This window comes from Ostrea edulis, chromosome 7, assembly GCF_947568905.1.
Source record: "Ostrea edulis chromosome 7, xbOstEdul1.1, whole genome shotgun sequence".
Lineage (NCBI taxonomy): Eukaryota > Metazoa > Mollusca > Bivalvia > Ostreida > Ostreidae > Ostrea > Ostrea edulis.
The window spans coordinates 72692225-72836403 of NC_079170.1; the positions used below are offsets into that span (position 1 = coordinate 72692225).

General features: G+C 35.7%; 7 protein-coding genes and 1 long non-coding RNA gene across 16 annotated transcripts; 4 read left to right on the plus strand and 4 right to left on the minus strand.

Annotated features, from left to right (window-relative positions):
• Window positions 1–9008: 9008 nt before the first annotated feature.
• LOC125655983 (MFS-type transporter SLC18B1-like) lies at window positions 9009–25241 on the minus strand. Of its 2 annotated transcripts, none has more exons than XM_048886535.2 (14): window positions 25019–25241; window positions 21454–21660; window positions 21223–21318; window positions 19119–19192; window positions 17838–17985; window positions 16695–16763; window positions 12954–13044; window positions 11119–11264; window positions 10935–11033; window positions 10697–10791; window positions 10043–10138; window positions 9757–9831; window positions 9578–9671; window positions 9009–9401 (listed from the first exon to the last, which is right to left on the minus strand). In XM_048886535.2, exons 2-14 carry the CDS (start codon window positions 21643–21645, stop codon window positions 9264–9266), a joined length of 1413 nt encoding a protein of 470 aa, XP_048742492.2. In that variant the 5' UTR covers window positions 21646–21660; window positions 25019–25241; the 3' UTR covers window positions 9009–9263. The 2 variants fall into 2 exon arrangements, with proteins under 2 accessions (XP_048742492.2, XP_048742491.2); XM_048886534.2 differs by lacking the exon at window positions 25019–25241 and adding an exon at window positions 24665–24871.
• A 6379-nt stretch (window positions 25242–31620) lies between these two features.
• On the plus strand, window positions 31621–32558 carry LOC130048484 (uncharacterized). Its single transcript, XR_008797276.1, has 2 exons — window positions 31621–32098; window positions 32319–32558. It is a non-coding gene; the product is annotated as an uncharacterized LOC130048484 (long non-coding RNA).
• A 3871-nt stretch (window positions 32559–36429) lies between these two features.
• On the minus strand, window positions 36430–65852 carry LOC125656183 (neprilysin-1-like). 5 transcript variants are annotated; one of them, XM_048886775.2, is made up of 16 exons: window positions 65692–65852; window positions 63743–63943; window positions 59857–59985; window positions 58654–58812; window positions 56102–56257; window positions 55736–55813; window positions 51398–51522; window positions 49970–50207; window positions 48740–48916; window positions 45802–45911; window positions 43818–43925; window positions 42257–42324; window positions 41833–41963; window positions 40774–40947; window positions 38008–38093; window positions 36430–36633 (listed from the first exon to the last, which is right to left on the minus strand). In XM_048886775.2, exons 1-16 carry the CDS (start codon window positions 65746–65748, stop codon window positions 36534–36536), a joined length of 2097 nt encoding a protein of 698 aa, XP_048742732.2. In that variant the 5' UTR covers window positions 65749–65852; the 3' UTR covers window positions 36430–36533. The 5 variants fall into 5 exon arrangements, with proteins under 5 accessions (XP_048742732.2, XP_048742733.2, XP_048742734.2 ...); XM_048886776.2 differs by lacking the exon at window positions 59857–59985 and having other exon boundaries at window positions 65692–65825; XM_048886777.2 differs by lacking the exon at window positions 40774–40947 and having other exon boundaries at window positions 65692–65825.
• A 4270-nt stretch (window positions 65853–70122) lies between these two features.
• On the minus strand, window positions 70123–92560 carry LOC125655035 (HMG box-containing protein 1-like). Its single transcript, XM_048885154.2, has 13 exons — window positions 92440–92560; window positions 89052–89260; window positions 86440–86564; window positions 86010–86208; window positions 84894–84980; window positions 82601–82737; window positions 80986–81121; window positions 79932–80086; window positions 79262–79400; window positions 77624–77681; window positions 75836–76014; window positions 73589–73745; window positions 70123–72532 (listed from the first exon to the last, which is right to left on the minus strand). Exons 1-12 carry the CDS (start codon window positions 92452–92454, stop codon window positions 73610–73612), a joined length of 1575 nt encoding a protein of 524 aa, XP_048741111.1. The 5' UTR covers window positions 92455–92560; the 3' UTR covers window positions 70123–72532; window positions 73589–73609.
• On the plus strand, window positions 91460–110869 carry LOC125655034 (beta-galactosidase-1-like protein 2). 3 transcript variants are annotated; one of them, XM_056145294.1, is made up of 20 exons: window positions 91460–92467; window positions 92636–92767; window positions 96005–96189; window positions 96464–96532; window positions 97154–97249; window positions 98219–98327; window positions 99166–99258; window positions 100381–100462; window positions 100558–100716; window positions 102334–102477; window positions 102787–102879; window positions 103128–103178; window positions 105486–105538; window positions 107554–107703; window positions 107841–107918; window positions 109295–109385; window positions 109472–109559; window positions 109697–109811; window positions 110001–110117; window positions 110578–110869. In XM_056145294.1, the coding sequence occupies exons 3-20, from the start codon at window positions 96014–96016 to the stop codon at window positions 110695–110697; spliced, it is 1884 nt and encodes a 627-aa protein (XP_056001269.1). In that variant the 5' UTR covers window positions 91460–92467; window positions 92636–92767; window positions 96005–96013; the 3' UTR covers window positions 110698–110869. The 3 variants fall into 3 exon arrangements, with proteins under 3 accessions (XP_056001269.1, XP_048741109.2, XP_048741110.2); XM_048885152.2 differs by lacking the exon at window positions 91460–92467 and having other exon boundaries at window positions 92616–92767; XM_048885153.2 differs by lacking the exons at window positions 91460–92467; window positions 92636–92767 and adding an exon at window positions 94479–94566.
• A 2889-nt stretch (window positions 110870–113758) lies between these two features.
• On the minus strand, window positions 113759–116427 carry LOC125655463 (peritrophin-1-like). The gene is made up of 3 exons (XM_048885767.2): window positions 116318–116427; window positions 115179–115352; window positions 113759–114042 (listed from the first exon to the last, which is right to left on the minus strand). Exons 1-3 carry the CDS (start codon window positions 116379–116381, stop codon window positions 113867–113869), a joined length of 414 nt encoding a protein of 137 aa, XP_048741724.2. The 5' UTR covers window positions 116382–116427; the 3' UTR covers window positions 113759–113866.
• A 4285-nt stretch (window positions 116428–120712) lies between these two features.
• Window positions 120713–122597, plus strand: LOC125655946 (cerebellin-3-like). Its single transcript, XM_048886488.2, has 2 exons — window positions 120713–120922; window positions 121918–122597. Exons 1-2 carry the CDS (start codon window positions 120742–120744, stop codon window positions 122358–122360), a joined length of 624 nt encoding a protein of 207 aa, XP_048742445.2. The 5' UTR covers window positions 120713–120741; the 3' UTR covers window positions 122361–122597.
• A 10266-nt stretch (window positions 122598–132863) lies between these two features.
• Window positions 132864–140465, plus strand: LOC125655945 (complement C1q tumor necrosis factor-related protein 5-like). 2 transcript variants are annotated; one of them, XM_056145306.1, is made up of 3 exons: window positions 132864–133098; window positions 133882–138135; window positions 139771–140465. In XM_056145306.1, exons 2-3 carry the CDS (start codon window positions 137955–137957, stop codon window positions 140211–140213), a joined length of 624 nt encoding a protein of 207 aa, XP_056001281.1. In that variant the 5' UTR covers window positions 132864–133098; window positions 133882–137954; the 3' UTR covers window positions 140214–140465. The 2 variants fall into 2 exon arrangements, with proteins under 2 accessions (XP_056001281.1, XP_048742442.2); XM_048886485.2 differs by lacking the exon at window positions 139771–140465 and having other exon boundaries at window positions 133882–134566.
• Window positions 140466–144179: the final 3714 nt, after the last annotated feature.

A 144179-nucleotide genomic window follows, 5' to 3' on the forward strand; every position in this document is an offset into this window, starting at 1 on the left:
GAGGTCTCCATGAGTGAAATATTCTCAAGAGGGGCGTTAAACAGTATTCAATCAATCAATCATATGCTATATAGAAAAAAAATTTGCCACCACAATGGTCGAAGTTTCAAATTGATCACAGGTTTTCGACGTTTTAAAGAAACCACATCTCGCTGGAAGATATAAATAATGATTTGCTGTTATTTTATTTTTAATTTAAACCGTTTTAACAACCTTTGGAATCAATATCTAATTACTAATGTAGTAATATTTAATTTCAACATACATCATATATACATACATGCATGTACGTAAAAAATGATGTAAGAAAACTGCTTTAAAAAAAAACCCGCATTATATTTGATATATTTGTATAAAAGATAGTTTAAAATTTAGCGAAAAATGTAACAGACATCCCAACTATCTAGCTCTTGAGATATTACGTATCAGTACCCATTTTTGCCGAAAATGAACGAATTTTGGTCCGATTTTTGGAAAAAGAAAATAAATTCGAGTTATTAAAGGTCTATGTGTGTCTTTGATTTAATTATTTTTTTAATGCAATTTATTCTTAAATAATCTTATTTTGAAAAGACAGGACGTCCAAACACATTCCCGTGACCTTTAAAAACGAAAGTAGAATAATTTCCATTCATCATGCGGTGGATTTTTGATCCGCCTCCGTGACTCGAAAGGCAGACATCATCTGCATTTATTGGGTGCAGGTTTTTATGGCAAACTAGGTAACGCATTAATTGTTTGACTGGACATACATGTATTTATTAAATCGCAAAGAAAGTAAAAGTTTATGAGGTTAAATGATGGAACAGTTTACTTCAGTTCTATAACATGCAAAATATTGACTTTGTGTAACGAAAACGGCCGATTTCCGCATTCATTCTTTTTTAAAATTAATATTGTTTGCAGCCAACAACCGACACCATATTGATAATGAAAGAAGAATATTAATGGATAATTAAGCATGCAAAATATAAATCTGGTTGTTGCATGCAAAAGTTTTTTTTCCCCAGTTCTATAACATGCAAAATATTGACTTTGTGTATCGAAAACAGCCGATTTCGCATTCATTCTTTTTTAAAATTCATATTAATTGTTTGCAGCCAACAACCGACACCATATTGATAATGAAAGAAGAATATTAATGGATAATTAAACATGCAAAATATAAATCTGGTTGTTGCATGCAAAAGTATTAGTTTTTGCTAAAGTTTATTCATAATTTATTTCAAATCAACAGATTCCGCTAAACAGCTCATCTTTAGCGTATATTCATGACATCATAATAAAATATTACGTCATTTTCATCTAAGTGGGATTAGAAGAACATCCTAGTTGTGTAAATAAAAAGAATAATTAAGCATAGTATGAAAGTTGAAAAAATGAAAAAAATCTCGGCGGTATATAGCCAATAGCGTCCCGTGTCCTTTATGAACCAACTCTTATTTTTACATACATGCAACATTAAAGTATACAAATAATCACATCTTGCTTTGATAGTGGTTTATGCGTGACACTCACACATTTCAAAGCAAAACACCTTTCCAAAAACACTCACCTATAATTATTGAATAGAACATAGGTCGAAATATTCATGCTTGTGACATTTTAAAATGTATTTTCTAAATTAAGGGTACTAGCTAAAATTTTAAATAATTTTGCATACATTATCTGTGAAATGATATATTTGTGTAAACCATTGTTTTGTTATTACAAGTAGTTTTATATACTTTTCTTATCTAATGATAAATTTGCATAACAATTTCTGTTATTCATAAAGTTTGAAATTACAGATTACACTGTTAGAGTATACAGACTTCTGTAGATATTCTACTGTTAGAATATACAGACTTCTGTAGATGTCATACTGTTAGAGTATACAGACTTCTCTAGATATCCCACTGTTAGAGTATACAGACTTCTATAGATATCTTACTGTTAGAGTATACAGACTTCTGTAGATATCTTACTGTTAGAGTATACAGACTTCTGTAGATATCTTACTGTTAGAGTATACAGACTTCTGTAGATATCCCACTGTTAGAGTATACAGACTTCTGTAGATATTCTACTGTTAGACTATACAGACTTCTGTAGATGTCCTACTGTTAGAATATACAGACTTCTGTAGATGTCCTACTGTTAGAATATACAGAATTCTGTAGATATTCTACTGTTAGAATATACAGACTTCTGTAGATGTCCTACTGTTAGAATATACAGACTTCTGTAGATGTCCTACTGTTAGAGTATACAGACTTCTGTAGATGTCCTACTGTTAGAGTATACAGAATTCTGTAGATATTCTACTGTTAGAATATAAAGACTTCTGTAGATGTCCTACTGTTAGAATATACAGAATTCTGTAGATATTCTACTGTTAGAGTATACAGACTTCTGTAGATGTCCTACTGTTAGAATATACAGACTTCTGTAGATGTCCTACTGTTAGAGTATACAGACTTCTGTAGATGTTCTACTGTTAGAGTATACAGACTTCTGTAAATGTCCTACTGTTAGAGTATACAGACTTCTGTAGATATCCCACTGTTAGAGTATACAGACTTCTGTAGATATCCCACTGTTAGAATATACAGACTTCTGTAGATTTCCTACTGTTAGAGTATACAGACTTCTGTAGATGTCTTACTGTTAGAGTTTACAATCTTCTGTAGATGTCCTACTGTTAGAGTATACAGACTTCTGTAGATATCCTACTGTTAGAATATACAGACTTCTGTAGATATTCTACTGTTAGAGTATACAGACTTGTGTAGATGTCCTACTGTTAGAATATACAGACTTCCGTAGATATTCTACTGTTAGAGTATACAGACTTCTGTAGATGTTCTACTGTTAGAGTATACAGACTTCTGTAGATGTCCTACTGTTAGAGTATACAGACTTCTGTAGAATCCCACTGTTAGAGTTTACAGACTTCTGTAGATATCCCACTGTTAGAGTTTACAGACTTCTGTAGATATCCTACTGTTAGAGTATACAGACTTCTGTAGACGTCCTACTGTTAGAGTATACAGACTTCTGTAGATATCCCACTGTTAGAATATATAGACTTCTGTAGATATCCTACTGTTAGGGTATACAGAATTCTGTAGATATTCTACTGTTAGAATATACAGACTTCTGTAGATATCCTACTGTTAGAGCATACATAATTCTGTAGATATTCTACTGTTAGAATATACAGACTTCTGTAGATGTCCTACTGTTAGAATAGACAGACTTCTGTAGATGTCCTACTGTTAGAGTATACAGACTTCTGTAGACATCTTCCTGTTAGAATATACAGACTTCTGTAGACATCTTTCTGTTAGAATATACAGACTATTGTAGATATCCTACTGTTAGAGTATACAGACTTCTGTAGATATCCCACTGTTAGAGTATACAGACTTCTGTAGATGTCCTACTGTTAGAATATACAGACTTCTGTAGATATCCCACTGTTAGAGTATACAGACTTCTGTAGATGTCCCACTGTTAGAGTACACAAAATTCTGTAGATATTCTACTGTTAGAGTATACAGACTTCTGTAGATGTCCTACTGTTAGAATATAGAGACTTCTGTAGATTTCCTACTGTTAGAGTATACAGACTTCTGTAGATGTCTTACTGTTAGAGTTTACAATCTTCTGTAGATGTCCTACTGTTAGAGTATAGAGACTTCTGTAGATATCCTACTGTTAGAATATACAGACTTCTGTAGATATTCTACTGTTAGACTATACAGACTTCTGTAGATGTCCTACTGTTAGAGTATACAGACTTCTGTAGATATTCTATTGTTAGAGTATACAGACTTCTGTAGATATTCTACTGTTAGAATATACAGACTTCTGTAGATGTCCTACTGTTAGAGTATACAGACTTCTGTAGATATCCCATTGTTAGAGTTTACAGACTTCTGTAGATATCCCACTGTTAGAATATACAGACTTCAGTAGATATTCTACTGTTAGAGTGTACAGACTTCTGTATATATTCTACTGTTAGAGTATACAGACTTCTGTAGATGTCATACTGTTAGAGTATACAATCTTCTGTAGATGTCCTACTGTTAGAGTATACAGACTTCTGTAGATGTCCTACTGTTAGAGTATACAGACTTCTGTAAATATCCCACTGTTAGAGTATACAGACTTCTGTAGATATTCTACTGTTAGAGTATACGGACTTCTGTAGATGTCATACTGTTAGAGTATACATACTTCTGTAGACGTCCTACTGTTAGAATATACAGACTTCTGTAGATGTCCTACTGTTAGAATATACAGACTTCTGTAGATGTCCTACTGTTAGAGTATACAGACTTCTGTAGATATTCTACTGTTAGAGTATACAGACTTCTGTAGATATTCTACTGTTAGAGTATACAGACTTCTGTAGATATCCCATTGTTAGAGTTTACAGACTTCTGTAGATATCCCACTGTTAGAATATACAGACTTCAGTAGATATTCTACTGTTAGAGTGTACAGACTTCTGTATATATTCTACTGTTAGAGTATACAGACTTCTGTAGATGTCATACTGTTAGAGTATACAATCTTCTGTAGATGTCCTACTGTTAGAGTATACAGACTTCTGTAGATGTCCTACTGTTAGAGTATACAGACTTCTGTAAATATCCCACTGTTAGAGTATACAGACTTCTGTAGATATTCTACTGTTAGAATATACGGACTTCTGTAGATGTCATACTGTTAGAGTATACATACTTCTGTAGACGTCCTACTGTTAGAATATACAGACTTCTGTAGATGTCCTACTGTTAGAATATACAGACTTCTGTAGATGTCGTACTGTTAGAGTATACATACTTCTGTAGATGTCCTACTGTTAGATCATACAGACTTCTGTAGATGGCATGCTGTTAAGAGTTCATAGACTTTTTTAGATGGCGTTTAAATTTGACATGTTACCCACAGTAGATTGTGTTTCCAAACATTTTCGTGTGTTTCCAACCCAACCTAAACCACGACGTTTGTAGCAGTAGTTCACAAATGCTATAATCAAAGATGAAGATAACGAACAGTGATCAATTTCAAAACTCCTATAAGCAAAACAAAATAGATAGTTGGTCAAACACGGAACCCTGGACATACCAGAGGTGGGATTAGGTGCCCAGGAGGAGTAAGCATCCCCTATATCTCAATATTTCAATTGTCAACAGAACTTTATCTCAAATTTGAATTCTATCGAATATTCTGCTAGACGATGGGCTAAATATGAGAAAACTTGAAACCTCGTCAAAATGGATTAAATATATTAGACGAATGTTAAAAGTTTGTGTCAGACAGTCTGTAGCACAAATCCATCTGTATATAGTAAACCAGAAAGGATGAAAAAGAATAGATCGGTTACACGAGGAATATGCTTTGGTTCCAGTATTGTCTTTAATTGTAATGTTCCTTATTAGCACTGTATTTCAAACGAACTTTTATTCCACATTTCGTAATCCATCTTACACTTGAGGTTCCCTTTCCATAGAGGAAATTGTTCAAAATCATGTTTAAGCTTTAATCACGTTTGATATCCCAGTCAAAGGAACGAATAGATAGACCACTCCCTGAAAAATCCGGGCTCAATGACATGTTACCGTACCTATACTGGATTCCGAAACTTTACAAAAGTCCTTATAAACAGAGATATAGTGTTGGGTTCAGTAAATGTTTTACCAAGCCACTATCTTTGCTTCTTACAGAAATATGAACTGCTCTGAGGGAGAAACTTATGACTTATTGTACCACAACATAGGTGAAAAGTGGTGTAAATCAAATTTGAATTATAAAAATCCCAAATAACTTAAATTTGAAATCACAAATCTTTTTCTAATTAGTAACATCAAAACGTATTACTTTTCAACACTTTACACGAACAATCCTCATGCTTAATTAAAGACAAGAGTTTTTATATCATAGAGAGATGCTTTTTCAACTTGAGATTTTTATACACCGTCGACGTTTTGTCTATTAACAATACAAATTTGCATTCATGTGTCGGTTCTACAGACACTACAGAGTCTTCCGTATCTGCTTCATATTTGGATGTTTTATTAAACATAGATGTAAATGACAAACTAACGACCCGACTCTATGAAAAACAGGATGACTTCAGCTTTCCCGTATTCAAATTTCCATATTTATGTAGCAATATTCCAATATCACCTGCAGATGGTGTTTATGTCTCTCAACTGATTCGATACGAGAGGTCATGTACAACCTATCATAATTTTTATCGGGGTAAGCTACTGACAGGTACGTTGATGTTAGAAGGGTTTGAACACTCTCGTTTGATGTTAGCATTTCACAAGTTCTACTGTTGTTATAATGATAAAAGGTTAAAGTAACGAACAATGATCAATCTCATAACTCCTACAAGCAATACAAAATAGAGAGTTGGGCACACACGGACCTCTAGACACACCAGAGGTGGGATCAGATGCCTAGGAGGAGGTCACACCCGCCATGAACCCTATATATTGATCCGGTAAACGGAGATATCCGTAGTCAAAATCAGTGTGCCAAGAATGGTCTATCAATGTTATAATGATACTATTTGCCAATGCAATCTGTCGTTAGGTCGAATGCTGTCTGACGTGTTTCATACCAGTTGTTAGGCTGTTCTGCATACTGATTTTGACAATGGATCACACCATTTACCTGACCATGATGGATGTGACCGGTTAACAGGAAATGCTTAATCCTAGACAAATGATCGCAACTGTGGTGTGTCCATGTTTGCCATACTCTTAATTTTGTATTATTTATAGGATTTATGAAATAGATCACTGTTCATTATCTTAACCGTATTATTGAAGACATTTAACATAAGTACTGACTGCTTCTTCGCCAATCGTGTGGTATTAAAGTGAAATTCTTAGATAGACTGATCACTAATCTTGATTAGTGATGAGTGATTTTGCAGATATCTTTTCTGATAGTGTATTGATTTGGTAAAGACAATAATTCATCTACAGGAGCAATGAATAAAAGAAACTGAAAAGTAGTTCTCAGAGACGTGTGTCAATGTTTTGCACGATCCCCCGATGAATAAAAGACACGGCGTCATGGTTTTTAGCAGTATAATGTTAATGTATTACAAAAACCATCATAAACACAATGTATGTGAGGTCATACTATCCGTGATAATTCCTCTTTTGAAAAATTATACTTTACATGTTTCCGATCATTGTCGTCTATGCCTGTCATCTCTCAATGGAATTCTGTGACTTGATATCCCAAAATAGCAAATGTAATTGTTGCCAAAACATGAAAGATCCACAATCTTCTGTAGATATCTTACTGTTAGAATATACAATCAAGACCAAAATCACAACTGGATGAACTATATCTTCTGTGCGCCAAGTGTGTAAAGACAGGTCCAGAATAAAACGTGGTGATATTAATGATTTTGCATATTGTTACCTATAGAGACATTTTTTTCTGTAGAGTTCCAGGATTTATAATTACTCCCCCCAAACCAACCAGAATACAAAATAGAAAATTGAGATCAGGGAAGACACAGACCCCTGGAAATACCAGGCGAGGGACATGTGCCTTAGGAGGTAAGCATAGCTTTGGCACTATCATCAGCTTGGTGACGTTCATTCCCTATTTGTTTGTACAGAAATTCGTTAACATGTTGTTTAGAAATTGTTATTTTACCTCTCAAAATATTGACATCTTCTTTATTCTGCTTCTGTGAAATACCGGTCTTTGAAAAGAAAGGTGAAGATAATGAACAGTGATCAATCTCATAACTCCTATAAGCAAATGAAAATAGAGAGATGGGCAAACACGGGCCTTTGGATATACCATAAGTGGGATCTGGTGCCTAGGAGGAGTAAGGATCCCCTGTCGACCGGTCACACCCGAAGTGAGCCCTTTATCTTGATCAGATAAACGAAGTTATCCGTAGTCAAAATAAGTGTGCCAAAAACGGCCTAATAATTGGTATGAAACAATTCAGACAGCATTTGATTTAATGATAGGTTGTATTGGCAAACTAGATTACTATAACGACCATGGAATTTGCGAAATGCTGTTTTTAACGAGATTGTTGAAACCCCTGCACCATCAACTTGTTTGGCAGTAGCCAGCCTTGATTTAATAACTGATTATACACAGAACAAGCTCTTGCGTATCAAATCATTTGAGAGATATAAACACCATATGCAGGTGATAAGGAATATTTCCATTTTCCATTTTTTTGAAGCAACTACCTATATTGTCAAAAAATCTAGTCTTTAATTTATCGTGAGGAATGGTTGTGTAAAGTGTTGAAAAGTCATACGATTTGATTTTGTTGATTTGAGAAAAGGTTTGCGATTTCTAGTTTACTAAAAGTTCTTTAGAATTTTTTAGAATCTACATTTGATTTACACCCCCTCTGGCATATGTAGTTGCACAGTACGTTTAACGTTTCTCCTTTGCAGCTGTTAACATTATCGTGAGGAGCAAAGATAGAAGGTTCATAGAACACTTACTGGATTCAGCAATGTATCTTTGTTTGTGAGGGTTTTTATGAAGTTTAGGGTTCCAATATAGGTACGGTAACTCATATTCATTCGACCCATTGGCTGGGATATAAAATGTGTCTAATACTGAAGCATGGTTTTGAAGAATTTCATCTTTTGACAGGGCAATTGGAGTACAAATACGATTACCAAAAGTGGAATCAATGCCAAGTTCGTTTAAAATACAGTTGTAATAATGAACCTTGCAAACAAAGACAATGTTGTGACAAGCATTGTCAGCTGGAACCAAAACATATTCCTCATGTAACCTATTTAATTCTTTGAACACTTCTGGTTTACTAAACAGAGAAGGATATATGGTACGTGCTTTTGTTTTGATGTGTCTAATGTGGGATTTCATTCTCTCAAAAATGATTTTGATCAGAACAATTTCTAAGCATTCGTTCCCATTTGGAGAAGTAGAAAGACATACCTATCAACACGCGAATCCCAATAGATTCTTCACAGGAAGCAAATCAATATCTTTATTTATGAATGCATTACATGATGCTGAAACAAAAATAACAAAAATGCAGAAATACTGAGAGCTTAGTTATAAATTCATCCTTCAGTATTTAATATTGTAAGGTTTAGTTCAATAACTAAGATTTTCGGACACTAAATGTAGATGATAGTGCTCATACGTTGCTTGTGATTGATTCATGAGTTATAACATGGTAACTTCGTCCTTGATGGGTGTTTTGTTGTTTGTGATAGATTCATGAGTTATAACATGGTAACTTCGTCCTTGATGGGTGTTTTGTTGTTTGTGATTGATTCATGAGTTATAACATGGTAACTTCGTCCTTGATGTGTGTTTTCCTCAGGAGACTTACAGAGACCATAGAGTGTCATGATTATCGCCTGAAAGCAATATTAGAATTAGGATTTAAATTTGGAAACAATGGTTCTAGTATAGTCCATGGTTTCTTTATACACTTGAATTCAAAATAAACGACAAATAATTACATGGGTATACCGTACTTACTCTATAGAGATAAGATTACACTGGTAGAGTCATGTAACATTATCTAACTTACTGAAGTTGTTAAAAGACCTGCGCAGCCTGTTGCTGACCAATCAAAACCAAATCTGTCCACTAGTGCGCTTCCCACGGTGGGCCCCAAAAACTCTCTAAAATATATTCCCAATCTTCACTGCATTGTGATACAAACATTAGATTTATATAAACTATTGAATAGAATTGTAATGTAAATACCCGAACGAATAACAGCTGTTATACAGACCAGCAACCACACCATATGTATCCATATTTTCTTCCATTTTCAGTGCTCTGTGAAGAAAATGTAATCGTTATTTTGTGGATTTAGAAATAAATGACCCAACAACGATATTACATTGTATCTGAATTCAAGATATTTCACCATAAATGGCTGACATAATGCCAAAACGGCGTAAAACCATAATCAACCAATCAATCAATAAATCAATCAATCAATCATTGATTTCGCCATAAAAATATGATACATATAGAAATCCCTTACTTTGCCGAGTCCATCAAGCTTCTGAATGTAGGGATAATCGCACATCCCAAACCTAGTCCCACCAGCGCCAGCGATACAATGACAGACCAGAGTTCACTATTTAGGGAAGTATAAAAAGAGATACCCATGTAGTTCTATTTTGTTTTTATATTACATATCATTTTGATAAATTTTCACTTATATAGGACATCACCTGTTGTATGTGAAATGACAGAAAATTTCAGCTATGCATGACGCTTATAGTCTAAGCAATTAGGGTTTTTCCTAATGTCAAAGCCTAGCAAGACATGCAACCTCGGTCTTTAAGGTCCCAAGCAACACATTTGTGACTTTCATTTCTAATGATAGCTCTTGGGCGAAAAAGATCCATATATCGAAAATTTGATGCAGTCATAGGGGAGAGCACCGGGGCCTCCTGGTTACAAATCGAGAAATTGTAAAGTCAATCGAACTTAACGTTAAGTAGATACAACATGTCCCCTTAGAAACAACATTGTCCTGGAAGGCTTTGGAAATCAGGAAAAACACAGTAACTATTTTATTTATTCAGTAGTAATTGCTATTGATGGACCATTAAATTATTTTCAAAAAAATGTATTGCGTGTATTCTTGATTGATTATAAACAATTTATCTGAACAAAGCAATATACACACAATGGTAACTGATCCCCAATTGGTGTAGGTCCCATCAATAAAAACCCGAGAGCCGCTGTCAAACATCCAGCTGCCATCATGCTTTTCACATAACCCTGAACATAAATAGTAAGTGAAGGACATAAGTGTGAAGAAATATACAAATGTTTAGAAAAATACAGGGATTGGCAACAATTCTGAACATAGAGCAAACAATTTCAGATTAGAAGCTCATTGTATTCCTGAGGCAGATCCTTGCCTTTTTGTCTGTGAAATAACCAAATACAGGTGCAGTGAAGGAGAATATTCCTCCCGATATAAGAAACATCAGTCCTATCAATGCCGTTTTTCCTTTCAACTGCAACATAAAACACACGAGTTAATCATATAAGAATATTCTATACAGTTTGTAAATAGGGAGGATTTCTTACAATCCACTCTACCTCTTGTAATTTTGCAACATGTAAAGCTAAAGTAGGGTGAAGAAATCCTATCGTGAAAGTTCCGGATGCAATAGTGAAGGAGATGATCCACGTGAAAGGATTCCTGAGCAGAAAAAACATGGATTGGGATCCGGATCTTGGGGTTTCTGAAAGTACATAGGAGAACCTGTCAATTTCGTTTAGATAATAGTATGAGAACTTCTATCAGTGTCGGAACATCCAACATCCGAAATATCCATGTGATATGAAGCATTCTGTAAAATAGAATGGACACACCCACTATATTAACACCCACCATATTTTATCGGAAGCATGTTAATTCATCATGCAGCTATTGCAGTTTTATTGAAATCTCTCTTGACATACTGAACTATCTGTATACCAGAAACGTCTGTAATATTTCATGCAAAATACCATTTTAGAAGCAGCTTCCATGTACTGTGAAATAATCTACATTCGCGGGGCACATTTTCGTTGGAATGTAATTTCGTGAAATAAGAGTCCTGTACATTGGGGAATATGAATTGTGTATACCGTTGTGGTTTGCAATTCATGGGAGAAGAATTCCTACGAAATCCATATTAGTTGAACACCCACCAAATATAGTGATTCCACAACATGTTAGTGAAAAGATGATTAATTTCAAAGTATGGTATGTAGTGCGGAAGATTTTGCAGTTTTAGTGACAGCAGAAAAGTCGAGAAGCTATGTAAACACTTTTAACATTTTGATGTTTTTCTCTTGTTTAGGAATCAGACTTTTTTGAATAATAATAATGACTATCTGATGTTGCACGTCATTGGACGTCACCATATTAGATAAAATCGCTTCTGCATTAGCTGTGTCTAAATTACATCCATCCGTCATACATTTCATTTCGCGATACCCAGCACTAAGAGACTCTTGAAATTTGCTATCTTGTGTTGACATTTCCAGGACGTCTATTTTTAACCAAAGCCTCTAAGCAATTAGCTATGGATTTAACAAAATTATGCTCAGTTTGTGAACACGATACTCCAGTGTGATTGTTTTTAAAGATTGTATCTTATAGATACTGCATTGATGCCACTGAAACTTTGCACATACCTTTATCCTAAGCAATACACACCTTATGATATAAAACATAAATTTTAAAGTACGCAGTTACATATAAGATTGTGACAGCAGTCTAGCTACACAGATATAACAAAATTGTCTACTATGAAAGGTGAATATAACGAACAGTGATCAAGTCTCATAACTCCTATAAAGGTGAAGATAACGAACAGTGATCAATCTCATAACTCATATAAAGGTGAAGATAATGAACAGTGATCAATCTCATAACTCCTATAAAGGTAAAGATAACGAACAGTGATCAATCTCATACCTCCTATAAAGGTGAAGATAACGAACAGTTGTCAATCTCATAACTCATATAAAGGTGAGGATAACGAACAGTGATCAATCTCATAACTCCTATAAAGGTGAAGATAACGAACAGTGATCAATCTCATAACTCCTATGAGCAATACAAAATAAAGAGTCGGGCAAGCAAGGACCCCTTCACACACCAGAGGTGGGATCGGGTGCCTAGAAGGAGTAAACATCCGTTGCCGACCGGTCACACCCACCGTGAGCCCTATATTCTATACATGTAAACATAGCACGTTCTAAGGAGCATAGTCCTTAATTTAGGTAATATATAGCGTCATTAAGCCTGGAAAGCTTCTTATCAAGTGACGTAAATATTGGATTTTTTCTTCTAGCAGAATTCAAAATATCTAATATGAACGATGAAAATGACATGACAGCGTGAGTTTTTAAATATAAAATCTGAACCATAATGTACTCACCATCAGTATTCTCTATAAGGAAGTACCCAACTACCGCATTCAGTATCGTTATAGAACCAACTACAAAGAATGGTAACCCAAATCCACCTATCTGGAAAGATATGTAACATGATTTCATAGAGATTTTTAACTTGTGTTGGTGAATATTGACCGAGTTTGGTTTGAAACATTCGCGAACCAATGAAAATGCCAATTTCCACAAATGCAAGTTCGATAGTCTTTTTATAATATAGCGATATGCAGTAGGTAATCAACTTCTTTACCATGAACTACGAGAATCTACAATAACTTAGAAGAATGAATATTGATATCAACCAAGATCTAGTTACATGAAATGCGAGGATAACGAACAGTGATTTATCTCATAACTCCTATAAAGGTGAATATAACAAACAGTGATCAATCTTTTAACTCCTATAAAAGTGAATATAACGAACAGTGATCAATCTCACAACACCTATAAAGGTGAAGATAACGAACAGTAATCAATCCCCTAACTCCTATAAAGGTGAAGATAACGAACAGTGATCAATCTCACAACTCCTATAAAGAATACAAAATAGAGAGTTGGGCAAACAGGAACCCCTGGATATACCAGAGGTGGGATCAGGTGCAGAGGAGGAGTAAGCATCCCCTGTCGACCGGTCACACCCGCCATGAGCCCTATATGTTGATCAGGTAAACGGAGGTATCTGCAATCAAAATCAGTGTACTTAGAACGGCCTAACAATCTGTATGGAACACGTCAGACCACATTTAACCTAATGATAGGTTGTATTAGCAAACGACCATAGAATTTGCGAACTGCTGACTTTAAACGAGACTGTTGAGACCCCTGTAGCATCAACTTGTTTGTCAGTTGTCTACCTCGATTTGAAAACTGATCGTACGCAGAAGAAATTGTTATGCATCGAAAACATATAAACACCATATGCAAGTGATAATGGAATATTGCAACAAAAATATGGAAAGTTGATAATGGAGAAGTTAAAATCATTCCGTCTGTCATAAAGCTTAGTTATTAATTTCCGTTAATATCTATTTTCGATAAAATATCTAAGTAGGAAGCAGAAGTGGACGAATCTGTGTTGTCTTTTATTTCGAGATGACAGGGATATATCGAATCGATATATGAATGACCATGATTATTGGAATAGATGAAACGCTGTCGACATGTTTCAATGTTCAGTTAAAGACCACAACAAGAGATTTTTTCTTCTCACAAAGAATTTTGTGAAGAAATTCTGCATCATAAGAATATGAAAATGGGTCAGCTAACAAAAGAACACAATTCGTGCCCATGAGAATTCCAACAGACTATTGGTAGACCTGATCAAGAAGGACTACGAATATATTGGCAATGAGGAACTCTAGCGTATTTTTCACTTCAGCTTCAGAGTACTTGTGCGGGGAATCAGAGGGGTGTTTAACAAAGTAATTTTTGGATGACTGATCACTAGATATGAATTTTTTAAAAAGAGATATATAAATAAATATTTTTCAGCAATTCAGATTTTAAACGACTACACTATATGACCTCTAACCCTCTACTACAGCCATTGTGTTGACCCAGTGCACTTTGTTTATTCTAGTACCTTAAATTAATTAGATAAAATTTGTATTACTGTTTTAATGTTACTTAATGAACATTGAATAATGTATAAACATAATTCAAAGTGGCATTTCTGCGGTTTCATTCGTCCAATTGATGTATAAAGCGTACAGAATGTTGCTGGAGATGTTTGAGTACAATTATTGTATAAAGCTCACAGAGTGTTTGAGTAAGTAAGTAAAAGGTTTGATGAACAAACAGTGTCTGTTTTTCACATAAGTTAACATCATTTCAATTCACTGACATGGCTCTTTTTTCCAACGTGTCTAGTATTTTAATTCAACATACAGCAATTGACATAACATGCCCTTGCATAACTAAATCTGAAATAAAACGACTTTGGATTTAAAACAGAGTAAAAATTCAACATTCAATAGTCTCCTCAAAGCTGACGGTACACAAGCTCCTTAGATATTTGACAAATTACCCAACTAGAAATTCTGAAAAGTTATGACTTGTTTTATAAATTAGAAAGTAACTAGAGAAGACAAGGTTGTTTACTGACTTGCAGGAAAAGAAACGATTAAATCGGTAGAGAACTTAATGACATACATTTAGCGTCATTTTAAAGTTCTATCTTTGAGTAGATCACAACTAGCACAAAACACCCACGACGTCTTTCTTATCTAAGATTTTTTTCCTTCTCATCCAAGTGACAATTATAAAAATTACACCTTAATAGTCTCTATCGATGGGGAATCCTTGATTACAGTATATGCAAAAAGTAAAATTGGAACTCTTCAGCTTCCAATGAATATGTGGTTTATATTAAAGCAAGAAATAACATCAGATGAAAGAATACGAAATTTATATTCCTCTATAGCAAATACTGCATTGCCAAGATTGTTGTACAGTTTTTAAATAGTACATACTGTTAAATCATTTACATTTGTGGGTCAAATGCTGTCTGATTTGTTTCATACCGATTGTTGGGTCGTTCATAACACACTGATTTTGATTACGGACTACTCTGTTTACCTGATCAAGATAGAGGGCTCATGGCGTGTGTGACAAGTCGACAGGAGATGCTTACTCCTCCTCTGCACCTGATTACGATCTGGTATGTCTTGGGGTTCGTGTATGCCCAACTCTCTATTTGTTTAGTCCCTATAGGAGTTATAAGGTTGATAACTGTTCTTAATTGATTACTAGATATTCGTTATCGTCAGGTTTTTTGCTGAAACATATATATTGTGTATTTCGACATGGTTTGAAATTTGTGGCATAGAGGTATCTACAACATCAACAAAAATTTTGCACCCCATGAAATGCAATGATGTTTCAGGGGTTTCAACAGTCTCGTTTTAAAGTCAGCATTTCGTAAATTTTATGATCGTTATAACGATGCAGTATGCCAATACAACCTGTCATTGGTGTCTGAAGTGTTCCAAACCAATTGCTAGACCGTTCTTGGCATACTGATTCTGACTGCGGTTTGCTCTGAGGAATATAGAGGGCTCACGACAGGTGTGACCGGTCGACACTCTCCGTGTTTGCCCAACTCTCTGCCTTGATTCGCCTTTTTGAGTTATGAAAGTAATCGCTGTTCGTTAGCTTCATCTTTTCATAGCATATAACTTATCATTGAGTGAAAAGCTGTCTGACGTATTTCATACCGATTTTTAGACCGTTCTTGGCACACTGATTTTGTCTAAGGATAACTCCGTTTACCTGATCAAATTATAGGGCTCACGATGGGTGTGACCGGTCGACAGGGGATGCTTACTTCTCCTAGGCACCTGACCCCACCTCTGGTGTGTCCAGGGGTCTGTGTTTGTCCCACTATCTATTTTGTATTGCTTATGGGATTTATGAAATTAATCAATGTTCGTTATCTTCGCCTTTCATGTATTACAACATCACCTGGGTCGTCCTCCTGTACTAATCTAAACATGTTTTATCATGTATGACATACTAGAATTAGGCAACAGCCAGAGCGTATACATGCCTTCTATCAAGCTACCTGTACAATATTACCTTTCTGCACTTCTATATTGATTGGATTGTTGCACCCAAAACAATTGTTTTCCTGAATTTTATCTGGTACGTGTTTGCTTTGCGATGGAGTGGGGTAGTAACCTAACAAATGTATTAAGTATGCAATCTCCATAATCGAGAAAAGGTATTACCTCATACAGAAGCCCACCCACGCTTGGTCCAACTATGACTCCAATACCACTGGCTGTCTCCAACACACCCTAAGCAGAAAAACAAACGCCACAGTCAGCGTACAGACGAAAGATATCACAGTCAAGCGTACAAACAACAGACGTCACAATCAAGTGTACAGACAACAGATGTCACAATCAAGTATACAGACAACAGACGTCACACTCACGTGTACATACAACAAGTGTCACAATCAAGTGTACAGACAACAAGTGTCACAGTCAAGTGTACAGAGAACAGACGTCACATTCACGTGTACAGACAACAGATGTCACAGTCACGCGTACAGACAACAGACGTCACAGTCAATTGTACAGACAACAAGTGTCACAATCAAGTGTAGAGACAACATACGTCACAATCAAGTGTACAGACAACATACGTCACAGCCACGTGTACATACAACAGACGTCACAGTCACGTGTACAGACAACAGGTGTCACAATCAAGTGTACAGACAACAGGTGTCACAATCAAGTATACAGACAACAGACGTCACAGTCACGTGTACATACAACATACGTCACAGTTAAGTGTACAAATAACATGTCACAGTCACGTGTACAGACAACAGACGTCACAGTCAAGTGTACAGACAACAAGTGTCACAATCAAGTGTACAGACAACATACGTCACAATCAAGTGTACAGACAACATACGTCACAGTCACGTGTACAGACAACATATGTCACAGTCAAGCGTACAGACAACAGGTGTCACAGTTACGTGTACATACAACAGACGTCACAGTCACGTGTACAGACAACAGACTTCACAGTCACGTGTACAGATAACAAACGTCACAGTCAAGTGTACAGACAACAGACGTCACAGTCAAGTGTACAGACAACAAGTGTCACAATCAAGTGTACAGACAACATACGTCACAGTCACGTGTACAGACAACAGACGTCACAATCACGTGTACAGACAACAGACGTCACAATCACGTGTACAGACAACAGACGTCACAGTCACATGTACGGACAACAGACGTCACAGTCAAGTGTACAGACAACAGATGTCAAATTCACATGTACAGGCAATACAAGGTTTAATTAAATATGTACTTCAACATTATGAATTTTATTCATGTACCTACCAACATAGTTGCAACATTATCAGGAAACACATTCGCAACAATTGCAAAACTTGCTGTGATAAGCATTGCGCATCCAAAAGCCTCTATTGTTCGACACAGAAAGCACATAACAATGTAAGTAATTCCATCTGGACTTTTATCTAACACCCTGAAATATGAAGGTAGCATACCCATAAAGTATTATCTCCACACACACACAAAATTCAAGAATTGACTTCTTAAAATACTGAACATTTGTTTGATAATTATTTTGATTTTGATATGTTATTCTTTGGCTTTTTAAAGAAGATCATGAGGATATTTGGAACCAAGTTTATGCTGTACGTAATTGGTATCTTCAAAAATCGTTCATAAACGGAAAATGCATTTAGAGGACCACAATGGAAACTAGCTATATGCTAATTTGTGTTATCCTGGATAAATAAAGGCTATTCTTAATATTCTTATTAGAAGGTGCATCCTTAGGAATTTAAAAGGAGGTTAAAAAAGTCCCCATAAAATTAAGATTAGACTTTGGGGGAAATCCTCAATGTATGATAAACTTCAGAACCATCGGTATTTTGCATACAGTTTCGGGATATGAAATATTATTTTATTTAGTAATTGATTCATATCGCATTTATTGATCTTTGGAAAATCCAACAGGCCATAATACATTAGAGAGATCCGTTATTTTGGACATTGGTCTTTTTTTTTATTGAGTACCAATAACCACTACTCTTATTTCCATAGCTGATTGCAGTTCTAAATGCAAGGCGAAGATAACGAACAGTGATCAATCTCATAACTCCTATAAACAATACAAAATATATAGTTGGGCAAAAACGGACCCCTGGACACACTAGAGGTGGGATCAGGTGCTTAGGAGGAGTAAGCATCCCCTGTTGACCGGTCACACCAGCCGTGAGCCCTATATATAATTTGCTGGTGGATTGTTAGTCCCCGAGGGTCTCTACAGACCAGTAGCTAAGTACGTTGTTACTAGCTTGAAAAAACGGATGCATATCTAATTGCTGTGATAAAATTTAGAAATTCATTTTTACAATTAAGGATTATCTCCCTTATGCATAGCTCTTATCCTTGGACGAATTTGTCTCCTCTTTTTGGCATTCTCTTTTCCCCTTGAATAGCTTTCACAAGTTTACTGTTATTTAGGATTTCAAAAATTTCAGTTGAGCATCACTGAAGAGACATTATTGGTTGAAATGCGCATCTGGTGCATCAAAATTGGTACCGTATAAGTTTTACATTGTATACAAATAAACATTTACATGCACTTACCCAAATAGTATGGCACAAGTACCTCCAATCATGGCTCCAGAGAGATACATGAACTTTGATCCAATTTTTGTTATCTGCCAAAGAATGTCGTGAATTCTAAGTCTAAATATTGTAATTAGTTTTGTATGCAAGGTAAAGATAACGAACAGTGATCAATCTCATAACTCCTACAAGCAATACAAAATAGATAGTTGGGCAAACACGACCCATGGACACACCAGAGGTGGGATCAGGTGCCTAGGAGGAGTAAGCATCCCCTGTTGACCGGTTGACCGGTCACACCCGCCGTAAGCCCTATATCCTGATCAGGTAAACGGAGTTATCCGTAGTCAAAATCAGTTGAAATCCCTGTACCATCAACTTGTTTGTCAGTAGCTTACCTCGATTTAAAAATTGACTATACCCAGAACAAGCTCTTGCATATCGAATCAGTTGAGATATATAAACACCATATGCAGGTGATAATGGAATATTCTACACAAATATGGGAAGCTGACGATGGAGAAGCTGAAATCATCCCGTTTGTCATACAACTGAGTTGTCAGTTTGCCGTTAATGTCTACTTTCAATAAAATATCTAAGTATGAAGCAGAAGTGGACGACTCTGTGGTGTCCTTTATTTCGAGCTCACAGGGATATATCAAATCAACATATGAATGAAAGCTATCATTGTTAATAGACAAAACGTCATCGATATATCTTAAAGTCGAATTGTACCTTGATAACATCGTGCAATTGTTGTAATCACATATCAAAAATATAATTGTATGGCTTTTTTGCTTAATACAATGTATATGGATATATCTCAAGCGTTGTTTAATTGGTAAAATTTACATTAGAAACGGTGTATATTACAGAATCATTTGATTTTGTGGGGGATCAATTTTCGTCGATTTCCCCGTTCCCCGAACTTGAAAGTAGAATAATTTGTGTAATGTTTCAATATACAGAAACCAATTCCATGAAATTACATCGCAACGAAACAGTATCTTTATACCTCAATATGATAATTATATGAAACGCGTTATCTGATTGGTTTATACAGTCACGTGCAAGGGAGGATAGAACTTCGTATCTACCTCAAAGATCATGCTCCCTATAACATTTCTCCCCTTCGTAAGCCTCGTGCGTTTTCCATAAATTTTACGTCAAGGGAAACAGAGTTTATAGTGACGTAACAATTAGTCCGAGTCATTACTTTTATAGTTCGTACGCCACAAACAGAATTTCTGATGCGTGGGTATCTGATACACAATTAAATCACCTGATATTCGTTGACACGAAATCAAGCAAGTGAATCAGCACTCAAGGAGAATGGAAATATCATATCACTGTATTTCGTTGTTTGTACCCTCTAATACTTTGACGGCGTGATGTTACCGTTAGAGTGATCTCAGCTTCATACAATGTATAGCGGACTCCAATTTCGAATGCATTTTTGTAATATTCTTTCGTTTCGATATGAAAGGTGAAGATAATGAACAGTGATCAATCTCGTAACTCCTATAAGCAATACAAAATAAATTGTTGGGCAAACACGGACCCCTGGACACACCAGAGGTGGGATCAGGTGCCTTGGCATTATAAACAATTTATTGCATGAATGTTCAGGAGGTATGAAGATGTATTCACCCAAGAAAAACCATATTCCCCTCGGACGTTGTCTTTGGGGAATATGATTTTTCTTGGGTGAATACATCTTTATACCCCCCTGACTATCATGCAATAAATGTAAAAAAAAAAAAAAGAAAGAAAGAAAAGAACAATCCACGAAAATGGGTCCCACGAATTTAAGTGAATCCACACTAAGTGATTCGTATGCGATATCGAATCATCTGATTATGCAAAATGTGTAGAAAGGTTATGTCAACTCTTTTTCGGTCGCGAGCTGTAATATTCAATTTCAATGAATCAGACTTGAATATCCTGAAGTGTGATGGGAGGAATTCAAAGAACATTCTTCATGAACAGTTTCCATTACATTCTATAAAAGCAGAATTTTTAGCAACCCTTGGCATGTTTGCTAAAAGATTTACTTATCTGATCAAATGGTACTGTAGAACATAAGTCATGTATATTGACTCTCCACTAAAGAAACACTTACATAATTTCCTAGGACAGGAGATGACAAGAAAATGACTAATTCAAACACTCCAAATATCATTCCAACGACAGTTTGTGAAACGTCTTTCTTTTCAGCCTAAATTAAAAGAGAAATTTGTAAACTTATCATTTGCCATTTAATAAATTACTACGCAAATAAAAAAAAAGATTCATCACGATAACATTTAGCAAGATTTTTACACGTTTATTATTCTTTTCTTGAAAAGTATACCTCTGCAGGAAAGAATGGCGCTATTAGTGAGTAACACGTCACCATGAAAAAGTTCACCATTGCCATGGATACGAATAGAATCTTCTTCTTATTTGGAATTTTTGGAAGTGAAGACTTGTTTTCTTCTTTTCTATGAGTTGTGCTATTTTCACCGTCATTCCTGAGTAGGGACTTTCGTTCGTTGTCTTCCATTTGTTTTAGTAAGGCCTTTAAAACGCAAACATTATAAAATTCACTTTTTTTTCAATGTCAGATAGATTGCAGGCTCACATCACATCAATTGCCTTAAAAGTGAATTCGACTTCGAAGCATGTGGTTTGAATTTATTTTTTATTCTTAGAACATAGTCGATCATTTTTGTAATACACTGCATTCTCGTCCCATATACATGTAACTACTTTATTTGCGTTCAAAGTAAGATGAACAGATATTACGAGTGTTGTTCGATATGTAATGTGTATTGTACGATATCTCAAAAGTATTCGAGTCAAATAGTGAAATAAACATTACATCCCTTCAAAGTATTCTCTGCGGTTTGAAATACATAATTTCAATCTCTGAATCCATTTCTGAAATGCGTCGCAGTACGCTGATTTAGGTAGACCTCTGAGGCACTGACTGATGGCTGAGCCAAGGGCTTGTCGGGACTTGTAACGAGAACATATAAGAAACTTTTAAGTTTTGGAAAAAGGAAAAAGTCGCATGGGGCTAGATTTGGAGAGTATGGTGGGTGTGGCAAAACGGTAACCTTCTCCGACTTCAAAAATTGCTTCACAAGCTCAGATGTATGTGATGGAGCATTATCATGAAGTAGACGAACATGCCTAAATCCTGACACAGGGCGTCGTTTATGATAATATTTCTTAAGCTTTTTTAGCATAACATCTAGGTAATACCGACCTGTAACACTTTTGTCTTCGGCACCGGAATTTGTACGGCTATACCATCACATGAGAAAGATATGCAATAAAGAACCTTCTTTGTGCTTAGGGTTCTTTTGGCAATTGCAGGCCTTCTACCGTGTTTTGTTAGCCATGGTTTGTTTCCAATTTCTCTTATAGGTTTCGAAATAGTGAACCCATGTATTGTCACCAGTAACAATGTTTGCAAATTGTCTTCGATTGAATTTGGGAAACATTTTGAGCAATTGCTTAGCGGTTTGTACTCGTACCCGTTTTTGTTCATCTGTCAATATATGCGGTATCCATCTGGAAGAAATCTTTCGTACTTTCAAAATACGCTTCAAAATGAAATGCACCCGCGATAGCGATATGCTAGTAGCTTTGGCAATATTATGAATCGTGTATCTGCCATCATTTTCAATTATTTCCCTGACTTGAGACATTTGTCTTGCCTGTTACAGTCACAGGTCGGCCAGATTTTGCTGCATCTTTGACGGACTCTGTGCCAGTCAGAAATTTCTTTCTCCACCTACGAACTGTCTCATAAGATACCTTATCAGACCTATAAACTTCTCCCAATTCAGTAAAAATCTGCATTACTGAATGACTGAGTTTTGTGCGAACTTTTATATAAGCTCTAATTTCTTCAATATTCTCAACCCGTTTCCCAACCATTTTTACAACAGTGGTCAACGACTGGCTCTATTGAAATGACTATACGTTTAAAACTATGTGGAACTGAAGGCTCGTGTTTATATCGTTGGAAAGGTATTGAATAGAGCTATTCAAGACTATTATTATCCAGAAAGTCGTGCAAAGCGTTATCGCGCTGTGGTACAATACACATAACATATCGAACAGCCCTCGTAAAACGGAGTTGATTTGGTTTGAATTATCAAAAATATTCCCTTTCACTTCGCTACGGTTTTTGGTGTTTCAACTCTGCATAGGAATTACGAAGACACGCTCCATTTACTCCTCAGAATTGTGATGGAAAACATGAAACAGTATAACAAAGGGGTGATCTTGACAGACGTCCAAAATTAAAGATGTCAAGACCTGATTTGTGTTGTCTATCACTAAAAGGCTTGATATATGACAGATTGATTGATCGCATATTGTTTAACGTCCTTCTCGGGAATTTTTACTCATATGGACCCCTACGGGATCCAGGTAAGAAAAGGTCCTCAGTACCCCTTGCTTGTCGTAAGAGGCGAATAAATGGAGTGGTCCTTCACAACAGGTGCGACACGATAAAGATCCCCCTGTTCAAAGGCGGTAAGCTTCAAGCATGGGCATAAATTTTGCAGCCCTTCACCGGTAATAGTGGCGTCTCCATATTAGTGAACAATATACACTCAATCCCTCATCAGGTAGAAATCGTTATCGTGACAGGGGGACTTGGTTCTTGCGGTCTCATCCGACGGACCGCTCCATTAGTTGCCTGTTACACTGTAGGACAAGCAAGGGGTACTGAAGACCTATTCTAAACCGGATACCCATGGGAAAATTTGAATTAATCAGGGAAGAGAGAATGTCAAACGATTATACCTAAGACATTATTGAATTACCAGGTTAATATTTTCTAGGTACATCTACTACCAACTTCATCAGCCAAGTCCATTTTTCAATCCGTTTTCCCTCTCTTAACCCTTGGCGGATTTGTAGCTACCGTGCAACATCTGCTATTGGAGAATCGAATCTTGCTCATTTGGCTTGTATTAAAAATTGTTTAATGGCTTACATCAACAAATTAACGAACTCTCCAACTAATAGATCGATGAACTTACATCACAACGATATGCTTTCGGCACAAGAATGGACTATTATAAATCATTGATCTGTGACAGTTTGCCAGTTACAGGTATGACGATCAGACTATACTAACATCACACGCTTGGTTAGATGTACAACCTCTCAATAGTTCAAAAGTGCCGAAAAATAGTGTTTTACTTGTATACAATGACGGAAAATAGTATTCAACTTGTATACAATGACGGAGTTTCATTTAGAGCCCTTCGCTACTGTCTACGTTTTATTCTTATTTGACGCATCTTAATTGGTGCAGATATTTCTCCAGTTTAATGAGGGCACACTATTTCTGCTTTACCTGCGAAGATGACATGATGTTATATGAAAGTGACGAATCTGCGAAGATGAGGCACGACCTTGACCTTTAACGAGACACAATGATTGTTTACTGACATTAGTATGTAATCGTTTTCTGACAATTGAAGCCTAATTATGTAGATAAGAGTTGGACAAACAACCAAGTCTAAAGGAAGATAAAATAAAAAATAAACATTTACCTTTTCGCCACGAGTAATGCAAGGTTATCGAAATCCGCTGTTCATGATACACAGTAAATGTGTAAACATCAACACCGCTGTCACAAAAACACTTCCGAATAGACCATAGTGAAATAGGTGTTATACAAATTTGCGCTATGTTTGTACATGTATCATTGCATAAAAAGAAACTATATTTGTTATTTACAATTAATCGTTAGATTTGATCTGATGTAGCAATATTTGGTTAAACATTTAACACCAGCATAACTCCTATATCATACATAAGACCACAACCAAACAGAATAGATGATTTACTATATTAACACAGATATTTAACCCCCCACTGTTCATATTGATCCTGTCTGTACTTACCTGACTAAATTGCACGACACTGAATGGATATGATAAGTCATTCAGATTTTACCATGCACGTACATCTTAATTCTGCCAGCTGATGGCAATCCACAGATACTTTAGGTCTGAGGTAACTTAACGACCAAAGAAACGTTATGAAGGTATTACTATTCCGAATGTGATAGACTATGGCATGATATAGGACCCTGATTCCGCCTCTGGTGTGTTTAGGGCTCCGTGTTCACCCACTCTTAATTCTGTATTCTTTATAGGATTAAGCTATTGGTCACTGTTCGTTATCCTCATCTTTTTCATAAGCACGTTTATGATGTTGTAAATGGTAATGCATGAATTGAAAGGTTCGTAACTACAATTGTTTGTAGTTTTATACACATCTAACCTATCTAGCTATAAAGTAATCTAAAACTCACTTTATAGGTTTAAATTACTTAAATTACCTAAACTGTTATTGAAATAAATTCTTTGTAAATTTAGATTACTTTTGAGATCGATATCTTACTTGTGGTAATATAGGTTTTCGAAGGTTTTGTGTACATCTAAACGGGGAAAAACCCGTGACGGATGTAATAGTATTCAGCAAATACTGGTTATGTACATGCTTAGATCATTATGAACTGTTTATACACTGAGGTGCTGAACTTCAATGGAAAATTTACTTCATATGAATCAGATAGATTTGCTACATTGATGGCTGATGGATTTGGGGAGATTTTGCTTTGTGTCCAGTTGGAAATAGCAGTCTGAATCCTTTTGTTGATTTCAGCTAACATCCTTTCTGCTACTGACCACTACCTACAGTTCTGACACGACAATAGGTTGTAATGACCACTACCTTCAGTTCTGACACGGCGTTAGGATATGCTGATCACTACCTCTGTCACGGCGTTAGGTTATACTGACCACTACCTACAGTTCTAACACAGTGTTACGTTATACTAACCACTACCTTCAGTTCTGACACGGTGTTAGGTTATGCTGACCACTACCTCTGTCACGGTGTTAGGTTATACTGACCACTACCCACAGTTCTGACACAGTGTTACGTTATACTGACCACTACCTTCAGTTCTGACACGGTGTAAGGTTATGCTGACCACTACATCTGTCACGGTGTTAGGTTATGCTTACCACTATCTCTGTCACGGCGGTAGGTTATATTGACCACTACCTGCAATTCTGACATTGCGGTAGGTTAAACTGACCACTACCTGCAGTTCTGACACGGCGGTAGGTTATACTGACCACTACCTTCAGTTTTGACACGGTGTTAACTTATACTGACCACTATCTGCAGTTCTGACACCATATTAGGCTATACTCACCACTACCTTTAGTTCTGACACTGTGGTGGGTTATACTGACCACTACCTGCAGTTCTGACACGGTGTTACGTTATACTGACCACTACCTCTGACACGGCGGTAGGTTATACTGACTACTACCTGCAGTTCTGACACGGTGTTAGGTTATATTGACCACTACCTCTGACACGGCGTTAGGTTATACTGACCACTACCTGTAGTTCGGACACGGCGGTAGGTTATACTGACCACTATCTCTGACACGGCATTAGGTTATACTGACCACTACCTGCAGTTCTGACACGGTGTTAGGTTATGCTGACCACTACCTCTGTCACAGTGTTAGGTTATGCTGACCACTACCTCTATCACGGTGTTAAGTTATGATGACCACTATCTCTGACACGGCGTTAGGTTATACTGACCACTACATTCAGTTTTGACACGGCAATAGGTTATACTAACCACTATCTTCAGTTCTGACACGATGTTAGGTTATACTGACCACTACCTCTGTCACGGCGTTAGGTTATACTGACCACTACCTGCAGTTCGGACACGGTGGTAGGTTATACTGACTGCTACCTTTAGTTTTGACACGGTGGTAGGTTATATTGACCACTACCTTCAGTTATGACACGGTGTTAAGTTATACTGACTACTACCTGCAGTTCTGACACGGTGTTAAGTTATATTGACCACTACATGCAGTTCAGATACGGTGTTAGGTTATACTGACCACTACCTTCAGTTCTGACACGGTGTTAGGTTATACTGACCATTACTTCTGACACGGCGGTACCTGCAGTTCTGACACGGTGTTCCGTTACCTCTATCACGGTGTTAATTTATACTGACTACTGTCTCTGACACGGCGATAGGTTATACTGACCACTACCTCTGTCACGGCGTTAGGATATGCTGACCACTATCTCTGTCATGGTGTTGAGTTATACTGACCAATACCTCTGTCGCGGTGTTAGGTTATACTGACCACCACCTTTAATTCTGACACGGTGTTAGGTTATGCTGACCACTATCTCTGTCACGGTGTTAGGTTATGCTGACCACTACCTCTATCACGGTGTTAAGTTATACTGACCACTACCTCTATCACGGTGTTAAGTTATACTGACCACTATCTTTGACACGGCGTTAGGTTATACTGACTACTGCCTTCAGTTTTGACACGGCAATAGATTATACTGACCACTACATTCAGTTTTGACACGGCAATAGGTTATACTGACCACTACATTCAGTTTTGACACGACAATAGGTTATACTGACCACTATCTTCAGTTCTGACACGATGTTAGGTTATACTGACCACTACATCTGTCACGGCGTTAGGTTATACTGACCTCTACCTGCATTCGGACACGACGGTAGGTTATACTGACCACTACCTTTAGTTTTGACACGGTGTTAGGTTATACTGACCACTACCTGCAGTTCTGACACAGTGTTAAGTTATATTGACCACTACATGCAGTTCGGACACGGTGTTAAGTTATACTGACCACTACCTTGAGTTCTGACACGGCGTAAAGATATATTGACTACTATCTCTGACACGGCGGTAGGTTATACTGACCACTACCTCTGTCACGGCGCTAGGTTATACTGACCACTATATCTGATACGGCGTTAGGATATGCTGACCACCATCTCTGTCATGATGTTGAGTTATACTGACCACTACCTCTGTCACGGTGTTAGGTTATACTGACCACTATCTCTGACACGGTGTTGGATTATACTGACCACTACCTACAGTTATTACACGGTGTTAGGTTATACTGACCACTATCTCTGTCACGGCGCTAGGTTATACTGACCACTATATCTGATACGGCGTTAGGATATGCTGACCACCATCTCTGTCATGATGTTGAGTTATACTGACCACTACCTCTGTCACGGTGTTAGGTTATACTGACCACTATCTCTGACACGGTGTTGGATTATACTGACCACTACCTGCAGTTATTACACGGTGTTAGGTTATACTGACCACTATCTCTGACACTGTGTTAGGTTATACTGACCACTACCTGCAGTTCTGACAAGGCGTTAGGTTATAATGACCATTACCTGCAGTTCTGACACAGTGTTAGGCTATACTGACCACTACCTTCAGTTCTGTTACAGCGTTAGGTTATACTGACCACTACCTCTGTCACAGCGTTAGGTTATATTGACCACTATCTCTGACACGGGGTTAGGTTATACTGACCACTACCTCTGTCACGGCGTTAGGTTATACTGACCACTACCTCTGTCACGGCGCTAGGTTATTCTGACCACTATCTTTGTCACAGCGTTAGATTTTGCTGACCACTATCTCTGATACGGTGTTAGATTATACTGACCACTATATCTGACACGGCGTTAGGTTATACTGACCACTACCTGCAGTTCTGACATGGCGTTAGGTTATACTGACCACTACCTGCAGTTCTGACACATAGTTAGGTTATATTGACCACTACCTGCAGTTCTGACATGGTGTTAGGTTATACTGAACACTACCTGCAGTTCTGACATAATGTTAGTTTACACGCTACTAACAATTATTAAGACGATCGCACTTTGCAGCGTAGTAATCAAAGAATGTACCCTTGTTTGAACGTTCGGCGGTTGATTTTTCAAAGAGATCGAGGCAGGAGTATTGTAGAATTTAGATGATATATATATATATATATATATATATATATATATATATATATATATAATGCCAAATGTCATGGCGAGTCGAACTTGTAATGCATTTTAAGGAATTTGTACATCATAAAGTGGCCTCAGTGTCCAATTGTTGAATTGACATGTAATGTCGAACCCTATCAGATTTAACAATCCCGTAATATCAGATGAATTATGCGAGGAAATTGGCGATATGGTTCTCTTTATTCTGTAGATTGTTTACTGGGTCGATCTAGTCTAACAATTTTCAATACTTTTCCTATATTAATGAGGATCATTAATAGATTATGAAAAATGTGAGAGGAGCAAACATAATAGCGAAAATTTACACCATTTTATTTGTAACCGAAAACCGTCTAACTAACCAACACTGACAAATATGATCAATCCGGAATTCTGGTCCAACTAATATCTAAATTGGGTACCGTATTACAGGTTATATACTTGCATGTTTATTTATTGTTACAGAGACAACAAATAACAGGACCAAAGAACCGGGGTCCCGTCGTTTGATAATTTTCCTTGAACGTTGAGGAGTTATGCCAGACATCTACGTGCAGGTGGAGACTGTTATAGAGCCTACAGATAGTCTTTGACTATTTGCATCTTACACAGAACCGAAAAATCAGGAAAATTCCTGTCTTTCTGATTCCTTTTGTTCAGTCATTCCATGAATTTAATTTTGCTTTACATGAATTGTAATCAATCTATTTCCTTCTTTTATCTTATCGCTATAAAATACACCACAGAATACACCACAGAATCTTTCACTCTGGCTTCATAGTTTGATGTCTTATTGTACATACATGTATATGTCAACGACAAACTAAGAACATAACATTATGACAAACTTTGGCTTCTATTATCTTTTTAGCAGTATTCCATTATTATCTGCATATGGTGTTTATGTCTCTCAACTGATTCGATACATGAAAGATTGTTCTGCGTATGATAAATGTATAAATCGATACAGGCTACGGACAAATAATTTCATGTTGCAGATGTTTCAAAAGTCTGGTTTAAAGTCAGCATTTTGCAAATTACATGGTCGTTATTATGATCTAATTTGACAACACAATATGTCACTGGGTTATATGCTATCTGACGTGTTTCATACTAATTGTTAGACCTTTGTTTGCATGCTGATTTTGACTACAGATGACTTGGTTTACTTGATCAAGATATTTAGCTAACAGCGGGTGTGACCAGTCAACAGGGTATTCTTACTCCTCCTACGCACCTGATCCCAAACCTGGTGTTTCTGTATCATTGTTATTTACTTGCTCATAATAAAAGCAAAAAAAAATAAAAAAAAAAATTAAAAAATTAGAGAGTTAAGTAACCACAGACCCCTGGAGATACCATGTGTGGAATCAGGTACCTAGAAGGAGTAAGCATCCCCTGTCGACCGGTCACACCCACCGTGAGATCTATAGACTGATCAGGTAAAAGGAGTTATCCGTAGTCAAATTCAGTATTCCAAAAACGGTCTAACAATCGATATGAAACACGTCAGACAGAATTTGGCCCAATGATAAGTTGTATTGGCAAACTAGATCGTTATAACGATCATAGAATTTGCGAAATGCTGACTTTAATCGAGACTGTTGAAACCCCTGTACCGTCAATATGTTTGTCAGTACCTTGCCTCGATTTAAAAACTGACCATACGCAGAACAAGCTTTTGCATATCGAATCAGGTGAGATATATAAACACCATATTCAGGTGATAATGGAATATTACTACACAAATATGGGAAATTGACGATGGAGAAGCTGAAATCATCCCGTTTGTCATACAGTTGAGTTGTCGGTTTGCCGTTAATGTCTACTTTCAATAGAATATCTAAGTTTGAAGCAGACGTGGACGACTTTGTGGTGTCTTTTATTTTGAGTTGAATGAAAGTCACTATTGTTAATAGACAAAACGTCGTCGATATATCTAAATGTTGAATTGAAGGCCACAGCAAGAGGTATTTTCTTCTCACGTAGAAGTTTGTGAATAAATTCTGCTTCCTAGGAAAATAAAAACAGGTCAGCTAAGAAAGGAACATAATTCGTGACCAAGGGAATTCCAACAGACTGTGGGAAGACCTGATCACTAAAGACCACGAAGGTATTGTCACTGAGGAACTCCAGCATATTTTTTATTTCAACTTTATAGTACTTCTGCGTGGAATCAGAGTGATGTTTAGCAAAGTAATTTTTAGGATGACTGATAACTAGATATGAATATTTTCGTTTTCCACTTTTGTTGAAAAAGCAACTGTCTATGATGTCAAAAGGTCTAGTCTTTAATTTATCGTGAGGAATGGTAATGTAAAGTTTTGAATAGTTATTGGTTTTTATGTTATTGATTTGGGAAAAGTTTTGCGAATTTACTAAATTTACTAAATATTCTTTATAATTTTTTTAGAAGCCACATTTGATTAACACCACTTCTGGCATATGTAGTCGCACAGTAAGTTTGATGCTTCTCCTTCAGAGCTGTTAATATTTTCGTGAGGAGCAAAGATAGGGGCTTGGTAGAGCACTTACTGGACCCAGCAATGTATCTTTGTGAGAGTTTTTATGTAGTTTGGGAATCCAGTATAGGTACGGTAACTCATTCATTTCACCCATTCGAAATGCTGACTTTAAACGAGACTGTTGAAACCCCTGTACAATCATCTTGTTCTTCAGTAGCCTGCCGCGATTTAAAAACTTGCCCTACGCATGTGACGCATAAATCGTATTGCGGAATTTTATCGCGAACTGCGCGCCGTAATTGATTGAGAGTTATTTATAGAGTTCTGTCCTTGCGAATCATTTTCTTTGAGATTAAAAAATATGCAAAATAATGTATTTAAGTTTCAGATACAATTTAATATTAGTATTTTGTGTTTATAACAATAGTCCAGGTAATTAAGAAATTTATAAATTATGTTTGATTACTTGGAATATTAAAACCGGTTTGTCGGCTTATTTATAACTCACTCACTATATGTGCACGCTCTTCATTCTGACGCCGCCCTTCACACAGTTCACAGGGTGTTCGAATAGAGTTCGGGGTAACACATTTTTAATATTGGTAAGCAAATTATAAAATGTTTTGATATTTTATTTTGGATAAATATTATCAGTATCAATACATGTAATTCTACTATAGTAACATTTAGTATTTTATTAATTTCATAAATATGCTAACATTCATTTATAGTTATAACAATTCTAATGCGTTATAGCAGTGGAATATTTCTTTAGTAATTTCGACAATGAGTCTATACAATTTTCTTTATTATTCACAATAGAATACCTCTTTGTTCCGGTGAGACGGGTTTAATTGGGTGTGGCACTGCCATACAATTGGGGTATGTTATTGATGTATTTGTGTTTATTTTTTCCATAATATTCATGACAATGTCTTTGTTGACTGAGTATTTGATATGTTGTATATTTTTGGAAAGAAACAATATTTATTGTGTTTTATTTCTTTTCCTTGTAATAGCTCATTGCCAATTTGTATATATAATAAAAATAGTGACATTGAACCAAAATCTTTGTCATACGCAGAACAATCTCTTGCGTATCGAATCAGTTGAGAGATATAAACATCATATTCAGGTGATAATGGAATATTACTACATAAACATGAGAAGTTGACGATGGAGAAGGTACAATCATCCCGTTTGTCATAAAGTTGAGTTTTTAGTTTGCCGGTGATATCTATTTTCAATAAATATCTAATTATGACGCAGAAGTAGATGACTTTGTGGTGTCTTTTATTTCGAGTTCAAAGGGATATATCGAATCCACATATGAATGAAAGTTATTATTGTCAATAGATTAAACGTCGTCGATATATCTAAATGTCGAATTGAAGGCTACAGCAAGAGCTTTTTCATCTTCTCACGTACAAGGTTTTGAATAAATTCTGCTTCATAGGACTATAAAAACAGTTTAGCTAACAAAGAAGCACAATTCGTGCCCATGGATATTCCAACAGACTGTGGGAAGACCTGATCACCTAGGACCAATAATTGTCAATGAGGAACTCCAGCATATTTTTATTTCAACTTCAGAGTACTTCTGCGTGGAATCAGAGTGGTGTTTAAAAAAGTATTTTTTTGGATGACTGATTATTAGAAATAAATATTTGCGTTTTCCTTTTTTGTTAAAGAAACAACTGTCTATGATGTCAAAGTCTACTCTTTAATTTATCGTCAGGAATACTGACTTTGCAAGAAACTGTTGAAACTTTAGTAACATCAACGTATTTGTCAGTAGTCTGTTCGGTTTAGAAACTAATGTGCAGAACATGCTTTCGCATGAAAAACAGTTGAGAGACATAAATATGATATGCAGGTGATAATGGAATATTGCTACATGAATATGGAAAGTTGGTGAAGTAGAAACTGAAGCCATCTCATTTGTCATAAATATGAATTGTTAGTTTGGCATTAACATCTGATACATTTTGTATTTTTTATTTGCATGATTGACGTTCAATTGCATTTGATATCCATTAATACTGTGGCAGATCTGTAATTTCATGCAATTCGCTAGCTATTTGCTTTAAATATGAAATCCGATATTATAAAAGCTTTGGTATTATCAATGATTTTCGGGCCATCTACGTTACTTTTGTTACGCACGGTGTTCAAAACATTCAATTTAAACATATATATATATATACATTATGTAATTGTTTTCGTTTGTCCTGAGAATCTCTCTCTCTCTCTCTCTCTCTCTCTCTCTCTCTCTCTCTCTCTCTCTATATATATATATTACCAAGCAATCTGAAATGTATTGGTTCACGGATATCAGCACGGATAAAACATATTTTGTAGCAGATTAATAAAGGTTGCGATTTTTCAACACTGAATCAAAATCCCGAGCATCTAGGTACACAGTTGGTGTATGATTATGATAAGAATGTTTTGTGGACGATATTGGTAAGATCGCAATTGCTTTGAACGTGTAATGTCACCCTTTGCATGATGAAACCCAGTAGAATGAACTGTTTCAAAACCCGGTTCAATTTTTTTTTCCATTAACACTTATTATTAGCTGCCAGATAGTAGCACAGAAGGAATATTGGGAGAGATCATAGAAATATGCATAATGTCAAATCCTTGGACGTACGGTTGAACTTTTTGCGTACGATATAGATGTTAGATAACCGAATTGACTGCCAAACTAATACTGGATAGAGATTTAAATATGTTTGAGTTCAAATGAGGCTTAAATGAATATTTGAAAATATGTCGACAAAAATGTTGCTGAGAAAAGAAGCTAATAATCTTGAGGTTGCGATGTGAAACTTCTAATAGCACTTGAATCTGGAAGATAAAATGACTCTTAAATGTGATTTTTAAAACAAATAAAACGTGGATCTATAGGTTTCTGGTATATGTCGTTCTCTCTGCTTTGATATTCGAAAAAGCGGATGTCAATGTTGTGCAATGTAGAATCATTTTTTGTCTTGTAGTTTTGGAAAAAGAAATGAAAAGAATAAACAAATACATCCAAATGCAACACGATCTGCCGTTGAATTAAGTTACAAATGTATATTGTTCAATTGATTGTATATTGTTTAATACAAATGTATATAATCGTGATGGGCAATCGGAAAAAAAATCGATGATTGGATTAATCGGATGAACTTTTTCGATTGATTAATCGAAAAATAATCGAATTTTATTCATTTCAAATTCATGCGCAAAACATAAATTAAATTTACTTTATTTTTTACTCTCAATATCAAGTTAATTAGAATAGAATCCTTAATCTGATTGATTTATTGTGTCTTGTTTAATGTCTCTCTCGAGAATGTTTCACTCATATGGAAACATCTAAAATCATAAGAAATTTGTAGTTAATAATCCCATACTTTAGATTTTGTTTTACCGGGATAGGGATAAATCTTTCAACTTTGTTGTCATTCTTATTGGATCCGGATTAGAATAGAGCCTCATTACCCCTTGCTTGTTTTACGAGGTAAAATTCGAGGCCCTGTGTCACAGCAGGCGTGGCACGATAAAGATCCCTCCCTGCTCAAAGACTGTGAGCGCCGAGCCCAGGCCTAAATTTTCACAGGCACCTGAAGTATGGATATTACTACCCCCCCCCTTTTTTCATAATATTTTTTTTGGTGGCAATAATTTCTCTGAAATGTATGAATTCCCAGTCTATCTCATCCCTCTTTCGATTCATGTAATCGTTTCACGCTTTTTGCAAGTTTTAAAGATTGGCCTTCTACCGGTATAATAAGATACACAAGGCAAGAAACAAAAATTTGTAAACAAACAGGGGGTCCCCGTTTCCGGGCACATTTTTCAAGTAATTACAGCGTTACCTAAGGAATTTTGACGAGCGGCAGGTCGGGGAGATGTCATACTACAAGTCTCTTCAACTCAAAACCCATCTCATCTCTTTTATTTGACACAATCTTGCGTGCATTGATCGGACAGGGCTTCATCTCTTCCACTGGCAGCCAAAAAGGAGGTCACAGAGTACGAATTTGTTGTACGCGCCGTGTGATTGGTTCGGAAAGACATTGCTTAGTCTCGGGATCATCCGAAGGGTCTCGGGATTATTCGCGGACCAATCACACGACACGTTATAAATTCGTACTCTGTGACTACCTTTTTGGCTGCCAGTGGAAGAGATGAAGCCCTGTCCGATCAATGCACGCAAGATTGTGTCAAATAAAAGAGATGAGATGGGTTTTGAGTTGAAGAGACTTGTAGTATGACATCTCCCCGACCTTCCGCTCGTCAAAATTCCTTAGGTAACGCTGTAATTACTTGGAAAATGTGCCCGGAAACGGGGACCCCCTGTTTGTTTACAAATTTTTGTTTCTTACCTTGTGTATTTTATTATACCGGTAGAAGGCCAATCTTTAAAGCTTACAAAAAGCGTGAAACGATTACATGAATCGAAAGAGGGATGAGATAGACTGGGAATTCATACATTTCAGAAAAATTATTGCCACCAAAAAAAATTATGACAAAAGGGGGGGGGGGGGTAGTAATATCCATACTTCAGGTGCCTGTGTAAATTTTCAGCCCTTCACTGGCAATGATGAAGTCTCCATATGAGTGAAATATTCTAAAGAGGGACGTTAAAACAATATTCAATCTTATCGGATGATTCAGCTTCGTCAGCCATTTTTGATTTTAGTTAAGTCGCGGCTGGAATATTCGTATCATTAAGCAAAAGTACCGACGTCGGCGATTTTCGATTTTCAAAATGACAATCGATTATTCACATTGTTTCAGATATAGCGACTGACAATCGAAAGTCAGCGATAATAGGTACATCACCAGTATATAATGCACTCTACGATATCCTTGAAATGAAGTTGTCTCTACTTCCAAATGAACTACTATATATTCAAGAACGAATGGAATTGGGTGGTTAGTTTGCTATCTATATAAAGATTTATCTAATACTAATTCTTTTTACAAGCTTTCATCACACATCTTGGGAAGCATTTTGATCACGGTCATTCACTGTTCGTCTCACCAAATTCGACACTTTCTTGCCGGGTTCATCGGTGCATTAGTGGGACAGTGGAACGCCTCTGCAAAGTCCTTCGAATTTGATACTACACCTACTGCCCTGAAAAGCAAATTATGAACTTGTTAATTCAGACATATTTACATTGCATCTTTGATCAAATTTCCTACGCTTTGTAGGATTATAACTGATACCCACAGGTGAAACAAATTATCTCTTATGACCTTTAATATATAAGGCAGATTTATCATTATGTGAGGAATTGTAAGAGCACACTAAATGAACAATAAAACGCGTTAATGACATCGTATAGGGTAAACGAAATCCAATGTACCCCAGAATCCAAAATGTGGAGAGATACGCATCATATAGTGAAAAAGGCCAGATATACCGATTATACAGCGAAAAAGGAGACATGTATCGATTATACAACGAAAAGTGGAGAAAGATACCGAGTATACAACGAAAAAAGAGAGAGATACCGAGTATACAAAGAAGAGTTGAGAGAGATACCGAGTATACAACGAAAAAGGAGAGATATACCGAGCATAGAGAGAAAGCTTGAGAGATATCGAGCATACAAAGAAAAGTGGAGAGAGATACCGAGTATACAACGAAAAAGGAGAGATATACCGAGCATACAACGAAAAGTTGAGAGAGATACCGAGCATACAACGAAAAAGGAGAGAGATACTGATCATACAACGGAAGACTTCTTAATCTACTACTTCTACTGTCAGAGTTAAAGTTATGAGGGATTTTTGTGTGACAGTTGATGCAAGATTTAATATGTAACCTAAACTTATGTGTATTTATAATGGGTGTTTGGGAATCACAATTTGTCGGGTTGGTGAAATCTCAGATATGATAAAAGCTTTCATTGTAATGTGCTTTAATGTGTGAGAAGAGGATTAAATTGATTGATTGTATATTGTTTAACGTTCTTCTCGAGACTATTTCACTCACATGGAGACATCACCATTACTGGTGAAGGGCTGCAAATTTAGGGCTATGCTCGACGCTTACGGCTTTTGGCCAGGGTGGAATCTTTATCTTGCCACAGCCACCTGCTGTGACACAGGGCCTCGGTCTTTGCGGTCTCATTTGAAGGACCGCCCCATTTAGTCACCTCTTACAACATGCAAAGGGTACTGAGGACATCTTCTTACCCGGATCCCCAAGGACCAAATCACCAAAGAAGTTATGTATCATTGAAAAGTTTTCAATAAAACATGCATTCTTCATGAACTGCTACATGAACTTATTGGACACTAAAGGGTACAATGTAGTGGATATTGGACTGAGTAAAACAATATGTGACGTCACATAAATATTTCAAATAATACAGTTCATAAGGTAAACAAATGTGGCTATAAACTCATTTTCTACATCAGATACCTTGAAATTTCTAAAGAGGAAGAAGAAAACTGGATTCTGAACTATAATCCCCATGAATATATTTAACTGAAAACTCACCTAATCCTTCCAGGTAAAGCTGCAAATTTTCCACTTGGAGATGTGTATTTCTGAATTAGTTCTGGTGATAGAGTTTCACAGAACAACTGCAATTATAAGTGAGGTATATCAAATTTCTATTATTAGTTCTACTAGTATATCTTTGCCACAACACACAGAATCAAAGGTAGATGATATTCCCGTGAATACTGACATCGGGTAGAGTACCTCCGTCTACAACAAATTTGTAAAAAGATCAATATATAGTATATTCCACAAAATGAGACAACATCCTTCATCCATAGGATTGGTTGGTTAGTTGTATATTGTTTAACGTCCCACTCGTGAATATCTCACTCATATAGATACGTCACCATTGTCGGTGAAAGGCTGCAAAATTTTGCCTATGCTTGGCACTTGCGGCCTTTGAGCAGGGAGATGCATTTTTTTTTGCCACGCCTGCTGTAACACGGGGCTTTGGTTTTTGCGGTCTTATCCGAAGGGCCGCCTATTAGGTCGCCTCTTACGACAAGCATGGGGTACGGAGAACATAGTGGACCTGTTGAGATAACTACAAGGACCTGGAGCTGCAGAATGCCCCCGGAACCATTTTGTCTGGGAAACATGAGTACTTCCATGATTCTGATGATTTCTAAACCCCATAACACTCAAATATTTCAAATAAATAACCTTATTTTGAACTGTTTCTTAACACAAGACTACGGAACTCGGGTGAAACAAAATCGGTTACAAATGTTCGGTTATTCAATTGAATACCAAAAGAGTTTCATTCACGCTTTGGAGTCAGAGTTTTTAGTGGATATATTTTGTGGGCTTTTTTATTCGTGAAATGGACAGAGCCACTGTTTAAAATCCTCAACGAAACGAGGGAAACTGAACCACTGTATTGTAACTCTTCATCCGCCAATTCATATACACATGAAGGTGACAAATTAAAAAACAACAAAGCTTCGATGTCAAGAAAGAGAAATGTGATTCAACAGTATAGAGTATATACTATGTATATCAAACATTGGGGCTGATCGTCGTATTTGTATTATTACTATATTTATCTTAATATCTCAATAACATTTCCACGGAGTGATTTTAGGGCCAGAAGAAGTGAAACATATCACATTGCTATTATACCAACCATTACTATTTTTTGACATTTTCAATACCATTCCCCAAGAGTGGGTGGAAGTTTTGTCCGTCTCTTTGTTCGCCCTAAAATGTAAACGTCTTCGTTAATAACCTCGAAACCACTATCATGTAAGTAAACGCCTCATCTGTTTTGCATTTGCCACAGTTTGATGGGGACAAATCTATGGCAATTATTTCATAAACTCGTATTTTTAACTGCATTTATGTTATATTTCTAAGAAAACCTTTGGATTTCTATAGGTTAGTTTGTTGTGTGAACTAATTTTTGGCATTATTTCTTTGATTGTGGATTCTAAAACTACACTCAACATACGGTGTATAAAAGCTTCGAAACACATTCAGATGATTCATAAGTAATGGCTGACAAATAAAGGAATACTCTTATTCATCAGCGATTATGGAAACATCGCATATGGTGCATAATATATTATATCGAGCACTCAGCAAGTTCTGTCCTTGATTAACAAAATACGACTCAGTGAGTCATTGTTAAACTAACAACTTAACTTCATGACAAACGAGATGATCTCAACTTCTCCATCGTCAACTTTCCATATTCATGTAGCAATATTCCATTATCACCTGCATATGGTGTTTATATCTCGTTCAGTTTTTGAATCGAGACACACTACTGACATACAGGGGTTTCAACAGTCTCATTTAAAATCAGCATTTCGTAAATTCTATGTTCGTTATAACGATCAAATTTGCCAATACAACATATCGTTTGGTCGAATACCGTCATACCGATTGTTAAGCCGGTCTAGGCACACATATTGTTTTTTACTACGGTCTACTCCGGACTAATTTGTTAACTGATCAAGATATAGGGCTCATGGCGGTGTGACCTGTCGACAGGGGATGCTTATTCTTTTTAGGCAGATGATCCCACTTCTGGTATATCCAGGGGTTCGTGATTCCCTAACTCTTAATTTTGTATTCCTTATAGAAGTTATGAGATTTATCACTGTTCATTCTTTAACCTTTCTGACACTTTACTCATTCATTATCAGGCACCATCCTGATGGGACCGAAATAGAATTCTTTACATGGGCATCATTCTTGAAATACTTGGTCTGTTGTATATATTACCACGTGGCAGGGATGTATTATCACTTAGTACTGATATATTACCGTGTAGTAATGCCGTCAGTAAACTTAAAGCGTTATCTTCAAAAGAAGCTCGCGCTGGTAAGTGAGAAAGTTTACCAGTTTACTTTCGGAAGGTTGGTGGTCTCTTCCCAGGTACATTGTATCTGGGTTCTCTCGTCCACCAATAAAAACTGGGTGCTACCATATAACTGAAAAATTGTTGAGTGTGGCGGAAAACATCAATCAATCAATCAATCAATCAAAAGAAAGGCGTACGTAATTTTGTCCATTTTTAGCCACGACAGATTCATAGTTTGATGCTTAAATTCAGTATCAAACATTTCTCTGGAATAATATCGGAATTAAAGGTGTATCTGCGAGTCTTTCCGTTAGGTGTTGGCATGATAAAAAAAAGACCGAATCCAAAAGTCTAAATGCGGTTCTCATCTTAATGATTACAAACAAGAAATTAAGATTAGGTTTTCACATCCTTTGAATACCTAAATTAACAGAACGAGAATTATTACAAACCTGACCAAATCCTACGAAGAACATTTGCTCCTGAGACAGGGACAGACCCGGTAATTCTGTCAGCTTCGAACTATCCTGTGAGTTTTTCCAATTCTTCAAAGCATTGTAAGCGGCATATATTCCACCATTATCTGCAATATTCTGTCCCTGGATTTTGGAAATGTTCCCGGCAATCTGATGTTATACATGCACAGTATACACATCAAATCTGTTAACCTTTCCCGTAAAATTTTCTATAAATGGGTACTTATATGAGAGAACCTCTAGCTGTAATGTATGTGATATGATTAATACTGTTTTGTATAAGATGAAGAAAGGTTACCAAACAAACAAACAAAAACAAAAAACAAAACCCCCCCCCCAAAAAAAACAAAAAAAAGGTTTGGCAAAATTTGTTTATAAGCATTAACTAGGCGTTTCTTTCCGAAATTGGTTCTCAAGAAATTAGAAAGGTAATAATTGAAAACTAAATCAAAAAGCTAAAAATTAAAATGGTGTTACGCACTTTGTTTTAAATAAACAATGCAATGTTAAAAGCATTAATGGTGCATATACATATTCGCTAACTATATTGTAGAGCAAGATAAAACCACACAAAAGAGGGTGAATAAAGTTATTAAGAAATGAAAAACAAAATTCTATAAATCATATTACGTAATGAAACAAATAGATTTTCATTACTTCGTATTTCCACAAAGTGTAGCCAAATTAGATCTAGTATTGTCTCTACAAATAAAGATTTTGTTAAAGAGTTTCGTTTTGTTTGTAGGCGGATCCAGAGGAAGGGGGTGTTTCTGGGGGTTAGAGCCCCCTTTCTTCAGAACATTTTGTTTTAAAAAGGTCAAAATAATGCATTTTGAGGGTGGACCCCTTTTGAAAACCAAAATTAATGGTAGACCCCCTTCACAAAGTCTTGGATTCGCCCCTCACAACTTTCGATGGAATTTCCCATATATAAGTCTTGCAAATACTAGTGGTTGGTTCTAATATTCTCACAATGTGATAGAAAGAGATAATTTCCCAGTAGGGTGTACACACGTGGATGTACCCGGCACCTACCGTGGAGTTGAATCCGACGGAGTAATTGGAGTATTGTTGTACCAGACAGTTTCTCTGTTCATTAAAATATGTGTACGCTGTTTGGTTTTTCCACCACAAGGACGGAGTGCCATTCTTGTCCATAAGAATCCCTGCCAAAATATCATCATTTTGAGTAATAAAAAATATCACCCTTTATAATACATATTATTTTAATAATTTGCTTGGTTTTCGGTCTCATTTGAGATTTTTTCCACTCAAATAGAGACTTCACCCGCTGTAAATGAAAAGCCACAAATTTTTACCTATTTATGGCACTTAAGGTTGTAGCCTTCCTTACTTATAAGCAGTACGTCTCTTAGATATCACGTTGGCAATTTGTTATATGTTAAAGTAAGAAAATTTAAACACATCTTTATGAATAGAGAGATATAAAAGATCTTACCAGAATTATCGAAGCCGTGGGTAATTTCATGACCTGTGGAAAATCCAATTGATCCAAAGTTGAAAGACCTTTGAAAAGAAAGAAAAAAAAACCATTTCCCAAATCACTGGTACATGTATTGAGTAAGCAGCAAAAACAGTAGAAACTAACGTCTGCCATACGCGTACGGGATTGATTAAATCTGAAAACGTATCATTAAAGTACGGATATTTGTGACGACTTCTGTTTCCCGCCAAGATGGATACTCCTTTCTAAACGAGAGACGAAGATAACGAACAGTGATCAATCTCATAACTCCTATAAGGAATACAAAATAGAGAGTAGGGTAAACACGAACCCCTGGATATACCAGAGGTGAGATTAGGTGCCCTAGAGGAGTAAGCATCTATGTCGACCGTATCTATTTGATTAAAAATCAATTGACTATGAATACTTCCTCTTATATCCTGTATTGATAAATCTGCTTATTTCCTTTCACACCTGTAAGTGGGTATCATGTAAACGTTGTTGAGTTTATTATGTCCCTTTGAGCATTTTTCACACATATTTAGAAGTCAGCACTTGTAAGTACCATCAATTCAGACCCATGTTTGGCTCAGGGCCCAAGCAGTGAGGGTTCTTCAACGTGCCAACGCCTACCGCGACACGGGACCCGTTATCAAGGCCATATAAGAAAGATAGTATTTTACAAAACGCTGCATCTTTCTTTTTTTTTTCTTTTTTTACATGATTGCATAAATATGTTTGTATGATGTTGTATCATTAATAGCCAGCAATCCGAAAGAACACTTTCGAAGCGAACTATAATAGCAGCACGTGTATAAAATAGAATTGGTCACAACAACCAATGAAAGTGGACATACTATCACGAAATTATTTTCGTCTCATCCTTGGCGCTGCCATCTTTATCCCTTCAAAACGAAGTCTTTGACCTTCACGTATACCCCCTGACATTCTCCTACTTTGCCCAGATCTCCAATGACTAAGATCGAAGTATGTTAATTCAAGTTAAAATGAATGTCATCCTGTATCTTTACAAAGGTGTAGTATATAAGCGGTGCTGCTTAATATATTCTGTTCAATGGGTTGGATTCATATTATTTAACGTCCCTCTCGAGAATTTTTCACGCATGTGGAGACGTCAGCAATATCGGTGAATGGCTGCAAAATTTAGGCGTATACTCGGCGCTTACGATCTTTGAGCAGGGAGGTATCTTTATCGTGCCACATCTGCTGTGACACGGGACCTCGATTTTTGCGGTCTCATCCGAAGGACCGCCCAATTTAGTCGCCTCTTACGACAAGCAAGGGGTATTGAGGATATATTTTAACCCGGATCCCCTTTTAAAAACTATTCTGGATATGATGTCAAATTACATGGTAGGCCACGATGTCGCCTATATTGCAAATGTCATTTCCCAGCACTTACATCATCAACGCTTATAATAGATAATTTATTCACATTGGAAATATTGAAACATTTGCAATGCACAATTTAATTGTAAAATATATTCATATCGCATGTACATCAGAGTTCAAGATTATGAAGTGAATTACTCACATAGGAAATTCCTTTGTAAAGGCTGGTTTCTGTAATAACCCGGCAGTAATGAAAAACTCGTTTACGTTTTGATAGTAGAATGCATTAGGAACAAGAAAGTTGCCAAGTCTACAATGAAACCATAAACTGGATGACAATAACTGATTACGTAATAAGCTTAGAAACAAGTGCCAAAGAATCTAACCAGTCAGCAATGAAAATCAACTTTAAAGGCTTTATCAGTATTGCAAATATTGTCAGCATTACAAGTATTATCATCATATAGGCATTGTCACATAACAAGCAATGTCACATAACAAGCAATGTCACATAACAAGCATTGTCACATAACAAGCATTGTCACATAACAAGCAATGTCACATAACAAGCAATGTCACATAACAAGCAATGTCACATTACAAGCATTGTCACATAACAAGCATTGTCACATAACAAGCATTGTCACATAACAAGTATTGTCACATAACAAGCAATGTCACATAACAAGCATTGTCACATAACACGAATTGTCACAAAACAAGCAATGTCAGTATTACAAGCATTGTCACATAACAAGCATTGTCACATAACAAACAATGTCACATAACAAGCATTGTCACATAACAAACAATATCACATAACAAGCAATGTCACATAACAAGCATTGTCACATAACAAGCATTGTCACATAACAAACAATGTCACATAACAAGCATTGTCACATAACAAACAATATCACATAACAAGCAATGTCACATAACAAGCATTGTCACATAACAAGCATTGTCACATAACAATGTCACATAACAAGCATTGTCACATAACAAGCATTGTCACATAACAAGCATTGTCACATAACAAACAATGTCACATAACAAGCATTGTCACATAACAAGGAATGTCACATAACAAGCATTGTCACATAACAAGCAATGTCACATAACAAGCAATGTCACATAACAAGCATTGTCACATAAAAAGCATTGTCACATAACAAGCATTGTCACATAATAAACAATGTCACATAACAAGCATTGTCACATAACAAGCAATGTCAGTATTACAAGCATTGTCACATAACAAGCAATGTCACATAACAAGCATTGTCACATAACAAGCAATGTCACATAACAAGTAATATCACATAACAAGCATTGTCACATAACAAGCAATGTCACATAACAAACATTGTCACATAACAAGCAATGTCACATAACAAGCATTGTCACATAACAAGCATTGTCACATAACAAGCAATGTCACATAACAAGCATTGTCACATAACAAGCAATGTCACATAACAAGCATTGTCACATAACAAGCAATGTCACATAACAAGCATTGTCACATAACAAGCATTGTCACATAACAAGCAATGTCACATAACAAGCATTGTCACATAACAAGCAATGTCACATAACAAGCATTGTCACATAACAAGCATTGTCACATAACAAGCATTGTCAGTATTACAAGCATTGTCACATAACAAGCAATGTCACATATTTATCATTTTAACATGGACGAGTTCGTTCCTTTTTGCTACATTTTCCCCCTTTGGAAAGAATAGAATATTTTATTTGATTCAACTTGACTTCCTTTCACCCATCATTGCTTTGTATCGGTAGAATAAGTCCCATGGTTCTGGAGTTGATAATGTAGATGGTTAAAAGACAGGTGGAAAACAACTTACAGATGTACAGATAGATACACAGACGATGGGTAAAAAAAGCTCAAACTCTCAAAAACTTTCAGTTTCCATTGAAATAATAATTCTAATTCCAAACAGAACAATTTTAATGTGTGTATTAGTGACATAAAAGAAAATAACCGGAATAGTTAAAAATTCTGTCGCTAATTTCAGATTTAACTGTCATCGTTCACAACCAAGCAAAGGGGGGTTTATGAAATCACCATGCCTGTTTTAACAGGAAGAAACATGCCCTGAAAATAGGGATATTTTTGTAACTGGTTACTAATTACAATAGTCAGAACGTTCACTTACGCAAAGAGTGCCATGAGTCTCCAGTCATCTCTAACCCCGAGTGATTGTCCTTTTGTGACCATTCTAACTTCCAGAGAGCTCTGTAGAAATTGTCCGGGAATGATCGCTATCTGTTGAAAGAATCATCAATGAATCCCTTTTACCTCTTGAATAGGACAAAAATCTCATTGCACATTACATACAGTGATACTTTTGTGTTCTGATTTACGTGTATGTTGAATTTTGAACCTTTTCTCGTCTACAGGCAGTTCGTTCTTAGTGTAATTCGGCTTTTGTCCACATGTAGGTTATGTTTCTGTTTATATACTTTAAACCAGTAAAGTCTTATCATTATCACCTGTCGTATTATATTCATTTATTGACTAATTTATTTCTTCATCATATTCGCTTTCTTATATACAATACATTTTAAGAAGCATATTTTTATTCATCACATTTCCGTAACATTTGAACATGTTGCCAATATTATATTCCGACTTAAAGTGGCATAGACACGAATTAAGCTGAAAATGTTCACAGTTTATTTTTCCATTTTCCATGTTTAGAATGCTTAACTAAGGTATTTCTACTAGTCAGCAAAAGTTTAAATATCAGTTTCAAGGTACCCGTACATAGGTGATACAGAGCTCACAATCCGTTGTTATGTAAACAACGCCCGTGCCATGCTTTTGTTTACATAGGCTAAATATACTAGTAAAAGTTTCGTTTGAATAAGATTTTTTCAATTCATAATTCAATTCTGAACACAATTAAATAGTTTCAAGTGTTTAACACATCTCATTTTGTTTTAAACATGCCATTTTCTATTAAGTTATCTATATGTATCTCGCTTGTAACTCAACAACCAATATTCAAATTTTGTTTGACCATAAAACATACTTAAGTTAAGCAAAGGAAATAAAAGTGGACAACTTTCAGCTCAAATAGTGTCTATGCCCCTTTAAACATCTAAGTGACCTTACTCATATCTGAACATTTTTGTAGTAACACTCACATCCATAATACTTCAGTATTAAAACTCACATTCAGATATTTTAGCAACCAGTCCCATGGGAGTCCGGGTTAGAATAGGTCCTCAGTACTCCTTGCTTATCGTAAAAGACGACTAAATGGGACGGTCCTTCGGATGAGACAGTAAAAACCGAGGTCCCGTGTCACAGTAGGTGTGGTACGATAAATATCCCTCCCTACTCAAGGCCGTAAGCGCCGAGCATAGGCCTAAATTGTGCAGCCCTTGACCGGCAATGGTGACGTCACCATTTTAGCAACCGTACTTACATCCAAACATTTAAGTAACCATACTCACATCACAAACTCACTCTCATCCAAAGATTTGAATAACCATACTTGCACCAAAAATATTTGAGAAACCATACTTACATCCAAACGATTTATAAATTCAAATTTACTCACATATGAGCACTTTATTAAACAAACTCACCTGTTGTCATTTTATAAATTTATAGTGTAGCCCCACTCAAATAAAAAAATTCTAGTAACCAAGCTCAAATCCAAACATTTTCGTACTTGTATCATATCCAAACATTTTAGTATTTGTACTCACATCCTCAAACATTTCAGTATTTATACTCACATCCAAACATTTCAGTATAAGTACTCACATCCAAACATTTCAGTATAAGTACTCACATCCAGACATATCAGTATAAGTACTCACATCCAGACATTTCAGTATAAGTACTCACATCCAGACATTTCAGTATAAGGACTCACATCCAGACATTTCAGTATACGTACTCACATCCAGACATTTCATTATAAGTACTCACATCCAGACATTTCAGTATTTATACTCACATCCAGACATTTCAGTATAAGTACTCACATCCAGACATTTCAGTATACGTACTCACATTCAAACATTTCAGTATAAGTACTCACATCCAGACATTTCAGTATAAGTACTCACATCCAGACATTTCAGTATTTATACTCACATCCAGACATTTCAGTATAAGTACTCACATCCAGACATTTCAGTATTTATACTCACATCCAGACATTTCAGTATAAGTACTCACATCCAGACATTTCAGTATAAGTACTCACATCCAGACATTTCAGTATAAGTACTCACATCCAAACATTTCAGTATAAGTACTCACATCCAGACATATCAGTATAAGTACTCACATCCAGACATTTCAGTATAAGTACTCACATCCAAACATTTCAGTATAAGTACTCACATCCAGACATATCAGTATAAGTACTCACATCCAGACATTTCAGTATTTATACTCACATCCAGACATTTCAGTATAAGTACTCACATTCAGACATTTCAGCATAAGTACTCACATCCAGACATTTCAGTATAAGTACTCACATCCAGACATTTCAGTATTTATACTCACATCCAAACATTTCAGTATAAGTACTCACATCCAGACATTTCAGTATTTATACTCACATCCAGACATTTCAGTATAAGTACTCACATCCAGACATTTCAGTATAAGTACTCACATCCAGACATTTCAGTATTTATACTCACATCCAGACATTTCAGTATAAGTACTCACATCCAAACATTTCAGTATAAGTATTCACATCCAGACATTTCAGTATTTATACTCACATCCAGACATTTCAGTATAAGTACTCACATCCAGACATTTCAGTATAAGTACTCACATCCAGACATTTCAGTATAAGTACTCATATCCAGACATTTTAGTATTTATACTCACATCCAGACATTTCAGTATAAGTACTCACATCCAGACATTTCAGTATAAGTATTCACATCCAGACATTTCAGTATAAGTACTCACATCCAGACATTTCAGTATAAGTACTCACATCCAGACATTTCAGTATAAGTACTCACATCCAGACATTTCAGTATTTATACTCACATCGAGACATTTCAGTATAAGTACTCACATCCAGACATTTCAGTATAAATACTCACATCCTCAAACAGTTCGTCCAGCAATGTGGCGTCGTCGACCCAGTCTACATATCCTATATTAGTTTCAATGTCCGAAGCCTTTTCTATCACCCATTCCTTTGTGTCCTCATCTAACCAGGGTAACTCAGCCACCTCACGTTGAAAACCATTTCGCACCTCTCTGACTATCGTGTAGATCTATAGACAAGGAAGTTGTACCTGAGTATTATGTAGATCTATAGACAGGGAAGTTGTACCTGAGTATCGTGTAGATCTATAGATAAGGAAGTCGTAACTTGCTGAGTATCATCCAAACACAAAACAAAGAAAAGAATCAACGTATGACTTGATACTATAATGTTGTATCATTCTAATTAGATTGTGAACACATTGGGAATCTGAAATAGCAGACGTATTGTACTATTATAAAATGGTTATTTGTAATTGTGCTGTATATCACTCGTGTTATAACCTTTTGTAAATATATTAGCATTGATTATGCATTGAATCTGCATAATACATATCTATCTCTCTTTCAATATGACTTTCTGGTGCTCGTATCATCAACAAATCGCGTGTTTGTAGCCTAGAATCCATTAAAAAAACAATCATTAATGGCTGAGGAATTAGGCATGCACAGTCAGTGGCACTTCCGCAACATTTGCAAATAAGGAAAAGTGTAAACCAAGACGATACCTTCACCGCCCCAAGAGGAAAAGCTTGTAGACCTTAAAATGACGGAAATTTCCTTTTTCAACGAAAATGTGTAACTTTCCTGTAATACCCCCTTTTAAATTCGACCCTGTCGGTATTGCGTTGCATATCTAAGGCTGATTTATAAACAATTTGCGCTGTCATACAGGATACTACTATTTCGACCCCAATTGGTTTATTCAGAGGTCAATGTAGTTCTTAAGCAAATATTGTTGTTTTCTTTTATGCCTTTCGTCGACTTGAATAGCATACTAGGAGTTATGAAATTGGTGTAGGGCTCACGGCGGGTGTAACCTGTCGAAGGGTATGTTTACTCCTCGTAGGCACCTGATCCCATCCAGGGGTCCGTGTTTGCCGTATTTTTAATTTTCTATTGCTTATAGGAGTTATGAGACTGATCATTGTTTGTTATAGTAACTGGTTCATTGAGCACTGTTCTTCATCTTCACCTTTCATTGTTATCTTCATTTTTTTAATGCAGGAAAGCTGTTCCAAAATCAAACCGGATACAAATTTACGCTATAATTCTGTCCATACCTCATTCCTGCTTTCCTTGCTGAAGGGTGACTTGTCTATGAACAGAGCATACAAAGCAATGGCTAGGACTCCATTACGATGAAACAGGTTGAAGCAATAGTCTTTACGGGATGTATTTTTCAAAAGCTTTTCTTGGTCATCATCTAGATAAAACTTGTCGTAGGCTTGCAGAAATATTGGTGGAAGGTATTCGATGTGGTTCAACAACGCGTTCCACACAATATAGTTGGCTAGTGTGCTGCAAGTAGAAACCTTGCTTATATCACAATACATCTGAAGATCAAATATGTTTTTTTTCATCGAGAAAGGAATGAACTAGTAATCAATATTCTACAAAATCAATTACCTCTAGAAACAGTTACTTTTCACAACTATTAAAGCCTATTTCCAAATTATTCTCCGCATATTCAATTCTAAGCTCGCTTGATTAAAAAGAATTTGATAATATATATAAGTTGAAAGAAAAATATGCTGGAGTTCCTCATTGAAAATATCTTTGTAGTTTTTGGTGATCAAGTCTTCCAACAATCTGCTGGAATTTCCATGGGTACAAATTGTGCCTCTTTGTTAGCTGACCTGTTTTAATTACATTCTTTTGAAGCAGATTTTATTCAAATACTTCTACGTGGGAAAGAAAAAAACCTCGACATTAAAATATATCGATGACGTTTTATCTATTAACAATAGTCATTTTCATTCATATGTTGAATCGATATATCCCTGTTAACTAAAAATAAAAGACACCACAGAATCGTTCACCCCTGCTTCATACTTAGATATTTTATTGAAAATAGATATCAACGGCAAACTAACAACTCAACTTTATGACAAATGGGATGATTTCAGCTTCCCCGTCGTCATCTTTCCCATATTTATGTAGCAATATTTCATTATCACCTGCATATGGTGTGTATTTATCTCAACTGATTCGATACGCAAGAACTTGTTGTGCGTTTGATCAGTTTTTAAATCGAGACAGGCTAATGACAAACAAGTGGATGGTACCTGGTTTCAACAGTTTCGTTGAAAGTCAGCATTTTGCAAATTCTATGATAATTATAACGATCTAGTTTACCATTACAACCTACATGTATCATTGGGTGACATGCTGTCTGACATGTTTCATGCCAATTGTTAGACCGTTCTTGGCACACCGATTTTGTCTACGGATAGTGCCGTTTACCTGATCAAGAGGTAGGGCTCACGGCGGGTGTGACCGGTCGATAGGGGATGTTAACTCCTTCTAGACACCTGATTCCACCTCTGGTACATCCAGGGGTCTGCCCAACTCTCTATTTTATATTGCTTCACCTTTCATTATGGATCAGTTGTTGTTTCCTAAGTGAGAACTCTTGTGCTCTTGATAATGCAAACCACAAAGTATGTGTAATAAGGGCGTGTTAAACGGGTTATTTTATGAGTATTTACCTCTTGGGGCTCATTGATATGATGGAATGCAGCTTCCCGAAGTAGTCCTTATTCGTAACATTTATTTGGAAATCATTGATGCTGAAATCGCCAAATCGGTCTTTCAGGTAGTTGGTAACATTTAGCTATAAAAATCAATAAACTTGTCTGTATGTCAATTAATCAAGCAACGCATAAACTCTGGTGAAGCATTGCTTAATGAGAGAAAACATCACCAGTATATAAAGTTATGGCACTCTGATGAAACATTGTTTAATGAGAGAAAACATCAACAGTATATAAAGTTAAGACACTCTAATGAAACACTGCTTAATGAGAGAATACATCTAGAGTATAGAAAGCTATTTTCGCCCTGCTTGTTGTTTCCCCCAGTTTTAAATTCGATCAGAGGAAGTTCTGTTAACAGTTTATACGAAAAACCAGTGTCGTCATATTTTGAATTCGCTCACCGACGAGGTCGGAAATTAAGCAGGTTTGAATATTTCCCTATACACGTATGCACTATCTATCAATCAATCCATCTTTGAAAAGCAAAGATAACGAACATAACTCCTATATGTCTTATCTATCTCCCACGCCGTTAAATGGCTGATATATTGACAAATCGGCATAAAACCGTAATCAACCCATCTATCTATCAACATAATCTATTGATCTATAAACAGAATCTATCTATCTATCTATCTATCTATATCTATCTGTCTATCTGTCTTTCTATCTATTCATATTATACTTAATCCACCTACATGTTCTTGTTCTTCATCTTCTTTCAATTCTAGTCCAGCTGGACATGCCATTACTGGTGATGTTGATATTGTTGCAAATGAAGACCTCAAATCACTTATTCTAAAAGGTCCTTAATACAGAGAACCACTGTCTTTCAATAGGCGACAGAACTTTATTTTTATTATGAATTCTGTCGAAGATTATGCAAGACGATGGGCTAAATATGAAAAAGAACTTGATACATTGTCATATGGGTTAAAAGCATGAGTGGAATATTAAAAATCCCCATTAGTCATTAAAATAAAAATATGTAACATGTAAAACTTATACGGTACCAATTTTGATGCACCAGATGCGCATTTCGACAAATAATGTCTCTTCAGTGATGCTCAACCGAAATGTTTGAAATCCGAAATAACTATGAAGTTTTAAAGCTAAATATAGCCAAAACAAGCGTGCCAAAAAAGTGGAGCCAAATTCGTCCAAGGAAAAGAGCTATGCATGAGGGAGATAATCTTTAATTTTTTAAATGAATTTCTAAATTTTATAACAGCAATTAAATTTACATCCATATTTTCAAGCTAGTAACGAAGTACTTAGCTACTGAGCTGTAGAGACCCTCGGGGACTAACAGTCCACCAGCAGAGGCCTCGACCCAGGGGTCACAATGTAAAACTTATACGGTACAAATTTTGATATCCTTCTGTGTTTAATAAATTGAATAAGAATTAGATAGGTTACAGGAGGAAGATGTTTTGGTTCCAACTGACAGAGCTTGTAACAACATTGTCTTTGTTTGTAAGGCTCATTATTACAACTGTATTTTAAACGAACTTAGCATTAATTCCACTTTTGGTAATCGTACTTATACTACAACTGCCCTTTTAAAAGATGAAATTCTTCAAAACCATGCTTCCGTTTTAGACACATTTAATATTCCAGTCAATGGGTCGAATGAATATGAGTTACCCTACCTATACTGGATTCCTAAACAACATAAAACCCATTACAAACAGAGATTCATTGCTGGATCCAGTAAGTGCTCTACCAAGCCCCTATTTTTGCTCCTTACGAAAATATTAACAACTGTGAAGGAGAAACTTCACACTTACTGTGCGACTACACATGCAAGAAGTGGTGTTAATCATATGTGGATTAAATAAATTCTAACTTGGAATTGCAAAGCTATTCCCAAGTCAATGACATCAAAACCTATAATTTTCAACACTTTATAGACCATTACTCACGATAAATTTTCGACATCATAGACAGTTGCTTCTATAACAAAAATGGAAAACGCAAATATTCATATCTAGTGATCAGTCATCCAAATAATTACTTTGTTAAACACTACTCTGATTCCACGCACAAGTACTCTGGAGTTGAAATATAATATACGCTGCTGAGTTAAGGCTATCCGAGAAAAATCACAGTGCTGTTATAAATGTACCTCTGTGTACTTCGCACTATATGACGTCACAATGAAAGAGTACGCCACAGCGTACATATTCTGATAGATGTATCGCGGGGTAAGTGTCATGATATTTTGTCGTTATTTACTACTGTTATCAAGTTATAAGTTGTATGCGTGAAACATTTCTTGTCAAATGATTTTATATATTATTCCTTTATGATATCAAATCATTCTCCATTTTTCATATATAGTATAGACAAAGGTGTTATTCATATTATATTGTGACCTTGCAATCGCCCCCCAAATCTGAATGACTAATGCGTTTAAAAATTCCCACATGTACATAAATAATCTCATTCTACAGAAACAGTGGCAAAGTTCAGGTTCATCTGCTATGAAAAGCAATTTGAATTTTTCTGAAATATAATCTAGATATATTTATGCATTTGAAAAGTGCGGGGAGGAATTTCTGTCTTGTATATTAACAGTATGATATACATCGGTAATTCGCTGATCACTGTTGATATGTTGATAACTTATAGCATGTTTAGTTTGAGTATACATTTGTTCCCAACACTTTTCATGTTAAGGATTTTTATTTATTTCTGAGTATATTACTAAAAATTCAGCTGGTTACCCGCATGAACCTGAACTTTTGTTCACAAGTAGGGCCTCTTGCTGTTTTAAAAAAAAATAAAGTGTTACGTGATATTCAATTGATGTCACGGGAAATTACAATGAGGGGGATTTACGGTAGCTCAGTCACAGTCAACATATGAGGAGTATCGTTTCGGTGTTTACCCGTAACAAGTGTAATGATACCTGTGAATTTGAGGTGTAATTTCACCCCATGATTATTGTACATTTTACCATGGAAGCCCTTAACCTATTTGCATATGCTAGAGTTCCTCACTGATGATATCTTCACGGTCGTTGGTGATCAGGTCTTCCAACATTCTGTTCGTATTCCCATGGGCACAAATTGTGCTCCTTTGTTAGCTAACCTGTTTTTATATTCATATGATGCAGCATTTAATCACAAACTTCTACGTGAGAAGAAAAAAAGCTCTTGCTGTGGCCTTCAATTCGACATTTAGATATATCGACGACGTTTTATCTATTAACAATAATAACTTTCATTCATATGTCGATTCGATATAGCCCTGTGAGACACCACAGAGTCGTCCACTTCTGATTTATACTTAGATATTCTACTGAGAGTAGACATTAACAGTAAACTGAAAACTCAATAAATATGACAAACGGAATGATTTCAGCTTCTCCATCGCCAACTTTCCATATTTATGTAGCGATATTTCATTATCACCTGCATATGGTGTTTATATCTCTCAACTGATTCGATACACAAGAGCTTGTTCTGCGTATGGTCAGTTTTTAAATCGAGGCAAGCCACTGACAAGCAAGTTGATGGTACATGGGTTTCAACAGTCTCGATTAAAGTCAGCATTTCGCAAATTCTATGGTCGTTATAACGATCTAGTTTGCCAATACAACCTATCATTGGGTCAAATGCTGTCTGACGTGTTTCATACCAATCGTTAGACCGTTCTTGGCACACTGATTTTGACAAGCGATAGCTAAGTTTACCTGATCAGTATATAGGGCTAAGAACGGGTGTGACCGGTTTATCTATCTCTATCTCTCCATATATATATATATATATATATATATGTGTGTGTGTGTGTGTGTGTGTGTGTGTGTGTGTGTGTGTGTATTTTATTATGTGTAAAGTACTGTTAGAATAGTCCGTATAACTCGACCATCAGATGAGTTGGCTTGCTCTATCTGAGGAAAAATCTCAGATAGTTTGAGTCCCTATTCGTGGACCTATTAAATAAACATGAGACGATAATTCTGAATTATATAAAAGATCCTTGAACAGCTAGTACTAGTATTTTATAACTCATCAAATGTTCAACTTCGCTCACCTGGAAAGGGGAAGCTTTGGCCATCGAAAGCATTTTAGACGAAAACGATCTGTGCTGTTTTAAGGCTTACTTAAAATTGCATATCCCTTTTCTTCTGGGTAGTTCCCATAATCAACTCTAAACATTTGGTTCCTGACTTATGAAGCGTGTTGAATACATGAACGTTGTATGACCAAGCACCTTAACTTACGACGTTGGTGTATTTAGTTACAGTGTACTGCGTTAGGGCGTTACTATTAGCATACATACCATGTTCCCAATCAATGTCTGAAATGATGCTAAATTCATTGTCTCCGAAACCGACTTATTGTTGTTACTTTCAGATAACTACAATGACACAAAAACATTACTATGATTCAAAATGTTGTCTTATCAGCAAATTGAAAATTATTCTCTAAAATAATGATATACGATTCATGTTCCACATTTTACATCCAATATAATCTCCTCACTACCTAACGACCAAGAAAATATACTTAGAATGGAACTAATTCAGCTAGTAATTTACAATCTGCATCATCCATTTAAATTGTCAGTTGAAATTAAGTTAAATGATAACAATTACTAAAGTTAGAATGATAGAATTATTGCCCGCATAAGTATAAGTGTACCTACATTAGACAATTTGACTTGAAGGTAATAGATCTTGGTCATTTCCTCTGCGACCGATGCTTCTTTGCCGCCGAGTAGCTCTCCTACTTTGAGGCCGAATTTCAAAAGTCTGGCTTTTCTTCCTTCAGCTAACTGGGAATCAGTTTCGCTTGGTATAAACTGGCAAGATATATAATAATAAAAAACATTTCATGAAGTTTATGGCCCGAACATTGTAAGGTCATACATGCATATACATATCACAGAAGCGGTGCTGGTTCAAAATGCTTTTTTTTCCTTTTTGGAAAGAACAAGGTTTATGACCCATTGTATTTCTTCAGATTTTAAAATTGTGGGTCACGGTGTCTTATTATTCTTTATAACATTTAACACAAAAACGGGGTATAAGAACTTGATATTTATGGGACTATATTTTCGGGGTATGAGAACTTGGATTTTGAGGGAATATATTTTCGGGGTATGAAAACTTGAATTATGAGGGAATATATTTTTGGGGTATGAGAATTTGAATTATGAGGGATTAAATTTCGGGGTATGAGAACTTGAATTATGACGGACTAAATTTTCAGGTTATGAGAACTTGAATTATGAAGAACTATATTTTCGGATTATGAACACTTGAATTATGAAGGACTATATTTAGGGGTATGAGAACTTGAATTATGAGGGATTATATTTTCGGGGTATGAAAACTTGAATTTTGAGGGACTATATTTTCGGGGTATGAGAATTTGGATTATGAGGGACTATATCTTAGGGGTATGAGAACTTGGATTTTGAGGGACTATATTTTCAGGATATGAACACTTGAATAATGAGGGACTATATTTTCGGGGTATGAGAACTTGAATTATGAGGGACTATGTTTCTGGGGTATGAGAACTTGAATTATGATGGACTAAATTTTCAGGTTATGAGAACTTGAATTATGAAGGACTATATTTTCGGGTTATGAACACTTGAATTATGAAGAACTATATTTAGAGGTATGAGAACTTGAATTATGAGGGATTATATTTTCGGGGTATGAGAACTTGAATTTTGAGGGATTATAATTTCGGGGTATGAGAACTTGAATTATGAGGGATTATATTTTCGGGGTATGAGAACTTGAATTTTGAGGGATTATAATTTCGGGGTATGAGAACTTGAATTATGAGGGACTATATTTTAGGGGTATGAGAACTTGGATTTTGAGGGACTATATTTTCAGGATATGAACACTTGAATTATGAGGGTCTATTTTTCCAGGGTATGACAATTTGGATTTTGAGGGACAATATTTTCGGGGTATGAGAACTTGAATTATAAGGGAATATATTTTAGGGGTATGAGAACTTGGATTTTGAGGGACTATATTTCCAGGATATGAACACTTGAATTATGAGGGACTATATTTTTGGGGTACGAGAACTTGAATGATGATGGACTATATTTTCGGTGGGATCTGCTGTGTGGTGTAGTAATAATGATGTTAACATGTCCCTTCATTCCTTCAATGAAAAGTTAAAAAATGATGGCTTGTGTTTCTGGTAGAATACAATCGTATCAAGATCAAATATTTTCACAGAAAAACTGCATGGCATTGTAAAGGAGGTTCTGCTTTAAAGACCATTTAAAATGCCCCAATTGTCTTTTAAGAGAAAATTTTAGATCATAATTTCATTTAAGAATGATTTATTTCACGTCCTTATATAGCTTATCATCAGTGGTATCATACAAAAAAAGTCAGAATTATTCAAACATCAAAGTTATGATGCAAACTTTGAAACATTTAGGAGGAAATACGGTGCATCTGATATTTCAGTTGTTTATGTCTGTTTTTGATAATACCCTCATAAAGCACACCGGGAAATTGTTGACATATATATTGTTTAGGTTCCATATTAGGAATAAATTTCTTAATACCCACTAGAAAACGCATCAAGTGTCTTAGCTAGCGGAAGTCTTTGGCATGAAAAGATTGCATAGCCTTCAGGTAATCTCGACACAAAAATAAAAACTGTTAGACGCAGTACTTTATGTGTAAAAATAACACACTCTAAATAAAATTTTGCATACAATTTACTAATTATCATATCACATGCGTCCAATGATTCACCTACATGCACAGTTTCGTAATTCTACAATATTAGCTAGGGATCTTGTTTGAGAGATTTTGTCTTCGCTCTTTTTAGTGTTTTTTGCAATTTACTGTAAGCACTCAATAGCCGCATATATGTATTAATTCATATTCATTAAATGTTGGATAATTTCAACTGTTGCTAGCTTTAACACACTAATATTGATGTATAAAGTGCATAAAGCACTAATTTTCATCGAGAAATTACAAGAAATGTTACCTAAATGTATCCCATTGTTTGTTTTGGATGATTGCAGAATTACATATATTACCATTGCCAGCAATCACGAATGTTAACATCCAATACGATTCACTTTGAAATGTATGTTACTGATGCATTAACCTAAAATTTTCTATTCGATTCTGAAAATCTTTAATCTTAATAAGGATCGTTTACTTGAACTCAAGCTATACAAAATCTGAAGTAAAATACCTTCACGGTACTGCTATCATAATCAATGGAGCTCAAAAAGAAAGCCGAAAATTCATAGGCATGGTTGACTGTAAGGGCAGTTTGGAAATCCCATGATTTCTCAGACCACGTGACACCAAACGATGAAGTCACATTCCACGAGAACATGTCCAAAATAAACTGGAAAGACATGCCATCAATAGAAATAATAATACATATGTTAATTTTAGCGTAGCAATTGCTTTATTGATGAATGAAAGGTGAAGATAACGAACAGTGATCAATCTAAAAACAGCTATAAGCAATGCAAAATAAATAGTTGGACAAACACGGACCCCTAGACACACCAGAGGTGGGATCAGGTGCCTAGGAGGAGTAAGCATCCCCTGTCGACCGGTCACACCCGTCCTGAGTCATATATCCTGATCAGATAAACGGAGTTATCCGTAGTCAAAATCAGTGTGCCAAGAACGGCTTAACAATTGGTATGAAACACGTCAGACAGCATTTGACCCAATGATAGGTTGTATTGACGAACTAGATCGTTATAACGACCACAGAATTTGCGAAATGCAGACTTCAATCGAGATTGTTGAAACCCCTGTACCATTAACTTGTTTGTCAATAGCTTCCCTCGATTTAAAATCTGACCATACGCAGAACAAGCTCTTGTGTATCGAATCAGTTGAGAGATATAAACACCATATTCAGGTGGTAATGGAATATTGCTACATAAACATGGAAAGTTGCACGATGGAGAAGCTGAAATCATCCCGTTTGTCATAAAGTTGAATATAAAAATCTAAAACAAGCATCAAACAAATAAGTTCAGTTCATGGGCATAGTATTATAGTGCTTTATAATAGGTTGTTTTCTTATCAGTTTATTCATTTTTTGATTACCTTCATATTAAACATATTATTATTCTGAACTTGCAAAAGACAATCAAAGAAAAAGTGGAGCTTGAATAATCACTTATCAAAATACTGATTAAATACTGAAACTCTAGACCAGTTTTAATGATGACTAAATTCCAGACAGAGACACAAGTCTAGTTTTTTTTTTATCACGTGATGTGTTAAACTATGATAAAAAATATGTGGATATTATTACGTCAAAACGAAATCCTCAAAAATTACAAAAATACAATAATCCATTTCCAAGCAAAAGACATTAGATTATCATTACAAACTGTATCACCTATTCCTCAATACCATTACAAACCTGCACCACCTCCTCTACCCCCTTGTTGTCCTTTGTTTTTTCAGTTATACAGAGTAGGTAAAAATTATGAAGTTTCTCTAAGGCTACCGAATGTGTTCCATTGAGATACGTGTCGCCTTCATCCAATATCTGTAAATTGCATGATCATATATATATCATCTATCATATCATATAAAAACTCAATTTTCCAAACAAAGCAATAAGGAGAAAATACAGTTGATTGGACTGATATTCTATGTTCTATGGTGTATGAACATATATTGACATCTTGGATGAACGGCAGGCACATGTGCTAAACTTTTCATACTTTGAAATTAAGAATATTAGAGATCATCATATACATTATATGATCAATCTCATAACTCCTACAAGCAATACAAAATAGATGTCTAATAATGATTAGAGTTTGGCACCACATTTGTTTCACATTTACGCATTTGACTTGCAACAACTTTATCGTTTTTCTTAACATTATTCTCTGAATCGACCTCGTCCTTTTCATCAACTAATCTTTGAGACCGTTTTAGTCTTATCCTGTAGATATGAATGACCTTATTTCACCCTCGGAAACCGCCGTTGACCATATATGAAATATGAGACAATTCTTGATGATTTTTAAAGGGTCACAACAATAGCTTGTAAATTTTAGCGACTGTCCGGACATTGTTCTTGGAAAATACACATACACTTCATCATTGACACAAAACTGACCCTAATTTAACTTTTTCTCATGATAGTATTTCTGGCGGACCATGGATTGCATTGTGTTGTGTTTGCTCTTACAATCTTATGTGCATTCTCAAATCTCTCTTGCAGCTGCCAGAACCATTCATTCTGTGATAGAGGCTTAATTTGGGGAGGCACTTCATACATAATATACAAAGATGTGCATACCTCTCTTCCTAACATGAGAAAATGAGACGAAAACCCAGTTGTTTCACGTGTTGCAGACCTGTATACCATCATGATGTGAGGTACGTACTCGTCCCAATCTGAATGCTTGTCATTTACAAATTGCTCAACATTGTGGTGAATGTACAATTAAATCGTTCCACCATACCATCAGATTGTGGATGGTATGGTGTTGCATGTCTTTTTAATACCTAACAAAGAACACATTTCCGTAAACAGTTTACTCTCAAACTGTCTACCCTGGTCTGAATGGATGATTGCCGGTACACCCAAGCTTCCACAATAATTTAGCAACTGTACGAGCTTCCATATTTGGCATTGCAAAACTTTCCGTCCATTTGATGTAATTGTCAGCTACCGCCAAAATCTACTTGTTACCACTTTTTGTCACTGGGAACTCGCCCAAAATATCTGTTGCTAACCTTTCTAAAGGATAATCTGTATGTACCATATTCATTAATGCACACTTCGTGACCGTATCACTCTTTATTCTGAAGCATATTTCGCAGACTGCAATATACTGACGTACATCGCGTTACAAACCTGGGCAGTAACACCTTGACCGTGCTTTTGATGTTTTCTTGATGCCAAGGTATCCTGGTGTTTTCTCATCATGATATTGTTGAAGAAAATTGCGATGTTCCGAGTAGGGAACTACATACTGATAATCTACCTCATTTGCTGCCAAATCTTCCCACTTTCGACACAGAAGATTATCCCTGATACAACGCCTGTCAAACTGAGAGACTAGAGACTTACGAAAGTGGTCTTCAGACGAAATTGTCTTAGAGGGATGACAGGGTCCAGCCTCTATCCATGAACGTAGCCTTTGTAGGACACCATATGTGCAGACAGCAATGATTCACCCTTATATATCTGAATACAGACAGGCAAGTATGTTTGTTTTCCCCAATGGAAATGATATCCATACTGTTTGTAATGAGGTGTACTCATAACGTCTGAATTTGCATGCAATCGACAAGGTCGATGTTTGACCCTGAAGCTGTATATAGAGAGAACATCAATCCTTCGTGCAAACTGCCCTTCTGGATTTTTACAACGCATGAGCCAATGAAAAGAACTATGGTCAGTACATGCAAGAAACGGTTTACCTTACAAAAAATGCTTGAAATACTTGACAAAATGTGTCACTGCCAATAGCGCCTTTCTTGTTACACAATATCGTCGTCCAGGCTTCGATAAGCATCGGCTGGCGTAAGCACACACTTTCTCTTTTCCATCAATCACTTGAGATAGGACTGCGCCTAGTGCCTTATCACTTGCCTTATCACTTGCGTCTGTATCAAAAATAAATTATTTACTGAAATCGGGATGAGCAAGAATTGGTTCGCAAGTGAGAGCTTCTTTGAGCTTGTCAAAAGAAATTTGACATTCTTTTGACCATTTCAATTATTTGTCCTTTGCTGTCAAGTCGTGTAATAGTTCTGCTGTAGATGAAACATCTTTGACAAATTTTTTCTAGCTACTACAGAAACCGAGAAATGTTGTTACAAACTGTAACTCTTTTGGATTGTCTTTGGTTGTCAATTAATGTCTGCATTTAATTTTAAAATGACCCAATATTTCCACAAAATTAATATTTAGGTCGTTTGTTTTGAAACTGACTCTTGCTTACAACTGCTGTTTGAGGGCAAACTCCGGCTCTGACTGTCCTTCATTGCTTTCTCTTCTTTCTGAAGCGATGCTAAAGTGTCTGTTATTTCCCTCAAGACTTTGTCAGTTTTACATTTACTACATCATTCTCCACCACTCCTACATATTCATGACTTTCCTACATTTTCTTATCGGCGTTCTGAAATGCCTGTAACTCAACGGCCTGACGTACAGCATCATTCACATCCGCCGGACGTGCCTGTTTAATGCGCTATCATATGTCGGAATCTCGTACCGCATCTATAGATTGTTCCTTCGCCAGAATGTCCTTAAGATCAACAGTTGCTGTTGATTATGCCAAATTCGTGAGTCTTCTAGTATTTTGGCCTAGCTCAGGCAGAGTCTCTACTGCTCTTTGCTTTCTTTCTCGAAGTTGAGCTCTGTATAACTCAGTTTGATTTGTCGGTGCAAGGTTCCAGTGTCGTGCACATTGCTCTATAGTTACGTTGGTCAGCTCCTAATAGATTCCCCAACACACCTTGTGCATTTCCTCTGAGCGCTATTGCTAAATACATGCATTTTTCTTGAGGTGATCAACAATTAACCTCTATACAAACTTCAAATTGTTATTTAAAATCACTCTAAGACGTACTACCATCAAATGTCGCAGGTTTAAAGAAATGATGCTTTTGGTCCACCATGCGAGATTGCGAAGTTTGATGTGCAGTACTGGCTTGTGATGAATACGTATCGCTGTCCACAGAAATTTGTGGCTGAAAGGGATTGCTGGTACCCTAATTGCTAGGTCTACTGTGGTATGCTATACTGTTTCTTGAATCAGAATGGTCCGCTATACCACCCTGACCTGCTAAATAATTCATCGAGCTCCTTTCACGAGCCAAGTGACTATACAGACGTGCGCTGATCGGACGGCAAAGACACAATTTTGGGAGGACATTAGGGAAAAAAGTGTAGGGATGTTTCACGGAAGGCATGCGGGTTTCAAACAATCTCCACACAGCCACCATACGGATTTGTCCCGACTTCTTCCGGAGGGAGCGTGTGAGAAATGCCGCAATGACCGTCACTAACGTAAACACAAAAGTCGTTTCACTAAACTCGCACGGAAAATCGTAGACAAATTTATCGTACGGCTGATGTGGTAGATATGAACTAAGCTTTGTTGCTAGACTTGTAGACACAAACAATATTTGATTGTCTTCTTTCATCTTCCAAAACAGATAAAGCTTTCAGTCCCTTAAGCTTTACATGCAAATCTTCAAATCAAGATGGAGTGATTGGGATATAAGAACGATATTTCGAAGGCGAAACATTGCTGTTGAGCATTAAAGATACTTACTGCTTTCATTTTTTCAACGTTTCTGTCATATATGTATTGTAGAGTATTGTACATGGACTTTTCTTTGTCCTTTGGTATGTCTGTCACGTTAATCCAGTTCCCACACGTGTACTGGTAGAAGTCTTCACATGGATCAGCAGAGAGATCCATCTTACTCAGAATGTATTCACTGGACTTAACACACTTCGGAGAATGACATACCTACAATGAAGAAGTTTGAGTAAGAGATTGAATTTATTGCTCACTGCACCTAGATAGAACATTAGGCTCAAATCAAGAAGTCACCAGCTTTACCGAATGCCCCATCAATGTAGTCCTTCAATGTAAACTCCTTATTCACCGTGGTCAAACGTCATTTGGATATGATCATTACTACGCAGGAAACAATCGTGCTTTTAACGCAGAGTACAACCAACTCCTACAGCAGTTTACTATGGACAGTGGAGATGTCCATGAGGAGGGGTTTAGAAAGTGCCCCATATTTTTCTTTATACATATCAGATCCCCAACCACTTGCTCAAACACTTCAACAGTCTCGTGTCAATTGGACTCGGCCGTTCACTTTCTTAATTTTTTTTAGAAGATAGACAAACCCAACTAAAATTCAATTATATCAGTATGACGTCATAACAAATGTATACAATAATCGTCAGGAAGAAAGCTTTGCAATAGAGACGATTATACATGATAATTAAAATATAACGCTAGATACAACCATTCTGAAAAGTACTATCCTATAACCCATGTCTGCATGTCTGTTGCATATCCTATACCCCATGTCTGCATGTGTGTTGCCTATCCTATACCCCATGTCTGCATGTCTGTTGCCTATTCTATAACCCATGTCTGCATGTCTGTTGCCTATCCTATAACCCATGTCTGCATGTCTATTTTACTCGGGGAGAGTCCGTTCTGGGGAGACTTACAAACTGTTTAGGAGATCGATAACACTGTATATTGTAGGAAACCGCATGTTGCCTTTCATATTTACAATGTATGATGACCCATAAATCTCATTCCCCGAGGGGATATTACAAAATGCGGAAAGAAAAACCGTTTTAATTTCCTTGTTCACATCTGGGACGTTTGTTCTGCAATAAAAGAGATCGAATACAATTTAAGAGCATTTCAAATAAAATTAAGTTCTTTTGCAAGGTTAAGTGTTAGAGATGATGAGAGTAATTATTTTATTTAAATAGACATTTCACTCAAACTATAATACATGATATAAACCTGAGAATTTAAATCAATGAAAAACCTCCTAGGTGTTTTTTCTCTCTAGGGAATACCATCAAATTAACATGCATCCCTTCCAGATTATAATATATTGCAAACTAAAATACCCATGTACCAAGGTTAAAACATTTAGATATTCTTCCTTAGAAACCTTAGTGATGATAAGTTTGAAAACTTTGATTTATAATTCTTTTTTCAATTTTTGCTTAGTGTCGTCGACTTTACATCATTTATTAAAATATCTGATACACATAAATATATACTTGATATACAAGCATTAAGATATTTTATCTTTTATCTAAACAAGTGAACAGGATGGAGAACGTAGAATTCAATTTGTTTGCCTAAAATCACACATGCCTCTATGCAAGCAATCAGAATGTTGAAATTATTCACTGGATACTGTTTTTATTTTACTATTTTTAGTATAATATTGCTTGGTTATCTATTGTCTCAAGAGTTTTTCACTCATATGCATTATCGGCTCTTACGGCCTTTGAACAGGGAGGGGTCTTTATCGTGCCACACCTGCTGTGACACGGGGCTTCGGTTTTCGCGTTCTCATCCGAAGGACCGCCCCATTTAGTGGCCTCTTACGACAATCAAGGGAATACTGAGGTCCTCTTCTAACCCGGATCCCCATAGCAATATTATTGAATTGAACTATACTAGCTACTTACAGTATATTTATAAATCTAAATGTTGCTACTCACTTTGGCGTCAAGTTGATTTCGGGAAACCAAAAACAGCAAAACTACGAGAACAAACATCTCAAATGATGCTTCTGGTTATCAGCGAGCTCTACCAGGTTCTTTTGATCCGTGCTCGCCGCTTCCCGGTCCTACAAATGATAGCTTCATTCGACTATTATATCGGCAACATAATTGAATGATTTATGGGATTATGATAGACATCCTATTGGACCAAATTGACATAATGCATCCAGTTTTAAAATGAATTCATGATATGGGGGTGGGAATAGTAGTAAACAAGTTAAATTGCTATACAATTGTTTATATCAGTCAGACCAAGAGAAGTTAGAATATTTTCTAAATTGATGAAACAATTTCTCGGATGTAGTTTCACAGATGTTTTCCATTTTATAATCCCTCAGTCGTGTCCTCACTGGGCATCTTGCCAAGTGTTCGATTAACTCTCATGAGGTTAAGCAGATCGGGCACTTGGCTTGCGAAGATGCTCACTGGGTAAAGTTCAATTTTTACAAGTAATATTTCAAAACGATTTCAACGATCAAAAAAGTAGAAATAACGAACAAGTGATCAATATCATAATTCCTGTGGAGAATGCAAACTTAAGAGTAGGGCAAACACAAACACACCAAAGGTGGGGGTAAAGTGCCCAGGAGGAGCAAGCATGCCCTGTGGACCGGTCACAACTACCATAATCCCTACATCTTGATCAGGTATACTGAATAATCCGTAGTCAAAATTAGCATGTAAAGAATGGCTTAATTATTGGCATGAAACACGTTAGACAGCATTCGACCTAATCACAAGTTAATTGTATTAATAAATCAGATCGTTATATTGATCGTAGAATTTGCGAAATGCTGACTTAATACAAGAATGTTCAAACCCCCGTAATATCAACTTATTTGCCAGTAGCCAGTCTCAATTTGAAAACAGATCATACGTAGAACAAGCTCTTGCGTATCGAATCGGTTGAAACACATGAACACCATATCCAGATGATAATGGAATATTGCTACATGTACATAAATATGGGAAGTTAGCTATGGAGAGACTGATGTCATCCTGTTTGTCATAACGTTGAGTTGTTAGTTTATTGTTAACACCTACTTTCAATAAATTATCCAAGTATGAGGCATATATGGAAGACTGTACATGTGTTTTGTGTTAAATCGATATATGAATGAAAACAAGATGATGTCCTTTAAGGAAGGACGGCAATACGTGGACTAGATGCACGTGTTTCTAATTTTAGGGTGAATTTAGAATAGTTTCCTTTTAAATCTTAAAACAGCAAATATTTCATTATAAATCTTACTGCTATCTACAGCTGTAATGATATACGGGCTTAATGGATACTTTTAGCTCAAACCTCAGAATTAAGTGTCATCCTTACATTTGATTTGAACCGTAAGTTCAACTTCAACAGAGAGCACAATCTGGTCTAGATAATAAGTTAACGCTTGAGTTTCGCACATGTACCTAAGCCAGTGATACTGTAATAAGTCTGGTAACAAAATAAATCAACCCAGTAACAGTGGAGGGTCTAGCGGGGGAGTTGGTTGAATATTTTCTATTTAATCAAAGGTCATATTTTCCATTCTGGGGGTCTTCACCCCCCCCTCTTTCTTAGTGGGTTACAAACTTGGGTCGCACCCACCTCTTGTTTTTTTTCTAAATCCGCCACTGAATGATATCAACCTGGTAATAAAATATTGATGCTCACAAACTTGAATGTTGTTTTTCATTTCGAAAGCTCAGTCACAAATGATGTCGATTTTAAGTTATAAACAGCAATATATTACTTCCGTTGTTGAGCGTTTCTGAGGTGAATTTTGTCATGTTTAACTATGTATAAATAAATATATTAGTCTCCATTATATTCATGGTTTATTATCATTTCACAAACCGCACAGAACAATTTTTAATTCTCTTGTTTATGAAACATTGCCGATTCCGATGAACATGTATTTGCGCATGCGCAAGGGGACTTTTCTCTCTTGTAGGTGAAGGTCGTGACGTCAAGCTTTTATTGACTTTACGAAAAAAGACCGAGCGTTGTTCCAAATGACGCCGGTGAGTCCAAGCAGTAAATATCGTTGATATATAAAATTGTCGACGATATATCTAAATGTCGAGTTGAAGGCCACAGCAAAAGATTTTTTTCTTCTCATGAAAGAGCTTTTGAATTCTCTCCCATAAAAAAAATAAAAATAAAAACGCCCAGTTAATGAAGGATCAGAATTCGTACCCATGGGAATTCCAAGAGAATGTTGGAAGATCTGATCACCAAAGAATACATAGATACTGTCAATGAGGGACTCCAGCATCTTTTTGATATCAACTCCAGAGTACTTGTACGTAGAATCAGAGTGGTGTTTAAGAAAGTTATTTTCTGGATGACTAATCACCAGAGCGGGATATGTCCGTTTTTATTAACTTGTATTGAAGCTGCATCATCTCCTATAATGTCGAAAACCCAAGTCTTTAATTCATCGTGAGAAATGGCGATCGTGTAAAGTGTTGTCACACATTTAGATGTTCTTGATTTGGGAAAAGTTTTGTTTTCAAATTTTCTGAAAGTTCTTTGAAGTTTAATTTGATTTACACCACTTCTCGCATATGTTGTGGTACAATACGTTTGAAGTTTCTTCTTCATAGTAGGTAATATTTTCGTAAGTAACGAAGATAGGGGCTTGGTAAAATTTTGCTTGAATCAGCAACGTATCACAGTTTGTATGGGTTTCTTAAGTTTGGGAATCCAGTCTAGGTACGATAACTCATATGTCACATTGAACGAGATGAAAGGTGAAGATAACGAACAGAGATTAATCTCATAACTCCTTTAAGGAATACAAAATAGAGAGTTGGGCAAACAAGGACCCTTGAATAAACCAGAGGTAGGATAGATGGTGTATGTGCTCTTTTGTTTTGATGTATCTAATACGGGATTTTGGTACTCCTCTTTTACTTTCTGTCCATTCTGCCAAGTTCTTCCTTTTCATATTTGCCCGTGAGTATCCGGGTTAGAATAGGTCCTCAGCATCCCTTGCTTGTCGTAAGACTCGACTAAATGGGGCGGTCCTTCGGATGACACCGCAAAAACCGAGGTCCCGTGTCGCAGTAGGTGTGACACGATAAAGATCCCTCCCTGCTCAATGGCCATTTAAGCGCCGAGCATAGGCCTAAATTTTGCAGCCCTTCACTGGCAATACTGACATCTCCATATGAGTGAAATATTCTCGAGAGGGACGTAAAACATTATTCAATCAATCATTCAATCCTTTTCATATTTAGCCCATCGACAGGCATGTTCTTCGACCTATCTAATTAAAATCAGTTTTCTTAGATCCGCGCCGTATACTCTGTCTTACCCTTTAAATGTGATACAAGGGGTAAACTCGAAATGTGATACAGGGGGTAAACTCGAAATGTGATACAGGGGGTAAATTCGAAAGGTGATGAAATAAAGGAGGTAAACTCGAAAGGTGATGAAATAAAGGGAGTAAACTCGAAACGTGATAAAATACAAGACTGAACATTTTTAAGACAAAGATTGTTGCTTATGTTGACAGCATATATTCCTTTCTTAGTCAATTCAATTACATGTATAGGGAACGAACAGCATGATTCAGAAGGATCATCATCCATAACCCGCGGTGGTTTACAGAGCCCGCGATAAGCAACATCCCAAATCACGGAATGCAGTCTATATTCTGTGCGAGTGCTGCATCTTACTTGTAACTCGATAAATGACATTCAAAATTTTGCTGACCATTATAAATACCTTAGTTAAGCATTGTCAACATTAAAAACCGATATAAGAACAGAAATGGTGGGGTTGCTTTATATTGTTACAGAGGAGTTGGTTAGTAGGCACCATGCTTCATCTACATGTAATTTTTTCGAAGAATGTTCAATCACTTTCAAAAAGACACATGCACATCTTCAATGCTTCCATACGAGCTGTACAAGGTCTGAAGGATGTCAGAGTAGTGGTTTACAAAAATAGGTACCATTTATTCAAGACATGCTTAAAAATGACAAAGTTTAACTTCACGTAAATTTATCGAAAAATGTCTGATCACTTTCAAAAAGACACATGCACATCTTCAATGTGTACATAACAACTGTACAGAGTTTGAGGAATGTCAAGTTAGAGGTGTGAGAGGAGTTGATTACACAAAATATGTATCCCATTACAAGGACGCCCGCCCGCCAGCCATTCTATAAGCCGGACACACGCCCGCCAGCCATTCTATAAACCGGACGCACGCCCGCCAGCCATTCTATATACACGTTGTGCAACCCGGCCAAAAATTCGGTTCAAATCGTGTCCATGACCCTTTAACAATTGTTGCCACTTAAGTCTTGGAAAGATGAGCATGCTCCAACATACACAATCAGGGTTAATGACAAAGTATCATACAAAAGTCCAGGATGTAACGTGTTTTTAATATCAAGCTTAAAGAATATAAAATGCAATTTTTAAAAAAAAAAAAACAATCGCACATATGGCTAAATATGATTAAAGTGTAGAAATCGATTTTTATCTACAAATACTTGATAAAGTGGTAAAACTTTCATATGATGGAAATGTGTTGCTGCCTGGGTCTTAATCCTTGTCCAAATGAGATAAAAACAAAAAGGAATGATGGTGTAAATATTGTTTCGTTACTTCTTTCTTTCCTCTTTCACTTATACAGTAGGCTCTATAACCATGATCCTCATCACATGATGGGATGTCTGGCCCATCATGCAGCTCACACATAATTCAATATTCAAGCACTGGAAATGATTGTGGACTAGATTATATAAATTCATAGTAAATTTTTACATATAACTGTAAAATATACATTCTCTTAACAACCTTAATTGCTTTGCATTCAACAACCAATATGCATGATTTAAAACTGATTAAACTACAATTGTCCTAAAGGGACTGATACCCCCCGCAAGGCACATTGGAAGGTGTTGAATAGTGAATTCATGCTCATTGAAAAATGAATAGTTTTCCAAGACATACTCTGGAAAATGACAAGATACCCCCCCCCCCTTAAAATGGGAAAAAAATCTCCATAATTTCCCTTGAATGTTAAAAAAAAATCTCCATCAAAACAGCTGGTGCATAACATCATTATATACAAATACAAAGTTTTAATCAATTCTGTTCACCAGTGTGTTAAAAGATATATATGTCTACAGACGGACGGACAGACTACAAGGTGATTCCAATATACCCCCCTAAACTTCGTTCGCAGGGGTATCAATATGGAGGGACTCCAGAAACATCCAGTATAATACTAACAAAACTACTAAGTAGCTGCTGTTTGATGTTTTATAACTCTCGGGTAACAAAGTTTTAAATGATGCAGTAGGGCTACACGTTTACATGTAATGTACTATTGCACAGCTGATAACATTACAGTCAATTTTTTGCTTTGGGAGCTATAGATCCAACTAGTGAATTACAGAAAAAAGAAGAAAGAAAGAAACCAGGCAAAAGAAAAATCTAAATGCAATATCAAAGAAGTATATACTAATAGTTTTAGTGATTAGAGTGTATCTTGTTTATAAGTTGATAATTTAAGATGGGAAATCATTTTACACAGTTTCGAATCACATATTTCAGAAAACGTAAAATAACATTTTCAGAGTTGTGAATCACATTCAATGTCATTTTCCTTGAAGTCTGATATGCAGAGCTCAATATTTCTAAAGAATGCAGTTAATCATGCAGTAATTTTGATGTCATTTGAAAAATACCTACAGTCACTATTTCTTGTCATTTGTAAAATATCTAGTCATTATTTCTTGAGCAGAAGGGGCATTTCATCTTCACAAAATATATATATTTTGTAAAATATAAAATTATTTGGAAATGTATATCTGCACTTCTAAAGCAAAGAACCATATTAGAATATTAAAACATAATAAATATGAACATGTGAATTTTACATCCCTAGTGGATAAAAAGATGCATCACTTTATCGATATATCTTTAAATATCTATAAATAATCAATATCAAACCCTGACGATAGGTCATCTCAACAAAAACAGTAGTATTATATGTGTATTGCTATAAACATTTTCTCCAGTGATGTTTTTCACTACACAAACACAGAAAAACATGGAATGTTGACAATCTTAAACATGAGCAAAAATCAGGAACTCCTCTAGATATAAAAAAACAAAACAAACGCTTCTCTTGGTTCACAACATAACTGAATTGAGCCAGCAATTAGCTTGATAACGAGTTGATTACATAGAAGGGTGGTATATAAATTTCATCTACACTCACACGGGTAAACTGGTCAATATTTCTCTTCAACGCATGAAAATTACACGAATCCTTACAAAACTTTCACTCACATTAATATTGGCTTATTTTCCAATCCTCATTCAATGCTAGGTGGATTTCTTAATTATGTCTAATTGCTTTGAGATCTTATTTCGTAATCTAACTAAGTTTCTCTGGTCTCTTGTGAGCGTTAAAAAGCAGCAAATTCTGCTTCATGTTCTCTGTTCTGATGTACTCATTTCGAAGGTTTGAAGAGTAATAATTTTTAAGGAGACTTCACTCTTTACAACGAAGACGTATCACAATACCTAGAAAGCACTTCATGATGATTTTGTGACAATGGCACTGGTACCAATAGCACTATATGAATAGCCACCAATTCAATCCTAATTCTAATAATCGTTAATAGCACTGCTGGCATGCATCAATACTTCCGACTATATAACAATCGATGTAAATCGCATACAAAATAAACAATAAAGGCACCAATAATTGGCAGTGGTCTTGGTCTTTGATGAGATCAATCTTTATCTTTAGTTCATCTGAAAAAGAAAGTTGAATTAAAATCATAAACCACAAATCATTCCTTTTATAATTTGCTTCTCACACACACAAAAAAAGGGGGTCAAAGTTCATAATGAGGGGTTTGTCATCATTGTGAATATTTGTTCATATCCTTTCCACCCAGTTAGAAATACTTTCTTTCATTTGCACAAAATACAAGGCTGTGACTGAATTCCTCAGAAATCAGAGGAAAACTGGTCCAAAAGGAAGGAAAACACCTCACCCTACCTGGAAAATCATCATTTCCTGTCACTTTAGGTCAAACCCAAAGTGTTTCATTTCTTTTCGAAAATTGAGTCAATCAGAGGATTTCCTCTGAAAAGAGGAAAAATCACACCCCTGCAGATACCGATTGTCTCGGTGTGGGGGGGGGGGGGATTTCTAAACTAGGAGGGGGAGATTTTAAAACTAGAAATTTCATCATTGGGAATCTGGAACCTACTGGTACATGTATTTTTGTGACATAAGATAAAAAACAAGTCTTATCCTGGCAAATGTTTTATTTAAAGAATTCCTTTCACCTCTGTGAAAATAAGTTTGAAGCTTTTTTCATTAATTGGAATTCATTGTCCAACATTTAGATTAAAAAATTGGGTTGGTAAGAGTGAAATCAGATTTTAAACACCTCTATATATATAAAAATAAAATAACCCTAATATTTTGTTTGCCTGTTTTAATATGTTCCAGACACATATAAAAAGGGATTGAATGGTTTATGCTGTCTCTGGTCAAGTATTTATTTAGGCCTACCTGTTTACCATTTGTTTATGCCAGGATAAAAATAGCATGTTTCTCAAAAAATAAAAAAATAAAATTTGAACCCGATCTACCCTAAAAGTGATTGTTGATAATTGGTTAAATAGGTCTGTGACTCACTTAACTTATTACATGTAAAATCTGTTAAATAGCTCAATCTGTTAAATAGGTCTGTGACTCACTTAACTTATTACATGTAAAATCTGTTAAATAGTTCAATCTGTTAAATAGCTCAATCTGTTAAATAGCTCAATCTGTTAAATAGGTCTGTGACTCACTAAACTTGTGACAGAGTCAGTTTACTTCTTCCTTTTCCAACAGTTTGGGTGCTTTAGTTTCTGTTTCTCGGCCAGCGCCCGTGCCTCTTCTTCATACACCAGTTTCTCATTCTCGTCCATGTTCTTCCACAGCTCCCCCAGTATTACACTGATTGCACTACAAAAAAGTAGGTCATATTTATAAAAAAAACAAAAACAAAAAAAAACAACAACAAAAAACAAAAAAAAACAACAAAAAAACTCTAAGGCGAGGATGTGTAATTTTGCGAAAAGCACTACTCACAAAATACAATTACATGCTTTTATTTCCACATTACGAGAATACATGTAGAAACTCTTGATCAACAGAACACTTATAAAACCATGATCTTGTGATTTGACATCTACGAGTCATTCTGTGATATTAAGAACTCACATAGAATAAAGAACCTACAGTATTTCCGTTTACTTCCCTTTAATTCCATATCCGTTTTGAATTGACATGAAACCATGACATCAAGGAGGGCATGTTTATTCATTGATACATGCATCTCAACAAACACTCCATTTAATTTCAGGGCTGTTCCATTAAAACATATGAGGTACCCGGGGAAGGCACTTTAAAATTTGGGTAACCACCCATAGAAGCATAAAAATGTAATGAGGGACCACTCACAGAAGCAATTTTAAATAGTGCGGCACCACCCATAGAAGTGAAATAAATTTGAAATACACTTTTTCTTTAAATTCAATATGTATGAATGACTATTTATAACCCCTGAATAGAGGTCTATTTTCAGATGTTCCCAAGCATGATAGTAAAGAGAAGAGTATCTTGGGTGTCATCACCATTCAAATAACTGGCCATCAATGAAGCTTAATCATAGAACCATCAATTTATTTTATCAAGACTGTCTTTCTTAAACATGATGAACTAAATTAATTTTATAAGTCTACCTGTTCATAAAAAGTCTAGTATTGTAAATGTTCAAAACCAACTATTAAAAGTTTTAAAATTGACAAGTATTTTGAGTATCAAAAAACAAGAAAATGTGTCTCTTTACATAAATAAAATGATATTCTATGTTTCTTAGTCAATATATAAATTTACAACCTGCAACTTAAGATTTGTGAGGCTTTATTCTACCGTTTTCAACAATCTCGATAAATTCCAATTTCTCGATTCATATTTGTGCGCCATGTTTGATGTACTGAAGTTTCAACTTCCAATTGTCAAGTCATTTGCATATGTCATATAAAGTAGAATTTACATTAATGGACAAGTATGGAGGCGAAAGCTATTTCGTCGGTATTGAAAAGGTTTGAATTTAATATCAAGTTAAAAACTGAACAGCAGAGTGTAAATTCTTTCTGCAACAATATGATTTTCCTTTCTTTGTCGAAGTGGCTCAAGTAACTACATTTTCGCGCCGATTGTCAATGTTTAGATTTTTCATTAGATCCACCTACGAGATTTTGCGATAACAAGCATGGCGGAGCAGACGAAGACATTTTGCATGCTGTACAATATATTTAATGAAAAACGCCTTTATTAGACATGCCCGAGCACAAAGTTGGTACTCCTTTTGGTGTAAACAACATTTAAGACTAATACACAGTGCAGAGTTTATTATCGGTTATTCATAAAATTATTTTGCACCATTACGGAGATCCTATGGAATTGTAGCCTCATCCCGAAAACGTCAGAATAAAAAAAAATTGGATAGGGCTACATTATTGCAGCTAGAAAAAATCAAAAACCGTTTCAATGGACCACGAGCACGTTTCGTTTTCCATTTTGGACAAGGGAGATAATCCTAATTTCCGGTTGCTATAATTTTAGAGTCAAACTGGAAACGATAACCGGATCGCGGAACCTCATCGACCGAGATAAAATGAAGACAGAAAACGGCGTTTGTTTCACATTCTACTTTCAACCCTTCCCTTCTCGTTGCATTCCTCTCAGTTTCGGTAAAAAATAAAGATTTTATCAAAACAACCACCCACAGATGCAGTTTTCTGGCAGTAGGTACCCACCATATATGCAATTTTCTACCAATGACAAGCACCCATAGATTTTTTTTAATTGCCGTCCCCGGGTACCTCATATGTTTTAATGGAACAGCCCTCAGGAAAGAATGCCTTGTTTTGGAGGAAATTTAAAAATTCGTAACTAAAGTTAGAAAGTGTGTCATGATAAGTAACTTCCCCTAGAAAGACTTTAAATTCCTGCCATTGTGTCGGCTAGATATCAGATATAGCACAAACCGATTATCTTTTCCTGGGTAGTCATGGGTCAAGGTCAGTCGACGTTGTTTTGCAAACAGTAGAAATGCGTTCATTGGTCGTTTGGGTTTCCGCCCTTCCTCGTCCTTAGGCGGCCTCTTCTTGGTAGGGGACCCTGAACCGGATTGTGGACTAGATGTGGAGTCTGAATCACGTTTTTGCTGCAATGATATATTTGAGATCTGATTGTATCTTCCTGCTCTGACACAAAATTAACATTTGAAATGTCTAAACTTATAAAGTTTAATACAGCGAAACTTGTCTGAACCAGCGAGATGTGGTCCGACAAAATTTCAATGGTTTAACATACAGACCAGTCTTAACAAAAAACTTTTTTGGGAAATACATTGCACAACCGATACCGACTTTCAAGGGGAAAAAGAAAAAGAAATAAATAAATAAAAAGAAAATGATAAAAAAAGAGGTTTCAACATGTTGACAACATAATGCAAAATGCAAAAAATTTCTATGAAATAAAAATACTCAAAATCATGACTTCCTCATTAAAGGCCGGGAGTAACCTAGAAAAATTTACACCCCTACAGCAATTAAGCATATACGGCAAGAGGGTAGGGCTTAGCAGTGTTATCAGAAGCAGCAGCAGTCTGATGCTTGACTCTACACGTGCTCTGTAGCAGACAATATTTTGAACAGGGAGACTGGCATGATTTGTCAAAATAAACTAAAGTTTTCCCGCATTTTTCTACCACTCTGCTTGATCTGTGAGGCACTGAAAGGATATATGTTTATACTTTAACAAAACTTCACCCTAGGAACTATAAAATGAATTCATCATTGTTTTATCCATGTCTTTTAAAACATGTAGTTTTTTTTATAATATACACAAATATTGGTATATATGATATACTAATACTTAGGATTTTCCTCTTGGTACCTTTCAATTATGAGAAGAATTTGGGGGGAAATTGTAGCTGTGCAATGGAGGACATGTGCATTGAAGAATTATTGAGAAACAGTTTGTCCATTATAATATTTGGAGACCTACTATCTGTGATTGTCTCTTTTGACATTGTAATGTTCACACGTAAGAGTCCAGATTGAGAGTAATTGTAGAGTGATGGTTGATCAATTGGACATTTGTCATTATTGGTGAGAGACAATGGGAGTTACACAACTGGCCTAGGAGATTGTTGCTTAATCAGACAAACATCATGCTTGACATTATTCAAGAAAAGGTACCGGCAATCCTGCAAAACGGCGATCAGACTGAACATGCAGTCCTAGAATGAGTTATTTTTATAAAGTTAACCAATTTTTTAAAGGAATGTGATTATATATAATTAAAAAATAAAATCTGGATTTACCAATGATATGCGAGTATTTTTTCCCCCTACGTTATACAGTGATTTGATTACATGTTTCCTTTGGTACAATCCCTCTTATCTAGAACTAGACAAGCATGCTCGTGCAATATGTGAGTCAACATCCGGTGTAAACAATAACAAAAGATAATCACACCCACAAACTGTCAATCTCTAGTTTGAAATACAAATTTAGCTCTGCTTCAAATTTTTGAAGCCAAAATTAAAACTTCATGAAAATTTATATCTAAAATAGATATGGCCAATATATGCACAGTTATGAGGGGAACAAGCATACCCATTTTAAAATTTCAGTACAGCAGCTAAATCTTTATTTTTACAAAATAAGTGCTGCAATCTGAATGTGACCAGAAAATTCATATATTCCACTATTTTCACAGACTGGCTGCTTTTATACCCAATTGCCGGCCTTTAAAGCTACCGTTACCTTGGCCATATGGCTGAGTGCAAACACTGCTGAATGGTCTTGTGGAGTAAGATCATACCTAAAAAGGAATAATCACACACAGTTAGTGGAACAATTATAGCATTATATAATCTAACACCCCCCCCCCCCCCTATATAAGACAGGAACAATTATAACATTATATAATCACAAATTCTATCACCCCCCCCCCCCCCCCCCCCCCCCAATATAAGACAGGAACAATTATAGCATTATATAATCACAAATTCTATCACCCCCCCCCCCCTTATAAGACAGGAACAATTATAGCATTATATAATCAAAAATTCTACCCCCCCCCTTTTATATAAGACAGGAACAATTATAGCATTATATAATCACAAATTCTAACACCCCCGTATTATATAAGACAGGAACAATTATAGCATTATATAATTACAAATTCTGCCCCCCTGCTATATCAGAGTGAAACAATTATAGCATTATATAATCACAAATTCTACCCCCCCCCCCCCATATAAGACCAGAACAATTATAGCATTATATAATCACAAATTCTACCCCTCCCCCCTATAAGACCAGAGTAATTACCGTATATCCTCGCCTATAAGTCGGTCCGCCTTTAAATCGGTTGCATCTTTTAAGGTTATTTTGTAGGAATTTGCCATTGACCCGCTTGTAAGTCGGTACAAATTTTTGTCAGAATTTCAAGTCAATGCTCTAGTGTTTTTACCTATGTTTCAAAAAATATTTTGAGAAATTAATAATTATGAGGTGCTCCATATCCAAGCCATATCTGTTTGGGGTTTAAACGCAACCCTTGATCTATTATGGGCAATGATCACTTGTTTACGTAAGCAATTATGGTCTCCTAATTACTAGTACCTGACACCATGTTTACTTAGTGGCACGCGCCTCGCGAAAACTGTTATTGTGGGATTCCGGTATAATTCATTGTATCAACAATCGAGTTTTTAAGAGTCAAGAATGATAATCTAAATTATCTGTTAACAATATTCAATCTTTTATGAAATATATTTCAGCCGGTATACATATGAAAATTTCAATATTAAATCGGGTTCGTAATTCTATTTTACTGATAAACGATAGATTAGTTGAATTGAAAGAATATTAGTTACCGGTATGTAAATAATTTTCAAAATAAATAATATACACTTAACTAGATAAAAATATGTAAATACTTTTACTTTAAACATAATTCTAAAATACATAAACAATACGATATGTCTAGATATTAGTGAACAATAATCATTTGTGTGGTAGTCCATGATAATTGTCGGAGTTGTTTAAAAAACACTACATTACTCCGCCCAGAAAAATACCAATCTTCTTAGGACACGCCTACAAGTCAGACATAGAGTTTTGAACCAAAAATTAACTCCCAAAAATCTGACTTATAGGCGAGTATATACGGTATAGCATTATATAATCACTAATTCTGCCCCCCCCCCCCCCCCCCCCTATTAGACAGGAACAATTATAGCATTATCTAATCACAAATTCTAACACACCCCCCTTTATATAAGACAGGAACAATTATAGCATTATATAATCACTAATTCTGCCCTCCTCCTATATAAGATTCCAAGAGCTTGCATAAATAATAATTTTCACAAAACATTGGACTGTAGACTATACCCCTGCATGGTGTGAAATACGTCATCGCTCGGACTAGCCTCTGGGTGCTCGGGGGGTAGACACAGGTCGTTCTGATGGAGGATGTTACAGGGAATTCCGTATTTGTCATACGTCAACTCTGGGTTACAGGAGGACCACCCTATGAAAATTGATCAAACTTTACAAGAAATCTATCACTATTAAAAGATGGCAGCGCCAAATGCATTCAACAGAATTTACATTACACAATTATTTGTAACTGATTTGTATTGCAGGAAATAACTAAAGGATTTCTAATTTTACTAGTAGATCTTTTTGGCACAAGCTAAAATCTGACTGCACTCATAAAAGTGAAGCCTGAAATATCTATCCACTTGCCAAAGGGCTTTCAAACACTTGAGAACTTAAGTGGTGAAAATACCAACTGAGTGTCTGAAGCAGCATGCCGAGGACAAACTCTGAGGAACAAGACTCCAAAACAGGAAATACTGACTCTGAACCTCCGAGATATGAAAACTGAATGAATAATAAACATCCAGGACCAGCAAAAACAGTTCATTACAACCAAACTTTGTTATACAGTAAAACACAATTATTGTGAACCTCCAGGGCCAACAAAAACAGTTCATTACAACCAAACTTTGTTATACAGTAAACATAGCGTAGGAAAATAATCCTACTCATTGTGTACCTTTGTCTTTGACAAAGAAAGGATGATCCTCATCACACTCTGCCCAGAGAAACGACCGTCCTAAACTGTCTGACGAGAACAGTAAATGCAGCTTCCTGTCCTGGTTGTCTGCCATCTTGTTGATGGAAGAGAGGAGGAAACCATTACGGCCGTAGCTGAAAAATGTTTAATCATCAGTAGACCATTACAACATGCCGAATAAAAGTACAGTTGAATTTCGGTATCTCGAATACAATGGATATGCCAAAGTGATTGGTAAGTCCCAACCATTTGTTCTTTAAGTATTTTACCCTTTACATCTCGAATCCTTGGATATCTCGAAGTTTTCTTTCGATCCCACCAAGTCCGAGATAACAAGATTTGACTGTATATTATATATAGGAATTTATCAAACACCTATGGTATATCTTCATGAAGGACAATTGCTATTATCTACATGATTGAAGAGAAAGAGTAACAGGGTTTTATACGGCATTTAAATGTTATGACCCATTTCATACTTGTGGGGAATTTTTTTTAGGCTGCAGATGTATGCTCCCCCAGGAGGGTGGGTGGGTGTACTCAGTCAGGGCATCCCTTCTCAGATTACAAAGTGCAAAGATGACTGATAATCTATGTTGTTGAACTTTAATACATTCCTGGGTAGTTATACGCTACGAGTTTAAACATCAATATTAAGTTCCTTGTCCTTAGTATTCTACCGTGAACTATTTTCAGAGTACAAGTATGTCCTGCTGTAATCAACAACCATAACTGCGTTTTGTTTAAAAAAAACTGAAATCCTACATTTATTTGATATTCATATCTATGGTAGAGGAGGAAAAATCAGCCGAAAATTTCTATATGAATTGTTATAAACTTATAACCCGAGTTATTCAATCTGATTTGAAATGCACTCCTATATATATGATATAAATATCACAGATGACCTATAAATAGACACAGTATACACTCCTATGACATCACAGTTGACCTATAAATACACATCAATACACTGTACACACTCCTATGACATCACACTTGACCTATAAATACATGTCAATATACACTGTACCTTTGGTGGGCTTTCTGTTCCATGCCTGCTGCCTGTGTTGCTATGGTTTCCTGTTTGGCTAGATTCTCCACTGTCTGCCACTCAGAATGCTCCGTTTCCTGTTCATCATTGCTGCCCACAAAGCGGATCCTGGTGTCTACAGAATGAAAACTACACTGAGAAATGTCCGACACCTGATATACAGTAACAGGCAACAATAACAAGATTATCGTTATTTTCCACTGTATGCCCAACACAGCATTTAAACATCATTTCTAAATATTTACATTCGTTGATTCTTTTCTCTTATATTTCTTTTGAAATTGACATTGCTTTCATCCTAGACAATGAATACACTATTGTTGTAAACTAGTGCGATTTGGGTATTTTGTACCAAATGTCCATGTAATCCTCACCAACATTGGAGTGTCGTCAAGGTTAAAGGGTGCTTTGACTGTTCTGTTTAACGTAACGAATGGGTTAAAAATATACTTTAGTGTTTAATCTTAATTAAAATCTAAATCTAGTTTATATTTTTGAAAAATGCATCAAAATAAAAAGATAAACAAAAAAATGTCTTTCTTTGTTGTTTCATCAGGTGATGAAGGTAGCAAGCATTGCAGAAAAAATTTGCATAATGCGCTATAAACACAGGTTTATGAAATTTTCCTGTTATTAATGCTTGCTACCTTCATCACCTGATGAAACAACAAAGAAAGTGTCTTACTGTTTAAATATTACTCAACATCTATAGGATTTCTACGTGTAGTACATGTAGATCTCCGACTTATATCATCGCTAATATTCCACGACTGACACAAAAACAAAGTAATGCATGAGATGTGTCACTCCTTTATGACTGTTAAAGTGTCTTCTTAACAATCAAAGGCTCTACACAATAAAATCTGAACGGGGAAGGTCACGGTAACAATCTACCATGGTGTACTTTTCCATCCAATTCACCAGCGGTGGGTGCAACTGGCAAATCAAACGCATGGTGATATTAGCAAACTTGAACAAATTAAGAAGATTGCATAATTTATGTGTTGTTAATTTTAAAATGTACTGGAAACAGGTTACATGTGCACAACAGCAATCACACTTACCACTTGTTCACGACTGCATGTACAAAGAGAAGGTAACTATTGCACTCTGATGTAAACGTAACGAGCTATTCTATATTTTCATATCACCAAGATGTTGACATTTAATTTACTTTTAAATCTGGCTTGTTAATCAAAGAGCCACCTAGTGAATCACACCTCCTTCCAATAGATTAAACACATTTCTTGTGAGTATATTCATGGAAATTGAAAAACAAAATTTTGGGGGAAATCGTGAATCAGTCCCTTTCATTTAACAACACCACCATTCAGTGTCTTTTCACAAGAACATACAATAGCAAGCACTACATTCTGAAAGACTCCATTGTTTTTAAAAAGAGGGGCTTTTGATTTTGCACAGGAGCCTTCTTGCAACTGAACACTGTCAGTGATCAAATCAGGACTCTAGAGTATTTTGTGACCTACAATATTTGCAATATTCATTACTGTAATCTTTTAGAGATTAATATTGGCCATTCAGTAAATGACAAGTTTTATTTTGTGCAATTTATTCAAGAGAGATTTGTACCCACCTTTGATGAAGCACTGCCACACTGCCTTAGGCCAGTTGTGAGACCAGGTCTCCTCCGCGTTTGAATTCCTATCAGGACAACCTGGGAACGGTGAAGACGATGTCACACTTGGATCACTGCCATCGTCACAATAATTTCTGAATTCAAACATCAGAAGTTTAGAACAAATTCACACCCACCCTCCTTGGCTTTACGAATGCACAAATCAGAAGTAGCCATATTTTTGTTGTTGTCAATAACATGATTAATCAAAGAACAGAAAGTATGCCTGGGAGTTTAACATTTATAGAAAAAAAGAATTTACTGTATTTATCAAAGTAACCCCACTGGTTTCTTTTAAATATTGATTTATTTTCACTACATTTGTGCAGTTATCAATGGTTCAGTGAATTTAAATACAGTGAAACTTCTCTAAACCGGCCGGCTCTCGGACCGGTTTAGAGGGATGGCCAGTATACAGAGAATTTAGCAATTATGGACGTTTTATCTCAATATTCAAAGTAGGTACTGTTCATTTGGATCTGGTGATCTATGATCAATTATCGGTGGAGATTAAATTAGTCCATTTGTACCTAAAGATAATTATGAATTACAAGAAATATTCTCGCTGAAATCATCTAATTTTAAACTGAAAATCTATAACAGGATACATAAAGAAATCACAGAGGCCTATTATTGGAATTCCTCTTACCTATAAAAACTCTGTTTACATTCATCGCTTATGTCATTAACAATTTTGTTTTGATGTTTTTAAATAGTACAGTAGTAAATATGAAATTGTAATTTGAATATTTCTTTGGAATTTTAAGTCTATGGAAACCAAGAAAATTAATCTATCTTTTAATAATTATCATTAACAGTCATGGGTTTGTTAATTATTAACTACTGCTTATATCCATACGATAGTATGATGAAACAATATGGTGTTTGATACTGTATTCATTCATTATGTTCCTAACTGTTTGTTTTACATGTTGTACAGAATTTGGAAGGGTCTCTTGGATTAGCTAAGTGTCAATTAACACCCTTGACAGCACAGGTAAACAATAGAAATTAAAAAGGCCACTAGTGTTTTTCACACCTCTGGTGGATAATTTCCCACCTGGCCAGTTGGTCAGTCAATTTGCACACCTGGACAATCTTGATCAACCTCTGGCAAAAATTTTCTTGTCTTCAAAAAGTGGCCAATATGTTAAGGGTAAATTACACATATTTGTTAACAAATGTACTTTAAAAAGTGGCCAATGTCCGGTTTTCAGGGGTGGCCGGTTTTGTAAGACTTTCTTTGTAAGGAAATGTTAAGATTTCTGCCGGGACTTTGAAAATCGGCCGATATTCAGGGAAAACCGGTTTTCTGAGGGGCCGGTTTGGAGAAGTTTCACTGTATTCATTTTTTTTTTACTATGCAGTGAATCTGGTTCATTGAATTTATATATTCATTTATTTACTGTATGCAGAGAATCAGGCATGTTATTGAGCATGACTTGACCTTTAACCCCTCTAATCAGCAATGGACTCGTCCATAGTGCCTAGTGTGCAATGCTCATTTACAAATATAATTTTGTATAACAAACATATCTGTTTATAAAAAGCTCATAATTTGAAATAAGCTTTCATTGTTTTAAAATTCAGGTTTTGAATATAGGATTATATTGTTGGGAGAATGTTTTCTCGAACATGCATTATTTCAAACAAAAGCAGGATGTGAAGAGGCCCACACCAAAGTCCCATGCAATATATTCATGCACACAGTGCATGATGGTCTAGGAAAGTTGAGTAAAGTTCAATCCCTAAAACGTACAAGATTGCACACTACCCCCACTACCGACATGGAGAATGAATTTAACCACTAAAGTCAATATTTGGGGTATTTTACCCCCCTCCAACCCCCCAACCGATTAAGATTTATTTCTTATAAATTCCATATCACCTACTTTTATCGACAAAAGATATAGCCAAGGTGAAAGTTTTTTTTTCCTCAAAAAGTAGCTCAAGGTCCAAGGTCAAATATGTACATATCAAATTCACTAGGTCAAAAGCCAATGGTACTAAACGGAAGGCCTGGTCATGAGGCATCTACATTAAAGCCCTATCCTCCTTGGTTCAAACGATATATAGACATGGTTAAAGTTTTCCCCTTAGAGTGTGATACAGGCACCAGGGTCCCGACAATAACTCTCTGGACAATCAAACTAAAAATTATACCCACTCTCATACTGTTAAAGGTTGGCAGTGATATCTAAGGGCAGTAACTCTTATTAGTAATGAAGTTTAGTATTGTTTCAACACTTGCCCATTGTCGTCTTGAATCGTCTGATTACACACAGTCGCAGTGCTCCGTTTTCCTGACTCCGTAAACTTGATTTTTCTCACAGCAGGACTACAAATGAATCACAAGAATAAATCAAAAATGTGTTACATTACAAAACGTACAACACTATCTTAACAATAAATAAAATATAATTTGCTTTTGTTAAAAACACACGTCTCCCCAGCTCCCCAAATTGAAAGTGCTCCAAATTAATACATCCCCTTCCCTTAATGGACTGCAGAAATAATGACTGTTGTGCTAAGGACCAGGACGAGAAGAATGAACATATTCTTGTACATGATTGAAAATAAAAGCTATAAAATGCTCCTCTTTGATCCACTGTAAATTGTAGGAAAATATTAGATCTCTGGGTCAGAACAATGTAAACATCATTAAATGATAATGAAGTATTGTACAAAATTCTAAGGCTATCTGATAAGCCTTATAGGAGAAAAGTTCACAAGCTATTTTACACCCTCCATCCCTCTTAGATCCATTATAACTTTCTGGATAACAATTGGATCCTCCTGATCCGACAATACGCACATCTGCGAATGACAATAAAGCATTGTACAAAGTTTCAAGTCTATCGAATAAGCCATATAAGAGGAGAAGTGTTCACAAGCTATATATTAACATCCTCCACCCCTCTTAGATCCACTACAACTTTTAGGAAAATAATTGGATCTTCACATCCTGACAATATGTACATCAGTTTCAAGTCTATCTGATAAGCAATACAGGAGAACCATTCACACGATTTTGTGACAGACAGAAAGTACAAAAACAATCTGTCTCCCCCAAGAGGAGGGGGAGACAAATATCAAAGCACATTCTATAAAAGGACACTTTACCTGCATACACCATCTATATATGTTGTCTACATGTTATGTATACGTAACCATTAACCATTGGATATATACTCATACAATGATCATCATACTGCTTAACAAATCATATCATATTTAACATATCACTAACCTCTGTTCCCAGACTTTTATATCATATAACACATCACTAACCTTCGTTCCCATCACTAACCTCTGTTCCCATCACTAATCTCTGTTCCCATCACTAACCTCCGTTCCCACCACTAACCTTCGTTCCCAGACTTTTGGGGGAGCAGACTGCATAAGAGGACTCTGGGGGCTGGTGGCTATTTTAGCGAACTCTATCAGACGACTGTCTGCCTCATTCTGGTTTATACTTGTTGTGGACGGTGTAGTGGACAAGGTGGATTGACCAATCAGATTAAGAGGTCTGGGGACGGGAGGAACACTGCTGTGGACTTTCGTTTCTGAGAAAAGTTACAAAATAATAAACATTTTAAAAATCTCTCTTGTGCAACAGCACTTATGTGACTTAATTACATTTACATGTAGGACAAATGATGAAATATACAAAAAGCTACCGTACAGATTTAATTCTTTTTTCCAGAACCTGGGGGTATTGAAATATGCATCTCTTAGTGCAGCTGTGCATGAAGTCACTCTTTGAACACTTACCTGAATACCTGTACAATATTTACCTGTTTTAACCTGTGTGTCGCTGGCTGTGGCTTCGTTAAGTAAGGTGGATTCTGATTCGGAGATCTCCATCTCTTCCTGGCAGTGACCCAATCTCTTCTTCAGGTGGTACTTCAAGCCATTTGAACTAAACCAAAAAACAACAAAACATTTAAGTAACAGTAGATTCCTAAGCTCTGTATTTTTTTATAATGTGTGAAATTTTGCATAACCTTACAGAGTGTATTGTGTATATAGTAATTCATGTATTCTCATTGAATGCAGATGTGGAGGACTCTGTGGTATCTCTCATCTCCAATTCATAGGGATATATCGAAATGAAATATGAATGAAAATCATTATTGTTAATGGATAAATTGTTGTCGATATATTTAAATGTCAAGTTGAAGTCACAGCAAGAGATGTTTTCTTCTCATGTAAATGCTTTTAAATAAACAAAGGAGCACAATTTAAAATGTAAGTCCCAATAATGAAGTATTATAGCATTAAGACAGGTTTTAAAATATCTTTAATTACGGTGTCCGGGTAGCGTTCTCGCTTCTCACCGCTGCGACCTGAGTTCGATCCCCATGATCGGCAGTGGTTGTAAGTGAGATGGTATGGTGGTCACCCGCTCGGACATGTGGGTTTCCTCCCATAGAAATGACCCCCTAACGCAAACATACGTGCATCAAAAGGACCCCACACGAGATAAGCTTTTGAGCTTTCATGGGTTATCCTTGGTATTTATGTATGTATGTTTGTATGTATGTATATACCGAATAAACATTTATTTAGTACCAATAGGACTCAATATGTGAAATTAATATAGACGGATCCTTATGTGGTGTAGATTTAAATAATGTATATAGCTCGGCCCTTGGGTTCAAGATGGGGTTGTAGTAGGCATTTGTTTTACATATAAATATATAATATGAAGACTGAATGTACATTTCACTTACAAGTACATATACTTAAAAATCATCACCCATCAAAACTGACTAATGGTGTAATCAGAATCATTTATTCAGAGGATGCTTCATACACATTGTTAAAACATCTTAATTTTGACATATATATTTCTGCAATTACTGATGAAGAACTACAGGTAGGGTTACTATCTTGGGGTTCATTCTCTCTCCCCAACCCCCCTTCTGCTGGCCACTTTCAGACTGCAATCCTTTTTGGGCTAAAAAAAATACCATACACACCTTCTTTTGAAAATTGCCTGGATCCACTTCTGTGTATTCATTGTGTACATCCACCTCTGGGCATTCATTGTGTGCATGATTTTTCATATGATTTGGAAACGTGGTGGTATTTAAAAAGGCCCAATACAATGTTGTTATGTAAAATGGTTTACCTTGCACACTTTATACATGTTATAAATTTAGAATCTTATCTGTGATTCCAACTGTTTGCTTGTGCCACTTTTTGTAGGTCTTGAGCTGTTTACAAGCCCCACCTTTTGTATACCTGCAAATGTTTGCTTTCCCAACTTATTGAATACCTGAATCTGTTTGCTTGCCCCACTTATTGAACACCTGAATCTGTTTGCTTGCCCCACTTATTGAACACCTGAATCTGTTTGCTTGCCCCACTTATTGAACACCTGAATCTGTTTGCTTGCCCAACTTATTGAACACCTGAATCTGTCTGCTTGCCCAACTTATTGAATACCTGAATCTGTTTGCTTGCCCCACTTATTGAACACCTGAATCTGTTTGCTTGCCCAACTTATTGAACACCTGAATCTGTTTGCTTGCCCCACTTATTGAACACCTGAATCTGTTTGCTTGCCCCACTTATTGAACACCTGAATCTGTTTGCTTGCCCCATTTATTGAACATTTGAATCTGCTTGCTTGCTGTATCTATTGAACACCTGAATCTGTTTGCTTGCCCCATTTATTGAACATTTGAATCTGCTTGCTTGCTGTATCTATTGAACACCTGAATCTGTTTGCTTGCCCCATTTATTGAACATTTGAATCTGCTTGCTTGCTGTATCTATTGAACACCTGAATCTGTTTGCTTGCCCCATTTATTGAACATTTGAATCTGCTTGCTTGCTGTATCTATTGAACACCTGAATCTGTTTGCTTGCCCCATTTATTGAACATTTGAATCTGCTTGCTTGCTGTATCTATTGAACACCTGAATCTGCTTGCTTGCTGTATTTATTGAACATTTGAATCTGCTTGTTTGCCGTATCTATTGAACACCTGAATCTGTTTGCTTGCTGTATCTATTGAACACCTGAATCTGCTTGCTTGTCGTATTTATTGAACACCTGAATCTGTTTGCTTGCCCCATTTATTGAACATTTGAATCTGCTTGTTTGCCGTATCTATTGAACACCTGAATCTGCTTGCTTGCCCCATTTATTGAACATTTGAATCTGTTTGCTTGTTGTATCTATTGAACACCTGAATCTGTTTGCTTGTCGTATCTATTGAACACCTGAATCTGTTTGCTTGTCGTATCTATTGAACACCTGAATCTGCTTGCTTGTCGTATTTATTGAACACCTGAATCTGTTTGCTTGTTTAGCTTTGTGTACATCTTAACTGTTTCCTCTCCCTACATTTTCTACATCTGCCCCCTTTCACCCTGAATTCAACTCTTTGCCCCACCTTTTGAAGCTCCTGTGGCATGTTTTACACACATAGTCTTTGTGTTCAGTGTGGTGGGCCTGGATGTGGTACCTCAGTCCTGGGTCACTGCTTAGCACCTTCGGACAGCCAGGAACGGGGCAGGGCTTCTGTTTGGTTGGAGAAGGGGTGTTTTGAAACTCGCGGAATCTCTCTGTGGCTACATGGGGCCGCTTGGAGTGTGTAGGTGCCTTAAAGAAACGTATTTCATTCTAAAGTTACTCACTATCAATTCTGGCACTTAGCCATTAGGGTTTTGACAAAATCTTAGCAAACTGCATGTTATTTAATAGTACGATACAAGAGATGCCAGTTTAATTGCTCAGATTGTGTCAAAACCCTGTGCTGTAAAGTAAGGCCTACATAAAAAGTTTCTCTCTGTTTCTGCGAACCTGACAACTCTTAGTTGTATCTCCTCTCCTAGATATTTTTAAATATATCGTTCAAAAGATAATTGAAGAAACATCTTTTTGAAGTGGACACTTGCAATAAAAGGGGGGTCTTCTTCCTCCTAGGTTTCTCTTTCGTGTAACAGTTGTGAAACTGAAAAATGTTCAGTAATTATATGCCTGCTACTTCAATGGAGATTGTGATCAGAAGTTTCCATGTGCAGGGCTCGAAATTAGCGAGAAATACTCGCGAAATGCGAGTACATTTGAAAAATAGCGAGTAAAAATAGTGGACACTCGAAAATCTTAGCGAGTGGTGATTTACAAAGCATGATCGTATCATATCCGTATTATACGGTGATGCGCTATTCGACTTTCTTAAACTTGCATTCGGAATCATACAAACGCTTACATGAACGACCAATTTCCACAACCGTTTCTATCCAGATTTTTCTTTCATGATTTTTTTAAGAAACCCGGAGTCAAACAAATGCTTTAGAGGTCGGACATCGCACTATGATGAAAAATATAGACATGTGCCACGAGTCTTGTTCACTTATAGGGGTTATTAAATTGAATTCCAAGTATGAGGTTTTTGTTATTCATTTATCAAAAAAAAAATATCGGAGTCTATGTTTTACCAAGTCTTCCGGTAGTCATTTTTATCAGAATGACCTAGATCTACATTAATTTATTGTCTTGATGTCGGGTTGTAGTGATGACACGAGTGCACTGCTTGGCATGTAGACGATTAGCAAAAGAGTCCATGGGACTCGTGATCGTGCTGCTTATAAACCATGAGTCCGGTATTCGCTTTGAAAAATCACTAGCGACACCCATGATGTGACATGAAATTGGAAGACATTGGATCTAGACCTGCGGTAAACCAGAGGTTGATTAGAGGTGCGATGGTCAAGAGACCTAAACATTGTACCATATATGACTTACGTACCTTTAATATAGTGTCTTGTCCAAACGATGCCTGTTGACCCACTAGGCTCAATAATGATGGAGGAAATCATTGATTTAAAACAAAACTATGAAAAAGAGTGCTGCTTCATTATTTTTATTTTAGCTTGTACGTTTTCATTTTAGCCTGTGGATTTTTTACCCACAGGCTAAAATTAGCCTGTGGTAGAAAAAGTTAATTTCGACCCTTGATGTGTACCCTTAAAACAAAGTCACACAAAAATAAAATTTATTTCCGATCAACACGCTCTAATTTTGATTGATTGGGTTACCTGCACTACTTTCTAGTGCAGTGCTCCCACTATGATTTAAGAAATAATGATTGCGTTTTTGTGTATGCTGCGGGATAACCTCCGAGGTCGAGAAGTGTTATTTTAAAATATAAAAGCCAACAACATTTCTAAACCAAGGAGGTTATCCCGTTAAATACATGAAAATGCAATCATTATTTCTTAAAACATTTCTATTCTACTAACATGACTAAGGCTATACAGCTATGAATTAGGTCACCGTGACATCTCATGGCGCACTAGGTCTACATATTTTTTTTGTTGAAGAAAAAGGTGAGATGGTGGGTAGGGGTACTCTATAGCTATTTTGAAAAGTATTTCAGGTATTTAGTTTGATATTGGGAATATGTTGTAATTTTTGTGAAAAATATTTAACTTCTGTAAAATTCTTAATCATTTTATAAACAGTTCATGATTTGTGATTCAGTCTAATTGACTATGTGGACCTGGGCAGGTATTGGTTGACCTCGACCTACTGCCTCGGTTAATCAATGTCCTTATACCAAGACCTCAGACTAGTGCCTCAGTCAACCAATGTCCTTATACCAAGACAGTATATACTCTCATGAGTAAAACAAAATAAATAAGCCAATCATTATATAGTATACAAATATGTCAGCAAAAGCTAAATATACCCATGTCATTTGTTTGAAGAATTTTTATCTCCTTGCTCGCATGAACGACGAAAATTCCCTTTGTTCAAATATAACCATGCCCCCTCCCCCTTCCCTAAATATTTTTTTTTTTATCAAATCGATTGACATGCTCATTTTATACAGCAAAACCCAAAAAGCACATCATAGGCACACTTGTAAGTCTACCCTGAAATGCTTCATTATTAAATCTAGAAAAAAAATTATCCTCTATTTAACTTTATTTTCATTTTTGATCAATAATATATTTTGTAAACATGTCATATCCTGTCTGCATTGTGGGGAATAAAATGTTTTGGAGTGATCCACCTTTATAAAAGACTGAGTGAGAAAGCAGTTTCTTGATTTAATTTCCCTAACTCTGGTGATCAGCGCTAAATCAATGACACTCATTCAATATCACACACAAAAACAAAACAACAACACAAAAACCATGCAGTCTCTGTATCTAATAAAATAAAAACAACAAGTGAAAAAATATAGATCCGCCAATGCAATTTTCGAATAGGGTTTTCAAGCCGTGTTTCAAAATATTGCCGTGCAACGACTGCAGTGAAGTTTTTCCGCATCAATGATTTTTTGCACGATCGAAAACAAGGATATGGTCTTTCCGGTTGTTCTGCATCGTTCTACAGTATGTATAAACCTAGGCCTATATGATTTGAAATACACAGGCCTAATCTGGAAGTCTATAATGGGTTTATAAAAAAAAAATATATAATAACCTCGCTTCGAATTCTTGAAGAATAGTCTTTATTTTCATGACAACCATACAAATACCTATAGTCCCTGCACAATAACAAAAACTAGAACGTAACATCCAATGCACGCAGATACAGACCGAACTCTGTGTTTAAATGGGTTTAACTTTAAATCCACTTTTTACAACTTTTTCATGCGGACGGTGTTTCTTTTCAGTTTTGCAATTGTGGCATTTTTACCTACACCTCGCAAAATTCATATGTCATGATCAGTATGGAATAAAGAAACTTTAAGGAAAATATGATGATTCTGTGACCTTACAGTAACGAGCAAACAAGCGTAGTAAAAACTACAATATAATACTTACGCTAACTGACGCCATTCTCCACGGGCAGGTGAGCGATTACCAAACAAAGCATTTGATTGGTCAATTTTACGAGCACTATAATTATCCACCAAATTTGATTGGCTCGCAGTTTACAATGCAAGTGAAAGGTTTTTGAAATTAGATGCCCTGTTGTTAATCATATTTTAGAGTAATATAGTTCTTAAAAACATCACAGACGCAGATACATATAGCTACCATGGTACTCAACATTAGGTCACGGCGGCGATGATGACACTTGTGAGGAAGATTGCACCATCACCGATAATAGATTGGGTCTTGTGGAGGGGCGGATCATAAAAATCGTAGAGTAAGTGAAATGATGTTTTCAAGCATAAACGTTATTAAGATCTAGAGATACGACATATAGGGATTCTGTTGTAGTGGAGAATGAATGTTTAACCAATGTGGTTAAAGTTAAGCACATATCAGATCACTGATCCGCTCCCGAATTGATTGTGTATCGACATTTCATAGCTGGGAGCGGATCAAAGTATATTTGCCATGCAGCTTCTCTCTAATAAATCCAGTGGTGGATCCAGTGACGGGCGTGCAACCTTCCCACACCCCAACACACACATACAAATATATCCATTATTTACAAACATGAACATATGTATTCCAATGTTTGGGCCCAGAGGGCATCAGCAAGACATGATCGAGGTTTCATAAAAGTTTACAACAAGAACTACAGACTACATGAAATGCAAACTACATGTGGATGTAGCATATGGGGGAAACAAGTACATTCATAATTGAAATGTATACATATACATGTATATGTCCCCAAAATACTCAAATAAATAATAGCATTTGTTTCAGATTCGCTGCAAAAAAAAAAAAATTCTTATTCTTTTTTCACCTTCACATAATCATCAGTAATAGTAATGAAGATACATATTAATCATTTTATACATTCTCACACTCTTTCACACTACTAGTTCAGCATTATTGGTAGAATACTTCTTATTCTAGGTTACAGATCAAAAATAGTTTTCCAAAAGTCTGTCAAATTTCAAAACTTTACATGATTTAATTGCTAAAAAATTTTCAAATTTGTACTTGAAAAAAAGATTATGTATCAGCCCAGCAACATGAGGAGGATTCGCTGTAAAATTAGCTAGATTCAAGGGACTGCTTGTAAAAATTGTAAGCCCTGCAAAAGACCTGTACTAGCCCCGAGAAAATAAATGCCATTCATATCAGTACACTTTTGTAGATACCTAGGCTATCTTCTACATGTAATTAAAGCGGACCCAGTTCCCATAACTTCGATGCCGATCAAATATATATTCATAAAGCCTCTTGGCTTGTTATAACTTCATTACCGGAACAAGAAGATTTCATGGTACATCAAAATTTTATTTAGCGGAAAAGTTTAACACGTCCGTCCGGTAGGACCGTCTATACATGTAAAATGTTCGTCAGCAATACATTTAATTGTGTCACGGCGTTCTGGCGCATGGTTATTTCAAACACTGATAACATGCGTCCAGTTTTGTCAGAACACGGTCAGTAGTATCAGGGGACTTGAGCCCCCACTAGGGCTTCACCCTGGACCCACTGGAGCTTCAAGAGAACATCCAGACTTTTCCTGCAACCCCCCGAGCCCCCCCCCCCCCCCCCCATCCCCCGGTTTCAGAAATGTCTGTATCTTCTACTAAATTCAATGCGTATAAATATGACATAACATAACATCTTCGGAAATATAAAAGGGATAATGCAAATGACTGACCATGCAGTTTATTATGAAATACCATGCAGTAATGAACATATTGCAATATGATAATATTTCAATTAATTTTCATTTCACCATGACGCTGCAGGGGCGGATGCAGGAAATTTTTAAAGGGGGCTGAGGTTCTACCATTAATCAAAGGGGCAGGGGTCCACCATCAAAATGCGTTATTTTTACCTTTTAAACAAAATTTTCTGAGGAGGGGTGGTCTAACCCCCAGACCCCCCCCCCCCCTCTGGATCCGCCACTGCTCTGAAGTGCCTTACTGCACATTACCTAGCACACGACACACCCATACCTTGTCGTTCAAACTTTTCTAAAGCTTGATTGACCTAGTTAGATAGGGAGGGATTGGATCCAATAACTGACAGGTAAGTCAAGTTATAGTACTTTGCATAAACTTACGTGATACAGATATATAGATAATTTTAATGATTTTCCAATGTTGATAAATCAGGTCTGACTCAAACTCTGTCAATATTGCATTTGGCCATGATGTGTAGAATCATGCGAGGAGTGCATGGTAACCTATAAACTGTTGGGACTACAGAAATGTATATATCTAAATTCGATCATAGGCAATTTCATGTAACGTGCAAGCATGCTGCAGAGCTCCCTGGTCTGTTATCTGAAAATTCAGGAGCGGATCAAAGATCTCACTGTTTCTGTGGTCGTCCTTTGGACCAGCTGTAGAAAGGTCACTGATATTCGTCGGTTTTATTCATTCATCTGGACACCGATATGTATAGTTTCAATATGTATATAGTTTTGTGTGTTTTATCTCAACTAGACAAACACAGCGAATTGAATTAATTTGAATTGAAGTTACATGTAACATGTTTCATTGTTCATAAGTAGATCTGATAGAAATGGAGCTACTTCTCCCTCTACCGACATACGTATCAGAATTTCACTGCCTATACTGTTGTACATACCAGAGGTCGAAGTAAAATCCCATCTTTAGAACTGATTTTTTTTGGGAAAAAAATTGTTTTATTCTCATCTGAATTCGTCAGTGGAATAGGCTAATATAGCTACCATAAACTACTGTGTGCAAGCAACTATTGACATTTGATTTTCCAACAAAAACTTTAAATATTTCCAATATATTCATTTGGGGTTTTTAAAGTCTTGATTTGAAGGGCTTGGGCCTTTTCAAATGGGGAAACACAGCAACATTTACTTGAAAATTGGGGAAAAAACCCGTCTCATATACAAAGAGGTAAGAGAAAAACAAACCATTGAATCAAGGTTTTAATGGACTCCTGACCTTCAATTTGGTTAAAGCTTACCTCATTCAAATAAGCGATTTACTTTTTTTTTTTTTAAATTGATTCAAAAATTGTAATATGTGGGCCTGTGAAGGATATTTATGAACACCTGCCTTGATTTCTTTTTATTGTTTGAAAATTCTAAAGCAAAAATTAGGAAATATACCATCTTTTTTACATTGGGAATGGGACCTTATGTAGCCCCTACAGATCCTAAACACCCTGGCTACTATAGCGATGGTAAACATGCATGCGCGGATCTAGTGGGGGTAGGGGTGTCTGGATCTTGACTCCTCTGACAAACATGAATTTTTTCCATAAATTTAGTAGCAAATTATCAAAAATCATAGGCTGGACCTCCTTCCCCCTTGGTTGGGCTGGACCCCCTCCCCCCCCCCCCCCCGCGCTAAAAAAAATTCTGGATCCACATATGTTCATGCGTATCAATAATGTATAAACATTAGGGCTGCACACAAGAACTACGTGAGACTTACACATCAAGATGTGCAACCTTAATAAATGGTGTATGTTTGACCAGTTTTACAGAATGGCTGAAGTCTACCGCAGTCACGGATCACTGTCTTTTAAGGATGGGAACTTTATCCTGGACGGGACACCCCTCCGGATATTCAGCGGGACAATGCATTACTTCCGGGTCGTCCCCGAGTACTGGAGGGACCGCTTCCGGAAAATGAAAGCATGTGGTTTAAATACGGTGGAAACGTAAGGAAGTGATTATATTATATGAATAAAGAGATGCATTATCTATCAATAGAAAAGCACAATATGCACGTGCATTTTTGTTTACTAATTAACACAATTGATGATTTTTTGAAACAAAGTTCAATCCCTCTTATTTTAAATAACAAAGTGAAATTGCCAAAGTATGCTAAATTAATATGAAAATATTTATATCTGATGTCCATTATTTATGGCGGGATTCTAATTCAATCTCCGTCTCTTTTGTGTATAACCTGCGCACTAACTGTGATTCCAGCTATGTTCCATGGAATTTGCACGAGGAATATCCAGGAGAATTTAATTTTTCCGGCCTTCTAGATGTGAGGTATGTCAGGTCCCTCATTAGAACATGCAGGGATTTTACCTATATATAATTATATCCAAGCAATCTAAGCAACGAACCCCTATACATGTTTTTAAACCAGTTTAAAATTGACAGTTAACACCACTGGAAATAAGTTTGATAATTCTTACTTCCTGTATCGATGATTTTACAGGGAATTTAATTTATAAGTTTGATAATTCTTACTTCCTGTATTGATGATTTACAGAGAATTTATAAGTTTGATAATTCTTACTTCCTGTATCTATGATTTTACAGGGAATTAAAAAGTTTGATAATTCTTACTTCCTGTATCGATGATTTTCAGAGAATTTATAAGTTTGATAATTCTTACTTCCTGTATCTATGATTTTACAGGGAATTTATAAGTTTGATAATTCTTACTTCCTGTATCGATGATTTTCAGATAATTTATAAGTTTGATAATTCTTACTTCCTGTATCGATGATTTTCAGAGAATTTATAAGTTTGATAATTCTTACTTCCTGTATCGATGATTTTCAGAGAATTTATAAGTTTGATAATTCTTACTTCCTGTATCGATGATTTTCAGAGAATTTATAAGTTTGATAATTCTTACTTCCTGTATCGATGATTTTACAGGGAATTTATCCGACAAGCCGGAGAAGAGGGATTGCATGTCATTTTCAGACCTGGGCCGTATATTTGTGCCGAGTGGGACTGGGGAGGAATGCCCAGGTAAGGGTCAGGGGTCACTGACGCGGTCACTAATTAATAATTCGGACAATGATTCGAAAGCTCGTGTCTGAGTAAGGTTTTCTGCACGCGTTGTCCACTATTTACCTGCTATATGTTCATTATCATTCTCTGGTAGCAAACTCGAGTGGAATGTAGTAATCCGACGTACATGCGTGTTAGTGCGCGCGCGCGTATTTCAAGTATTGGAACCGTAATTTTGGACACGCAAAATATCCAAAGAAAAAAGTTCAATGTCATAAGTTTTTGTCGTTTGAATTTTAACGATGTAAAGTTAATCATGAATTGAATTAAGGATTATGTATATATATATATATATATATATATAGAGAGAGAGAGAGAGAGAGAGAGAGAGAGAGAGAGAGAGAGAAATTTAAGGGGTAGGGGCGGATTGCATTTCAATAAGATTAGTATGAAGATTCAGCTTTGAATCAGAATGCAAGAATATGAATGAATTTAAAGGGAAAATTTACCACAGAAAAGTGCTTTGGTAATGATATAGCATTTACAAATTTTCTCACAAATACATGTATGTATCTATGTCATATATTTCTTAAAATATCCATTGTCTCCGTAATGCCCTGATTCAGAATGCTCCTCGTGTAGTTTGTCAATTTCTTAAAACAATAGTTACTCAGAAATTTGACCAGCTGCGGGTCTAGATCTGTAGCTCTCTGGGAACATATTGGTATAGACCAGTGATTCCCCAGAGAGCTACGGATCGGCAGCTAAAATTTAACATGGATATCGTACAGAAGTCCTTTCTACACACTTTTCACCGCTATATAAATCGGTTATTTTATCTACCCGTGCGAAACTGAGCCTTGGAGAAATAGTTGCTGTCTCGGGCGAAAATATAGTTGCTATTTGTCCTCATAACCGGTAAATACGTAATTATATAAAATCTATTGATTAGCGCTGTGAATGACGCTAAATACATACATCTTTCAGTTGGTTGTTAAAAGATCCAAACATGAAAGTTCGCAGTAACTACCCGCCGTATGTCGAGGCCGTCAGGCGATTTTTTGACGAACTTTTACCAAGAATTGTGGATCTGCAGGTGAGATATAATACTATGGTGGCGTATATCTGCCATCAACTTCTCACGTAACGTTAACTTAAATTGTCGTATATTTTATGTGGACTTGTCAAATGTGAAAACAGGGATTTCAATTTGTGAACACTTTATAATGTCATAAAACTGACAAGTCGACAAAAGATCTGACAAGTAGTGAAATAAGTGTGTCGTCATGAGGTATGATTGATAGGTACAGAACTAGTTGTTCCATCTATACGAGCTAAGCGTCCGTCGCGAACAGCGGTTCTGCAGCTAGAACGGATCGTATATGATAGGGGCAGGATGGGGGTTATTGCGAAAAATTTGTTACATATTGTGAGATCATTACACGAGGTACTACATGATGCACTACATAAAAGGTGAGGATAACGAACAGTGATTTAATCTCACAACTGCTAGAACTTTTAAGGAATATAAAATAGACAGTTGGGCAACACGGACCCCTGGACACACCAGAGGTGGACCTGTGGGCCGGTCACACCCGCCGTGAACCCTATATTTGATCAGGTAAACGGAGTAATCCGTAGTCAAATTAAGTGTGCCAGGAACGGCCTATCAATCGGTATGAAACATGTCGGACAGCATGTACATAATTAGCTTACAGTTACATTATATTGGCAAAACAATCTACAACAGTACAAAGAGACTGAATTTCTCGTTGTTAGGTACACGTGTATAATGTATCGTTTTATTTTAATGGTAGATGTATAACATGATCTACATGTATGTCCACATCTTATTCTTTGAATAACATGTTGTTTGGGCGTGATGTAATTTTATCTACATATGTTTACACGGTTTGATTTTTATGCTCACTAAGCACACCAGCGGTGGACCAATCATCGCCGTCCAAGTGGAGAACGAGTATGGTTCCTATAGCAACGAGGTGGAACATCTCCACACCATCACAGAGGTTGGTCACCATGTTGTACTATGTGAATTCATCAAGTTTTATAGAATAATCATTTACGTTGTCTACATGGTTTGCACGGAATCGTGTCATCTTTGAAATACATGATTTTTTGCTCATAAAGGAAGCACAAAAAAGCTGTCTATGACACATTATGATTACGAATGAAGGACATTCTGTTTTTAACATTAAATCCACAGGTGCTTGGGTTTAGGACCCCCTCCCCTCCGAATAATATTATACATGAGTTGATTATAACATACATGAGTTGATTTAATCATTTTTGTTGAAAATCTCTCTAATGCATGCCAACAATGTCTTGCATATCCCAAAAGTCCAAAATAATTCAAAATAATCCCTTTTAAAATATACTCTCACTGGTTAGGGATATGCAAGACATTATTAACATGCATTAGATATATTAACAAAAAGGTAATTAAATCAACTCATATAGGTTATTCGTAAGGGGTGGGTGTCCTGAACTCAAGCACTTGTGATTAAATCCACAAAAAATGATAAAACCACAACAGAATCGTATGCTTTGATCAATACTTAAAACTATCCAACCTGAACTCTTTCGTATGCTGGTATATTTTCCCTGACTGAACTGTTTCGTATGCTGGTATATTTTTACTGACTACTGTTTTGTATGCTGGTATATTTTCACTGACTACTGTTTTGTATGCTGGTATATTTTCAATGACTATACTGTATCGTGTGCTGGTATATTTACACTGACTACTGTATCGTGTGCTGGTATATTTTCACTGACTACTGTTTCGTGTGCTGGTATATTTTCACTGACTACTGTTTCGTGTGCTGGTATATTTACACTGACTACTGTTTGGTATGCTGGTATATTTACACTGACTACTGTTTCGTGTGCTGGTATATTTTCACTGACTACTGTTTCGTGTGCTGGCATATTTTTACTGACTACTGTTTCGTGTGCAGGTATATTTACACTGACTACGGTTTCGTGTGCTGGTATATTTTCACTGACTACTGTTTGGTATGCTGGTATATTTTTACTGACTACTGTTTCGTGTGCTGGTATATTTTCACTGACTACTGTTTCGTGTGCTGGTATGTTTACACTGACTACGTTTCCGGTATTTGATGCAGATGCTGTTGAAGAATGGGATTAAAGAACTGCTTCTGACCTCGGACAACATTTATGGACTGAAGAGGGCACCGTTCTTCAAACGTACACATTTACTAAACACTATGTATCACATTATTGTTTATGAGTACGGTCAGTGATGATAGTTAAATATCCCTCACACGATAAATGTTCTGTAGATGCCCTGCCCACTGCTAATTTCCCCAATATGGAGGATGGCGGGAAACTTTTCAACATGATCCGAGAGTGGAGTTCTGAATTTCCTCTGATGGTGATGGAGTTTTGGCCTGGTTGGTTCGACCATTGGGGACAGCCTCACAAGGGACTAGAAATTCCAGGTTTATAAACTAATACCATGCCTTACTTCATTCTAATTAAAGCAAATTACTTAAGGGGCCACATGTTCCCATGAATGAAAAGAAAAATGACCAAAACATATTATAAATGTAAAAGCAATATATGCAGCTGATGGTGACCTTATACCACCCATTGCTAAAGCCTCAACATTAATTACAAAACACTGGTAATTTATACCACCCAGTGCTAAAGCCTCAACACTAATTACAAAACACTGGTAATTTATACCACCCATTGCTAAAGCCTCAACATTAATTACAAAACACTGGTAATTTATACCACCCAGTGCTAAAGCCTCAACACTAATTACAAAACACTGGTAATTTATACCACCCATTGCTAAAGCCTCAACATTAATTACAAAACACTGGTAATTTATACCACCCAGTGCTAAAGCCTCAACACTAATTACAAAACACTGGTAATTTATACCACCCATTGCTAAAGCCTCAACATTAATTACAAAACACTGGTAATTTATACCACCCATTGCTAAAGCCTCAACATTAATTACAAAACACTGGTAATTTATACCACCCATTGCTAAAGCCTCAACATTAATGACAAAACACTGGTAATTTATAGCAAACTTGGAATACATCAGTTTATAGCGAACTTAGAATTTACACTGTTGATTTATAGCGAACTTAGACTAGACCGGTAATATATAGTGCAATTAGAATACACCGGTAATTTATAGCGAAATTAGAATATCGGTAATTTTTAGCAAACTTAGAATAGACCGGTAATATATAGTGAAATTAGAATACACCGGTAATTTATAGCGAAATTAGAATATAGGTAATTAATAGCAAACTTAGAATACACCGGTAATATATAGTGAAATTAGAATACACCGGTAATTTATAGCGAAATTAGAATATCGGTAATTTTTAGCAAACTTAGAATACACCGGTAATATATAGTGAAATTAGAATACACCGGTAATTTATAGCGAAATTAGAATATCGGTAATTAATAGCAAACTTAGAATACACCGGTAATATATAGTGAAATTAGAATACACCAGTAATTTATAGCGAACTTAGATTACCTGTAATCTATAGCGAACTTAGAAGACACCGGTATATTATTGCGAACTTAGATTACCCATAATTCATAACGAACTTAGGATATACCGGTGATATATAGCGAACATTTGGAGTAGCACAGAAATCAGCTAAGAAGCTGAAAGTCAACAAGACTGTTCTTCAGATAGTCATACACTATGTACATTTTAATTCATTCAATAAGTTTATGACAGTATATGTAATTACTGGGTACAAGTATTAAATAAGAATTGGAAAGCAAGTCGCACAATGGCTTGTGTAAGTCCAATCTCAGAATGCAAACTTATGTTTCCCTGTTTTTAATTTCCCGCTGTTTTCAGATTTCGAGGCCTGTCTTTTTCTTTTTTTTTTTTTTTTTTTTTTATAATTTCCTGCTGTTTTCAGATTTCGAGGCCTGTCTTTATTTTTATAATTTCCCACTGTTTTCAGATTTCGAGGCCTGTCTTTTTTTTTTTTTTTTTTATAATTTCCCGCTGTTTTCAGATTTCGAGGCCTGTCTTTATTTTTATAATTTCCCGCTGTTTTCAGATTTCGAGGCCTGTCTTTCCGGAGTCCTAGATGCTGGAGGTTCTTTCAATATGTACATGTTCCACGGAGGTACAAACTTTGGGTTCATGGCTGGAGCCAATTACTTTGAAGGGTCACACTACAAACCAGATGTAACCAGTTATGGTATGTTCTGATAATGGCGGGTTTTCAGCCCATTTGTTCTATTTTAAAATACCTGAGTTTGAATATTTTTTCTGAATTATTAAGCCAACGAGTAAGTTCAGATGACATTTATAGATAGTTCACTATCCTGTGAACCAACCGCCCCATTTCAACAAACGACAAAAAGCAGCTTTTCTGTTTTGTAAAAAGGGATGGATATTGCCCCCCACCACCACCCCAAGCTAGAAATATTGAAAAGTGGAAAATGCTGTATTGATATGCTACACAGTGTAATATCAATTTAGAATTCTTGTGTATTTTTGTCACCAGATTATGATGCCCCCTTGTCGGAAGCAGGAGACGTCACACCGAAATATATGAGGGCGAGAGAAATCATCCTAAAGAAGGGCTTGATACCACAGGGTATAGTCAATGGCTGTTTCCATACCCAGCACTCTTCCTGCCTCTGTTCATTTCATTTTATCATTTTTTTAAAAAAAATTTAATTTTCGTTTATCTAATATCAGTTGAAAATGTGTATCTACAACTTGAATGCGATTGTATTTGCTATCATTTGTCATGGGAGAAAGCGTTCCAAGTTCAAAGAACTTGTGCTCAATCTCTTTGTAAATTCATTTACAATGAAATATGTTAAAACCATTATTTTTCAGGAATCAGATCTTTGCCAGACCCTCCTCCAAATTTGCCAAAGAAAGCTTATGGTACGATTCTAAATCCGAAATTATGAAATCATATATTTTGGTGATGGTCAATTTTCGTGATCAACAGATTTTCCGCCACAATTTTGTGTGAACGTGTATATCAGATTTTATCAGGAAAGAAGCTAACTTAAGACCTTTTCTGGATGAAAATTCATTGAAGCTTCAAATAATAATTTTTTTTTTCAAAGGGTTAATATCTTAAGCTTGAGTTGTTTTAGCTCACCTAAACTGAATGCTCAAGTGCGCTTTTCTGATCACCTATTGTCTGTAAAAAATTTCACATTGTCGTTTTCTTCTCCAGAACCACTGAACCAATATGACCCAAAACGTCTCTGGGTAATTAAATTTTTTTCACGAGAATTAAGAGCCAAAAAAAAAAAAAAAAATCATGTGAAATCTTTCATAAAAAATGCATATTTAAAATTGTTCTAGTTATAGCCATGGGGCATCAGGGGATCAGAGTTTTTTGGACTATGTAGGGTAAACTTTAAAAATTAAAATCTCTTTCTTAAGAGCAACAAGGCCATGATTAGTCATATTAATCTGCCAACATCCTCTGGTGTTGACACACAGAGTTAAGTTGGACTTGTGGCCCCCAGAGTTTGGATAAATCCACAATAGGGAATATCAATATATACTGGAAAAAACCCTTTAAGTATTTCTCCTAATGAGCAGCTAATGTATGACTAGTCATATCAATAGGCAAGCATCCTCAAGTAGTGGATATTCAAATTAGTTGGACTCAATGCCTACAAGGGAAGGGTGGGACCACATTGAAAGTTTTCAATACATGGGAATATATAGGGGGAGAACTTTTTTTAAAAAAAAATTCAAAGTTTTACATAAAAATGAATGGGGGAATTTAAAAATCTTTTTTTTTATCACATAGACTGTGGGGTTAGGGTAGAGTAAAATTTTACTCGATGCATGAATATGGGACAACCTTATGTGAGGTAATGCCACTATGCTTAAACGTTTCCATCCCGTGGGGGATCTGGGTTAGAGTTGGTCCTCAGTACCCCTTGCTTGTATTAAGAGGCCGTTAAATGGGTTGGTCCTTTGGACGAGACTGCAAAAACCAAGTTTACTTGTCACAGCAGGCGTTGCACGTAATCTTGATTGAGATTCGGCTCGGCCGAATATTTGGACTGACGCCTTCACCGAATCGCGGAGCAGTCCTTCATAATTCATGTCTGGAAATTTACGTTCAGCTTCGGCCAGTTCTAGCAATTAATGTGCACTTATTTGACACTGCTTTTCGCTTCAGATAAGTGATTTGACTATCAAACTAACTATCTATCACTATTAATTTTGTATTGCTTACCGTATAGGTATAAAAATCCCAAAATAAAAATAGGCATTAAATTTTCCGTTCAAATGAAGACCATGGCACAATACTTTATCTCCTGGAATTGAAGAGTTCCTATAGTCTGCTTTATCTAGTTACCGATACATTGTATCTCTACATACCTACTTGCACTTCGCTAATTTAAAAAAAAAAACCCAAAAAACTATAGGAACTTTTCAATTTTGGGATATAAAATATTGCGCCATAGAAGTCTTCATTTGAATGGGAAAATGAGTGATGGTTTATTTTATGGAATCACATACTTAGATGGTAAGTAATACAGCATTAATAGTGATGCAGATTTAGTTTGATGGTCAACTAACTTATATGAAGCAAACAGCAGTGTCACTTAAGTGCACATTAATTGCTAGAACCGGTCGAAGCTGGTAGTAACTTTCCAGACATGAATTATGAAGGACTGCTCCGAGATTCGGTGAAGGCGTCAATCCAAATATTCAGCCGAGCCGAATCTCAACAGAGATTAGTGTTGCACGATAAAGATCCCCCCTGCTCAAAGGCCGGAAGCGCTGATGATAGGCCTAAATTTTGCAGCCCTTCACCGGCAATGGTGACGTCTCCATATGAGTTAAATATTCCCGAGAGGGACGTTAAACAATATTCAATCAATCAATACGTTGTAGTTAATCACCTCACGCAATGTTATTTATATTTGAAACAAAAATATAAAATCGACAAATCAAAAAATACTGCCTAATAGTAATAGAAATTTTGATATGCACAAGACATTCCATGTTAATTTCCATAGTCCCCGCTCACTGACGCCACGAGAAGTTGCTGGTTTGCGTGCCAGTGAAAATTAAATCTATTACACCATCATGTATATTTCTCGTTAGAGCTCTGGTATTACAGAGAAAACAGTTGCAATGTGGAATGTAAATATTAATGAATCAACGGTTATTAAAAGACAGTCTGTGTCAAATGATTTTTATTCACAACAGGTGAGATTGCAGTAACTCAATGTTTGGATCTGAAGTCCATTTTATCTCTTGTAGTAAGTACACATATTGTATTCAGTGCTTTTCACAAAACATCTTACGATTAAGATGAAAATTTTAAAATATTGTCATTCTTTTATAATTCTCACTCCTACATTTCCAAAATAGCAAAATTAAGTTCATGAATAGGTGATAAATCTGGCATTCTCTCTCAGGGCATAGTTGCACTCAGTGGAGTATAAAGTAAATACAAAATTCTTAGTCGTAAGATTCTTGTGTGAAAATGGCCACTGTTCTTATGTTAGAATATTCACTCAAAGTTCACTGACATAATTGCACACATGTACATTTAGTGTGAACTACAGTAAAATACGCTTATAACGGACACGCTTATAACGAATTCACGCTTATTGGGAAGTGATATTTATTTTTCTGCAAGATGAAAATAACGGAAATGTAATTAGATATAACGAAGTTTGGTTATAATTAATTTTTGTTGGCCCTATAGGTTTACTATAACAGTATTTTACTGTACATGTAGTTCTTGTCTTAGCAACTGTTCGGTTTCGAATCTCTGCTGCCGCTTCAAACTTAAGGTAGTGACTGTTCTTTCCCCAAGCGCCCGGGAAACGAGAATCATTCCACGTCTTTTTTTGGATTTGACCTTGAAACTGACGCATAATCACGATATAGAACCCTCACTGCTATGATATTGGGCTTCATGAACAGGTCCAAAAAGGGCACTTCACCCATACAACTGGTGACGCCCCTTTGTACGAGGAAAATTGTCAAATGGGATGTCAAACAGTATATAATGTAACTTCATAAGTATAAGTACTACCGTCCCAATAACAGCGTGCTGATTCGCTTGATCGAGCGTACAACATTCACTTAAGGGTTAATAAAAATGAGTTTGAATGACCATGCTATGCCATTCTTTATGATGTGACTGGTCACTGAGAACAAAAGTAAAACCTGTTCTACTGAGATCTATGAGAAACCTCGCCCAAACATTTACACGCTCGATCAAGCGAGGTGTCAAAACGAGAGTATGCTGGCAGTTATCAGCTGTTTACTTGTCAATGCCTCATTCACAGACACCAATCAAATCAACCGACTCTGTTTCAACTTGTCAGTGCCTCTACAAACTTCCGCCAGAGTTCGTTTGCTTACAAACCAAACTCTTCCAGTTAGGCATTATGGGATAGCGATTTCTTAGGCCGAGTATACTGTGTGACGTCACTGTAGAATGACAAAAAACCCATAATGTCAAACGTAAACAACTTTCAAAACAAGAACGTAAACATCAAGTTCATTACTTTACACAATAATTTGAACAGAGTCTCCCTACTTTTCAATGATCTGTTGATCATTTTATGTTTAAAATAAAATCCATACTTTTATATTAATGCGCTTAATGTCAATATCTTCAAACTTTTAACTACGAACTACTTCTTTAATGTTATTTGCCTGCGTGATAATCGTAGACTCACATGATATATTGTACTGCGTCACATAGGAGAGGTCTATTCGTAGGTGACGTAATGAGGCCTCGAAGGGGAGTTTGAGTGCCTCTATATCAGACACCAATCAAATCAACCGACCCTATTTTAACTTGTCATTGCCTCTATATCAGACACCAATCAAATCAACTGGCCCTGTTTTAACTTGTCAATGCCTCTACAATGTATATCAGACACCAATCAAATTAACCGAGCCTGTTTTAACTTGTCACTCTGTGTCTCTATATCAGACACCATTCAAATCAACCGAGCCCGTTTTAACTTGTCAATGCCTCTATAGCAGACACCAATCAAATCAACCGACACTGCTTTAACTTGTCAATGCCTCTATATCAGACACCAATCAAATCATCCGACACTGCTCTAACTTGTCAATGCCTCTATAGCAGACACCAATCAAATCAACCGACACTGTTTTAACTTGTCAGTGCCTCTATATCAGACACCAATCAAACCAACTGACACTGCTTTAACTTGTCAATGCCTCTATAGCAGACACCAATCAACTCATCCGACACTGCTCTAACTTGTCAATGCCTCTATATCAGACACCAATCAAATCAACCGAGCCTGTTTTAATGGAAAACCTTGACTACCACAAAGGATACGGTCAGTGTTTTGGGTACATCTTCTACCAGGCCGACATTTGTGCTGGGAAGGAGCTCTCATTTACAGAAATACCCAAAGACAGAGCGCAGGTAGATGTAGTTCTAATTTAAATATACAATGTTCAGTTCTGCTTGTAAGTTATATACCGGAAATGCATTAAAATGGTAATTATATTATTGTAAATGAATTGCTTGATACACGTGAAGACTCGAATTAATGGTTTCAGGTGTTTGTCAATGGGGAAGACAAAGGTGTGCTGGACTGGCTGAGTGTAGACGGGAAAGTAAAGATCGGAGATGTCTCGGTAAATTTCACTGAGAATTGAAAATCTATTAATTGAAGCAAAAAAGAAAAATGCCGAAAAATGTTTCTTGAAGTCATGTTGTCAAGGTTAAGAAATCATTTCATATTTATTATCTTGATCAAAATACGACGAATTTGATTGGCTGGAAAATTCGTTTGATTTCTACATCAAAACACCTAATTTTGAGCATTATGTTGTATATTGATATATCATATGAATTTGAAAACAAAATCATGTTATATTATTTAAACCCAATGTTTTACAAATATTTAAATGATAGGAAATGAATCTTATAATTCTTTTTTTGATGGCGATATCATAGGAAACCATTGGACGGACAACTTTTTCATCAATGCACCACGAGCATAGATGAAGTTTCCGTCCAATTTTCCCTATGATACCGACATCAAGAAAAGAATGATAAGATTAGCTTCTTCTAAAAAATAAATACCGTTTTTTGGTGAACATGGTGTTATAAACTTCATAAAGTTGCTGTATTATAAACTTCATAAGGTTGCTGTAGGTTGCTGTATTATAAACTTCATAAAGTTGCTGTATTAAAAACTTCGACTGCGGATAACACCGTTTACCTGATCAGGATATAGGGCTCACGGCGGGTGTGACCGGTCAACAGGGGATGCTTACTCCTCCTAGGCACCTGATCCCACCTCTGGTGTGTCCAGGGGTCGTGTTTGCCCAACTATCTATTTTGTATTGCTTATAGGAGTTATGAGATTGATCACTGTTCGTTATCTTCACCTTGCATAAGGTTGCTGTATTATAAACTTCATAAGGTTGCTGTATTATAAACTTCATAAGGTTGCTGTGTGTTGATTGCCGACACTGTAGGAGACAGCTGCGGATACGCTTAGAGCAGTGACAGTTATAGTATTTAAACGTGTCACTGCTTGGCATAGAGTGTACAGTAAAAGAGCAATAGTCCCAGGTCACGTTATCAAGACCCAGTATAAGGGGGAACATCATTTCATGTAACTAGAACGTTGATGGTCAATAGTAATAGTGTTGTCTGATAATGTTGGGTATTAGACTATAAGTGTTGTCTGATGATGTTCGGTATTAGTGTCAGCTGATGATTTTCGGTAGTTTGTTCGAATTCTATTGGTATCTTTCTATTTACTAAGCTTTTTTTTTTTTTATTGAGAACGCAAGTTTAAAAGATTTTTTTTCTTCTCGAAAATACATCGATAACCCATTTTCATTTATCACTATTATCATTATATTTGGTTATATTATTCCTTGATGACATGATTAAAGCACTGGATTAGGTTTTTCTGCCCTCCACCCTTAACCCCAAACATATTTTAGGTATTGCTTCAGGGTTCCTAATGTTGAGGTTCTGTACAATGATTTTCCAGGATCGAAGTACCCTAGACGTTCTGGTGGAAAACCACGGCCGTGTGAATTACATTGAGTACGGCTCCAACAGATTTAACGAGGAGAGAAAAGGCAAGGAAACGCACAGCGTAGAAATATTCAACTAAAAAGTCTTATCACAACTCTCCTAAATCTCATCAATTTTAGTCATGTTGCAGGTATCAGCGGCTGTGTTACATTAGATGGGAAACAAATTAAAGATTGGCGCATATTTCCGTTAGATTTCAAACCAAAATTCTTGGACAGGTGAGTAGATATGCAAGGGCGGATCCGACCCCAGGATCCGCCACTGATATGTAGGCTGGTCCGACTTCATTCGTTTTTCATCTAGATTTCCAACATTATATGTTGCTTGAATGATGCACTTCTCGTCCCGTTTGTAGTCTTCGACGGAGCACCAAGTGGAAACCTACCCCCGTCACCAACAAGGGTCCAGTGATTGTCCGGACATCGCTACAAATTAACAGTACGCCGCAAGATACCTTTCTTGATATGAAGGTAAATATAAACTAGACACCTGTAAAAATTATATCAAATTTTTAAACCGGGTGTTTGTTGTCTCCATTTTATTTATTTATTTTTGATAAAAGAAGAAACGAACAGGCTTAGACCCTGGATTAATTTATTAAATACCCTCTCCTGTTATCACATTGAATATCAGCTAATTATTATTATTTCTACAATTAGGGTTGGAATAAGGGCATTGTTTTCCTGAACGGTTTTAACCTGGGGCGGTACTGGAAAGTCGGCCCCACGAGAACACTGTATGTTCCCGCCCCCTTACTCAGAGAGGGGGACAATGAGGTAACGGTATCAACAATGCAAATTTTATATAGATGAACATTTAGCTTTATCAATATTAGTAATCCATCAGATTCAACTGTAGAAAGAAAAAAAATATTCCATATGATGTCGAACTTTTAACCCCCCCCCCCCACCCCACCCCTCTAAATAGGCTTCAAAGTTTGTGGCGTAGAATTTATTTTTGACAAATAACGTGACAATATATGTTTACAAGCACGTAGATTGTTTTCATTTGCTTGTTAAGAAACTCTTGACAAGTCAAACACCAGTCCTCCATCCCCCTTCCACTTGGAAAAAACGATGCCACGTGCCTGGTATATCCAGGGATCCATGTTTGCCCAACTATCTATTTTGTATTGCTTATATGAGTTATGAGACTGCATGATCATTGTTCGTTATCTTCACCTTTCAACAGATGAACTCAGAAGTGAAATAAACGATTTTTTCTCTCTCTAAACAGATTTTGATTTTCGAGCAGCACGGGTCTAGTGGGACTATTTGTTTTATTGATACACCACTACTTGGAGAGAAAGCCACCACGCAGGATGCAGACACCGCCTGTTACCCCACAGAGGTCTAGTGCTGTCCAGAACCTGCACTATTTACTTCGCCAATTATAGGAATAATCTCACGCCTCCATTATTGTTAAACTCAATAATGCAAACTAGACATTTATTTTTAGATATAATATCTTTATTGTAATAAACGGTTATAATTATTAATGAATTAAACTTGATGATTGTTATAACCAGTTTGCTTGAGAAATTGTATGATATGTTAAAATAGTTCTGTGTTAACTACAGGTTACTCAGTTGATCTGATCAAGATAGAGGACTTGCGGTGGGTGTACCCTGTCAACAGGAGGTATTCAGGGACCCCGGTTCTGGAACTGGTGTCTCTATCACAGGCACTCGGCGTTTTAAATACATCTATCTAATAAAAATTATCTTCCTATAGACAAACCATAAAAATAGCTTGTTTATAGGAAGACACATTTTTATTATAGATATTTAAAACGTCGTGTGCCTGTGGTCTCTATATGCCCCTTCTACGAAGTGACATTGATAAGACTGAAGCTACATTGTAGCAGCCACTAATCAGCCCGAAAAAGCTAGCAGCCACTAACCAGCAACCAATATTCTATAGAAGCTAGCAGCCACTAACCAGCAACCAATATTCTTTAGAAGCTAGCAGCCACTAACCAGCAACCAATAAGTCTGTAGAAGCTAGCAGTCACTAAACAGCAACCAATAATCCCACAGAAGCCAACAGCCACTAAGGAAAATCATCAAAGTTCTGAGAATAATCAGATTAAACAATAATCGATGAAAGGTGAAGATAACGATCAATGATCAATCTTACAACTCTCATAAGCAATACAAAATAGATAATTGGGCAAACATGAACCCCTGGACACCCCAGAGGTGGGATCTGGTGCCTAGGAGGAGTAAGCATCCCCTGTCGACCGGTCACACCCGCCGTGACCCCTATATCCCGATCAGGTAAACGGAGTTATCCGCAGTCAAAATCAGTGTTCCAAGAACGGTCTAACAATCGGCATGAAACACGTCAGACAGCATTTGACCCAAATTTGATCAAAATTAATATTTTTAATATTAATTGTCGAACAAATGGTCAATTGTGATTGTTGATAACTTCTTGAACATTCGAGCTCGCTTCACGTCACAATTGTGCATCTCGAAGTGAAAAAATAGTCTTAATCCTGGTGGAGTCCTCGACAAAAAAAAGTATCGAGGCACGATAGATGACGTCTTGGACCTTCATTGTCCACTCAGTTTTGGGCTGTAGGTGAACCATCTGGGGGGTGCTCAATGGTGGGCCACTTTTCAGACCTATCATTATTGAATATGGACTGATCGAATGAAACAAACCCGTTCAAGAGATAGTGTATATATATATATATATATATATATATATATATATATATAGGAAATACAGGGTGTTGACGTGAACTTGTTAAAATGCTGGAATACAAGACTGAACGTTTTCATGACGGCGAGCGTTGCTTGTGTCGACTACATTTATTCCTTTGTCAGTAAATTTAAGTTTAGGAACCGATGGCATGATTCAGATCATCCTCTATAATCGCGGTCGTGTCAAGAGTCTGTGGTGGGCAGCATTAGCTATTCTATAATTCAATTTGTATTCTGGTGTCAGATATTCTGGTGTCGAAAATTCCTAGTACGGGTTAGCTTTGGCCTCTTCAAGTAAGGTAGCAGGGGACAGTTTCGCACTATAGGCCCGGTCAACTTTTTCAAAAAATGGAATTACCCCGTATTTGAAGTGATATTACATGTGTAAAAATGTATACAATAATTTTAGGATGCATGTCAAATGTAGCTGAGTGCTTAGTAAAAATGTTGATATACAACATGTAGGTGTCACCATGATTCCTAGCATATAGATGGGTGCAAATACGAAACTAAGACACGTGGTCAGTTGCTGAAGAAATTCCGGTGAAAACATGCAGGGTCTAGCAAAAGGTCTGTAGCTGTGAGGGAAGGTGGATGGCCCCATATGAGAGGTAGATTTTTGAGAAGGGCAGATAGGGTTCTTGATTGTGCACAGTGTCTAAATCCCCATGTTTGGTACTGTGATGGTGTGGGGGTGGTGCGGATTAGCCCAAATGAGGGAAAATCAAAGCAAAAAAGGGGAACCTGCTCAGAGCATTTTTTGTGCACCAGCACCAGTATTTATAGATTACATGTAATTTAGGGTCATAATTTATTAACTACACTAATATGAAATACAAGTATTGACATAAAATGGAAATATGATTTTTCATTAGTCTGTCATAATCTGACTTTGGTGTATACCCCCTATCCACATGTTTCAAAACCAAAGAAACTGTCCCCTGCCACCTAACGTATTAAAACTCTATATAGAGTAGAGTGAAGTTTTGTACGAATATGTTGTGGGCCTAATTGTTTGTTAAAGTAAAGTAAAAGTGAATCAAGCGTGACATCGTGTATACTTGGTCTTTTAAAAAATTCTATGAAATTCACGTTATCTCGTAATGGAATGGTAAATTGTCCCCATATGGAAATGCAGTGCACAGTGTCTTGAAAAAACTCTTTAAAAGAAAGTACAAGAAAAACTGCAACTTTTATGCTACCTTCCATAATGTATTTGAAATGTAGACTCGAATATATACTATTATACAGTTCATCCTTTTTCTCTATCCATTACAACTTGAAAATGTCCTTTACGGTTTTTTTTGGACATGCAGTTTTTCATCTTAAGTACTTTTTCACCGTTTATTTTATACCTAATTTGAAGCCCTTGTGAATGGAGGTATACAATACTTTGAAATAAAATCCAATGTGCACTTTGAAAGTTATATGCAATTTCTACATTACACTCCCTTAAACATGTATTTAATACCCCTCTCTGAATAACAAAACATATTTCTGTAGTGGTTAAAAAAAATTATGTTCTATCATCATTAAATTACCCCTTGTATTACTGAATTACATCTAAATATATATTTGTCTATATTAATTTGTTTTACACTGTTCAATTGGAGAACAAAACTTCATAATCATGTTGTTATTTTGAGCACCAGGTATAAATAGTATATTATATGCATGCAGATATATAATTGCTTTGATTTAAGTTCCTAATTTCTCTAAATTTTATTTCGAAAAAAAATTTAACATGAAAAGAAATTTGAAAGAAAAAAAAGAAAATTGATAGATAAAAGCGTCCATATGATTATAGGACTGGAGTTACGGAGGACACTTGGGTAGATTACTCAGGTAGTTGCACAACTTCAGCTTTGGGTCCCATCCCGTGTTTTTGAGACATTGTTTCGCTGTGGCTGTTCCGAACGAACACACGTAGTACTTGGTGCAGTCCTTGGGGTCGGGGAACTGACCGAAGGTAGAGGGACACGAAAACGAATCTGGAAAAATAAGAAGTATCGTTTGTTAGTTCATTGTAGTTTCACAAAGAGAAAATAAAATCCTTAAAGAAAATTATCAATATATATATATATATATATATATATATATATATATATATATATATATATATCCATATGAGTGAAATATTCTTGAAAGCGGCGTTAAATAGCATACAATAGATCAATGAAATAAACATTAAAACATGGACTTCATGGAAATAAGCACGGCAGAAATAGAAAGTAAAATCTACCTATAATAGGTCGCTATATCTATTGTTAAATTCTGTGACATGAAGAATTAGTTAAATTCTGTGACATGAAGAATTAGTTAAATTCTGTGACATGAAGAATTAGTTAAATTCTGTGACATGAAGAATTAGTTGCAGATAAATTTGAATTCAATTCACTTTCTTGACACACGACAATCTTATGGAGAACAATATTACAAATGGAAAAGGTATCAATTCCTGTGCAGCTATCAATTCTACGGAAAAGATTATCATTAATAAAAAATTTAAAACTTTCATTTTTCACGATACGACTTCCGATAATTGGCCCATGGAGATCCGGGTTAGAATAAGTTCTCAGAACCCCTTGGTTGCTGTAAGAGGCGACTATATGGGACGGTTTTTCGGATGACACCGTAAAAAACCGAGGCCCCGTGTCACGATAAAGACCCATCCCTGCTCAAAGGCCGTAAACGCCGAGCATAGGCCTAAATTTGCAGCCCTTCACCGGTAATAGTGACGTCTCCGTATGGGTGAACAAAATTTCAAGTGGGACGTTAAACAATTAAAGGTGAAGATAACGAACAGTGATCAATCAATAAAATACATCAATCAACTTCCGATAATATTTCCCTTGGGGATCCTGGTTATAATAGGTCCTTAGTATGCCTTGCTTGCCCTAAGAGGCGGCTAAATGGGGCGGTCCTTCGGATGAGACCGCAAAAACGAGGCCCCATGTCACAGCAGGTGTGGCACGATAAAGATCCATCCCTGCACAAAGACGTCGCATAGGCCTAAATTTTGCAGCCCTTCACCAGCAGTGGTGACGTCTCTATATGAGTGGAAACGTTTAACAATATAAAATCAATCAATTTCCGATGGTTATGTTGTATTATGAACAGATCGTACCAGATGATTTATCTTTGATTTTACACCCTTTCTCCGCTGCGTCTACACACGAAGACGTTTTCTGGTCCCATGCAGTTCCATACACACATGTCATGTTCATCTGGTGTCCATGGACGCATACCTGGTACATCGAGCATTCAGTTGGATGTGGACTAAACGTTCCATGGACACAGGCTGAAAAAAACCCACTTCCGGTCATATGATCACAATCATTATATTTTTTGGAGACGGTATATCTAGTCATTGCTTGCTGTCCAATCCCATGCATTTGAATTCTACTAATATATTCTTTTAAAAAAATCAAATTCAAAAGATCAATCTAATTTAAAAAGCAATTTTTTGTTAAAGCAGATAATCTATACGAATAAGGACTAAGTGTATGGAATAATCGATTACCTATTGAAGTTGTCAGATGACACGGCATTAAAAGATCCCAAAGAAAATGTACCTTGTGTAATGTCAATGAGATTGGTGATGAATACCATTATTCGTTTAAATGTATTAGATTTGTTACAATTAGAAATCAATGTATTAAATGGAGAAAAGTGTGTCGCCACCAAATGTAGTAACAACAAAATCTATTTTTAATTCTGATAATATTGTCACTTTAAGAAAATTAAGTAAGTTCTTAAAAGTTATTCATCATACTCTGTCCCCTCTATAATGACTTTGTTTATATTGCTGCAGTTTGTACATATGTATATATTGTGAACACATCATATTGTATATTTGTATGAATACTTATATGTATTTTCTCAATACCTTTGTACTTTTGGTAAGGAAATAAAGAATTGAATACTAGTAAAATGCTATTTTGATAAAAATCAATTTCAAAGATCAATTCGATTTGAAAAATAATTTTTTTTGTTTACACACATAATCTATACGGATTAGGACTAACTATATTCTAATTTATACTTTAAAATCCTGAATTGGGAAGCTGTTAAATTTTTCAAATGATCACTATAGCTATTGGTTTATAGTTGATTTTGTATAATGATTCTTATTGGATAGAACGATAATGAAACGTGGATTGTTATTGGTTTATAATTTATTTCTTATGATAATCAAACAGCCGTCCTGAATGGAAAAAATCCTAATAGTTTTAATGTAAATTTACACGTGTACATTTCACATACCTTTTGTCTTTCCTTCGGTAACACTAACAAATATACCAAAACACAAAAACATTAACACAATCATTTTACAATGTGATAATTGCTGTGCTGCACATCAAACATCCGATTCATTTTATATGTGTACGGATTCAAACAGCAATGCAAGATTTATGACTTGAAAGGTTTACACAAAAACTCAAACTGCCGTAAATCACAAAAAATAAATACCAGTACATGTAACAGGCCTGTTAGCAAACAGTTTACACTGCAGTGCTTCTCGTCAGGTAGTGAGGCAGATGGTTACATCGCAATACACATGCTTTTGTAAATTCATTAATATCAGCAAACGTTGTTGATTCTTTTCCACACCAAGTCCAATGTCACGTGGCACATATTACTTGATTATTTGCAACTTTAGTAGAATTTGAGAACTGTTTCTTTATATAGATTTTAGTAACTACAAGATTTTTGTATAATTCTTAAAATTATCTTCTTTTTTCTTTTACCTGGGATGACCCCTCTCATCATAGTATAGATTAATTTGAAAGCACTTTATTAAACGATACTTTGGACCAAATTTTATAAGAATTAGTCAAAGGGTTTTTCAAGACAAAACTCATCTTGAATAAAAATAATTAAAAAACACCCCACCCCAACAAAACTCTCCCAGTACACTTAGCGCTATATAATGGTTTATTTGATAACTTCACCAACCCTTTGGTTCAGGTGAGCTAATCAGGTGAGCTAATAACTTCTAGTGACATCTTTGATGTACCTCTATAAATTCACAATGTTATAACTTTTAATAAATCTATTACGAGGATGCATTTCAGTGTTTAGTCAGTGACTGGTGTATTTATTGTGCGCTGACTGTGATCACGTGACTTCTGGAGAGGAGTAGTCCTGTTGTCCTGAGCGATATACCACACGTCATGCAAAGTTCATTGACAATGTGATGTTATAGTTATAGATGTGCTAGATCTAGAGTTAGTTAAGTAGGTACACAAATGAAGACTTGTTGAAGCTAGAATTATAGCCTGTCTGGTCTTCTTCGTACTCCTCACTGCCCGTTATCTTCACCTTTCATTGTGTTGATCAACCACCAATAATTGATTTTTGTTAGTGTAAAGTTTTAAGTATATCGGATTGATTTCATTAGGATATATACCGAGGGAGAACATTATAAAGAAAGGTGAATATTCTGATAACGTACAGTGATCAATATCATAAATCCTGCAAGAAATACAAAATAACTATCATATAGTTTACTGATATGGAAATGCGCTCCATCATTTCCATAGCAAAAATGTATTTTATAATATATAGGAAAACTCCTGAATATGTGACGTCATACAACACTCACACCCGAACTATTTATAACATTTTCGACAGCCATCGATTGATATACCGGTAAATTGCAGTAAAGTTATCAAATATTTGAATAATTTTACGTCCTTAATGGTATATTGGGATATCTGTAGGTAGGTTGTCGAAAATAAACCTTAAAACGAGAGCTTAGGGTGGTTATTCTCTATTTAACAAAAAGAAAGGTGAAGATAACGAACAGTGATCAATCTCACAACTCCTATAAGCATTACAAAAAGAACAGGACAAAAAAATTAAATATGGAATTGATTTGCTATGCCACCATTTATTTCTTCGCATTATTTAAATGTACTGATGTCATTTCCTCGATACATTTTACATTCCCTATAACAGCTCTAAAACTTCATTGTTATTTCGGATTTAAAACATTTCAGTTGAGCATCACTGAAGAGACATTATCTGTCGAAATGCGCATCTGGGGCATTAAAATTGCTACCGTATAAGTTTTACATTCATTTAAAAATGAGATAACATTTTTCTTATGAACTTTTCCAAGTACGTAAAGATGTATAGAGGATATTCCATGTTTTGTTGTTGGATACAGAATTTATTTCACTAGTAAAACGGGAATGTTATTTTTATTTCCATTAGTGTTAAACACGCCTGAAGATAAAAAACTCTTGTCTCACTCGTGAATTAAATTAATTCGATACCCAACAACAAAAACATTGAATTTTCGGTTTGTTACATATTTGGTTTTTCCTCAAGCAGGTTTAGCTGTCCCTGTATTGACGTTCAAAAAATATTACGTAGAAAATATAGAACCTTAAGAAATATGCAAAATATATTCAAATCAATACATTTGAAGAATAAGAATTTTTAGTTCAATTTTAATTTGGGTATTCAAATAAAAACATGAAAAATTTATTATATAAAACATAAAATGAAGGTGATTTTATGTATCGCGGATGAATATTGTGGCAAGTAGTCCAGGTTGTTCTTTTCACAGTGTGAAAATAAAACTTGTAATTTTACAGTTTGAAAATATCAACTGTGAAATTACAAGAATTTTTGTTCAATGGATATATCTCAGTATTTCACCGGTGAAAATGGAATATTCTATAAATATTGCATGTAGTTGAGGGTAACATTGAAAATTTTCACCCAGAAAATTTACAATGTTACCCTCAACTACATGCAATATATGTTTTATTATATTGAATGTTATATAAACAACAAAGCAGAAAATCTTACGTCTGTTGACATTTGATCAATCACTGTAATGCGATATTTTGTATTTCGATGCGGGTATTCGCGTTTATTAAAACATTCAAACGACCTCGTCTAACAATCTACGGCGAACCATACGCGCATACATTTGTCGCATTTGATAATTTGTTATAATATTACCCGTTGTCAAGTACTGTTACCTGTTGCTAAATACTATCACCCGGGAGCGTGTGCTTTCTGTTCTCAGAGGGTAACATATGTTTTTTAAATGCTTCTCGCCTAATCAGATTCGAGTATCTTACATGAAAGTATAATACAAAGGTTTATTCAATGATAAAATAATTTGAATCACTGTTCGTTATCTTCACCTTGCATGAAACAAACAGATAGCATTCTACTGCAGTGTGGCCGCACGACAATTGTATGCATGTACATAACATTGAACTGAAGAAGAGTTTTATATGAATAGTACAATTCACCTTTACGGGTCATCTTAATTAAAAAGCAATTACTAGTACTAGTATCTTGGTAAATAGTACAATTAACCTTTACTGGTCATCTTCATAAAAAAGTACTTACTAGTTCTAATATTTTTGTAAGTATTACAATGCACCTTTGCGATTACACTAGGTCATCCTAAACTAAAAAAGGCAAGTACTAGTATTTTAAATCATTCATAAGAATGAGGGCCAAAAAGGAGGGCAATTATGAACATTCTCAAATATAGTTCAAACCCCTCAGCTAAAATTATCAATTATACCATTCTGATGAGAACGTCATTTAGCGCATGCTAAATTGAAACCGTGAAGAAAAATAAGAATAAGTCGAAGTTACAATCACTTTGGACACATGAAGCCGTCGTGAAAAATTCGCAGACAACACCATGTCAAGGTGATAGTTTTTGAATGAAACAGAGACATCTTTATGGTCAATGGTCTGATCAGAAGTTTCAATGCTACTAGTGTTCGTCTACATTTTCTGGTTTCCAACTCCATGCAACATGTCTGAAGATAGCAACTTCTTAAGCTGTAATTATTTTAACAGATTATTTTTAGTAACAGTATGAACAATCAATTAAATCCACTGTATAAAAGAACAAAATATAAATATTAACTTCGTCCTATTAAGTTACACATTTACCTGATCAGGATATGGGGCTCACGGCGGGTGTGACCGGTCAACAGGGGATGCTTACTCCTCCTAGGCACCTGATCCCACCTCTGGTGTGTCCAGGGGTCCGTGTTTGCCCAACTATCTATTTTGTATTGCTTGTAGGAGTTATGAGATTGATCACTGTTCGTTATCTTCACCTTGCATTAACAAAATGGTCTTCTTCAGACATCAAAATGATACATTTCACATATTTATAAGAGGACAGATAACAATTTTCCATAGGTTCCTTTAGGTAAGAAAGGTGATTATAATTACATATCGAGTAAACTTTGATACACGTGTTAGAGTTCCTTACGTTTATAAAAGACTTCTTGTAAATATCACTTAATGAAACGTGTTCACATCAATGACCTGGCAATAACCTCTAAGTCAACAATCTTTTGACATTATTATAGGTCAAGATTCAAGTGAACTTCAAATCTGTTAAGTGACAATGCGTCTATATAGTTCAATATATCACGCTCAACAAATAATTTAGGTCACATAAAGTGTCAGTATAATATAATGAATTAGGATGTACTTAATTAAGACACAAAATAATGGGGAAAAACTTTATAGTGAATGATATCATCTACGATTATCTTAAGTGGGGGGATTTATGTCTTACGTAGCAAAAATAAGAATGTAAAATAATTACATCTTAAAGACAAGTAGGCACACTATATATAGGACAGAGATGAGGCGACCTGGCATTCCAAATTTGGTGAACTACAGATATGGGTCCTCTGTTTTGTCTGTTGGGCGTTTTCGTCATCACTGTTGCGGGTTCCTCATGTTCCGATAGGAATTCCTGTTCGATGAAGTTATACGAATTCGAAAACTGTCTCAAAACTCAGCATACCGCTATGGAAGTCCGTCTACAGGCACTGGAAACTGAGATGAAAGAGTTGCATGAAGGTAAACACATTACTTATGCTGTAAATTCCTAAATATACGCGAGGAATTTATCATCAACCAATTTCTTGAGAAGCATCACTCGCGAATTAAATTACTTGCTTTTATTTCTATACTGCTAAAATACATGTAAAGATTCTTGATTAATAGAACACTCGCGAATTTATGTTCTCGCAATTTGACGTAAACAAGTCATTCTGGAAAATCAAGTACTCGCGTACTCAGTTTCTGCTAACCTGTTACACTGAACAAACAGTTTGAAACGACATCATCAGAGCGGGATTACTGTAAACGTATTATATTTGGCGTGTACAATATTTGGCGGAAATCTTTTTTCAACAAGTTAGCGTAGATTTTATTTAGCGCATTCCTGAATTACTTTAAACATCTAGATTTACGGATGGCATTTAGCGATGTACTTGATTTAGAGGAAGCTGCGTTCCGCCAAAGGCGCTAAATAGAATACACAGTCAAATGTAATACATTTACAGTATTCAGAAAACAATACACACAATGAATCAGCTATCTAGTAATGGTGGACCTGTCCTAGTATCAATATACATTTACTAGTGATAGGGATCATCAGCAGCGCTGGACGCTAATTATCAGATAAAACCTTAAGATGAAATAGTTCAAGGGTTTTGTAACTTTATTTTTCATACCTAACCGCTTGTTGATGCATGAGGAACAGTAACAGATTCGGAGGGAAGGGGAACGTTTGCAAGACGTATAGCTAACATGGTTTTGCTATACAAATGTTATTCTCTTTGATTTAGGGTTTCTAATTTGGAGTGAAAATGCTAAATAAGCACCATTAAGATTGCAAAACCCCTCGAACATGTATAAGACTTACTCTTTCTGTTATATCAAATTGATTATTATCCATTTTGAAAGGAGTGCAAATTTAATTTCATCTATCCGATATAGTAAGTATTTCTTATATTGTATGTCTTTCTTAATATGCACTAGATATAATTCGAGTTATTTTTTGTCTACAGATACCAGCTACCATGCCTCGTTCCTTGCGGGTATTACTCCCTCTGTCAAACTTGTCAATAGAAGCATGCTGATATTCAACAACGTAATGCTCAACAAGGGCGGTGGTTACAACGGTACATCTGGCATCTTTACCGCCCCCGTGAAGGGCGTGTACTCTTTTACACTCACAATAGGCTTACATGCTCCAGAGGTCGCGACCAATAACCTTGAATTTCATATCATGAAAAGTACAGAAATTGTTGGTTTCTTGTTCATCGAATGGGAGGGTAAATGGTTGAAGAGATCTGAGAGCACTGTGGTGGACCTTCAGGCGGGAGACCGAATTCATGTAATGGTGGCCATTGCGCCAGACGAGTTCGATGAGCTTCCAGGTGCTTCCGACTATCCCGGAAGTGCGTACAATAACCACTTTTCTGGTTTCTTAATTGAGCATGAACATTAACAGGAGGACAAGAGTCGAGTTAGTTTGCATACTTTGTGGGAAAAGTGATCCCATTTGGTATAAGGGTAAATCAAGATGATTTAAAAACCAAAATCAATTGGATATTGCAATATGGTGTGTATGCAACAATGGCTGTTGTATTTCCGCTTTACGTAAACGTACGAGTGACGAGAAAGAGATGTAATGTGCCTACTGATTTGATAGATGATAGAATACAATAAATTACAATTGTAAAAAGAGGGTCTCAGTAAGTTGTTTTTTTTTATTACCAGTTGTGTTGGATTTGATGGCTGCCCAAGACTCCCGATTATTCGATACTATCATTGTTGATATACGCATATTGTCTGTATTTAATTGCTTGAATAGGTATAATATGAATGTGACAGAACTTTGCATCCTCCGATGTACAACGAGAACCTGGAATTAATTGCTGTGTAGAAGACTTCCAAAATTCAGTAATTCTAAGTCTTCCACATCTGCTTCAAAGTTAATTGTTTTATTGAATAATGATCAACTTTATGACACACATCCCGTTTCATGACCAATTTCCTTTATGTATGTACCAATATTCCATTATTCCTGCAGATGGTGGTTATGTCTCTAAAATGATTCCATACACAGGAGCATGGTTTACGTACGATAAGTTTTAATTCATGTGAGGCTATTGACAAACAGGCTCATGTTACAGGGATTTCAACATTCTTGTTTAAAGTCAACATTTTGCAAATTCTATTATCGTTATAACGATGTAGTTTACAAATATAACCTTCACTTAGGTGGAATGCTGTCTGAAGTGTTTCATATTAATTGTTAGAGCATTCTTTTTATACTGAGTTTGACTTCAGATCTCTCCGTTTACCTGATCAAGACAAATAGAATATCACACTCTAATGTTCGTCTCGGACCTTGGATTGGACCCGAAATCACTTGAGGGGCAATCCCAGGTCCTAGATCAATATTAGAATTTGATATCATTTATATCATATACCTAAAAGAAGTTGATAAATATTTTTGTTAAAAAATTGGGGGAGGGGGTATTAACCCAAACATAAATACATGATATACTGTACAACGATATTTGACTATTTCATTCCTTCAGTGAGTTTACTTTATTGGTTATGTTTCCAGTACTGTTGGCATTGTGAAACATGCTCAAATCTGGGTTTTATAGCTTTATTCCATTGCTGGTCACGGTAATTGGAGGATTAATTATGGACATCCCCTCATGTGGTCTAAAATCTGGACGTTTCAATTAACTGAACTGCTTGGCTGCGAAACTCGTCACATTGATCGCTGTGTTGTTCATGTACATGTATATACTATTAAGCAGCTCCTAGGGGTTTGCTAATTAATACAAAGATTGGAAATAAGTGAATTATTTTTATCTATTTTTTCGGATTTACCAAACTCGCCCGTTTTCATTATTTCATATAATTTGTAAGAGTTGTGAAACTTTGTTTACGTTGCGTCATCGTGGGAACAGGAATGTTTACAGATGCGATGCTGCTATTTCTTTGCTTAGGGAATGTTACCTTATTTTTTTTTACCGATTCCCATCTGTTTAGTATTTATGAGTCGTTGAAATACGTCGGTTCTGCTTTTCTCGTTTTATTGCTAAGTTTTCGGGATTTTAGATTTCAGAAATTGTTTTAAAGCCGTTTTCTACATGAAAATTGCCGTAAATTAACATAGTGATCTCCATCAGGACCGGAAATTTCTGAGAATGCTTCAGTATCACCTTCCATAATTCTCCTACTGTTTTCTATCACCAAGAACGTTGATTGTTTTTAAATGAAGTTAAACGTGTTATTGTTCTAAATAGACAATTGTTACTTGGGTTACCCTCCTTTGCTTAGATATTCGCTACAATTTAGCGCTGTTTTTTTAAACCTTTTTATTTAATTTTTCTGCTTAAATTAAATTTTGTCGTGGAAGATTATATTTGAAAAATATAGATATGTAAAATGCGTATCATGCCTGCTTTACATCATTGCCATTGCCAAATAGTATTTTATGATATATCGGAAAATCCCTGATTATGTGAAGTCATACAGCACTCATAAACGGACTATTATGATATTATCGACATATATCGATTCATATACCGGTAAATTACAGTAGAGTCATCAAATATTCTAATTAATTTACGTCCTTAATGATATATCGGGATATATGTTAGTAGTTTGTCGAAAATAAACCTTAAAACAAGAGCTTGGGGGCGGGGTGGTTAAAGTATACTCTATTTAACAAAGAACGAACAGGACGAAAACTTTGAATATCAAATTAATTTGATTTGCCTTCATTTATTTCTTCACATTATTCAATCTTACTTATTACATTTCCTCGATATAATTTATTTATTTAAAAATGACATCACATTTTGCTGATGAACTTTTCTAACCCAATTAAGATATATAGAGGAGATTCAATGTTTCGTTATTAGATATAGAATTTATTTCAAGAGTAAGATGGGATTTTTATTTTTATTTTCAGGAGTGCGAAACACGACTGAAAATGTTAAAAACTCCTGTCACACTCGTGAAATCAATTCTATACCCAACAATAAAAAACGTTGAATTTTCTGTTTGTTACATATTCGGCAGTTTTTCCTCAAGCATATTTTGCTGTCCCTATATTGACGTTCAAAACAATATTGCGCAGAAAATATTGAACCTTAAGAAATATGCAAACTATATTTGAATCAATATATTTGAAAAATGAGAATCTTTAATTCAATTTTGTTTTGGGTATTCAAATAAAAAAACATGAAAAATTAATATATACATGTATAACATTAAATGAAGGTAAATTTTTGTATCGCGGATGAATATTGTGGTACATGTAAGTAGTCCCCGGCTGTTATTTTTACACCGGCAAGTAAAACTTATTTGTTATTTTCGCAGTGTGAAAATAACAACTGTGAAATATGAATTTTTCTTCAACGGATAAATTTCAGTATTTCACTGTAGAAAATGTATATCATAGGGTTATTGAACTTATATTGGTGAATATTGGCACGAGTTGGCTGTGAAAATGCACGAGCTTGCGAGTGCATTTTGACAGCCAACGAGTGCCAATATACACCAATATAAGTTCAATAACCCTTTTATTATATAGCTAAAGTATTTAGTTGTTGATTTATATCGCCTTTCATTCAAACTACTCCAAAATAGACGAGAATTCATCAATATTGGCAGTGTGCAATAACAGCATGCATTTCTTAACTGTTCAATATTTAATCCGTCATTAATGCATGACGCTATTGATTTTGTAAATGGGGACATCATAATTTATGTACAGTAAAACATTTTGCTTAAGTAAATATCAAATACCGGCTCTGTCAGATTCGGAGGACCGGCGTCTGCCATTTCGGCTTGTTTACGTCGTTATGGTAACGTCAATATTGAACGCTCATACTCGGAATGTTTCGGGCGCATATAATTTACGCAATGCAAAGTTAGCGTTCAATAACATCTCAAGCATATTGAACGCTAACATTCTCTAGATTTTACGCAGATTTTATATTAGACTATTTATTAGATATATAATAAAAAAGTTTATTCAATGATAAAATAACTTAGTACATGAAACAAACAGATAGCTTTCTACAGCAGCGTGGCCGCACGACAGTAGTATACATGTACACTACATTAAAATGAAGAAGAGTTTTATGTGAATAGTACAATTCACCTTTACGGGTCATCTTAATTAAAAAGCTCTTACTAGTACTAGTATCTTGGTAAATAGTACAATTCACTTTTGCTGGTCATCTTCATTAAAAAGTAATTACTAGTACTAGTATTTTTGTAAATAGTACATTTCAACTTTGCGATTACAGTAGGTCATCCTAAACTAAAAAGGCAAGTACTAGCATTTTATAAGAATGAAATGAAGGCCAAAAGGAGGGCAATTATGAACAATCTCAAATATAGTTCAAACCTCTTAGCTAAAACTATTAATTACCATTCTCATGAGAATGTTATTTAGCGCATGCTAAATTGAAACCGTGAAGAAAAATAAGAACCTGTTTAATTTTTAAAATCCACCTTATTTGATTGCAGGCAGCTCTATTTCGATATTTCATTATGTGTTATAGGGGGTCAAATTGCATAATCATACATATGTGATACATATGTTCTTGTATTTATGTTTTCGACTCATTCTGACCCCCACTAGCTATTCTGTTATATAACTTCATCATTTTCAAAATAAAAGACATTTTTTAAATCACATCACTGTCCTGTTTTCGCTGCCTTTATCAAATAACAAGTAAAGGCAACTTGGCAAGTCATATTAAGTAAGGAAAATAAAATAAGGAGAAGTCGAAGTTACAACCACTTTGGACACATGAAGCTGTCGTGAAGAATTCTCAGACAACACACTGTCAAGTTGATAGTTTTGAATGAAACAGAGGCACCTGCATGGTCAATGGTCTGATCAGATGGTTTCAATGCTACTAGCGTTAATCTACATTTTCTGGTTTCCAACTCCATGCAACATGTCCAAAGATAGCAACTTCTTAAGCTGTAATTATTTTAACTGATTATTTTTAGTAACAGTATAAACAATCCATTAAATCCACTGTATAAAAGAACAAAATATAAATATTAATTTTGGCCTGTTAAGTAACACATTAACAAAATGGTCTTCTTCAGACATCAAAATGATACATTTCACATATTTTTAAAATGATAGATAATTTCCCATCGGTTCCTTTAGATATAACAGTGGACGATTATATAAAATAACTTACGACTAAGACCAAAAACTATTTTCAAATTAATATAAAATTTAAAAAATATCATCATCGGGTGATTGTAATTACATATCAAGTAAACTTTGATACGCATGTTCGACTTCCTTATGTTTGAGTCAATCTTTTTTAAATTTCACATAATGAAATGTCTTCACATTAATGACCTGGCAAAAAACGCTAAGTCAACAATCCTTTGACATTATTCCAGGTCAAGATTCATGTGCAGTTCAAATTTGTTGAGTGACAGTGCGTCTATGACATCGTACAATAAATCCCACTCAAGAAATAATGTAGGTCACATTAAGCGTCAGTATCTCATATGATCATGAATTGGGGTGTAGTTAATTCAGATAGCAAAAAAGAAAATGGAAAAAAACCAACCTTGATTGTGAATGATATCATCTACGATTATCTTAAGTGGGGGAATTATGTCTTACGTGGCAAAAATAAGAATGTAAAATAATTACATCCTACGGCCAAGTAGGCACACACTATATAGGTAAGAGATGAGGGAACCTGACATTCTAAATAAAAATAAGGAGAAGTCGAAGTTACAACACGCTATCAGGTTGATAGTTTTGAATGAAACAGAGGCATCTGAATGGTCAATGGTCTGATCAGAAGTTTCAATGCTGCTAGTGCTCGTCTACATTTTCTGGTTTTCAACTCCATGCAACATGTCCAAAGATAGCAACTTCTTAAAGCTGACATGAATTAATAAATATAGTATAATTCTACATGTCCGCCATATTTCTTTGCTAATCCGCCATATTAGTTGGATATTTTATTGTTATATGTATCAGGGTTCGCATGGTATATAAGGGGACGAGTTTTGCTACGCTTCACTTCACATAGGTGTCTTCGATTTACCTGTGCGGGTAGCTTCGACAGGTAACACGTACATCTCCGATACTAATTTATAGGACATCAAGAAGAAATGAAATCACGTTTTGGAACACGACGCAGTGCTCAAAATTAAAATAAAAATATCGTACAGTAGTAAATCATTATTAAAAGCTTTGGATAAATAAATATAGAATGCCTTTTCTTTACGTGAATGTGCGTACATTTGCAGTAAATATGTCAACACTAAACTAAAATCGCGCAGATATTTCATCTATTATCTATTGATAAAATAGAATAAGCAAAGGGTATAAAATCTATACCATTCACACTTACTTCAAGCAAAATGCAAATACATAATTGTTACTGTACTTATAAACATGACATGGTCATGTCATGTATGCTCGCCATGAAAAAGCATCGAATGTGGACGACTATTTACTTGGGTCTACTCGTAATATCTGTAAAGGACCGCAGATGTACGTGTGCACTTGTCGAAAATATTCTAAGTAGTGGTAAAACTCCCTTTATTTGAATAATCCATGAAACAATACGATAAACTCCACTTGTATTCCAACAGTAAGTACCATTGTCCATTGTACAGACTTCGACACACCTAGCCCATGCCAATCAGCTATCTTCAATCAGGGGAAGTATCAGAGTATAATATTTACCCTGTATTTTGCATGAATCCTTATACCGTATGATTTACTGGTCAGAGTATTGCAAATTTATAAATCAGGAAATCATTTAGGTACGTAAATTGTTTGTGTATATATAATCTGCATATACAACTCTGTACGAGTGTATGGGATGAGAGAGAGAGAGAGAGAGAGAGAGAGAGAGAGAGAGAGAGAGAGAGAGAGATTCAACCGATGATCTTGTAATAATCGCGCTATAAAAGACAAATGATATCGTTAATTCAATAAAAGAGAACAGTAACTCAATATTGCTCTCATTAATTGATAATACAGATTTATTTGATTCATTTAAAGAATAATTAAAACTTAAACATATCTTTAAATAATGTTATTTTCAATTATTTCATTTTATGCTACTTTGGCGCTCAATAGATCTTATATATCTATGCCATTTTGCGTTATTACATTCTGCGTTGAACTCTACGCAAATTGTACTAATGCAAAATGTAATTGAGTTTATCATATCATGCGTCGTTATCAAGCACATATAATCAAGGGGAGGGGACAAGAGTGTCTGTCCCCCACCTTTAATAACAATATCCATTTCTTTTTTTGTAATGCAAATAAAAGATATCTTGGGTGACAACACCCCCCCCCCCTCCATTGACCCCAGCTTGAAAGTTCTGATATAATAGTAGAAGACACAAACTACCACCAATTAAGAAAATGAAGATATTATGAGGCACTCATAGTAGAGGACTCTAACCACCCCATCCCACCCCCAACGATTGAGGAAAATGAATTAAGTGTAGGGGGAAATTATTGAGGCAGACGAAGTAAAAGACTCTTTAACCCTTCACCCCTACATTAGGACTTTGAACATCGGACAAAACATCTTGGTTTATTTGGGTTTTTTGTTTTATTTTATTGCTGTTTTCGTTCATCTTTTTAAATTATTATTTTGAATGGCAAGAAATTTTGAAGAATCCAATTTTCCATTTTTTTCTTCCTGTTGTACCCCCCCCCCCACACATGAAAAATGACGATACATGTCTGGTTATTACTTGTACATTTTGCTTTGTAACACATGCATGTATACTAATTGTATGGTGTAGAATTGCACCCTTTACCAAGTTTTCCTTCATTTACACAGTGTAAGGAATGGTAAACCAAAACCACAAAACAAAATGCACAAAGACCAATATATTTCAAGCGTAGGAACTTCATTCATGAATACATAAATACATGTATTCAGAAAAATCGCATGCATGCATAGCAGGACTATAGCATATGTGTGTTTTAACGTTTCTGTAACATGCCATAATGATTACTTTCAGGCTTCAGTGTAATTTATTTATAAATATTTTCATTTCGAAGATCTGGCGTAATGGATATATATTGAAAATAGACATACCGCTGTACGCCGAAATTTCAAATTCAAATGTATGCGATAATATGTTAGTATTCTTAATCAGTAAAATTCTTGTTGAGGTTTTATTTGATACGATACAATGTCAATATATTATAATGCATAAGTAGGATTTGCAAAAGGCAAGAGTATAAACCCTTTCTTTTTTCATTATTAGTATCAATATCTATATGATCACGACAAAACATTATATAATTTATATCCGGATTCATATACCGATTTAGATATCAATAAAAACAAAGCTGAATAGTTTGGGGGAGATGGTTCTAATGAGTCTGATGAAATTAAAAGCAGGAACTCCACATTTTCATTCAAACTAGGCGTCCTTCAAAATAAATTCATTTCTGCTCTGACTGAAAGCATGATTCTAAATTCGTGAACGAATCTTGCATACAAAATAATTAATATGGGAACACATAAATTCGAGCTCCTTTGGAATTTAATGAATTGCAGATATGCACCTTTCTTTCAACACGAATTGATATGTTGTTTCAGGCACGTATACAGGGGGTTGAGGTGGACGGGGAGGCTGGTCTGCTCTTCCCACTCTTTTGACAATTTACTTTTTTCCGTTATTCTAACATATAAAGTCACTATTTTCTACATGCACAGTTCAAACTAATATTTTTTAAAAAATGTAATGAATTCAATTATAAGCATCAACTCCTGGAAGTTTCAGATATATTGTCAATCACAAATTTTTAAATAGCTGGAAATCTTTAATGCCTGTAAGCTTACATTTATATCATTGATCAATTTTCTTTCCTTTTGTGAAATGATATATTGTACATCGTAGTAGGACGCTCTCTCTCTCTCTCTCTCTCTCTCTCTCTCTCTCTCTCCTGTTCAATCAATGAATATGGACATACAGGGACCGTAAATAAATAAGTATGTGCTTCCAAAAGAGACAACAAAACTATATTTTCGTTTATACATTTCCTTTTATATGTGTCTTTGTGTAATCAACTGTTTATTATGGATTGCAAATGTAATACCCGCATTTTCACACAGATGTATATTTTCGATCATTATACCCTTATTTGTATATCCAAGTTTGTATATGATCATCGATAAATTTTGAATTGTGCACGCAATATATCCAACGAGATGCTCAGTGTATACGATTAGATTCCCGATTTCTATAAACTGCAAAATCTCGACCAGACAAGCATGCAATACAGAAAAAAATTTCGATTCTGACATCTCCCCTGATTGAAGACACCCTGTTTGGCACGGGTGAAGTGTGTGGCAGTCTGCATAATGGAATGACAACGTGTTGTAAAGTTCTAACGAGATACAAATGGAGTTTATCATTTTGTTTCGTGGATTCATCAGAAAAAAGGGAATTTAATATTTTCGGTAGGTGCACATTTCCGATACCTGTTGAATAGACGTCCGTATTTGATACGGTTTTTTAGGGCGAATATACCACGTGCATTACATATTATGCATATGGCATGCACCTGTATTTTGCAAGAATTGATATAAATAATATATTTTATGCTCTTTGCTTATTCCATTCTATCAGTATGAAATTGGCAAATGATTTCTCTGCATTTATTTCATAAGAAACTGCAAATACTTGCATGCATTTGCAAGTATGCAAGAAAAGCTGTTTTTGCATTTTTTTGGGGTCTAAATTATCTAAACTTTCAGAATGTTGCATCAATATACAATAAATATTTTGTAATTTTGAGCAAAGCATAATGTTTTAAAATGTTTTATTTGTTTCTCATTTCCTATATATTACTATCGGAGATGTGCACTGGTCGAGTCCACCTAGAAAAATCATTTGGGTGTGACAATCACATTTAGGGTATATACGGGTAGAGTAAATTAGGCTACCTGAGAGAAATATGGCGGATAAGATGAGAAAGGTGTACGTATTTATTAATTCATGTCAGCTTTAAGCTGTAATTATTTCAACAGATTATTTTTAGCAACAGTATAAACAATTCATTAAATCCACTGTATAAAAGAACAAAATATAAATATTAACTTCGTCCTATTAAGTTACACATTAACAAAATGGTCTTCTTCAAACATCAAAATTATACATTTCACATATTTATAAGAGGATAATGCTAATTTCCCATAGGTTCCTTTAGGTATAACAGTGGTCCGTTTTCCAAAACAACTTAGGACTAAGACAAATATTGCAACAACAATTATTCTGTTTGAAATTGCTAGCATAGAGGTATCTTTAAAAGTTATTTTTAAACAAATTAAAACCATTTTCAAATTAAGATATAATAAAAATATCATCATTACGTGATTATAATTACTTATCAAGTAAGCTTTGATTCGCATGTTCGACTTCCCTATGTTTCAAGACATTAGAGTCAATCTTGTAAATTTCACCATAATGAAATGTGTTCACATTAATGACTTGGCAATAACCGCTAAATCAGTAATCCACTACATTATTACAGGTCAAGATTCACGAGCAGTTCAATTACGTTGTATGAGTGTTTTCAGTGGATGAAACGTCACAATATCACAAATTACGTCACAAATTACGTTGTATGAGCGTCTTCACAGCGGCTGCTACGTAACTAATCTATTCATTCGACATCTTCAAATTTGTTGAGTGACAATGCGTCTATAATATCGTTCAATATATATCCCACTAAAGAAATAATGTAGGTCAGATAAAGTTTCAGCATATGGTAATGAATTAAGATGTATTAAATTCAGATAGCAAAATGAAAAATGAAAAAACCCTTCATTGTGAATGATATTATCTACGATTATCTCAAGTGGGGTAATTATGTCTTACGTAACAAAAATAAGAATGTAAAATAATTACATCCTAACGCCAAGTGGTCACACACTATATAGGTAAGAGATGAGGGAACCTGACATTCTAGATTTGGTGAACTACAAATATGGGTCCTCTGTTTTGTCTGTTGGGCGTTTTCGTCATCACTGTTGCGGGTTCCTCGTGTTCCGATAGGAATTCCTGTTCGATGAAGTTATACGAATTCGAAAACTGCATGAAAACTCAGGATACCGCTGTGGAAGTCCGGTTACAGGTACTGGAAACGGAGATGAAAGAGTTGCATGAAGGTAAACACATTACTTATACTGTAAATTCCTAAATATACGCGAGGAATTTATCATCAAGTAATATCTCGATAAGCATCACTCGCAAATGAAAATTACTTGCTTTTATTTCTATATTGCTAAAATACATGTGAACACTCTTGATTAAATGAGCACTCGGGAATTTATGTTTTCGGGATTTGACGTATAGGATTCATTTCACGATCTGAAGTACTCGCGTACTCAGTTTCTGCTAACCTGTTACACTGAACATAGTCTGAAAAGACATCAGAGCGGGATTATTCAGAAAACAATACCCACAATGAATCAGCTATCTAGTAGTGGTGGACCTGTCCTAGTATCAATATACATTTACAAGTGATAGGAATGACTAATCGCTAATTATCAGACAAAACATAGGGGTGAAAGAGTTCAAGGGTTTTGTAGCTTTATTTTTTATACCTAACCGCTTGTTGATGCATGATCAACAATAACGAATTTGGAGAGACGGGGGAAAGTTTGCGAGGCTTATAGCTTACAATTTTTTCTAATAAAAATGTTATTCTCTTTCATTTAAGGTTTCTAATTCGGGGTGAAAATGCTAAATACGCACCTTTAAGATTGCAAAATCCCTTCGAACTTATATAAGACCTACTCTTTCCGTATGTCAAATTTATCATTAGCCATTTGAATAGGAAGGGAAATTGTCAATGCAATCTTCATCTATCCGATGTAGTAAATATTTCTTATAATGTATGTCTTTCTTGATATACAGTAGATATAATTCAGGTTATTTTTTGTATACAGATACCAGCTACCATGCCTCGTTCCTTGCGGGTATTACTCCCTCTGTCAAACTTGTCAATAGAAGCATTCTGATATTCAACAACGTAATGCTCAACAAGGGCGGTGGTTACAACGGTACATCTGGCATCTTTACCGCCCCCGTTAAGGGCGTGTACTCTTTTACACTCGCAATAGGCTTACATTCCCCAGAGGTCGCGACCGATCACCTTCGATTTCATATCATGAAAAATACAGAAATTGTTGGTTTCTTGTTCATCGAATGGGAGGGTAAATGGTTGAAGAGATCTGAGAACACTGTGGTGGACCTTCAGGCGGGAGACCAAATTCATGTAATGGTGGCCACTGCTCCAGACGAGTTCGACGAGCTTTCAGGTTCTTCCCACTATCCCGGAAGTGCGTACAATAGCCACTTTTCTGGTTTCTTAATTGATCATGGACATTAACAGGAGGACAAGAGTCGAGTTACTTTGCATACTTTATGGGAAAAGGGATCCCATTTGGTATTAGGACAAATCAAGATGATATAAAACCCAAAATGAATTTTATTGAAATATGGTGTGTTTACAACAATAGGTGTCGTATTTCCGCTTTACGTAAACGTATCAGTGACAAGAAAGAGATGTAATGTGCATACTCATTTGTTTGAATATATGATAGAATACAATAAATTGCAATAGTAAAGAGAGGGTCCCAGTAAGTTGTTTTTTATTACCAGTTGTGTTGGATTTGATGGCTGTGCAATACTCGCGATTATTCGATACTATCATTGTTGATATACGCATATTGTCCGTATTTAATTGCTTGAATAAGTATAATATGAATGTGACAGACCTTTGGTTTGTCTGTCCAATATATATCAACATCCTCCGATGTACAACGATACCCTGGAATTAATTGCTGTGTAGAAGGCGTCCCAAATTAAGTAATTATAAGTCTTCCACATCTGCTTCATACTTAAATGTTTTATTGAACATAAATCAACTTTATAACACACATCGCGTTTCATGGCCAATTTCCTTTATGCATCTAGCAATATTCCATTATCCATGTATATGGTGATTATTTTTTAATAGATTCCATACAAAAGAGCATGGTTTACGTATGATCAGTTTTGAATCAAGTGAGGCTATTTACAAACAGGCTCATGTTCAAGGGATTTCAACATTCTTGTTTAAAGTTAACATTTCTCAAATTTTATTGTCGTTATAACGATGTAATTTACAAATATAACCTTTACTTAGGTGGAATGCTGTCTGACGTGTTTCATACTAATTGTTAGACCGTTCTTATCATACTGATGTTGACGTCGGATCTCTCCGTGTACCTGATTAGGATTTAGGGTATTGAAATGAGGACTTGTTGGAGCTAGAAGTATAGCCTGTCTTGTCTTCTTCACACGCATCACTGCTCGTTATCTTCACTGTGTTAATCAACCACCAATAATCGATTTTTGTTAGTGTAGAATTTATGTAGATCAGATTGATTTCATTAGGATATGTACCGAGGAAGAACGTTATAAAGAAAGGTGAAGATTCTGATTACGAACAGTGATCAATCTCATAACTCCTGTAAAAAATACAAAATAACTATCATATAGTTTACTGATGTAGAAATGTAAAATTATTATTATGGCTGCTTTACATCATTTCCATAGCCAAATAGTATTTTATGATATATCGGAAAATCCCTAATTATGTGAAGTCATACAACACTCATAGACGAACTATTGTAATATTTTCGAGAGGCATCGATTCATATACCGGTAAATTACAGTAAAGTCAACAAATATTCTAATCATCTTACGTCCTTAATGATTTATCGGGATATATGTAGCAGTTTGTCGAAAGTAAATCTTAAAACAAAAGCGTGGTGGTGGTTAAATTATTCTCCATTTAACAAAGAAAGAACAGGACGAAAACTTTAAAAATCAAAATAATTTGCTTTGTCAGAATTATTTCTTAACATTATTCAAACGTACTTATTTCATTTCCTCGATATATTTTATTGATTTAAAACATGACATCACATTTTTCTGATGAACTTTTCTAACCCAATTCAGATATATAGAGGAGATTCAATGTTTCATTAATAGATTTAGAATTTATTTCAAGAGTAAGATGGGAATTTTATGTTTATTTTCACGAGTGGGAAACACGACTGAAAATGTTAAGAACTCCTGTCTCACTCGGGAAATCAATTCTATACCCAACAATAACACACGTTGAATTTTTTGTTTGTTACATATTCGGCAGTTTTTCCTCAAACATATTTTGCTGTCCCTATATTGACGTTCAAAACAATATTGCGCAGAAAATATAGAACCTTAAAAAATATGCAAAATATATTTGAATCAATATATTTGAAAAATGAGAATCTTTAATTCAATTTTATTTTGGGTATTCAAATAAAAAAAACATGAAAAATTAATATATATATAATATAAAATGAAGGTGATCTTATGTATCGCGGATGAATATTTTGGTACGTAGTCCCTGGCTGTTATTTTTACACTGGGAAGTAAAACTTATTTGTTATTTTCACAGTGTGAAAATAAGAACTTTGAAAATATGAATTTTTGTTCAATGGATAAATTTCAGTATTTCACTGTAGAAAATGTATATTATAGGGTTATTAAACTTATATTAGTGAATATTGGCACGAGTTGGCTGTGAAAATGCACGAGCTTGCGAGTGCATTTTGACAGCCAACGATGCATGGAGTTGGAAACCAGAAAATGTAGATTAACGCTAGTAGCATTGAAACCATCTGATCAGACCATTGACCATACAGGTGCCTCTGTTTCATTCAAAACTATCAACTTGACAGTGTGTTGTCTGCGAATTCTTCACGACAGCTTCATGTGTCCAAAGTGGTTGTAACTTCGACTTCTCCTTATTTTATTTTCCTTACTTAATATGACTTACCAAGTTGCCTTTACTTGTTACTTGATAAAAGGCAGCGAAAACAGGACAGTGATGTGATTTAAAAAATGTCATTTATTTTGAAAATGATGAAGTAATATAACAGAATAGCTAGTGGGGGTCAGAATGAGTCGAAAACATAAATACAAGAACATATGTATCACATATGTATGATTATGCAATTTGACCCCCTATAACACATAATGAAATATCGAAATAGAGCTGCCTGCAATCAAATAAGGTGGATTTTAAAAATTAAACAGGTTCTTATTTTTCTTCACGGTTTCAATTTAGCATGCGCTAAATAACATTCTCATGAGAATGGTAATTAATAGTTTTAGCTAAGAGGTTTGAACTATATTTGAGATTGTTCATAATTGCCCTCCTTTTGGCCTTCATTCTTATGAATGGTTTAAAATGCTAGTACTTGCTTTTTAAGTTTAGGATGACCTACTGTAATCGCAAAGTTGAAATGTACTATTTACAAAAATACTAGTACTAGTAATTACTTTTTAATGAAGATGACCAGCAAAGGTGAATTGTACTATTTACCAATATACTAGTACTAGTAATTGCTTTTTAATTAAGATGACCCGTAGAGGTGAATTGTACTATTCACATAAAACTCTTCATTTTAATGTAGTGTACATGTATACTTCTGCCGTGCTACCACGCTGCTGTAGAATGCTATCTGTTTGTTTCATGTACTAAGTTATTCTATCATTGAATAAACTTTTTTATTATATATCTAATAAATAGTCTAATATAAAATCTGCGTAAAATCTAGAGAATGTTAGCGTTCAATTGTAGTTTGATTGAAAGGCGATATAAATCAACAACTCAATACTTTAGGGTTATTGAACTTATATTGGTGTATATTGGCACTCGTTGTGTCACAATACTGTAGGTCACATCAAGCATCAGTTTGAATTATGAATTGGGATGTAGTTAATTCAGATAGCAAAAAAGAAAATGAAAAAAAAAAACCTTTATTGTGAATGATATCATCTACGATTATCTTAAGTGGGGGAATTATGTCTTACATGGCAAAAATAAGAATGTAAAATAATTACATCCTACGGCCAAGTAGGCACACACTATATAGGTAAGAGATGAGGGAACCTGACATTCTAGATTTGGTGAACTACAGATATGGGTCCTCTGTTTTGTCTATTGGGCGTTTTCGTCATCACTGTTGCGGGTTCCTCGTGTTCCGATAGGAATTCCTGTTCGATGAAGTTATACGAATTCGAAAATTGCATGAAAACTCAGGATACTGCTGTGGAAGTTCGCCTACAGGTACTAGAAACTGAGCTGAAAGAGTTGCATGAAGGTAAACACATTACTTATACTGTACATTCCTAAATGTACGCGAGGAATTTATCAAGTACCAAATTTCTTGAGAAGCATCACTCGCGAATGAAAAATGCTTGGTTTTATTTCTATATTGCTAAAATACATGTAAATACATGTAAACGTCATGACGAAGGCCATAACGCACATATCTACAGTTCCTGTGCGTTTGGAAATGTCAAAATGTTTTTTTGTTATTTCCCACCGTTGTCAAACGATGAACCGCCGTCGTGTAAAAGTTTTTGTCAAATGAGTTATATTAATTATCTTTGATATTGAAAGAGTTTCAATTTCTTCTTAATATAACATACATACTAAAGTAATATAAATATTATATTGCGATCTTGATCTAATGTGCACGTATAGTGACTTTCACAATGGACTCATTTGCATAAACAGGGTTTCCGTACATAAACATTTCATCATTTGCACGACACCCCGAGGTTTTTGAGTGAAAGATATTTGATTTATGTGACATGTGAACTTCAGTGCAAAAGGACAGTTAAGAGAGCAAATTGTGTCTTCAACAGAAAACATGTTTTTCAGGCTAGATTCAACTTCATATCTGCAAAAATCGCGGCATCTCGCATATGCAAGGTGAAGATAACGAACAGTGATGAATCTCATATTCAATGCAAAAATTAGACATGTTACAAGTCACTATAAACTTGCTCTCATTACTTTTCAAAATAAGAAATTAATGTGCTTTGAAGTCACATAAACTTCAACTTGCATTTATATCTGGATATTGTGCCAATGGAACGATTTAAACATACACGGTACGATTTTATCTTGATATTTGATCACGTGATATACAGCTGATGTAGAGACTGTCGGTCTGGTGAAAAATGTATGGGAGGTCAATATGCACTTAATTATATATACATATTGTTTTTGTATAAAAGGGTTGTGTATACAGAATTTATCGAAAATGGATCTGTTTATTAATGCTTTTTTCCCCTGACATATTTCTATGGCCCTACTTAACACAACTGCGTTAGCAGAACACTCGAAAATTTATCTTCTCAGGATTTGACGTATACGAGTCATTTTGCGATATCAAGTACTCGCGTACTCAGTTTCTGCTAACCTGTTGAACAAATATAATCTTAAACAACATTATCAGAGCAAGATTATTCAGAAAAAACCTGTCCTAGTATAAATATACATTTAATAGTGATAGGGATCAGCAGCAGCGCTGATCGCTAATAATCAGATAAAACCTTAAGGTGAAATAGTTCAAGGGTTTTGTAACTTTATGTTTGATACCTAACCGCTTGTTGATGCATGGGCAACAGTAACGGATTCTGACGGGGGGGTTGGGGGGTTACGAGACTTATAGCTTCCAATTTTTTGTGATATAAATGTTATTCTCTTTCATTTCGGGTTTCTAATTTGGGGTGAAAATACTAAATACGCATCTTTAAGATTGCAAAATCCATTCAAACATTTGTAAGACTTACCCTTTCCGTACATAAAATTTATCATTAGCCATTTGAATAGGAAGTGAAATTCTCAATGCAAACTTCATCTATCCGATGTAGTAAATATTTCTTATAATGTATGTCTTTCTTGATATGCACTAGATATAATTCGAGTTATTTTTTGTCTACAGATACCAGTTACCATGCCTCGTTCCTTGCGGGTATTATTCCCTCTGCCAAACTTGTCAATAGAAGCATGCTGATATTCAACAACGTAATGCTCAACAAGGGCGGTGGTTACAACGGTACATCTGGCATCTTTACCGCCCCCGTTAAGGGCGTGTACTCTTTTACACTCACAATAGGCTTACATGCTCCAGAGGTCGCGACCGATTACCTTCAATTTCATATCATGAAAAATACAGAAATAGTTGGTTTCTTGTTCATCGAATGGGAGGGTAAATGGTTGAAGAGATCTGAGAACACTGTGGTGGACCTACAGGCGGGAGACCAGATTCATATAATGGTGGCAACTGCTCCAGACGAGTTCGATGAGCTTCCAGGTGCTTCCCACTATCCCGGAAGTGCGTACAATAGCCACTTTTCTGGTTTCTTAATTGAGCATGAACATTAACAGAAGGACAAGAGTGGATTTAGTATGCATCCTTTGTGGGAAAAGTGATCCCATTTGGTATAAGGGTAAATCAAGGTGATACATAAACCAAGGTTAATCGGAGACTGAAATATGGTGTGTATGCAACAATAGCTGTTGTATTTCCGCTTTACGTAACCGTACCAGTGACGAGAAAGAGATATAATGCGCATACTCATTTGTTTGAAGATATGATAGAATACAATAAATCACAATAGTAAAGAGAAAGTCTCAGTAAGTTGTTTTTTATTACCAGTTGTGTTGGATTTGATGACTGACCAAGACTCCCGATTATTGGATACTATCATTGTTGATATACGCATATTGTCCGTATTTAATTGCTTGAATAGGTATAATATGAATGTGACAGACCATTGCATTGTCTGTCCAATAGATATCAACATCCTCCGATGTACCTGGAATTAATGGCTGTGTAGAAGGTGTCCAAAATTCAGTAATTATAAGTCTTCCACATCTGCTTCAAACTTAATTGTTTTATTGAATAATGATCAACTTTATCACACACTCTCTGTTTCATGACCAATTTCCTTTATGTATGTACCAATATTCCATTATTCCTGCAGATGGTGGTTATGTCTCTAAGTTGATTCCAAACACAAGAGCATGGTTTGCGTATGATAAGTTTTAATGCAAGTGAGGCTACTGAAAACAGGCTCCTTTACCGGATAACACGGATTTCAACATTCTTGTTTAAAGTCAACAATTTGTAAATTTTATTATAACGATGTAATTTACAAATATAACCTTCACTTGGTTGGAATGCTGTCTGACATGTTTCATACTAATTGTTAGACCGTTCTTTTCATACTGATTCTGACTTCGGATCTCTCCGTTTACCTGATCAAGATATGGGGCTCACAAATGAAGCCTTGTACTTACTACATTTCCTCGATATGTTTTATTGATTTCAAAAATGAGATCACATTTTTCTGATGAACTTTTCTATACAAATTAAGATATATAGAGGAAATTCAATGTTTGAATATAGAATTTATTTCACGAGTAAGATAGAATTTTTATTTTTATTTCACGAGCGCGAAACACGACTGAAAATATAAAAAAAACTCATGTCTTACACGCGAAATAAATTCTATGCTCAACAACAAAAAAAACATTGAATTTTCTGTTTATTACATATTAGACGGTTTATCTCAAGCAGGTTTTGCCCTCCCTATATTGACGTTGAAAACAATATTCCGCAGAAAATATAGAACCTTAAAAATATACAAAATATGTTTGAATTAATATATTTGAAAAATGAGAAATTTTAATTCAATTTTATTTTAGTTATTCAAATAAAAAACATGAAAAATTAATATATATAACATAAAATGAAGGTGATCTTATGTATCGCAGATGAATATTGTGGTAAGTAGTCCCCGGCTGTTATTTTTACACCGGGAAAATAAAACTTGTTATTTTCACAGTGTGAAAATAAAAACTTTGAAAATATGAATTTTTGTTCAATGGATAGATTTTAGCATTTCATTGTCAAAACTGTAACAATAATAGAATCCTTCATTAGAAGGAGTGTGGGATAGGGAAATTCCACCGAGGGGACAAGATTCGCAGTCTTCGACGAGGCTTTGCCGGGTCCTAGACAGAGAATCTTGTTCCAGAGGTGCAATTTCCCTATCCCACTCGAGTAAATAATGACGGATTATTTTTTTTTTTTTTTTTTTTTTTTTTTTTTTTTTTTTTTTTACATTTTATCTACAGTTTAGTGCATCAATTTAGGAGCATTGAGAAAATTCTAAACTATCATAATCCTGATATGAAACGTATACGGTACCAATTTCGATGCACCAAATGCGCATTTCGACAAATAATGTCTCTTCAGTGATGCTCAAGCCGAAATTTTGGAAATTCGAAATAATAATAAACCTGTAGGAGCTAAAAGGAAAACAAGAGTGCCAAAAAAACCCCCCCAAAAAAAAAAAAAAAACAAAAAAAAAAAAAAACAAACAAACTAGAGCCAAATTCGTCCAAGGATCAGAGCTATGCATGAGGGAGATATCATCCTTAATTTTGAAATGAATTTCTAAATTTTATCCCAGGAATTAAATATACATCCGTATTTTCAAGCTAGTAACGAAGTGTGAAATTCGATGCAAAAACTAATGAGATCGGCAGAAAGAGTATACCCGAAAATGGTTTACACTCTAAGTGTGGACTAAAAATCCCAAGGTTGTCCACCAGAAAGCTATACTACATTTGAATTTAAAGATAACAATGCGAAATATTTTTTCTTCACCGTGTAACATAAATCTTCACCGTGTAACGTAAATCATAGAAAATGTATGACGTCACAATCAAATGACGCCGCAGCAATGTGAGACTAATAGAATCCTTCATTGGTACGAGTGTGGGATAGGGAAATTCCACTGAGGGGACAAGATTCGCAGTCTAGGACGAGACTTTGCCGAGTTCTAGACAACAAATCTTGTTCCAGAGGTGGGATTTCCCTATCCCACACGAGTAGATAATGAAGGATTGTTTTTCTCACATTTTACCTACAGTTTAGTGAATAAATTTAGGCGCTTTGAGAAAATTAAAGATTATCAAAATCCTCATTTGAACTCCAATGTAAAAACTAATTAAATAGGCAGAGAGAGCATTCCCGAAAATCATTACACTGTAAGTGTAAACTAAAAAAAACCAAGGTTGTCCACCAGAAAGTATACTGCATTAAAATTTAAAGAAAGCAATGCAAAATATTTTTATTTCACCGTGTAACGTAAATCTTCACCGTGTAACGTAAATCATAGAAAATTTATGACGTCACAATCAAATGACGTCGCAGCAGTGTGAGACAGAAAAATCTCACATGGCTGTATCACATGGATAAAGTCGATCTCACACTGGTGATAATGTGAGAAAGAAAAGTCTTACATGGGTAAAATCGAACTCGCATTGATGATGTGAGAAAAAAGGTTATTCAATAATAAGATAATTTAGTACATGAAACAAACAGATAGCATTCTACAGCAGCGTGGCAGCACGGCAGTAGTATACATGTACACTACATTGAACTGAAGAAGAGTTTTATGTGAATAGTACAATTCACCTCTACGGGTCATCTTAATTAAAAAGCAATTACTAGTACTAGTATCTTTATAAATAGTACTATTAACCTTTGCTGGTCATCATCATTAAAAAGTAAGTACTAGTACTAGTATTTTTGTAAATAGTACATTTCAACTTTGCGATTACAGTAGGTCATCCTAAACTAAAAAAGCAAGTACTAGCATTTTAAACCATTCATAAGAATGAAGGCCAAAAGGAGGGCAATTATGAACAATCTCAAATATAGTTCAAACCTCTTAGCTAAAATGATCAATTATACCATTCTGATGAGAACGTTATTTAGCGCATGCTGAATTGAAACCGTGAAGAAAAATAAGGAGAAGCTGAAATTACAACGTATATGACACACGAAGCTGTCGTGTGGACTTCGTGGACAACATGCTATCAGGTTGATAGTTTTGAATGAAATAGAGACTTCTGTATGGTCATAAAAGAGCAAAGTTTAGATATTGACTTCATCCAATTTGATAACACATTAACAAAATGGTCTTCTTCAGACGTCAAAATAATAAATTTCACATATTTATAAGAGGATAGATAACAATTTTCCATAGGTTCCTTTAGATATGAGAAGTGATTATAATATGATACGTTTCACATATTTATAAGAGAATAGAAAACAATTTTCCATAGGTTCCTTTAGATATGAGAAGTGATTATAATATGATACGTTTCACATATTTATAAGAGAATATATAACAATTTTCAATAGGTTCCTTTAGATATGAGAGGTGATTATAATAACATATCGAGTAAACTTTGATTCACGTGTTCGACTTCTTTATATTTATAAAATACTTCCTGTAAATTTCACATAATGAAACGTGTTCACATTAATGA

Coding starts and splice junctions, on each gene's coding strand:
- LOC125655983 (XM_048886535.2), bottom strand. CDS start 21,645: ATGGAAGACAACGAACGAAAGTCCCTACTCAGGAATGACGGTGAAAAT. Junction 16,764..17,837: donor ATAATGTTGCAACTATGTTG/GTAGGTACATGA, acceptor TTTTCTGCTTAG/GGTGTGTTGGAGACAGCCAG. Junction 9,832..10,042: donor AGCTTGATGGACTCGGCAAA/GTAAGGGATTTC, acceptor TTTTCTTCACAG/AGCACTGAAAATGGAAGAAA.
- LOC125656183 (XM_048886775.2), bottom strand. CDS start 65,748: ATGTTTGTTCTCGTAGTTTTGCTGTTTTTGGTTTCCCGAAATCAACTT. Junction 50,208..51,397: donor ATATCAATGAGCCCCAAGAG/GTAAATACTCAT, acceptor TTCTACTTGCAG/CACACTAGCCAACTATATTG. Junction 41,964..42,256: donor CCACGGCTTCGATAATTCTG/GTAAGATCTTTT, acceptor ATATTTTGGCAG/GGATTCTTATGGACAAGAAT.
- LOC125655035 (XM_048885154.2), bottom strand. Junction 81,122..82,600: donor GTGGCAGTGCTTCATCAAAG/GTGGGTACAAAT, acceptor TTCATTCTGTAG/ACACCAGGATCCGCTTTGTG. Junction 79,401..79,931: donor TTTCTTTGTCAAAGACAAAG/GTACACAATGAG, acceptor CAATTTTCATAG/GGTGGTCCTCCTGTAACCCA.
- LOC125655034 (XM_056145294.1), top strand. CDS start 96,014: ATGGCTGAAGTCTACCGCAGTCACGGATCACTGTCTTTTAAGGATGGG. Junction 100,717..102,333: donor CAAGGGACTAGAAATTCCAG/GTTTATAAACTA, acceptor CGCTGTTTTCAG/ATTTCGAGGCCTGTCTTTCC. Junction 105,539..107,553: donor AGTCCATTTTATCTCTTGTA/GTAAGTACACAT, acceptor CCTCTATATCAG/ACACCAATCAAATCAACCGA.
- LOC125655463 (XM_048885767.2), bottom strand. CDS start 116,381: ATGATTGTGTTAATGTTTTTGTGTTTTGGTATATTTGTTAGTGTTACC. Junction 115,353..116,317: donor TACCGAAGGAAAGACAAAAG/GTATGTGAAATG, acceptor GGTTTTTTTCAG/CCTGTGTCCATGGAACGTTT. Junction 114,043..115,178: donor AATCAAAGATAAATCATCTG/GTACGATCTGTT, acceptor TTATTTTTCCAG/ATTCGTTTTCGTGTCCCTCT.
- LOC125655946 (XM_048886488.2), top strand. CDS start 120,742: ATGGGTCCTCTGTTTTGTCTGTTGGGCGTTTTCGTCATCACTGTTGCG. Junction 120,923..121,917: donor GATGAAAGAGTTGCATGAAG/GTAAACACATTA, acceptor TTTTGTCTACAG/ATACCAGCTACCATGCCTCG.
- LOC125655945 (XM_056145306.1), top strand. CDS start 137,955: ATGGGTCCTCTGTTTTGTCTATTGGGCGTTTTCGTCATCACTGTTGCG. Junction 138,136..139,770: donor GCTGAAAGAGTTGCATGAAG/GTAAACACATTA, acceptor TTTTGTCTACAG/ATACCAGTTACCATGCCTCG.